At 41.4% G+C, this 141927-nt stretch overlaps 10 protein-coding genes across 17 annotated transcripts; 6 read left to right on the forward strand and 4 right to left on the reverse strand.

Annotated features, from left to right (window-relative positions):
- Positions 1-7221: 7221 nt before the first annotated feature.
- Positions 7222-17319, reverse strand: rnd1b (Rho family GTPase 1b). The gene is made up of 5 exons (XM_068598527.1): positions 17111-17319; positions 16551-16638; positions 10839-10948; positions 10548-10682; positions 7222-10185 (listed from the first exon to the last, which is right to left on the reverse strand). Exons 1-5 carry the CDS (start codon positions 17228-17230, stop codon positions 9940-9942), a joined length of 699 nt encoding a protein of 232 aa, XP_068454628.1. The 5' UTR covers positions 17231-17319; the 3' UTR covers positions 7222-9939.
- A 5696-nt stretch (positions 17320-23015) lies between these two features.
- cacnb3b (calcium channel, voltage-dependent, beta 3b) lies at positions 23016-40849 on the reverse strand. Its single transcript, XM_068597226.1, has 14 exons — positions 40599-40849; positions 29844-29963; positions 29597-29719; positions 29348-29469; positions 28471-28523; positions 28095-28114; positions 27789-27869; positions 25166-25224; positions 24852-24952; positions 24614-24765; positions 24023-24118; positions 23735-23905; positions 23601-23648; positions 23016-23491 (listed from the first exon to the last, which is right to left on the reverse strand). The coding sequence occupies exons 1-13, from the start codon at positions 40635-40637 to the stop codon at positions 23619-23621; spliced, it is 1167 nt and encodes a 388-aa protein (XP_068453327.1). The 5' UTR covers positions 40638-40849; the 3' UTR covers positions 23016-23491; positions 23601-23618.
- A 2124-nt stretch (positions 40850-42973) lies between these two features.
- Positions 42974-76038, forward strand: LOC137799902 (adenylate cyclase type 6-like). Of its 5 annotated transcripts, none has more exons than XM_068596763.1 (25): positions 42974-43204; positions 44015-44099; positions 46388-46578; positions 46729-47620; positions 61918-62067; positions 62561-62682; positions 64448-64559; positions 66193-66320; positions 66546-66704; positions 66851-66992; positions 67206-67334; positions 68499-68527; positions 68766-68913; positions 69041-69138; positions 69273-69360; positions 69504-69620; positions 70535-70684; positions 70838-71013; positions 71233-71265; positions 71351-71380; positions 71491-71623; positions 72223-72486; positions 72651-72855; positions 73025-73149; positions 74102-76038. In XM_068596763.1, exons 4-25 carry the CDS (start codon positions 46730-46732, stop codon positions 74228-74230), a joined length of 3558 nt encoding a protein of 1185 aa, XP_068452864.1. In that variant the 5' UTR covers positions 42974-43204; positions 44015-44099; positions 46388-46578; position 46729; the 3' UTR covers positions 74231-76038. The 5 variants fall into 5 exon arrangements, with proteins under 5 accessions (XP_068452864.1, XP_068452865.1, XP_068452867.1 ...); XM_068596766.1 differs by lacking the exons at positions 42974-43204; positions 44015-44099 and adding exons at positions 45398-45467; positions 45544-45601; XM_068596764.1 differs by lacking the exons at positions 42974-43204; positions 44015-44099 and adding an exon at positions 45289-45335.
- Positions 76039-78112: 2074 nt separating this feature from the next.
- Positions 78113-84702, forward strand: galnt6 (UDP-N-acetyl-alpha-D-galactosamine:polypeptide N-acetylgalactosaminyltransferase 6 (GalNAc-T6)). The gene is made up of 10 exons (XM_068596768.1): positions 78113-78594; positions 79107-79279; positions 80606-80755; positions 82367-82601; positions 82691-82808; positions 82909-83109; positions 83297-83428; positions 83539-83640; positions 83736-83894; positions 84089-84702. Exons 1-10 carry the CDS (start codon positions 78113-78115, stop codon positions 84200-84202), a joined length of 1866 nt encoding a protein of 621 aa, XP_068452869.1. The 3' UTR covers positions 84203-84702.
- A 704-nt stretch (positions 84703-85406) lies between these two features.
- Positions 85407-88718, forward strand: LOC137800447 (glucose-6-phosphate 1-dehydrogenase-like). The gene is made up of 12 exons (XM_068597656.1): positions 85407-85535; positions 86162-86199; positions 86319-86427; positions 86512-86729; positions 86808-86966; positions 87123-87248; positions 87343-87436; positions 87523-87709; positions 87836-88071; positions 88241-88317; positions 88414-88506; positions 88621-88718. The coding sequence occupies exons 1-12, from the start codon at positions 85407-85409 to the stop codon at positions 88709-88711; spliced, it is 1557 nt and encodes a 518-aa protein (XP_068453757.1). The 3' UTR covers positions 88712-88718.
- A 1036-nt stretch (positions 88719-89754) lies between these two features.
- Positions 89755-96090, reverse strand: zgc:158263 (ceramide kinase family protein). Its single transcript, XM_068598145.1, has 13 exons — positions 95741-96090; positions 94485-94580; positions 94140-94277; positions 93916-94044; positions 93655-93718; positions 93399-93544; positions 93241-93315; positions 92968-93120; positions 92604-92709; positions 91473-91576; positions 90812-91008; positions 90414-90730; positions 89755-90208 (listed from the first exon to the last, which is right to left on the reverse strand). Exons 1-13 carry the CDS (start codon positions 95865-95867, stop codon positions 90103-90105), a joined length of 1758 nt encoding a protein of 585 aa, XP_068454246.1. The 5' UTR covers positions 95868-96090; the 3' UTR covers positions 89755-90102.
- A 1563-nt stretch (positions 96091-97653) lies between these two features.
- Positions 97654-100009, forward strand: naa10 (N-alpha-acetyltransferase 10, NatA catalytic subuni). Of its 3 annotated transcripts, none has more exons than XM_068597485.1 (8): positions 97654-97833; positions 97981-98079; positions 98169-98227; positions 98313-98358; positions 98496-98611; positions 98751-98795; positions 99266-99350; positions 99446-100009. In XM_068597485.1, exons 1-8 carry the CDS (start codon positions 97813-97815, stop codon positions 99635-99637), a joined length of 663 nt encoding a protein of 220 aa, XP_068453586.1. In that variant the 5' UTR covers positions 97654-97812; the 3' UTR covers positions 99638-100009. The 3 variants fall into 3 exon arrangements, with proteins under 3 accessions (XP_068453586.1, XP_068453587.1, XP_068453588.1); XM_068597486.1 differs by having other exon boundaries at positions 99455-100009; XM_068597487.1 differs by having other exon boundaries at positions 99266-99349; positions 99438-99572.
- Positions 100010-101643: 1634 nt separating this feature from the next.
- Positions 101644-110182, forward strand: arhgap4a (Rho GTPase activating protein 4a). Of its 2 annotated transcripts, XM_068597500.1 has the most exons (22): positions 101644-101703; positions 102994-103083; positions 103290-103461; positions 103592-103754; positions 103950-104012; positions 104095-104223; positions 104313-104441; positions 104656-104877; positions 104951-105052; positions 105622-105795; positions 105987-106071; positions 106202-106226; positions 106373-106472; positions 106589-106649; positions 107038-107115; positions 107340-107468; positions 107567-107672; positions 108306-108533; positions 108614-108660; positions 108746-108974; positions 109070-109118; positions 109521-110182. In XM_068597500.1, exons 2-22 carry the CDS (start codon positions 103017-103019, stop codon positions 109650-109652), a joined length of 2490 nt encoding a protein of 829 aa, XP_068453601.1. In that variant the 5' UTR covers positions 101644-101703; positions 102994-103016; the 3' UTR covers positions 109653-110182. The 2 variants fall into 2 exon arrangements, with proteins under 2 accessions (XP_068453601.1, XP_068453602.1); XM_068597501.1 differs by lacking the exon at positions 101644-101703 and having other exon boundaries at positions 102981-103083.
- Positions 110183-111144: 962 nt separating this feature from the next.
- Positions 111145-113660, forward strand: ssr4 (signal sequence receptor, delta). Its single transcript, XM_068597716.1, has 6 exons — positions 111145-111325; positions 111567-111685; positions 111768-111842; positions 112120-112209; positions 112335-112400; positions 113259-113660. The coding sequence occupies exons 1-6, from the start codon at positions 111277-111279 to the stop codon at positions 113361-113363; spliced, it is 504 nt and encodes a 167-aa protein (XP_068453817.1). The 5' UTR covers positions 111145-111276; the 3' UTR covers positions 113364-113660.
- Positions 113661-118423: 4763 nt separating this feature from the next.
- Positions 118424-131719, reverse strand: LOC137800187 (vasopressin V2 receptor-like). The gene is made up of 7 exons (XM_068597250.1): positions 131524-131719; positions 130509-130581; positions 124267-124634; positions 122804-123049; positions 122430-122576; positions 121011-121599; positions 118424-120081 (listed from the first exon to the last, which is right to left on the reverse strand). Exons 3-7 carry the CDS (start codon positions 124630-124632, stop codon positions 119882-119884), a joined length of 1548 nt encoding a protein of 515 aa, XP_068453351.1. The 5' UTR covers positions 124633-124634; positions 130509-130581; positions 131524-131719; the 3' UTR covers positions 118424-119881.
- Positions 131720-141927: the final 10208 nt, after the last annotated feature.

Consider the following 141927-nt stretch of genomic DNA (forward strand, 5'->3'; position numbering starts at 1 on the left):
CTGATGTGTTGCATAGTAACAGACTGCATTCCAGTATCTAGACCAAGCATTGATTAAAAACTTCTCTTTTACCAAAGGACTTTACTTTCCACCTTTTTACAGGCGATGATGCATTCCCAAACAGGGCCGCGACTTAAATATAGAATGCCAAACTAAAACACGTGGCATGTCATTTTAAACATGAAACCATTCACCGCTGCTGCAAATTTAAACACGCTCCCATTTCCTGCACTCTGTTTATTGTTTTATGTTACACCATCACATATTCCTTGTATTTGAATTCATACCTTGCAATAAATGGCTCTGATTCTGATTCTAAATCTTGCCGATGGTGATGCTGCAGCTGCCGGTCTGACAAATGCAAAATTTGACCTATGAATCTGCAGGTCAAGGCAAAGTTGTATTGTTGTGCGAGACATTTTGTATTTTCTAATTTTTGCATAATCTTCTTATTTGAGAAATAAAGTGAATATTTACAGAAGTGGGGAAATTCACAGACAGTTACAAATGTCGTGACCTTCTACATTTCAGCTCAAAAAAAAAAGAGTCAGAACGTTTTCAATGTGCCGCTCCCTTGTTGGATTGGCGGACTCTGGCATGCAGGATATGTTTACTGAGTTCATCAACTGTCTCATATGCATCATAGTGATGCTTCAGTATCTGCACCACACGTGCTGTTGAAAATACTGCTGTGAGTCAGTGACTAAGCCTTGTATTGTAAATCTACTCCGGGCTCTTGACACCTCTGTTATACTGTAAGACAAGCGGAGGCTCTGCAGTCAGAACGTCAAACAGAACTGCACCTGTGCAGCTCAACTGTTTCCCTCAGAAGAATGCATACATTTTACATTTGCCTCTTCCTTTAGTTTATAAAGAAACGCAGATACAACAGCTACCTGTTGTTGTCATGACAACATATCCCTGCATTGAAATTGTTTGAAATCAGCGCGTTGAATGACATTAAAATAGTTACACTGAAACAAAGCTTTTCTAGAAAGAGTGACCATACAAGCCTCTCGTATGGTTCCTCTGTTTGGTCTTTACATCGTAGCTGCAACTTAGCTCATTTCCGCTTCCTGTTGATGCTCCCTGACAGCAAAGACCTCTTCCCAATGCAGTGCTTATGCAATCTGCATTGGCTCTATGCTTCAGCTCCCCCTTTGAGTATGTACATGCAAGAACATCCCGACTGTGTGTATTCTCAGTGCTTTACAGCTCCCCTGTCACTAAGGATCAATGTCATTGCTCGGCTGTAGTGTTTCTCTTTAACACTCCCGTGTCCGTATATGTTGCAGCACGGCGAACATTAAGCATTTCCCTCTTGAAACCCACTTCATTTTGAGATAAAGTAGAAATTAGGTTTGGACTTAAAGACATTAGGCTATTGAAGATATCCTCCCCCCCTTTGCTCCTCCTTTCTTTCAGCCCAACCCCCCCCCCAGGAAAGAGCAGGAGAGTTAATGCTCAGTGGGAGGGCCCTCTGCACCCGCGTGCATCTTGCACTAAACCGAACACACACCTCACACTCCCTCAAACCACTAAAGGCACATGCTCCCGCCTGTAGCCATGGTTCCCTAAAGAGGAGTGGCAAAGACAAAAATGAGCAGAGTGCTGTCTGTAGTAGCCTCGGCCTCCCCTTTGTCTCTCTCCCATCCTTCCCCCCACTGCTGATACCTCTCTCATAGCTGCAGGGACCTTCGGGATAACAGTTGCACACGTGCACGCACATGCATGCACTCTGATGACTGATAGAGACATGCTCTGTTTGGAGGAATGCACTGGTCCTTTTCATGGCCGCTGATGTCGTCCTCCTGTGTTAAAGAGCATCATCTACTTAGGCAGCCACATTTGGATTCAGTGCTTTGATGTTTGGCTTTTGCCTATTGAGTAAAAAGTAGACTGATGGTGGTGAAACACAGCAGAGAAACAATATGGTGTAATTATGGAGTAATTATCACTGCTGTGCTCTCAGTCTGCCGCATCTGACCTAATCTAATGTTTTAATCAGCATGAAGGACAAAGCGTCAGACCCTGAACTGGCGCAGCTGAGGGAACGGCGCTTATCCGTGATGTACTGGTTGTCTCTATGTTATTTTGGCATGCGCGGACACACGCGAGATGTGGCCCGTTGCCAAATCCACAGCGTGTGTGTGTGTGTGCGTGTTTACGGCCTAATGCTCCTCCTCATCTTCATCGTGCACAGAAGAGCATGCCTTCGTCTTTGTGCGCGGTTGCTCACTGATCACAAAGGGCAAAAAGCATGTGCATATCGTGTGTGTGTGTGTGTGTGTGTGTGTGTGTGTGTGTGTGTGTGTGTGTGTGTGTGTGTGCGTGCGGGCGTGCGTGCGTGTTTGCCTGCTGTGATTATGTTTTATGTTTTGGATGTAAGTTTTGGATTGGTCCACTCACTATGGAGAACATCCTCTGCATAAAATACGCACAAACGAGTCTCCAAACACAACCTAAGAAACAAAACACTCTTGGATATACATCAACAATCTTTTTTGTGATTAAATATGTAGAAAATTAAACATTATTTTTTAATGTATAACACTAGCGTTTTCATCTGCTTTCCTTTTATATCCAAATTAAAACTACATGCACAAACACTGACACTTCATGTCAAGCCATGCACAACATAACAACCCTTGTATGATGTGAACAAGACTGAAAATTATGCATTTTTATTTCTATATCTGCCATTTCATGGAAACAAGATTGAGGAAATGTGCTCCTCTGCCAAATACAAGTGAGTAAACATACCAGGGGCCATGCTCGCACACACACACACACACACACACACACACACACACACACACACACACACACACACACACACACACACACACACACACACACACACAAACAGCGTATAGGGATTAGAATAAACCGATGAATACTCATCCAGCCCACATCTGCTCAGTTTGCATGACAGACATGTTTCTGGCCCATTCCAGTTAACAATGTGTCCTAAAAAACAACACAGCGATTTCTCGATCGCTTTGAAAAACAGCATCCAGTTCCAGAGGCACAACTTGTGCTTACCCACTTTGGCCACAGGGAACATTAAACAATTGTTCACATTTGACTGAGTTCATTGGTGGTGCTGCCAGGGAAACACAAGGTCAAGAGAAAGAGAGCTCGAGAGAGCCGTAGGTTTAACCACAGGAGGGAGTTTGGGGTCAGGGGTCACACAGAGAGGTGGGGGTGGTGGTCTTCAATGAGCCTGAAACAGAAGAAAGAACAGTTCGGGTGGTTCTGTGTGTGTAAAATGATGATGCTGAGGATGTGTTCGTAGGATGAGGATTTGGTTAAAGTAACCAACAAGAAAAAAAATAATAGACCATTTAAAAAAAACAAAACAGAGTTGCTCAGAATCCATTGACACTCATCTTTAAATCCTAAATCCAATATTTTTTCGGGGATCTAAAACATTATATCTCTTGAATTACAATTGGAAGCCTTAGGCGCTTCTATAGAGATAGTGGGGATAAAAGGGATAGTGTGTGATCATGTCCTGCTAAATCCTGTTGTACCACCCCTTTTTGAGAGCATACTGGCTGAATTGGAAATGGATGGGTTTGAATACTCTGGCCCTGCCCTGCACTGCGGCAGAGGCAGAGGCAGAGAATCTGGTGTCTGTGTGTCTCATTGTAAGGGAGAGAGAGAGAGAGAGAGAGAGAGAGAGAGAGAGAGAGAGAGAGAGAGAGAGAGAGAGAGAGAGCTGCAGGACTCAGCACCTCATCGGTAATCAAAGATTTGCACCCATCTGCACAAATACTTCTATCTTTTATTTTTTTCAAGATAGCAACATGGAGGAGTTGAATCTGCCTACACACAAAAAGGAAACATAAAGTGACCGCTTACTTCTGGAAAGTGCTTGTCGGGTTGTCGCGTCCTTGCACAGCGTTACGTGAGGGACCCGGAACAAGCTGTAAATAGTACACAACACTGAGGGCTGTCCACTCAGTGCTGCCTCAGATCACCCTTTGTACACCACCGTCCAGACCAGCAGAAAAACTGTCCGGCGTGAACACTGACTCGTTGTGTTACGCTGCCAGGTCCAAATCCTATTGGTGTTTTGATTGCGCATACTTTTTAACGATACACAAGCTCTACAACTACTACAAATAAAAGCCCTGTTGGTGCATTGTCCGTCATCAATCTAGATTTTAATTGATTGATTTAAATGTCACAAGAGAGAGAGAGATAATGATGTTTGCACTTTTATTAATATAATTTCGTGATGTGGATTGATATTCTGATTAGTCAAACACGTGTGGGAATCAGAATTAATCCAGTGAGTTTTACAGCCCATTAAACTGGCTTTGTGTTGGTAAAATGCCCTCCCTCTCCCACTTTTGTCCATGGCAACACAGTAATCCTTTGTCAAAATGACCCACTGTTAGTATAGGAGACAAAGAACTTTTCTAAGGTGGCTGCGTATGGCAAAGCCTTAACAAAATGGCAGAGTTGAACTTAAAGCTCACTGGACTGTGCAATGATGCCACTTCTCCTTAACCGAGTCCTCGAGGTACAAGCCACAGCTGAGTGGGCAATTGAACTCTCTGTGCCTGTCCAGATGTTGGCCTAATTTACTACGACTAGCAGCGTATGTGGCCCATTTACATGTCCTCACACCCAGTGTGTGTGGCTGCATGTGTACAATGTCAGCCTTTACCTCAGGTCTTTCAGCATCCGACAAACTGCCATTCCATGATTCATTTTGGTTTTTGCAGCAGCAGGATTATTATTTATGTTTTAGCAATAAGCAGCAAGGACTCTTAACCTGCTGGTAGCTGGAGTCTTGCAGTGTCAATTGCAGTTGCAATAATGGTTCAAACAAGAGAGAAAAAAATAATCTCTTTAAGTGAAAAAGTACATGTGCAAGCTCCTGTTATCAATACTTTTGTCCAATAGATAATTATCACTCAACACTGCAGTTTCTGTTAGCTGAGTGTGTCAGTGTTTCTCAGCCCAATATTCAACATTGTGTTACATTTGTGTTACAGCCCTCAACTTTGCTGGTCTTAGCCTCTTGGAAGCTGTTTTCCACAAAAAAGCTCTAAAAACCCACGGCGCATTACATGCTCATTATCAAACAACAGACAGACACAAGCTGGTATACACGGTGGAGCATTTAGCAGGTAAAGAGTCCGATACTTCACTCAGGAGTTGGTGGAGACCAAATTAGAGATAAAAATAGAGTGAATATTGGCCTTCTATTCATCAGGTGGACAGAAACTCGACTCCAAATGCATGCTAATGTTGTTCCATAAGGTAGAGGAGGCAATGCGAGGGCACATGTACTAGTTGGCACCTCTGCCACACTCTGTGGCACCAGGCCAGTTTGAGACACCTCCGCAGCTGGCAGCGACCAGATGTGGCAGGTTTGAAGACAGATGAGAGCAGCATCTTTAGTAGAGAAGGAAACGCCGCGATGACTTCCAACAACCTGTAACGAAGAATCCTAAATCTATCTATCTATCTGTCTATCCATCTATCTATCTATCTATCTATCTATCTATCTATCTATCTATCTATCTATCTATCTATCTATCTATCTATCTATCTATCTATCTATCTATCTATCTATCTATCTGTTTGTCTGTCTGTCTGTCTGTCTGTACGTTCACCACTTCAAGTGTGCTTAAAGTCAACTTCAAAATAACATATAATTCATAATATTTATTTTTATGTTATCGCCTTTGTAAAGTCTATTTGAGTTTATTGAAAATGGCTTACTTAATAAAATGTATTATTATTATTATCAAGATAATTATTACTATTATGATAAGGGTTATTATCATTACTATTATTATCATCATCATTTTTTATTATTTGTGCTTTGTAAGTGATGGATATCAACACTTTCATCCTTCTTATTATGCTGTTAATCATTTGCCAGGCAAACCTACCACTGACATTTTTCTTTCTTGGTCTGTGATAATAACTCCCTGATAATCAGCAACTATGATCTTAGTTTATGGATGAAGTAACACCCCATCCATCTTGATTTAAATTTGCTCTATCCTTAATGAGACATGCTCTGCATGCTTGCGGTGACACAGCGCTTGTGAAAGAATTATTAGCACTGATGGAGTGGAAAAGATAGCGCCTCACTTGCAGAGCGGATTGAAGTGATACACTACTGGAGACTTCTGTTCACTTTCATTTCAACACTTTCAGAGGTATGACAGGAGGGTTTTAACGAGATGGGGATCATTTTCACATTTTTTAAAACATTGTTTAAACCTTTTTGACCGATGTGCCAGTGTGATTTAAGTATCTAAATCAGTATCCCGGACTAATGTTTAAAACACCTGACGGTAACAGATCGGGATAAACGTCAAAGAAATGTTATAGTCAGAGGCAACTCAACAGTAACATGCAACATACCGTATTCAAACATGGACCCGAACTATGAAAAAAAGATGAAATAAGTAAGACACTACTGACATTTATAAAGTGAGTGCCATGCCATGTTCTCCCTGCCCTCTTGTCTCATGTGGTCTCCCTGTGTGTTGGTTTGGCTCCTCCTTTTCCTGAGCCCCGCAGGTGACACCTCATCTACCGCAATGTCAACGTTCTGACTTTCCTCTCATGGCCAGATTGTTTTATCTACCTCTGTTGGAGCGACAGTCTTGGAGCAAACTTGTTGTTGTGAGAGACCTTGTGTTTTTTTGGCTTTGACTTAATCATCTGTGTCCTTGTACTATGAACGCTGCCTGTCAGCTATTTAAGATTTCCAATCTCTCTCTGCCATCAAACCCATGCAGGTCCCGTTCCCGTCCGTTCAGCCTCAGGATCGGCAGGAACTCTTTACGCTCTGCTTGGCCCGTTTGACATTATCTCCATTAAAAATAAAACAAGTTTTGCAGTAAACATTTTAATCTTTTTTTAATGCTTTTTGCGTGCTGTGTTCTGGGTTCAGTCAGCACTAAACTTAAAAGTGGGTATGTATAAATATTGTTTAATGTATTAATGCATTTCGTAAAGACTTGATATACAAATACATAATTAATCTCACCATTGGCGGTTTTATTAGGAGTAACTATTTCAATTCTTGTTCAGATAATTTAAGACAACACTGTGAAAGTGATATAGTACTGGAAAGCATACGACATCACAAGGAGGGACGTTTTTTCAGGAATAATTTGTTCACGATTTAAGTTTTAAATGATAAGAGGACAACAATTCAAGGGTGCCTGACAGGGCAAGCTTTATTTAACACAGCAAAAAAAAAAAAAAAAAAGGAGAAAAAAAATCCAATTTCCAAAATAGATTTTAAACAAATGTACATGTCAATAAAAAAAAGACAAAATTGCTACCAAATAAATATTCACATCAACAACAATAGTTTTAATTTTACATCCTTAAAGATGTCTTACAATGATTATAAAACAAGAGACGGTATGTACAATCATACAACTTTAATAGGACATGCTTAGGAGTTTGACTGCACCATTGTACCACACACTACAACACAAAGGCTGCATATTAACTGACATGGTCCGTGAGCCACCCATCCATCCCATTTTCAGAAGGCCTGGCATCAGCTCAAACAAAAAAAACAAAAATATCAAGAAATGTTTTTTTTTTTTTTTTAAACAAACCTGGCAATAACTTCGTAACGGACGCTGTAATAATGGTCGTGGTGGGGATGTCTGCTTGTGAGTCAACCCTCTCTGTCCACACAACCAACCCAGCCAGTCTATGCTATATGCTGAATTGTTGCTAGGCAATGCTGAGGAATTTGGTGTGTGAACATGAACTGGAAGCCTTTGTGCAAATCACCACATTAAGTTCCTCTGACCACTTCACTTTCCTCTGACTACCTTCCACAGCTCCATGAAGACGCTACAACCATCTCTGAGAAATATTTCCAAAACGACACCGGGACTCACATCATGCTTTTGAATACCAAAAAGAAACACAAAATACACATGAACCAAAAAAACACAGAATGGTAAAAAATAGCTTTCTTTGGACAGGGCCAGCCTGTGCATTTTGAGTACTTGTTCTGCTCACATTATTTATTTTTTCCCTTCACACTCTAGCCCTTTTTTTACAAGATGAATTATAGACTTCTGAAGTAGATTACCAATTTAAAAGTATATATTGTCAACTCACTCGAGTAGTTAATTTAAGTCCTGCTGTCTCAATACTTTTTTTATTATGATTGTGTAAAATTGACAGCAAATTCTAGCGTCTTCAAACTCAAAGGGTGTTGTTCTCTCTTCTTTGCATACTCCCATCTATTTCACAGCAGGACATCGTCATTGATTATTCTATATACCAGTGGCTACTAACACGGAGGAGGAGGGGCAAACACAGAGCAGCAGCCTCTTCATACAGCAGAGATGGTTTCAGTCTGTGACATAGATATCCATGAAGCGCTACCGCATGACAGTAATCACAAAGCTGCATCTTTATTGCCGCACAGGTTATCTTGCATCACACACACATTTAAATCAGTATTGCTTTATGGTTAGAAGCACAGAGATCAATGCTGCACACACATAACCATGAAGCCAAAGATTTAAGCTCTGAAAAGGTTCATTTTTTTTGCTTCGTATTCATTGTAACCTACAGTAGGTGCTGCTTATTGAAGGTCAATAGATTAACAAGAGTGTACGACACAAAACTAGTCATCTTGGAAGCGTAGAGTCAGATAGGGAGTGCTACATTGGATTGTTGCAAACGAGAGAAATCCACAGGTGTAATACAGTAGTCAAAATATCTCATTGACTTCCGGGATATGAAAGGCATTTGTCAAAACTGCATACCGTTTGTGAATTGTTGAAAAACCATCAACAACGCAATGCTACAAATCTTGAAACTGCAAACCAGATTTTTCCGTTAGCAGTCGGCCTGACTTAGTTAGCATTATCCTCGGCTTTTAAAAATGCCTCATAACACTTTACCTGGCATCATTATCCAGCCACAGCTTCATAAATATCACTCCTCAGTTCTGCATTGAACTGTTTTCATGCTTTTGATATAAAAGCATTTTTTATCATCATTTAAAATGTGTCTGTCTCATCACCAAAACAGTATTTCAAAATGGACTTTAGCTGTGACAGCACAGACACCGGAAGCCCTACTAGACTTTTTTTTTTTTTTTTGCGTTTCCTCATTTCTGCGGTTGTGTTGTACACACAGAGCCTCTTCAGCACTGAAAGCCTGTGGAGCAGCGCTGGCCGGAGCTACACAACCATGCATCAACAATCCATGCAGGTTGAAATGGTCTAGACTGCTGTCTGCACAGCAGCCTGCGCTCACAGCTCTTATCCCTGCTCTCATCACTACTGAGACAACGAGAACAGCTCTCTATGTAATAGCTCTCACTGTGGTTTGTACCACTACTCCCTCTACATCTTTCACAAGCTTAAATGGGGACACCAGCAACAAGCTATTTCACACCTCACACACCTTACTAAGAGGGATGTACAGGATGCTGCTAATTCCTGATGGTTTCATGCTAGATTTATTTTTGTACTTAGAAAAATATCCATTGAATTGTCTGAGAGGCATTTACATCACAAGATTAAACGTCACACGTTGCACATTTCCAATTTGGACAAAATCAACATGTGCCGAGAAATAGTCAAATCATACAGATGTAACACCATTGTAGTTGCATACTGTTTACAGGTGAAAAAAATGATAGCTTGATGATCAAACCTTGACTGATATTGTTTCTCTGAAAGCAAGATAAACAGTAGTGGGAAAAGATGGATGTGCGCTAACAGGTTCAGAAGCAAGTGGGCAGCGAAGTGTCCACCTCTTCTGAGGGGTGTTTGGTTTCCGGGGGGGTGAGGGAAGGATTCAGCAGGAAGCCCTGATCAAACCATCGTGCCCACCCCCCCTTCCCCGAGACCAAAGAGGCAGGGGCTGGGGGTTGCATGTGAGGACTGTAACCCGGGAGGTCTCCACTCACATGACTGAGCAGCTCTTGGTCTTCTCCTTCTTGAAGGTGGAGGAGAGCAAATCCGACTTGCTGGGCAGGTGAAGAAGTCTTTTGGACAGGCGGCGGGTGGGGCTCGGCTTCGGGAGAGGCTGCAGCTTGTTGATGCAGGCCATCGCTGCGGTGCGGAACACGCTGTGGATGCTTTTCTCCGAGGTGAACGCTGAGCACTCCAGATAAGCTTCCGCACCCAGCTGCTTGGCCATAGCGGCACCCTGCAAAATATGAGATGAATGATGAAGGGTGTTGTTCAATATGTCCTTTAATACATTCTCATTGTTTTCTATTTGCACCAGAGTCAACATAGTGTGGCTTTCAGGATGCCCTGAAAGCTCATGAAATGGCTTTCAAATAAAAGATGAGGATGCAGGCTATCATTGACTCCTCTAGGTGACAATATATCCTTGAGTCACCAAATCGGAAGTTGCTCAAGCAATAAATATTACTACTAAATTATTCTGAAGGACTTGAAATGCCACGTGGAAAGAGCTGCTCCAGTGGAAGTGTACTGATGAGATATAGCAAAAGCCGTTGGCTAAATTCCTGAAAAACTTCTTGTTCATTCTTTTTTTTTCACCTGCTCATAGGTTATGGGAGTCTGTTTCTGATTGGACAGCTCCATCAGCGTGCAGACATCTGTGCGCAGGTCGGTCTTACAGCCAATGAGCAGGATCCGTGTGCTAGGACAGAAGTCCAGGATCTCAGTTTTCCACTGTGGACAAAAAAGGACAGTCAGTACATTAAATAGTCACCTGTCGTCAGATATACTCGGCTGAAAGCTAGCTAAATTTGAGCGGATTACTGCTATTAAGTAGAATGGTACACAAAGGTGAATCATAACGTGAAATGAAAGTACTGAAGTCTTTACCTTCTTCAGACTGCTGTCCACAGTGTCAGGACGGCTGATGTCGAAACACAGCAAAACTGCATCCGAGTCACTATAGCACAGGGGCCTCACGTTATCGTAGTATGGAGAACCTTCGAGGGCAGAAAGCAGATAATTACAATGTAGATAAATGAGAAGACAAGTGTTGAAAACACACACAGGCATCTGAAGTTAAGTCGCTCCATGTGCTATGAAGGCCTTCAGTGCGGCCCCTTTTGGCCACAGGGAATCAAAGCAAAATGAGTGCAGTGCTGAATATTGCTGATATGTGAGTCTTGCACTGCAGCCATTTTGAAATATTACCAAAGGTGAAATGGTAAAACACTACAAATCGTTGTTTCTCTTAAACTTTTGTTGTTTCTGAGTGTTTGATGGAAAAGACCCTTTTAATATTTTTAAAACTATGCGGTCAGACATTCTTCTTTTCTGGTACCACATTAAAAGGCATATTTTCATTTCAAAAGCACATGGATCTAGACTAAATTAGCTTGGTAAAATGTTTAAAGACTGAAAGAGTAATTCCTTTAAACTGGAGATTGTTTCCGGAATGGATGGCTGTCGCAACAGGCAGTTGGTCAGTGCAAAAAGGGTGATCCAGCAGCAGAGTGACAGAGGCAGAAAGAGCTGCAGGGATTACGCGCAATCGGCATCACTTCTCCTGCTGAGCCTCACTTTGCTGTCCCTGCAACTGCTCTTTCCTCTGCTCCTATATCCTCTGATGGCATTTCAGAGGGAGAGAAGATGACAATCGAGCACTAAATCCTCATTGATCTTCTCTTGCGGTAGATTACGCAAGTGGAACGGTAGGCTTGGGGCAGGCAGACGCTCCCACTCACGCTCAGAATCCTTAAGTAAACCACCCACCCCCCCCCAAAAAAAATCCTCTGCTCAGCGCGCGATACCTTCAGTTCCTCTGTTACCACAGCAACAGCCTTGGAATCCACCATCTACATCAGGCGTTCCTCCCACCGCTCCATAAAGGCTCACTTTAACTGCCAATCAATCACTTTACACCGCAAACTGCCCACCCACCTCCTGTTGGGGACATTCCTCTGCTCTGCGACAGAGTTGGGGACCACAGACTTACATCTGTCTCACAAAGACACAAAACCACACCTAATGATACACAGACGCACTATTTAAATTTGGCAGCAGCCAGAGGTCTGTGATCAGATGAAACAGAAGAGGAGCAGCTCAATGGGATTAACATGTTTACTTTAGGCTTTGTGTGAATCCCAAAAGGAATTCAGTGTTCCTCTTATAGCTGCGGATAACAAAAGCCGTCTGTGTAATGACTCGTTAGATATTACACAACCATCCTAATTGATTTACGGCATAAAAACAATGCATCAGAAGGAAACATATGAACGAGTACACACAACATGGATGTGTGCATACAGATCAGTTTCATGAATACTTAATGATATTCCACATTATCAAAAGGTAAAACTGAATTTGCCAGCTGCCAGGCGCTGTGAGTGGAATAATGACAAGCTGCGATGGATTCCTCAGGGCTCAATGTCCTGACAAACGTAAACATCGCAGCAGAGGAACAAAGGGACTTGTATTAAAACTTTGTTTCTGAGCCTTTGAATAGAAAAAAATACAATACTGTTAAAGGAGCAAATTAGCTGAAACATTGTGATGAAACTAAATGATTTGCTACGGCTGTATTTTTACAGACGTCAACACCGCAAGAATGAAATTTACATTATTGCCTTAACACTGATTACACCTCGGGCTGAGGATAAAAGCCACGCTCGTCTGTGAGACAACTTTGCATTTGCAGACACTGAAAATTGACACACATTAAAATCAGAACAATTAACACCACTCGGATGAGTGTGTATATGTATGGAGACTCCAATGTGTCTCATAGGAGAATCAGAGACAGAGCGCTCGATAAATCTTTCCAATCACCCTCATGAGGTTATCCCACAGCCATTAATCTGGTGCAATTCTACATTAAAAAGTCACTGATCTGAATGCAGCGATCAATGGAAAGCTGCACAGGGGGTCCAAGAGTCTTTGAAATTAAAGCTGACAAATGAGTTACTTTGTTGAGAAGGACGGCAGATGGAGGGAATGTATATTCTTCTTCAATTTTTTTTTTTGTATTGAGAATGTAGGATTTAGTGGGCATATGTATCCTATCTCCAAATGAATTAAATAACAAAGTATATGAATCTCTAAGTATTAGTAGTTGAAGCTCCTCAACAGTAGCAGCCTTAGCGGCACTCTCCAGACACTCCAGGACCCCGTTTCTAATCCTGGTAGAAATAGCTGTTTCTATTATGTCAAGAAAAAGCTCAGAGGAAGAAAGGAGGGAAAGCAGAAGTGTAGCCTACTGAGGTAGATCACAAAGAGCCCTCCTATGCCATTAATCCTTCACCCCCTGCAGTCTGATATCACAGAATACCCGTCTCTGTCGCTTTCCCTCTCTTCCCTCCGTATCTCCATTGCAACAACCAAAAGAATAGCTTGGGTAGATCAATACACATGCAGAGCCTGCTCCAAATGCTCCCCTTCCCTCCTTTTCTCAACAGCATGCCTCGACAACAGATGGAGAGTTTCTGAGGCATGAAACATGGAGATTGAGGCTGACTAACTCGGGAATGGAACGAAAAAGAAAAGAGCATAACCAAACTCCTGCAGCTGTAAACTCCATCCGTCTCGATGGTGCGGTGCCCAGAGCAAAGTGTCGCGGTAAAAATTGTGCCAGAGCAGACGTAGACTTCGCAGGCCTAGACGACGGGCCTTATGTTTGAGCGTACAGGTGGGGGAAGGGAGGATCTGCTATTTTTTGTGTGTGCATAAGTGAGACTGTGAGGGTGTTTTTGTGCATGTGTGCTAAATCAACTGAACGTCACAGCCTATCTTCATCATTAGCACACTCCTCAGTGAGAATGCAGGGGTCAGACAGAGTAATGATCCAGTGATGGGATGACTCACAGATTTGGGGATGAGAGTAGCCCTGCCCCTCCGCCCACACTCTGCCGACTGGGGAGCTGCTGCTGCTGCAGCTGATAACTACAGAATTCACAGCCAGGCCAAAAAACACACTACATTGCGTCAAACAGTTGTTCAGTGGTTTCACATGCCAGAGCCAGTCAGAATCACTGCTGAAGACCCCTGCAGGGAGAGGGAGGACAGCCCTTTGTTCCTGAGCATCGCCACGTTGAGCTGTTAACAAGCTTTACTTCGTAACTTGACACTGTCAAACTCTGGATTTTGAAGTTGGCGCACACAACAGATGTCAAGCCTTGATATGCATTGAATTTAAAGTGTATTCTGATCCTATTCTTTCATAAAGACAAAGTCACAGCGGGTACAAATGAATACATTTGAGTAGTTAAAATGCACATTAGCCTCTTGGGTATAATTCATCTGCTAAGAATAGTTTGCCTTAACCTTTATTCTAATTAAAACCGAGCTTGCGCTAAAATGTTGAGTCAATAAAGTGAGTTGATGCATTGTTTAATCATTTAATTTCATAATGGAAAATATACCAATAAAGTGGTTGCAGCCTGATAACAGACTGAACCCTAAATGACTAATAGCAAGGCATTAGGCCCTATATACTATTAGTCATTTCAAATTTCCACTCTAACATTTCATTGTTAATAGACAACTATCGTGGTTAACCATTAACATGATTATTGTCTATTAACAATGTCTCTCCTTTACAATCATACACATGGTTTCATCAGCTGTAATGGATATTGGGTTCATTACAAGTCAGTCTCATTCATTAATCATACAATAAATGATTAAAGTGTGTATACAATATCTTCTAAAACGCAAAGGCTTTATCAGCAAGACCATTCAACCTGAAATATTACCCACTAACACCATAACGAGTTTCATTATTCACTCTTCATGAGTTATAGCCACTGGACGATGTTCACCTTCTCCTCTTAACCCCCCACCCCACCCCCAACAGGCTGATTAAAACCGGTGGATTGATTTTGGCCTGTAAATCCATGGTGGGGCTGGGAGAAGGAGCTGCCTGCTATGTGGAGGTAGTGATGAGGTCAGTCTAATCAATGACGGGGAATCAGGATAATGAGAAGACCCTCTCAGTGTGGTGAGGATACAGCAGCACAACTCTACGCAATTAGAGCAAATTACAGTAAGACGAAGAAATTGTACAGTGTGGCCAATAAATAGCCCCTGTGAGTGTCGTCCATTACCTGCAGGCTGACATGAGAAACATCAGAGGCATCTATAAATAACGACAGGGAGGGGGTGATATAAGTTTTCCTCTCACTGGAACAACAGGGGGGGAATTCCATCTTTAAATTAAACGGAAAAGGGTGTTGCAAATAAAAATGTTCAAATCACCATAAATAACTTTATGTGATAACAAACAAACTAACCGGTGCAATTTTGGAATGTGCAGCAAGGAAGTGGCAGAGGAAGGGGTCGACGGGGCAGAAAAGAGTTGAAACAGTCAAAGATGGGCAGAAGAGAAGTGTTAACTGAAACAGGATAGCTGCACATACAAGTGAAAGAATGAAGAAGAAAAGAAAGAGAGAAAGAGAAAGCATGTCAAACTCATTGGGTCAGTCAGAAGGGGTGGCCCAGTGGACCTATTCAGACTCTTAATCCCCTGCATCATGCTGCTCTAGTGTGACCCGCAGCAGCATACGAAGGCGAATGCAGGTCACCAGAGTTTCTGAGCTGCCTCCTGTCTGTCTGCTCCAGAAAACCTTCCTGCTCAACAGGATGTCTCTCTGTGTGCCCATCGTCCTCCGGCACCCGGCCCATTCCTGCTGGCCAGACCAAAAGTTCACAGTCTGGGATTAAAAAGCAGGATTTGGTCTGGGGAGGGAATTACACTCACTTTTGGATATGGGGAGGGGGGAACAGCAAGAACACAGTAAATACTGCATCATCTCACACAAGTGAGTCTGTTACATAAAGGATTTGTTGCACACAGACACACAAGCCAACTTGCTCAGCCACGGTGACGTAGTGATACATCCGGCACTCGTGGATGGAGAGGGACTCATGGGCTCAGAGAGAAATCATTGTGCACTGAGCATGAAGCGAATCAAACAGGTGCTGCAGACCCATGTTCACAGTATTCAGGTCAATACACTGAACAGCAGATCCCCAGGGAGATCCACACTGACACATTGACCCTCTTTTTCACGCTTAGTGTAAATGAACATATGATGCACAAAGTCAGCAATAACAACAAGTGAAGCGGAATAATCCCTGTCTCTATGCCTAGTTTCCAATGAATTATATTATGGACAGAAATGTACTTAGTAGATCTTTCAATTGTTTATCTTGTTATGTAAAAAAAAAGCATGAGCTGATAAACAACATTTATTCATCTACCATTTACAAATGAAAGAAGACTGAGACTCAACAGTTCTATTCAGTTCAACAAGTGCACATTTTGTGTGCCACTGCCTCAGTGATGGAAGAAAACAAAGAGTATGAGGCCTGTCCATTAGCCTCTAACCAAACATCACAATCACACTGTCTCCTTTATTCCTAGATGGACCGGGTTATAACAATTATATGTCTTGCGACCAAACGAAGAACACCCAGGAAGAAATTTGAAGACGCAGCTGAGGCTCATTACATTCACTGCGCATTGCCTGATATTCTCCTTCAGTACTGCAGGCAGAATGGCAGGCCATGATAGGCCGGACAGACAGAGAAAATGTGGTCAGGTACCTGAAGTGTCCCACAGACTCAGCTCCACTCGCTGCTCCTCCAGCTCCAGACAGGCTGTGTAGTTTTCAAATACCGTGGGCACGTAGGTCTGGGGAACAATACACATTATGGTGTCATTAGTGTGGAGGTGTCTGTCTCTTAGTTACAGGGAAAGGAATTAATCTGGCAAAAAATATTAAAATACAAGATTCTGCTCAATTTGAACACATTTTGGATCAATCAATCACATTAATCACTGCAGCTGCAAGAAATATTGCACACACCAGTATAACATTAAACAATCCTTCATGTGAAAGGGATACAATTCTATTGATTATCAAACAGTGAATGCCCCTACAGGTATTACGGTACATGCACACAAAATTAACCAAGTAGACAACATGTTATGAAAATGCGCATGAAAACCGGCTCTGCAACGTGCGCACCGTTTTTTTCTTTCTTTTCTCGCCACATTCAATCATTTTAAGATAACTTATCACTCTGATTATCAACACAGATAAGCTGTATGCGCATACACGTTTAGTGATTGATTCACTAACAGAAGCCACACGAGATCATACCTCTGGATAGCAATCCTTTGCCAGGACTTGCAACATCGCCGTTTTTCCGCATTGTACGTCTCCCACTAGAACCAGTTTACACCTCACCACCAGCGGCTGTGTATTTCTCCTTTCCTTCATCGTGTCAGTGCTGGCCCGGTGTTTGTTGCAGAAAATGTTAAAATCAAGAATCAATACAACACAGAAATCCTGGCAGTGCGGTTCTCGGAGGATGCTCGCAGTTGATCTGATTTAATTTGCCACCGCGGGTCTTTATAGAGACGAGCATCAGCCAATAGGAGCTCACCATTCCACAGGCTTCTCAGGGCTGTTCTCAAAGAGCAAAGGCGAGGATGGTAGAACAGCTGCGGTATAAACAGGGATTTTCTAAAAGATTCGGTGAAGATTAAAATGCAAGATTATGCATTGTAAGAGGGGTTTCATCACCTAATGTAACAACTGTTTTAAAGTTGATAGGGCTTATGAAACACAGTAGCCAGCAGCAGTCTGTCACTGCAGACTTCTGCTTTTGTCACCCGTGGGTCTTGCCACTTGGCCTGGTGCAAATTGATGGATTAGATTGTTGACTGGCTGAATCAATAGCATAACACTGTCTGAGGACAATGGGGCTGATAGACCAATCCACAGCAGACTAATTAGTTTGCTCTGATCTGCACTCAAGAGTCAAGTCAATTTAATCCAATTCTTCCACAACTGGTCTGAAATTCCCTGACTGAGATTTAGCAGGTTGTGTGGAAGTTGATATAATTTGCTTTGAAATGATGCAAATTAGCACTGAATCTCTTACCAAGGGTGTTTGATTTCTCACGAGTGGTCAAGTCCGATATTCTTCTGCAATAGACACACACCGCAAGAATGTTTCAGTGAATGGTTGCTGATCAAAAGGCAGCGTGACCTGTGCTCCGTATAATAGAACCATGTTGACTTGCAGTGGGATGGAGTGAGGCCCCCTGATAGGTGACCAGCTATCGGCGGCCCACAGGGTCAAGTCAGAGGTCTCGTGCTGGTCAAACCCCTGGAGAGACACACAGACAGTGACTTTCACACCCTGAAGGCTTTTACTGTATGGAAACAGCATCTCATTGTTAGGAAATGGATAATTAAAAGATAAAAGTAAATTAGCGGCATGCCTTCCTCTGTGTCTGGCAGCCTACTAGTTAATTTACTTACTGTTGCCAATCAGAGCTGTTGTTGTTTTTGGCCCAGTGGGTCAAACCAATTTGCCTTCGTTCACACAAACAGTCTCCTCCCATGCTGGGATCTGTCTGTGTTTTACAGCCCAATATGTCTTGTTGTCATCATACACACTTGTGTAGGTTGTGTCTGCATGCAGTGGTGGAGAAATGTTGTGTATAGCTGGGAGCGTTTCATTTCCATCAACAAACATATTGGACCAAGTGCACTTTTTATTCATAGTAATTTGCTGTCAAAAAACATGTTAACAACAATATTTTAAGTAAATGATGTGAAATAAAAATGCTTAAAATGTGTTGTTAAAAAAGGGGTAATTTTGTTGCAATACATTTTCATGTGTAGCTTCAATATATATATATATATATATATATATATATATATATATATATATATATATATATATATATATATATATATATATATAAAACTATAGGTCTTTTTTTAATTATTTTTCCCAGATTCAGACAAAACTTAATAATTGTTCTGATGCTGGTACTGAAAGAACTAAAATACATTCAGAGTGATTTATATAAAAAGCAGGAGCAAACGTTCTTGCTAAAAGGGTTTCAGCATTATTTAATAGTATGTGTATTGTGGCTAGCTAGTTAAAGGAGCAATACATGACACTCAGAGCATTATTATAGCAGCAAACAACTATTGTCAGACAGAAACAGTTGAAAAGAGAAGTTGCAGATGATGAACTCTCTCTAACCCTCCTAAAATAACTGCAATGCATACATAAATGCCTGTGTAACCACCACAGAGCTTGGGACAGGAAGAGACAGGTGGCTGTGAATAATCATCAGGCATAAAGTGACACCTTCCAATATGGCTGATACTAGAGGATGAGAAGGAGGATACGGGGGAGGCTGACTTCTGGCAGGATGAAGCATTGACACCTTATACCATCGCACCTCCATATATTTGGAGACAGTGATGTTAATTATCATCAACACGATGAGAGAGTGATACTAGCTTACACATGGCACACAGGATAACTGACAAAAGCTTAGTCACTCTTCGACAATTAGAAATGCAAAGTGGGAAACGTCCTCATTTTCCTGCCACAAACTCATCATCAGATGGTGTTGATTCCAAGGATGGACATGTAGCAGCAATTCAGAATAACTCCTATGATGTCAACCAAAGAGGGAAGTGATAGTAGACTACCAATGGATGAAACGACAAGGAGACAGACGGTAAATGATGATCCTGATAGAGGTGGTAATAACATGGATCTCTGTATAGGATATGGAGCGCAACCTGAATCCTAAAGAAACGGGTGTAGTAATGAATAACTGGAACAGATAGAAGTAGCATGTTTGGACCGATTAAAGAGACTTGAAACATGTCACAGGTCCGCAGGTCTTGTACGTGTTTGGTTACCTCTCCTTGTCGTCTAAAGTTGATGAAATTGTGCGGCGCCAACTCAACATCCCAGTTTAGCTTTTCCCAGGCCAGAAGCATGTGGACACTCCAAACATCACATCCATTTTCATTCATTTTAAACATCTCCTTACAAACATTGACACGCTTACTCGTTATCACTCTTCAAGGGGTTTAAACATTATTTTGAAACCCGATTGCAGGGATTTGGTTTGTTTTCAGCCACAAAAGCATGAAAGTGGTCACTGTTGACACTGGTACTGAGCGAGGAGGCCTAGATCACTGTCTGCGTTTCTCTTCATCCCGAAGGTATTGGATGGGGTTAGAGTTCAGGGCTCGGCGCAGACCAGTCAAATTCTTCAACACCATACAGGGAAAACGTTTATATTATAGATCTGCTTCGTGCATGAGGGTAATGTCATTTTGAAACAGGAAGGGGACCTCTCTAGAGTTTTGCAAAAAAGCTGGAATCACATGAGTGTCTAGAGTATCATTGCATGTTGTAGCAATGACATGTAATTACATTTTCATAAAAAGCTTATACCAAACTCGGAAATACAGTACCGTAGATTGAAAATATGTATTTCAAAATGTAACAGCAAGGTTACTTCATTGTGCAGGTTTCCTCAAGACTTTTTTGGGGAAGTTTTTCCAATTAAAATTGTTAAAAGTTAACCTTTGGAGACAGATATCTCAAAACCTAGCCAGATAAAACCCAAACTAGCTGTGTGGCAAGTAATAAATATGCTTTTGTTTGTCATCAAAGTGCCCCCTTGCATCGTCTTTTCATTCTCAACTTGAATGTACAGACGTACCACTTCTGCCCTCTGTTGGTGGTTATGAGTGACCAGGTAGAAATGAAAACACCACAGACAGAAATGTTACTTAAATGTTGTTGTGTTTTATTCACCCCCTCTTTCAAATGTGCTACAGACAAAAGTTGCATCTTTTACATCATAATCAGACACTATTGGATATAATTTGAATTGTCGGTGTGGCAGAAACCAGGTGAAATGTTGACATCATCATCGACAACTTGTTCAATATTGGAGGTGGGTACAGCATAGCGTTTTGTGCATTTATTGCATCGTAAAGCAAATATATAAATTATATTAGTGCAATTACACCCCATCATAACTGAGGAGCTATTGATAGTCTCAACTAGTGTCGTCAATGCTAGACTTTGTATTGCATACAGAATTTAGGCGAGTGAAGCACAATAGGAAAGGATAATTGTAAAAAATTGTGCTTTGGACGCCGAAAGAATAATTCACTTTTTTATAGAAATTTCCTGAAATAAAAATTAAGCAAATAGAGGTGATACATATATTTTTTTTTAGAGAAAGAATATACTGTGCTCTCTGTGTTTCATCGAGTTGTAGTTGTGTATCTCAAACCTGGTCCTTCAGAAATGAATGTGGGTGTAAGTGGAAGCAAACTTTACGGTGGGCCTAAATAACTGCAGTGCATCATTGTAAGAGAGGAAAATACATATATATGTATATATAAACACATGCTTTCTGAGGTGTTGAGTATAGACTTGGGTACTGTTACTAAAACCCTTCTACTTCCTGTAAGCATGGTGTTGTTTCTGTGCAATTTTCTAATAATAATAATAATAATAATCTGCATATTGAATATACAGTATGTACAATTAGCCTTGATGCATGTGACTGCTTATGTAGGTCAAGTTGATTACTCTGAAGAGTTAATGGCTCATGTGAGGATGGTTTTAAAAAGCCCTTCTGATGAAACAGGAATACAATCTGCCATGCACATACATTACATTATTTACATATGTGGTATGTTAGCTGGATTCTAGAGCTTTAGATGGTAAAAGCGGTTGCATCAATGTTGAGAATCTCAGTCCAATATCCAGATGCATTCATATTTGTGAATGCTGTATTATGTATAATGTGATTAGATAGATTATAACACAAAAGAGACAATTGTTGGCTTTGCAAAGTTTGAATGAAGCTTTTACGATTTGCAACTAAGACATTTATTGAACTCGTCTGAGATGTTGTACATATTCTTGTTTTATGTGGTAGCGTATGTAATTTATCCTGGCAGTTTCTTTGCAATTGGCAGAGAAATAAGCGGTGGATACAAGCAGACACCACTATACCACCAGAGGTCCCCCTTTATATACTTTTATGAAGGGCTTCTCTACACATGCTTATTTTACGTGTTAATGCCAAAATTATAATTAGAAATTAGTGCTGCGATAACATTTAATTGTGTTATTAATCTCTACATGTATTGTAATTAGAAATCATACAGTAAATCTATTAATTTAGCAGTAGTTGTACAGTCCACTCGGAAACCCAAAGAACAAGACATGATGTGTGTGTATATGCTCGCACAATTTATCATTATCATTTTAAAGAAATCAAATATATTAAACAGCCCACTGTAATTATTGGTTTAAACAGATAATGTACAACATCTGGTTGTACAAGTGTGATTTCTGCAAAAAAGGACAGTCAACCATCATCAGTGGCAGTTTGGTATCAGTGATAAGTACCAGCCTGAGATTGGCGAAATGCATCTGTCCTTTTATGGAGTAAACTGAATGTTAAACATAAGTGATTCTCCTAGTATCTGGTTATGCTTCAAATGATATGTCCAGGTTTGTCAGAAAGAAGAATTTAAACTATATAAAAATAAATCATATCTGCACCTAAATACCTGCAAACAAACCACAGTCATTGTAAATATTCCTTCCAGCCTTTATACATTCACAGCTGTGAGAAAATATGCATATAGTCTGTTAATGTGCAAGTATGTGCTTGTCATGCATGAGCTTTGCATCACTGTTGCGTACAGGTATCAGCTATACCGAGAGCCAAGATATGAATTATAGATAGTAGTATAGATAGTTGCTGTAAAAAATAATGTGTGAATAAAGAAGGTTTTAAAAAGGCTACTGAATAAACAAGGAGAAAAAGCAAGTTTTCATTTTCCTTGGGAGACCATGTTGACTCTGCTAGAAACAATTGTGCCTTTGAGGAAACATTTGGTTGAACTGGAATGACAGCTGACAGACAGCTGTAGAGACGGAGGACTTACAGACTTGGTTTTCTGTCACTCTGCACTCTGTAGCCAGAGGGGAAAGCCAGGTTTATCAGAGAGGAAACCCTAGGAAGCTACTCATGTTTGTACTTTCAGTTCTACTGATAGCGTTGCTATGCTACAGTTCGGTATGCTAACATACTGTGCCTTCACATGTGTCTAATTGGTTTACAATGAGAGCTAAATTAGCCCATGTGTGTCTGGGACAGACAATTCTGGGCGTCTGATCACACATGGGCTGACTCAGCTCTGACAAGTGGGAAACGTGACTTTCATTCAGAAAGCACGGAGCTGGGATCAAGGTCAAGGTGGGAGGAAGGATGAGGGGAGGTGGCGTGCATTGACTGCATGGCTCTACTGGTTTTTGTTACCAGTAGGCATGCAGCTGTAGAAAGCGGCCCTGAGTTGTCGCGTGGCGGTGGGAGCAGGGAGCTCTTCCCGAGGGGGCAGCAGTGAGGTGGAGGCTCCTCTCTTGAATCTTCCTCCTCCTCCTGCTCCTCTCCCTGTTTTGGTGTCTCCTCTTCCTCCAGCTCACCAGCCTTCTGCTCTTTATATCTCTCTCTCTCTCGACGTACTATGCTCTTGTTCTCTTCTTTGCACCTGGTGTGGCCAGAGAAGCTGCCGGCTGGCTTCGGAGAGATGAGGGCTGCTGCTGCCCCCTGGTGGCGCCCTGGTCCCTGTGCTCTATGACCTCCTAATCCGACTCCGGCCGACAGCACAGGCTTCCTGTAGGAAGAAGAACATTTCATGAGAGGAAACACGACCGGAAATTAGTAGCAAAATGTTTCTCTGTCTTCCGACCAGAGGAAGGCAGAGAAACATTGTTCTATCTCACCTATGTCTGTGGTAGTGATCATTCTATCAACTCTTGAGTCTCGGAAAACTAAAGAAGACAAAGAAGGCAGAAAAGTTGTGATTAATAATGCAGACAAAATGTTAATAAAAGCAGCAGTTGTGTGTTTGGCTTACTTGTTGGCTGGAGTTAGCTGAGGGTGGGGTGATCACACTTTGGTCCAGTAAGGGGTTAACAGGGGCAGAACAGGGGAGATGGGTAGCACGCCAGTAAATGTCCAGGTACTCTGCAAGATGTTCACACGCGTCCTCCAGCTGATTCTCATCCAGGATGACATCAAACATCTCCTAAAGAGTCAAAGACAGGAATATGAGAGATGAGAACAGAGTTACACCACTCGGTGGCCATAAAAGATCACTGTATGAATGTCAACTCTGTCATTTTAATGATATTTAGTGACATACAGGTGGACACTGTGCAAGCTTGTCCCCAGCCATCATCTGGACGTTGAGGTGTTTGCTTTGTGACTTCCCTCGGGATTTGATGAGCCTATGAAGGACCTGTGAGGTGAGCAACAGACACAAAAAAAGACAATTCCAAGAATTTTAGGTGATCAAATGTACGATCTAATTTCTTCTTTTAATTGTGTGAAGCCACTGCATCATGGCATAATGTATGAAATCTGAACATAGTCACTACAACACTACAAATAATACAGAAAAGGCTCATCACAAGTTCGGAGAATCCAAGGTGACTTTGAAATATCTTGTTTTGTCTGACCAAAGGTATAAAATCCAAATACATTCAGTTTACAGTGACATAAAACATAGAAAAAGCAACAAATCCTCACATTGGAGAAGCTGGAACCAGCAAATGTTTGTAGTTACTGGTATTAACAACAATATTCAACAATAAAAGAGAACGAATAAACAATATATATATATATATATATATATATATATATATATATATATATATATATATATATATATATATATATATATATATATATATATATGTATATATATATATACATATATAAGGAGGTGCTCTACTTTGGGTGAGGAGACTTTGACGTAGACAATGATGGGAGCTAGAGAAGTTTTGAGGAGCTGTGCTGGGTGATTTATGGTGTCTGCATCCAGGACGACCAGCTGGAGAGACTTGGCCAGCTCAAAGATCCTCTCTATCTCACTCTGGACCTCCGCTGTGAACAAAGCAATGCATCTATTCTTAGTAGCTATTAATCTTTATTTAGCAACAAAACATCACAGACAACTTTCTCGCACTCACCCAGACTGGAGCGAGTGTTGGATCTCTCCATGATGGCCTTCTTGTTCAGCACCGAGCGCTTCGCCAGTGATAGATCAGCTGTCACCCGTGTAATAGAGATCCTAAAGAAGAAGTGTCTAATCACATCACATCCACAACTGTTCCATTTCAAAAGACGGGATGAACTTGTACACTCATGCAGCTAAAAATAAATCATCATCGCTATGTGTCCTATCGACCATGAAACGTGATCCCACGAACAGCTCTGCAGCTCGGTCACAGTGTTACTGTACACTGAGCTGCAGTAGAAGAGCAACGCAGACAGATGTACCCACCTGCCATCAAATCTGTGCTTCAGGAAGTCAAACAAGGCTTTCTGCATCATATCTGTTACCTAGAAGACCGATAAGGAGGAGAGAGAAGTTAGAAAAGACTGGTATTATGAAATACCAGTGAATGAGGAATTGTGTGCATATATATATATATATATATATATATATATATATATATATATATATATATATATATATATATATATATATATATATATACATATATATGTGTGTATATGTCTATGCACACACAATTCCTCATTCACTTTTAATTTTGGTATAAGACTTTACTTTAAGTCCTATTATTTACCAGACTCCTTTCGTCAAATTACTTTTTTAGTCATTACTTGCTTATAAATTAAGTATCAAATGTTTATAGGAGGCTTAGGAATACTAAACATTGGCTTAATGCAAAGTGTTGTCTTGATTGTTGAGTGTCAGGCAGAACTAATATTTGTGATATTCATATTTTGTCATTTATAAGCAACATTTGGCCAAAACGGTTGTATAGTTAACCTGCAGTCACATGAGAACACACACTATTAGCACAATTGGACGGAAAAGACCTTATAAGAGTAACAATATCATGTCATTGTTGAACAATAACATTCTTCATGGGGGAAAATGGAATGAGTCAGCGCAGACAGAAAGGAGCACCGAGAGACCAAGTCCTCCTCAGAAATGGGACGTGTTTGTTTCTTCATTTGGAGGTCTTGCTCATATCTTACATCATTGCTTTCATCAGGTAAGATACTGTTACGTTTGTGCATGGAGCATGGTGAAGCTCCATGCACAAGTCAAGCTAACGGTGTGTTGGTGACTTACATTGTAAGAGACGAGAGATGTGAGCAAACGCACTAAAAACTATCTTTTAAATTGGGGTCACTGAAGGGGAAGGGAGTTTGCCTGTTTAAATGTAATTTACTTGGTGTTTTGTGGAATCTTGAAGCCCCCATTGCTCACTCACTGAGAATGAACTTACAGTTGAAGTAAGACATCTCGTTTCCAATAGTTAGACTTTTGAAGTAACATGTGCATATTCATAGAGCCTTGCATTTCTTTTGTGGAAAAATAAGCACAGCTTATTGTTTTCCGTGATATGGGTAAGAGATAACAAAGAATGACATGAAGAGAAAAAGTGTGTTTTTGCTTGTGCACTGTGAGGAAGGGAAGTAAAGCAGTCTATTTTAAAACAGTCCTGAAAAATGGATGGCCTTCAGGATGAAGAATGAAGTGTACAGTGGTGTCCATGATGTGACAGAGACATGAAGGAACAGCAAGAGATGGTGGGGGGGGGGGGGGGGGGGAGAAAGAGAGAGAACAATGGTGAGCAACCAAAAATAATACTATGCACAAGAAAGAAAAAGCAGAGAAAAAGACAATGAGAGTGGAAGTGAAAGGGAAGCAGGCTGGCGTTCACCACTGGAGCATCCCCAAAGCACATCACCAGAGTGATGCATAAATATTTCACACACACAAAGCAAACGGCTTGGCACACAGCCTGCGCAATCATATAGAGGAGAGAGCGAGGCAGAGCAAAAATGTTGAAGCACAGAGACATTGTGTTCAATTACACGCCTCACATTTCATCATATTCATCCGCGGATTCATTCGAAATTGACATATTCTTAGATTGATTGAGTTTACCTGCGATGTGTTTTCAGTCATCTCATCCCATATGTGTTACACGAGTTCAGGAGACTATCACAGACAGTCGCTAATGTAAAGGGGAATGCACGCTGTTCTGCATCACTCTGAGATTCCTGTTGTGTGTGCTATAATTTCAACAGGATGTTACTGCAGTGTTTAGTATCAGTGTTAACGGTACAATGGAGGCTTCAGAATCAAACCAAGTCCATACTGGTTTAGACAATACAGTTCAATACAGATTAAAATAATGGTAAATATTGTTCTTAAAGGACCACTTCATGATGTAATAGTATGAAACTGCTTATTTGTCTAAATAATAGAAGACTACATGCTAAGACATATGGCTCTGTGAAGACGTACTTAAGCACAGCAGTGCTATGAACTAAATGCTAATATCAAAATTGTGTTTGTTCGTAAACCAAGTTCTAGATACATTTAAATCTTGACCTGACGTTGGAGCTAGAGAAAAGGGGGGCCATGTATGTGTGTACCAAATTTCATAGTAATCCATCCAACAGTCCAAACCATAAGTGTCAACTTCATGGTTGAGAGAAAAAGAGAAGGGGACCATCAAACCCAGTAGGATTTAATGTCACCATGGACGTCTGTACAACCTTTCATGGCATTTCATCTCTCTGATAAATATTTCAATCCGAACCAAAGGTGGAGGGCGGACTGACCCACATCGTCATCTCTTGAACCATGCTAAAACGTAAGCATATAATCAAAAAGTAATCAGATTAGTGGTATAAAGTTGCCTATAGTATAAAAAAAAAAAAAAAAAAACATTTCGGATGTTATAAGGTACAGATCTTATTTTTTACTTGACTTAAAGCCTATGAATAGGACACTGTGGCTGACAGCAATATGCTCCAATGCAGTTGCTCCATTTCCAAAAACATCCATGTAATTACTCCAAATACGGCACAAGACGTGAATAAGCAGAACCAAACGGAAAAGCTAAAGGTTGTCTCACCTCATAGCCTTTCAGCGAAGGTCCCACCAACACCACTGGCCGCATAGAAGGGACCACATCGTACGGAGGAACATGTTCAGTCTGCACATGCCACAAGCACAGAGAGGGATTGGAGGTGGCATTCATATACATATATATATATATATATAACATGGTCAATTGGATTTACTGTAATAACGCATGCATTTAGCTAAGATGTAGTAGCTGCTCTGAATGTACAGAACTATACAAATGCATACAATGTAGAACTATAATTGAGGGTGTTCTTCAATAATTAATAAGGAAGCGGCCCAATGGAAAACATACCTGTTTCTGCTTCTGTTTGGCTTTCAGAATAAACAAAACGAACATTAAACAAGGAGGACAAAAGCTAATAAGTGGCAAAAAGTATTTCCGTTAGGACCTGGACATTTACTAGCGTGGTACTACTTCCACTAAGAGTATGTTAACAGACATGTACGCCACGCTGGACTGAAAAGTACAGATACATTGTGGTTCTTCAAGAAAGTATCCTTTTACAAGTTGTATGTACATTTTGGAGGAAAACTAACAAAGTGTGTTTCCAGAGTCAAACACACACATTTCTTCCAAAAGTGAACCTTTTAGGCCAGGATGTATGTACATCTGACCCTGTGCGGCAGAGCAGACAGACATAGCAGCAGTCTCCTGCAGTCCCGCCTACCTGCAGATGGCGGGGTGGACCTCCAGCCTCCAGATGAAGCGTTCCCTCCTTTCCTGTGGAGCAACATAATGCAAAGCTTCATTATGCGAGAATCCCCTCAGGATGCAATTTAGAAAGAACGACTTCCCAAACAGAGCAACACATGAGCAAGAGCTCGTTACGTCAAAGCCAGAAAAAAACAAGTTTCAAAGAGTGAGACAGTAAACTGGTGGAATTAGGGCAACGCAGAGAGACAGAACGACAGATAGAAAGTCAAGTAGAGGAGCGATAACAGAGGCCCAATCCCAATCGCCTTGCTCATGGACTCATGGACCTTGATGCGCTTAGGGCTGTCCCGCTGTCACATCCTGGTGTGTTGGGAGGCTTTTGTGAAGACATTTTGAGCCTTTTAGGAACACTTTCCATAAATCCATTAAAATGGCACATGGGAGTTTAGCCTGGCATATTACATTTACACAGAAACATTAAGGATTAAAGATAGTACATAAAAGCAAATGAAAGCAGAGGAACGTCAGCTGGTTTATTCATCAACCATTTCTTTTCATTTTGTTATTTAAGCTATTTTGTCAAAAACATGTAAATAGATTATTTGAAAATGACCTCCTTCATGTCTCCTGAGGAAAGAGTCGAAAGGATGTTCAAATCAGGGAGAAACAAATATAAAATAAATACCCCCAATTTTATATAAAATAGTATGACGTTATGGTGATATGACACAGCAAAGTGCTGTTTCATTGGTATTTACACCTTGTCAAGCCCTTGCAGCCTCTCACACTCAACCATTTACCAGTTGAGTCCCTGAGGGTTCAGGGCTTAAAGCCTTTTGAGGGACATTGGGATTCGGCCAGAGATCGATCAGCGCTGTGTGACCTCTGACCTTGCTGCTGCCTTCTGCTCTTGTTTGATCCTCATGGCTTCTAGTTTGACTGGGCTCGGGATGAAAGTGATGTCCGCCCCTTCTTTTACCAACCGACCGATCCACCAGTCATTGTTGTATTTCTGCATGAGAGTGAAACACACTTTTTACAACTCAGGAGTTGTGCTGCAAAATGTGTTGACATGAATCAAGTTTAACAATAAATGTCTTGCATGTCACACACTGATCTTAATGCTGAAGGCCTCTCACCTCTTTTATGTGCAGGAAGTCTTTGGTTTCAAAGTTAATAGCAGCACCTTGGACTGGACAATCTTCATCAAGGGCCCCACAGTAACTCACATTGGTTTTCACTGCAAATGCTACTGGTTTGGACTGTTAGCAGAGAACACACAGTATGTTACATATGAATTATATCATTAACTTATATGTATTTATGAGATTCATTTTGGTTCTATAAACAATAAATCATGTAAAGACGAGCATTGACATTTCTGACCTTGGCTCTCTCTAGCTGCAGTTGAGCCTGGCGCTCGGCTTCACGCCGAGACGCCTCCTGGTCCTCCTCCAGGGACAGGTCGGAATCCGAGGGTCGACTAGTGTAGGAATCGGCTGAACCCTAAACGAAAGGAGAACAAGACAGTAGAGAAATAATTGTTGTAGTCCAGGCAGAGATGAGATAAATCAGCCACAACATCATACCTAACACCTAATAGCAGCTGTTACGTGCTTAGAATTACTCATGATATAGTAAAGATAAAAGTAGCGCAGGTGGAGCTCCCAACAGATAACCTACATCTTCCTCCGTGTCTCCCATTTCCTCTTCCTTGTTCAACCTGCCTGTCCTTTCCTGAAGCCATGTGATCTCCCGAGCAATGACCGGTACGTTCCTGCAGCTTTTCAAAGCAACCGTCTCAGGGGAACATGAGTGTGAGTAGAGCAACAACACCAACAACCAGCACAGTGCGTGTAGTCTATTTATCCACTCAGCCAGGCACACCAGTTTGTGGCAAAGATCCAGAAAACCGCACACTAATAAATAACTCTGACAAAAGTCCTGATAATGCAGGATAATGCTACAAAATCCATCTATCCATCCAGATTGGTCTGTATCAAGCAAAGATGTGGCGTGAGAGTTGTGTCTACAAAAGAAATACATTCTAATTTGATGTGTTGAGTCATTGTTGTGTTTTACATTTCTTTGCATATCAATAAACCCATGTGATGTATTTTATGCCAGAATACAAAAATATAAATGCATTAATTTACAGCCCAGTCTCGGCAGCAACCTGGCAATTAAGAACAATACTCAGTTGCCGGCCTAATCCAACTGTTTTCCATGCATGTTTTTTTCTCCTTTCGGAATTCAATCATCAAATCACAAACAGAAAAACATTCTGAGCACAAAAGCAAAAGCAGCGTCTTTTCTATGCAACACTGTCATAGAAAATAACATAAACTCAGAACCTGCTGTCCTCTTTAATAAACATGTAAACTTCCCTGCTGCTAAAAGTCTCCCAAAGCTCACCTCATCCGATCATTTGTCCTCTCACTCCATCAGCATCCTGCTCTTCCCCGGTGGCTGGAGTCCCAGCTGGGTGCAGGGCTGGAAGCCTCCTCACACACCAGACAGGAGCACCCACATAAGATAAATTTAGCTCAACAACGTCATCCTCCTCTTACCTTTTTTCTCTACCTGTCTCCTCACTCGAGCCCACTTTTTCCATCCATCCTTTGCTTTTTCCCATTCCACAAAAACATTATTTTGCTGAATCCAGCGTAGAGTTTCTGGAATTCATTTGAATATCAAAGGCTGCCAGAGGTGGAGCAGAATCTGAAGAGTCTTCCAGCAGAAGCAACAAAACCTAATTAAAGCACATGGAGCTCTGCAGATGGATGGATTGAGGGGATTGATATCCAGATGGTCTCTTGAGCGCAAACTAGCTATACATTGTCACCTTCTGTATTTTAAACACTCTTCTGTGATGTTGCAACGTTTCAGTTTGATTTGATCGACTAAAGTGAATATTCCTGCAAAAAGAACAATATGAGAAAACTAAAACCCATTCCCTAAATCCTTTCTTACAGCATCCCACCGCTTTGCTTCCTGTAATATTGTATGCATTCCCAACAAGCTTCAACAGTGCACAGGTCTCTGATTTATTTCACTTTCTTTCTGGTTTTTGCTTTTGAGTTTCAATTGCAGATGCAAGAAATCAGATATTAAGGATAACATGTTGAACCACACTGTTCTCAAAGCTATCGCAAGAGTGGAGACATTGATGGACAAACATTGGACTATTTTGATACATCACCTGACCTGTGAAGAGTTTTGTCACCACTAGTGGTGCGTTGCTCCCTGTCACCCCCCCTACTGACATTATTTAAGATTAAGATTAGCTGGCTGAGCTTTTAATACAAAGAGTGACATAATGCAATGTCACAAAATGGCTTCATTTAGTGGCAGGGAGTTGTAAAATGTTGAAAAGACTTGTGGGAAAAGACAAAGTTTCTGCTGCTGTTGCTCATTCTCTCTTTTCCTTAGAGGATTCAACTGTGTGATATATGTCTGATATTCTGATATTATCACCACTTACTTTGTCAACTCATGAATAAAGCTGATAGATGCCTCTGTGCTTTACTAGTTGTTTCGTCAGAGCCAAATATATAAATGTACCTTTGTGTTTCATCAAGAGACAAAATAAGGATTTTACAATGCTTGTCACTGACGAGCCAACACAGCCAAAATATCATGATCATGCTTAATGCAAGCTTTTGAAGGGCTTTACTTCTCCAATAAGAGATTGCTATTTGTGTTTCCACACACAGTAATTCATTGCTGTGCTGTGGATGGATAGTAGTGGAATTACTTGATAAAAAGACAGGAGATAAGACTCAAACAAATTAACGGTCAAAATTCTTGACATTCAACAGATGGCCTTCCCAGTGGGGTACAACTTCAATGTGAAGCTGTAAAGTAGCCTGAAGAGATACAGTAGAGATAGAGAGACAAACTGTATGCGTGCTATACTTTACTGTACGTCCAGAGAAGACGATAAACAGGGAGGGAAGAGAGAAGTGGGGAAATGCTGGCAAAGTGAGTGAACAGGAATAGACTTCTGCTGAGACTATAGTGAGAAGGGAGGGGAAGAGAAAAAGAGAAAGAGGACGTCTCAGAGCAGACAGACAGGGGACTCATGAATGAAGAGACTGAGTTTGCATGCAGAGTGATTAAACAGAGAGGGGCGCATCAACAGCGTACCTTGTTACAGATGAGTCCTGTAGCGCTAGAGTCGGAGGCAGACATGATTCTGCTGCCAGCGCTCTCTTCTCCCCCATTGCACAGAAAAGGCGGAACCCTCCTTCCCTCAGCCCGTGGTTACAGGGGGGAGCGAGAAGGAGGCGCGCTCAGCCTAAGTGCTTCACAGCTGACGTTGCTGCGCTGCCTCAACAGCCATTTCCTATACAAAATTGATGCCCTGACTGCAGCACTGGTGTGTACATGCTGGCATACTGGTACAGTACAGTGGGTTTATTCAGCTTTGAGCCGGCGTCCATACAAGAAAAGGAGCTTTTCTCTGGTTTCATTTCCTCTCCTCTCCTCTCCTCTCTTCTCCTCTTCTCTCTTCTCCTCTCCCCCGAGTCGGCCCAACACGCCACAAATCTCTTGTATCCCATTCCAGCATCACATTAATACATTCCTTTTATGTCTCTTATGTTCTACTTTAACCTGAATATGTGACATTAAATCAACCAGGCTGGTCTGGTGTTTACTCTCACACTGCAGAGCATCATTTTTCACTGGCCCAGATAGGACTTCTTAAGACAACTGAGTCTGTAATTGTCATTCCTCTGCCATGTCTTTGATTTAAAGGTGACTGCTACAAACAGGGTGTGAAGTTAGCCGAGGACCCGGGAGACAGAATGAGAAGAGGACATGAACGGAGATATGAAGAGAAGGAGAGGAGAGGAAGGGCTGTGCCCGCCTGTCTGCCTGCCCTGCACCATCCTCCTGACAGGAAGGTGATGCATGAGCCTACAGAACAGAACTGACGGTGAGTCAGCAAGCAGCCATCTAGAGTCCATCAGATGTCTTAATCAGCCAGCAGAGAGATCTCTATTGTGTATCCTTGTCGTTCAGCAAGCCGGGTTTGCGTGCCTTCTCTCCAGGTTGCCTCAGGCTGTGAGGACCCTACTTTAGCATCCATTATGCTGGCAGCAAGCACTTCCTCACCCTCATTCAACTTTAGCTGCTTAAGAATTAAGTGCACTCCACCAGGGTATTCAGAAATAAAATGTCTCAGGGCTCTTTTTCTCCATGGCTTTTGAAATTAAAGAGAAGCAAGCAAACAAACACATGCACACACAAGTTATTTTAGTCAGAGCAACTAGCATCCTTGGATGCCCCTGGAGCTAAAACGATTGGGGGACTATTTTCATCATTAGTGTTGTGCATTAAGCAGCCATTGAGTAGCAGCGTTTCAAACAGCGGGAGAGGAATGCAAAGATGGAGAGGGAGCGAAAACACAAGGAGAACCAGAAACAAAAAAAAGAGAGGAAACATACCTGAATAGCAAATTGGAATGATGGCGCAAGACAGAGAAAACCCAAACATAGAGATATTGAGTTTTATAAATGTGTTCCATGTCATGCGTGTTGACTGTTTTAGTGTTCATCCTTAACTTGAACGGACGAGAGGGAGACAGAAATGATTCGGAAAAGGAAAAAAAGGTGAAAGAGTGTGAAGAAAACCAAAGGTTCAAAGAAGAAAAGGGCAGAGGGAGAAAGACAGCCACTAAATTAGAACAATATGACTAGAAATTAGCAGAATAATCTTTTTTTTGGTTATATTTTGCTGTCCAGTTGGTCTAAATATAGCTCTCCTCTCTTCTCCTTCCCCTCCTCACATCACAGACTGGGGTTGGCAGTGGGGAGAGGATAGCGGAGGATTGTCAAAGTTCACTGAGTTTTGATGAATTCCCCCAAGAAAGAGCAAAGCAGATTTGAGACTGGCTCAGCTATATTCACTGATGCCAGATAGCCCATCTGAATGTGAACTAAGTGCCTACATGGAGAACAAGAACAGACAGCCATGGTGGTTTGTCTCTGCTCAGGCTGCAGCGTGTATTCAGTCTCTGCAGCAATATGTTTTTTCTTCTTCTCTCGAGCAGGATATTACATCTAGTGTTGTTCAATCCTCCTGGTGATGTGATGCAGGTGTACTTCATCACATTTCTTTTTTTAGCACTTTTCTTCAAAGTGTACACAGGCCGTCACAAATGACTCAAAGGGAGAACATGGTTACGCATGTTAATGATCTTGAAGGAACGGCTGTGTTTTTTTTTATAGAAGTTTTAGAGTTTTGGTCCTAATAATACTTGTTCCTATTATTTGAGGGATACACACAGTTTTCTATTTCAAAGTTTGTCTGTTTTTTTAACAAAAGAAACCAAAGGTCTCAAACGTTAAATGTACAATCTAATCAAGGCAATACAATGTAATCAAGGCCAAATCTGTCTTAAATACTGATGAAAGATCAGAGGAGACAGTTTTCTATACTCACTGGTCCTGCTACAGACACATACAGTATGAAGGTTTGATACTGAGCCCTTTTGTTTATTTTCTTGCTGAGCTCCGCAGAGCCACCCAGTGCCACCAATCTTTTGCTGGAAGCAACTAAGAAGCTCTGCACCAACTGGGAACTCACTGGCTTCAGAGGGGACAGAGTTCCAGATTTCCTCAACAAAAAGGCAGATTTAAGCAGAGAAGCTTTGCAGTCACGTGCCCAGGTCTCCAACCTTGTGACTTGTAAAGATGCACCTTATCCTTGTGCAGTGGGAGCTGAGGCAGCAATACAGGCTGAGGTGGATCATCTGGAGCCAGTGCAACCAGAGTAGGGCAGAGTGAATCAATAGAAGAGCCACCCAGATTGATACTCCATCCTGTCCTGAGCGGCTCCACCCTCCTTCTGCTCTAATGTTGCCTCAGGATACTTTCTCCCTGACTGTAATGAGCCCTTAGCAGCCTATAAATAAACACTTTCAAAGCATTTCAACACACACAACACAACTGCTTTCTCTCCAAACACATCAAGTCCTCTCAGTAACATCAGCCCAATTGTTAAACCTCTGTACTGGAGGTTTAACAATTGGGCACTTCTTGTATTAGCCAACCGCAAATAAAAATATCACTAATGCAATGAGGACAATATAACGATGACAGAGAAGATGGCATATAGTGGAGGAAGAGGAGCAGGATGCAGCAAGACCAGCCAGAAATCACTATCCTTTATCCCTACTGTCGACGGCCTTGTCCAGCTACGCTGTGCATACTTAGGCGTTCATCGCCCCAGGGATCCCTCAACCTGACTTCACCAAACTGCTTCAAAGTGCAGAGAGGCTGGAGCTAACCCACATAACGCTGTATGCCCACAGCACATAATGGCACAGTGCTGCTGCATCCTTCATTAAATCCGATGTGTTTGTTTGATGCTGACCTGATTTAAGTTTCAGTTAGGCCTAATTGTTGTGTCTTAGCTAGTGGGCTGAGCTAACTGAGAGAATGTCAGACTTATCAATATGTAATGCTGCCCTACATATTCACGCATTCCAGCTTTACATCTCAAAAAACCTTTTTTTCAAGTTTGAATTCAAGATTTGAAGTGACTAAACAGGGTTGTTTTATCAAAATAAAAGTAATTTGTGTGTCCAGATTGCAGATGTTACAGCCAAGAGACACAGTGAAATCATCTGGAGATGTTTCAAATAGAACAGAGAGATGTCCTAGATAAGACCTACCAAACATACAGATGAATAAATGAGAGAGAGAGAGTATACATCCTCACGTCTTTAATAGGTAAAACATTATATAGAGGCAGTGTTTCAAAACCAGAACTCAAACAGAAGCTGAATTGGAATCTTTGGCCTTCTCAACATTGCTGGTTCATCAAATTTAATCAAGGCATTGCACACTGATGCGCCAACACCCACACACACATATGCATGCACGCACACAAACACACACAGACGCACACACACACACACACACACACACACACACACACACACACACACACACACAGAAAGCACTCCACTCCTCACGGGATAGGCTTTTAGTGCTCTGTCTCATGCAGTATTTAATTGACCCCACACAGGAAGCCTAGCGGTCCCAAATGTACTCCTTCCCCCCACCAACAGAGAAAGCATGAACGCTTGCAAGTATGCCCACAGCTTCCCTCAACGGCTCCTCTGTCACACAACTCCATTAAATGCCATTTTCTGCTTTAGTGCAACTCAGACTTTCCACAGAAATGTCAGTGCTGACGGTGAGGAGTTTGGACGGACATCAAATTTGTTCAAAACGCTCCAAATGTAGAAGAAAATTCATCCATGCCCCACTTTAACAGCCGCATACGTCAACTCACATTTCTTCAAACTTTCACTCAAAATTCCAAGCGCAGAGTTGAAAGGCTTTCCTGTTTCTTCAAAGTAGACCTGTGTCTTTTACCACCGTCTGATCCGGTATGAATCAAATAACGCATGTTTATAGTGGCCATCAATGCAATTTGCAGCAGCGATTAGATGGAGAAGAGATAGCAGAGCACTTACCCAGTTGGAGGTTGGAGAGCACACTCCCCGTCTCTCTTGTCCGCTCTCTTTGCTAGTCAGGCATGGTGTGCTCGCTCTCTTGGGTAACACTGAAGTGTACTGTAGCGTGCTTGTAAGCAGTCTATCCCTCTCTCTTTCTCCACAACCCCCTCCTCTCTTATTCTCCACCACTCTCAGTACACAAGCCTTTGCTACGTCAGTGAGGCTCTATCCTTCCCACCCTCTCTGCTGCTCCCCTCTTACCTTCATCTCTACTTCGCTTGTCCAATGGGACTCTGTATCGCAACCGCATCTTAGGTTCATTCAGGACAGAATATCACTGTGGTGAACAAGATCACCAGGTCCTGTTATATTGGATGGAATTGAATCTCACAACATAAAATCTATTCTCACTACTTTCGTGACGCAAAATCAATGCACACTGTCAGATACAGAAACTCATAATGAGCAAAATGCCTGAATATTGAGGCCATATGGGATTGTTGATCTATTTCCAAAATCACAGGCAATTTCTCAGTGCCTCAAATTTTCGGGGGATTTCTTCCACATGATTTTGGAACCTGGCAGCAGAGATTTACATTTGCATCCACTCGGCCACCTGAACATTAGTGAGGCACTGATGGTGGCTGAAGGTCATGACTTGCAACAATTTGCGTTCCAAAAGGGTTTTGATGGTGATGAGTTCAGGTGTCTGTGCAGGCCAGTCGAAGTCAGGACACAATTTATTTATGCAAATAGCTTTGAAAGCTTTCTGTCATCTAAAATATATGTGTGTGTGTGTGTGTTGCATCCTTAAGATTTATCTTGATTGGAACTAAGATATCAAGCCCAGACCAAAAGTACAAACAAGTAAGTGGACACTCTTCAACCATGTTCGGTTCCTTACAAGCACAAAGACACAAACTCAAAGAAGAAAAGCTGCCATTTCTACAGTCCTACCACATTGTTATTTCAGCCACTAAGGCTTTCAACATGTCAAAAAGCCAAAAGTTTAGAGACTGGAGAAAGTCTGGTGGTGGTGAGGGGATATGGGAGACATGTAAGTTGTCTCTGTTCGACATGTGGAGGCGTCTCCAGTGTAGCCCTCTGTTCACCGAGTGTGTTTGGTAGATGTCACGGCTGGCTGTGCTTTGACACCTGCTCAGCTTCCAAGTATACAGTGTGTGTCATAGATATGTATGAATGAATGTAAAAAAAGGAAAAACATTCATTATTTTTTGCGCAAAAAGTTGTGCTTAAGATAGAGTGTGAGATCGACAACATGCATCTGAAGACAGACCAGTCTGACAGCATAAAACTGTGACTATGGCTGTGTAAAAAATCTCCAGCAAAGCTGAGATTCATAATTCATAGGATAGGTTGCAGAAAACAGTGAGGCGGAGGAGGAAAAGGAGAGAAAGAGGGAGGGAGGGAGAAAGAGAGAGAGAGAGAGTCATGCGACTTCTGCATGAGCAGTAGATGTGAATAAAACATGAATAAATGAAGGTTTGAAAGTTAAACTCCACAGTTCCTGGCGCTGAGCGCAAGACAGGCAGGAAAGAGAGAGAGAGAGAGAGGGAGAGAGAGAGAGAGAGAGAGAGCAGTTTTGGGAGCTGCACCCAAGCATTGAGTGCAGCTGTCTGTCAGTCCGTCCCATAAGAAGCGCCTCTGTGGGCAGAACTGCTGCTGGTGCATTATGGATGAGGGGCTATTTTAAGGTACCAGGGATGCTGTGTTTTGATTTTTGAGTGGAGGTAGATGACACCTGGCTACTGCCAAATCCTTACATGAGTTTGTACGGTGCTTGATGGGTTCAGACATGCAGGTACAGCATGTGTTCGAACACAGAGCTGATCCGTGTTTGAAGTGCGCAAGCCAAGAGGAGGGAGGAGGTAGGATGCTAGTAAAGTGAGTGATAGTGTCACCAAGCAGCTCCTCACACAGACAGTGTACTTTTTGCACTGATAAGGCACATATGCACATTATGTAACATCTTGCGGGTTGTTGGTTAGATGACTGAGCATGTATCAACAACAATAAACCACACAAATTTACTCCGCAAACTATTGCTATGGAAAGAATTGAATTTTACCAAATGCACCAAACTTTAGTCTTGTATTCTGTCTCACGCTAGAACGTAAAAAAAAATGTAAGCAACTTTTTGTCAAATGTGATAAGATGTTTGTTGCTAACTCTGTAACTATTGTTTTCTCAATATCAACTAAGCATCCCACACTTCTCTAAAATGACCATCGAGCTCCCCGAGAAGACCTTTTCCAAGCTGGATAAATCTAGCAGCATGGTCAAAATCATGCTTTGACTTTTCAAGCACCTTCAACATAGTCCAGACTCTCTGGGAGGGAAACAATATCATGGAGCTGCAGATGGACGCCCCAAAGGTGTCCTGGATCACGGATTATCTCACAGGTGGGCCACAGTTTCTCAAGCTTCAGTAATGTGTGTTCCTTTTTGAAAATACACTATCATTCTCTATATTTATATATAAATCGGACCTTCAGGAAAGAATGAGCTACAGCATGTCACGGTATCAGCAGCCATCATCACAAACCCAAGAAAGACAACCTAATAAATACATTTAAAAATTATATTACATTATTATTTCACCACACTGTTAAAATGTTCTGTTTTCTATTCATCAGCCAATAGTTGATCACAATATCAAAAAATATGATTATGTTTAGAAACATACTGTGATTACAATTCTAAGTCATCTAGATGAATTGCATCATGTACATGCATATTGTATTTACAACTACACATATATTTTACCCAACGACAGTCCACCTCTAAATGTCTCTTTTTATTGTGTGTTTCCTCAAACAAACACTCCTTTAACCTTTCAACTGTAACTGGCATTGTTTTCATTTGGGACAGTTTTTACACATATTAATTTCTTCCTGATATCCTTCTGTTGCAAACTGAGAACAAAAGATACAGCAAAAGTTACTGTCAAAACATAAGCGTGAGCTCATAAGCTCATGAGCATGCAGGTATAAGTCAGTCTCACATGTACTGACGTTAGTGGGATGAGAGTCAGAACATGTGAGAGTTGTTGATGACAGTGGACTAATTCCTCTGTACACAGTCATACATGTTTTTGTCTCATTAATATTAGATATGAGCAACAACTGTGTTATCACTCTGACTGCATGTATGCAATGTGAATGAATTATTATTAAACCCTATATGATATTACTGCATGATTATGGAGCCAAACAGTAATATTTCGGTCATAGCCTAATGACAGATCAAGTGGAAGCATGTGCAGTGCTGGATGATCGTTTTCATCTGTTGCTCCAGTGGACCAATTATTTTTCTTTTGGTCCAAGTGTTCATCATAAACACTTTACATCCCACTGCAGCTCCTCTGTCCGTAATGTCTGCTGGCAGACGGGCAGTGCCAGCGCATGGCTCCTATACTCCGAAGTGAAAGATTCCCAGTGAGGTCAGCCCGCCTAATTTAATCATCGGTATCCCAACAAGGACCTGCTCCTGCCGATGTTTGTTTACGTCTGAAGGGACACGACGTGCAGGCACGACGCAGGCATGTTGATCTCAAACCCCCTTCCTCCCATTCATTCGTCATACGTCGACCACCGAAGAGGTCTAGAAGAAGAAGAAGAAGAAAAAAGCTGAAAACAACCCACCTCGTTAAGCAGAAAGACGCCGGAATTGGTCAGGGACATCCGCAGTTAACGGAGATCTCGGTCACCTCAGCCCAACTTGGTGGTAAAAAGAGACTGTCTGGACAGTGAAAGGCATCAACTAGCGGCAGAGCGCCGCGGCTCGCGCAAACATTCTCACAACACAGGAGAGAAAACGACTCGGCTGCGATTCAGCGCTTCACCTGGATGTACGGCTCCGGCGAGATCTGCGCTGTAAAATCTCTTGTTTCTGGATTCACGGCATGGTCAATGACTGTACACAAAGCCATAGGCACGGGCACACGGGTGGATAGATTACAGCTTTCTCAATAAATTATGCAAGACCTGCACTTTTCACACAGCCCCGAAAAATGTCTTTTTGGATTTTGAGTTTGTGATGGTCTTCTCTGAGTTTGGCATCAGCATCTTTAATTTGTGCCCGAATTTGATCCCTGACATGCATATTTGTATTAGAATGTAACGTTGATATAATTAAGATGGATGGAAATGTGGCCCTGTCCAATGTGCTTTACAACAAATGAAAGACATTGAATGACTCTTCTCTATCTCTTTTCATTACACATCGATAGGATAATAGTCTACTTTGTTGTTAATATCTTTTGTTACACTTATGAAACATATTGGTGTGTTCGCAGGCTGAAGATGTCCAGGCGACCAGGGCTGAGATGCAAGCGAGTCTTCTCAGTTTTCACTGATCCAGCACTTTGGCCCTCACATCCTGTAAACGCCTTCAATATTCACGGGGTCAATCGACCGCTCCAGTCAGTTTGTATTGCCAATGTCAAAAAGACAACAGAAAATCACCACACACACACACACACACACACACACACACACACACACACACACACACACACACACACACACATTGACAGGCCCACAATTTTTTTTAAGCAAAAAAACCTTGGCTGTACACAATATAATATGGTGTATGCACACAGGATGCTACAAGTTTCATACTGGACCAAGGGCCTCCAAACTAGTTGTGAAGTTAAAAAATCATGCTTTTAGCAATGTGCCAAACTTTGTTTTCAGGTAAACTCCTCCAGAAGAATGTGAAAACTGCCTTTGAGTGTCACACTGAAAATACATAAAGGTAAGTAACTGAACAATAATTTAAAAAAAAACAACATATTTGAGTGAACAGAATTAAACTACAGTTGGAGGCCATCCTGCGGAGAGAAGAATGTAGAAACTCTTGATGGGCAATAGCGCCGACTGCTGGTCAAACAAACAAAGGGAAGTTGGGTTTACGCCTTACCTTATTGTCAATTGTTTTACAATCTCATTTCTGCATTACTCACTGGACTTACGATAACTGTATGAATAGTATTAATTCCACAAGTGTAATAACTATATTTGAAGTTCCTATAACTTCTATACTTTTTAAAATAAATTATTATTCCTCCGTGTCTCTTTATTTGGACTATGCTTTAACTGAATGCACTTTACTGTTAATATGTATGTTGGTGTATATGTTTTATGTTTCATACTTGGTGTAGATTTTAGTTTTTCAATAGAATATACGTGTTCTTATGTGTCTGTTGCTGTGAAACTAGGATTTCCCTGCTTGGGGATATCTAGTATCAGGCTATTGTGGCCGTGCCTTGTGTGGTTGTACTACACTTAAGGTTACTGTATGGTGATCTACTCTATGTGCTCTACTTCATATCAACGCATGCTATGCAGTATAGGGTGTAACAGTTTACTGTAACCGAATGTCTAATGTTCCCGGTGGGATCTTCCAGGATGTGTATAGTTGTTTTAAAGGGTGAAAAGTAAACATGTGCGTCTGTGTCAACACCTGTGTTGCCTTACTGGTTTACAGATTACAGTTAATCATGTGATGGGTTGTGTGGACTGGGTGGTTGTACATCCATTAAACGTAACACTCTTTATTTAACGTCTTTATTGTTTTACTCTTTTACACTCCCTCTTCAAATGATTGAGTAGTTTCAGTCTCACTGCTTTGGGGATCTTTGCAGTGATTATACACCACCACCACTAGGTGGTGCTATAACGCTGTCTGAATGTGCAGTTTGACAGCACCGCTCGAGTTTTTAATTACTTCCTGCCCCTTAAAAATGGAAATGCATGTTTCGTGATGTATGTTTTGTGTTGTAATTTGGGAGCTGATGTTGAAGTGAGATATAATAACAAGTAGGCCACACGACAGCAAATGTGTAAATCACAGTCGCGCGGGAAGAGACACACTCGTGCCACCTCTAGGGGACTCTAGTGTTCACGAATGCAGGTTGTGTGCGTGTGTGTGTGCGTGAGTGAGAGAGAGAGAGAGAGAGAGAGAGAGAGAGAGAGAGAGAGAGAGAGAGAGAGAGAGAGAGAGAGAGAGAGAGACAGAAAGAGAGAGAGAGAGAGGTCGAAGCGGTGGGAATGTACTGTAGCTCTGAGAGGAGCGAAGGTTGTCCGGCCACATTCATTCGCAGTCCTTCCTCGTTCCCCGGTGGAAGCGACCCTTCTCCCCCAGACCGACGGACCCGCATCTGAAGCGCGTGACGGCGGCTGCGTGTGACCGAACGCAGAGCTCCACTGCGGTGTTATAGTTACTCATGTAACGAGGATGTCCAATGGTAAGTAGGCTACGCTGCCTCTCTTCAGCTTTCCCGCGGCTGTGTTGGGCAACTGCTCTGCACAATGTTATTGTATTTGTTGCGGGTCGGCTACACTGTAACGCAGTATAGATGATTCGGCAGTTGGGGGAAGAAAAAAAATTGCCAACAGCTGACTTGTAGTACAGTGTTTTGCTGTGACAAACGCGGCGGCGTTCAGGAGCCTGACCTGTTCTGCAGGACTGTACACACTAATCACCATGTGTGTAGTCACAGGCAATTAATTTCACACTTTTTATTTATCACGCGATGCCGCGGTTAAGACGCAGATCGGCTGTTTCACACATTGCATTGTGGCCCACAGCATTCTCACCAATTTCTTCTCGCCGGGTGACCTGTTTAGAGTCTAAACATAATGACGTACACGTTTATATTGAGGGAGACAGGCCCAGTGTGTAGACCCCCGTTATCCCTGCTCACTCCAGTCGTGTGAACCGGGCCGCGGTATCAGGAGATACACTGCCAAGATTCAAGTTGCCCGACGGAATGTTTATACTCCTGATAAGTTGGTAAAGGCGGCGATGTGTGTCGAGTTGTGTTCTTCATGCAGTGTGCAGACTCCAGGCTGACTTCGGGCTATCCAATAGTACAGTGTCTCCATGTGTAGTGTGAGCTTTCATTTGAACACGGAGAGCTGTCGACTTCGCCTGAAGGCGACTTGGAGCGTCCTGTTATGTAATGCGCTTCGACCGACTGCCTGCACACAAACAGCCTGGACATACACGTGTAATTAAACAATATTTCTTCCTCTTTTTTGTTTTTTTACACCAGGCCTGTGTTAGCAGTGGTAATAGGAGGGCTGTTGGTCAGTGTCATGTGGCGAACACAGCAAGATGTGGTTTATCTCTCCTCAAATGTAAGTGAAAGCATCACCATCTTGATTTGTAATGCATGCAGGACGGCTGACTCAAATCGGCCCATATGTTCCACAGATCATGTTCATGTTCAATGGCAGATCCATGCATGTAGCCCACAGATTGTATTACATCAAATCCGCACGATGCTGCCCGAGCTGTCGTAAATGCATCAAAGGTGAACTGGGGATTAAGGTTATTGCTGGAGGAAGCCTCCAAGCTCGAAGCAGAAGGTTAACTGGCCATGTATTTGCAGCATCCCAGCCTGGGTCATATGCTAAATGTATGCTCTCAATAGTAATCTCATTTAGATTCTAGTGCTAGTGTAGTTGTTGGGTTTTATGACTAGATTATAAGCAGTTTAATTAGACATATCTATCTGGGAGAAGGTATTCCAAGCAGGAACACATTTATAATCATTAATAGAACTATGTACTTTAGACACAAGGCAGACACACTCAGGCTATGCTTCCAATTAGATTTATTTGTATGAGTTGGTGGTTGATCAACTCATATTACATGCTGATGTTGATTGTAAACACGGCCATGTGTGCAGTTCATGTGTGCTCTTCCCACTGTTGTCTGCCTGGCACAGATTTGCTTATTCAGTTTAGAGGTTAGCAGTGTCCTTGACATGTGCTGCCAGAAGCCAGCTATAGTGAGTCATCAAAGCTAATGGGTGGAAGCATGGGCAATTTAATCTGGACTGGATAGCTCTTGATCTCTGATGGTGCCCACTCAGTAGGCCTTTGTTGTTAAATAGAGCACACCTATTCCTGCCCACTCAAGATGTTATGGACAGATTGCAATGATAGAGCATAGCGTACTGTTATCAACCAAGATGGATCTCCTTCAGCCCCTCTGGTACATGGTCAAAAATCCAGCAATCAAACGAGGGTTTGCTGAAATTGGACTGTGTTTAACTTTCTGGTTTGATGGCAAAAAGGACCAGTGGCACCTGCAGCATGAGGTTCAACAAACTCTGAGTCTATCCCTGAACTCTGAGTTGACTTACTGTGAGATGTGAAACTCTGAGGATCTGGTTCCAGTACAGCTGATCTGCGTTAGTTCAATCAACTCTGACGATGTTCACCCTGAGTTAAGCGCGTGCATGACTGTTATAAAAAAAAAAGCCATCATCAATGGAGCCCCGATATCACGAGTCACCATGACAACGGTAAATAACAGATCAACATATTTCACAGCGATGGAGTTGGAGGTGCTTCTGCAGGCCCACGGTGAATATGAGCTCGTATTTCACCGCAAAGGCAACACGGTTGCAGCAGCGAAGGAGAGAGAGGCGGCAAAGTCTGATGCCCGAGTCAACGCGGAAGTTTCAATGCGCTATTCCACTGACTTAGCATTTAACCGTAAGATCGTAGCAGCCTATAGTTATGAATATAAGTAGGCATGAAATCTGATTTTCATTTAGGTGCAATCCAACAGGGGTAAAAAAGGACCTGGAAGCAGCTAAAAATGAAATATGAAAACATACTTTAAAAAGGTAAGGCATATATTGCTAGGCTATGATTGCGCCTGACTTTAATTTTAATTAAAACTTTAATAATTGACTTAGGCTATTAAACAAAGTAAATATTAATTCAGTGGCTACTTGAAATAGTAAATTAATCCCCTTATAAAAGGTTGTCTTTACACGTTTTCTCACTTAATACCCCACATAGGAGACACTTACACATTTTTATGTTATACCTATTAAAGTCATTTAACATGTGACGCTGTCGCCGACACGAACACGCATTAAAATACGAATAAAAGTATTGAGGTTACTTTTCCTCACAGCTCTACAAACTGTTGCCTTTCAGAAGTGCTCTGCATCCCCGATGTTGTAAAGAAAACTACCGTTTGCACAAAAAAAAAACCGTAGCGCGATGCATAAAATGTGCTCTGATGTCAGTGCACGTCCGCAGGGACAGCGGTAGCTTCCAACAGATATTCCTCTGGAAATGATAAAACGTCTCATCTGGTCGGAAGACTCTCGCGACGTAAAGCATTTTGAATCAATAAGGCTTCGATGTCAATCGGATCTGGTAGGAATGGGCAATCCATGTCTAGCAGCTTTCTTCATGTGGGGGGAGACAGGTAGAAACTCTGGGTTTCTTGTAGAAAACCTGCCAGCCAGCAGTTTATGTTCACAGGGTCTGTTACCATGGTGATTGACTCAGAGTTTCAGTTACCTCTCTTTCTGGAAGGGATAACTCAGAGTTTCCCTTAACTCAGGGTTAACTTACTCTGAGTTTCCTCATAACCCGCTTTCTGGAATACCCCCCAGGTCTATAGAGGCACTTACTTGATGGTGTGTAGTGCTGACACACTGGCTGTTTCGACAAAGAAGGACGGCTCAAACACAGACACACCTCTGATGCCTCGGGTCAGTCTGAGCTCATGGTGTGTGCTCGCTGGGATAAACTAGTGGCCCGGCCAGCGAGCGCAGTGTTGCTACACACAATAAAGCCCACGCAGGTGAGAGGCTTCTCATTTCTCTATGATATTAACTTTTAAACGGACATTTTAATTGCAGGATGTTACAATTGAATGCAACAAATTTGGCATCGCTTTTTACATTTTTTTTATATGTGTATGTTATTTTAATGTCCCCCATGTTTTCTTTAGGATGTCGTGGGCCAGAGGCCTCTTCGTAGGCACAGTGGATGAGCGAAAGACAGGATGGGGAGAACGCAATGGCAGAAAGAGAAAGGACTGCTCGTCATTGTGCAATCCACACTACATGAGCTGCCTGAGGGACCCTGAGGACCTGGACCTCCCTAATGCATCCCCCCAGCATTACCGTTGCGGAGCAGGCACAAGTAGGAGAAACTTTGGCTTGCGCTGTGGCTGGCAGGAGGACCACTATGGGAAGAGGATAGGTAGCGGGGCCCTGAGTCCAAAGGATGTGGACCTGGGCTTTGAAGATGTGGAGCTGAAGGGCAGGAAGGAGGACGAATTAGGGGAACTAGCAGAGGGCGGCTGCAGTGCGCTGACTGCAGCAGACTGCTGGATGCGGGTTATGTGGGTTTTCCAATCTAAGAAATTTCAGTCCGCCAAGCTGGAGCGTCTGTACCAGCGCTACTTCTTCAGGCTCAACCAGAGCTCCCTGACAATGCTGATGGGGGTGCTGGTGCTGGTGTGCGCGGTCATGCTGGCCTTCCACTGCATCCACACGATCCCCGATGTGGCCTACGTCTCAGTACTGTCTGTAGCCATGGCTCTCTTCCTGGCCATGATGGTGGTGTGCAACCGCAACGGCTTCCACCAGGACTACATGTGGATTGTGAGCTACTTTGTGATCGGGGTGCTGATTGTAGTGCAGGTTTTTGGGGTGCTGATGGTTTTCCCCCCTAGTGCCTCAGAGGGCATCTGGTGGACGGTCTTCTTCATCTACATTATCTACACACTGCTGCCGGTCCGAATGAGAGCCGCTGTGGTTAGTGGAGCTGTGCTGTCCACCATACACCTGGTGACCGCCTGGCAGCTCAACCAAGAGTACAAGTTCATTTTCAAACAGGTAAGTGACAGCAGGAATAACACACAACAATAAACTAGGTCTGATCAGGGAGATCGGGTTATGTATGTGTGATATAGACATTATTCTATCACAGCACATTTCATCTTATTTTGTGACGTAAAACTCGTGATTTGAGTTGACATGATTAATCTGCAACTATTTTGACAACAAATTTATTTTGATTAAAAAACTTTTAAGCAGTTATTTAATTTTAAAGCATTGTTTGGTTCCACATAATTGTAGACTGAATGTCTTTGGGTTATGGACTGTCAGGGGAAAAAACAAGAAAGATGTCACTTAGGGCTCTTGGAAATTGTGGTGAGATTTTTCAGAAATTTCTAACATATCATAAACAAAACGACAAATCAATTAATGAAGAACATAGTCGCAGTCCTGACAGTGATATTTAAAATGTTCTGGAAATTCAGTTTACAAAGCAAACACATGCAGATTCACATACCACAATACATACAGGTACCACAACAGTAGTCAAATAACTAAACCAAATGCTACCTTTAACACTTCAAACGACAAGTATACATTTACAAGTCTGTCTTTGTAAAATACTCCCAATTACATGTACAGTTAAATCTGCTGTAATTGTGTCTCCTGTTCATACTAATTGTTTCTTTAAGCAATGTCAGTGTAAGTGTTGTGAGACAAAATCAACAGTGTTAGTTTTGTGAAAAGATGCATTCCAAAATTCTGAGTTAGACAAAATTAGGGTCCTTATAGTACAACATTCCCATCACAATTTCCCACTAAAAAGGCGTTGGAAGAAATAGACTTGCTTTGTTCGACTGCTGAAGCCACGTATCAGTTTTGGCTTAGGAAAATGAGGACTGGATTTTGTTTCCCATCACATTAAAGTCATTTTCTTCATAGCTAGCATGCACAGGAAGAACAATAACAGCAGCCAAACACAACATTTAAGACAGACTTGAGCAAATAGGAATTAAGCCATCAATAGTTGTAAAAGATGTGCTCGGAAACTGTCGTTCTTGATGTGTCTTTTTGTCCTCTAGTTGCTGCTGAACATACAGCTGTCACTGAAAATGAAAGAGAACATTTATATTCATGAGAAAACAAGACGCACGTCTAAGACTCGTGCTGGAAGTGAGGGCCCACTATTATCCCCCTACAATTGAGCACAATGTTGTTACTGTATTCACAAGTGGAAACGCCCTACTTTCTCTTCCCATCAATATAGGACAACATTGTGCAGACTCCTCAACCACTTTTCCGTGTCAAAGGTGCTGTACTAAAAGTAGATGGTGCTGTAGATCTCGGCAGTTTTTCAAATGAGATTTTTAATGAGCCTATGTTTTGTGCTGTAGGGCAGCTATTGGCAACTCTGTTGGGTTTTGTGGGAGGTCATCTGGGTTGAATGAGCCTGTTTAGCTGCATTGTGAATGAATATCATGATAATGTAGCATGGTGCCATTCAGTCCGCAATTCCCCAAAACAAGGAGGCTATTGTAGTAAAATGAAACAGGGTGGGGTGGGATACTCGGATTGTGCAATGCATTTTATGGAAAACATGATGATTACTTCTTCGTCGTGAAGGCTGTGGAAAAAATACATAAATACCGAAGTCGGCATTTGTAAATCAGTTCCAAACACATTGGAATTATTTCTTCATTAGTTTCGACTCTTTATTCTTTTTGTATGTGCTGTCATAGATTTTCTTGTAATGTTCAGTGTGTTTGTGATAGTTAGATTTTACTTGAGAGTTCAAAAACTATTGCTTAACCTCCAAGTAATAAATAACCTTTTGTAGGACTGCAACTAACCATTTTTTTTATTTTTTTATTCTTTATTTATAAGAACATGATGATTTCATAATCTTTTAGCAGAGTAAAAAAATCACAAGTATCGAATTGTTTTGACGAACTTTGTTAAATTGAAATCTAACAAAGATGAAAAGAGTCCCTGGATGTATGCATGTCTGCACTGTATGTATGTGTGTGTCTGGATTTATTGCTTCGGACCTAAAGAAGTGCAGTATTGAGTGTGAGCTCTTCTTATCTACAGGACATATTTATTAGTAGTGTGTTATGCACACACTGGAGTGTGTTGAGAGAGTACCTGTATTAACTGGGGACAGCTTGCTCTCCGTCAATGTTTCTGAGAGCTTTTGCACGCACATGACGCTTATACACTGGCATAGAGGATGCTACTATGTCATGGCAGGTTTATTGCTCAGGACCCTTGGAAGCGCAGAGTCAAGTGTGAAGCTGTTTGAATGAGCGGTTCTCGAGAAAAGCTGCTCGTAGCAATAACGGAGGTCAAGCAATTGGCCGGTTATGAGCAGGTACTGCACGACTACTGTAGAACAGAGAAAAGGAATAAAGCTTCATATTTGAGAGATTTGGGGAATTTCCATTGGCAGGCGACTTCAACAATTTGTTTATTAGTTATTGAACATTTTTATGTTCATGGATTATTAATTAATTAATTAATAATTTCAGCATCAAAACTGTGACCACATCTTTTTTAACCAGTCCTGTTCATTGATATAAAAGGCCATGTATGTACATTTTGATATTTTGACATATCTCGGGAGAAAAATCACCGGTGTAAATCATAAAATTAAAATATATTTTCCATTTAGCTGCTCTGTGTCAGGGTCCTGGTCCTGTGCATGCTGGCACTGTACGTGTGGAGACATTGTTAATGTTTGTATTTTATGTTCAACCTCTGATTACCCAGTATGTCAATTATCAATTTGAAGAAGGAGATTAACCCTTTTCAACCTTATTCACTTCATTGTTATCCCACAATTTTCCTGCTATTGAATTGGTGCCATAGGTCAACCAGCCGGTAAGAGCTGTGTGGTTTTTAGTAGAAGAATTTGTGCAGTTTTCAGTGGTGAATTGGTCCCATAATGGTCTACATGCTGTTTCAGAGGCCTTTTCACCTTTACAAGAATTCAAGAATCATGTGACTAAATCAAATAAATTGTGTTTTTCTGTTTTAAGTAAAAGGCGTTGAACACAAGGCCTCAAACTACCTCTACTCAGTTGAACTTTGTAATACCAGAGAGACATGTGATTGGTTTTCTCAACCAACCATAGCTATTAAGCAACAAGATAAATGTGGAGCCACTGTGAATAAGGCAATATTGACATAACTCTACTGGTCTAGTGAGCTTTTGTGTTAAGTACCCATGTCCCAGACTAGACAGGGTGACAACAGGCACATTGGTCTGTTGCCTCTATGTACTCCCGCACTGGTTGGTTGCATTGGTCTTCTGACGATGGACTGCTGCCCTGCCCGTGGGCTTGGAACTCCAACACAGTCTGTTGCAGCTCTCTAAACATTCAATAACGGGACATGGGTTGCTCTCTCTCTCTCTCTCTCTCTCTCTCTCTCTCTCTCTCTCTCTCTCTCTCTCTCTCTCTCTCTCTCTCTCGGACTCTTGGGCTTGTACTAGAGATTGAGGAAAAGATGTCCGGCTTGCTTGGGGTTGTTTTAACGTTGTTAGCAGCCATATCATGTCGACATGCATCTTGTTAAATGACGAGGATTATTCATTTCAGGCCGATTTCTTTGTGTACACTCTTAAGATCAGAGCAGCTCTCAGTCTCAACAGATATCTCGCTTCAAGCTTCTTGCAGTTTTATGAATACAGAAAGACTCCATTCAATCTGTCACACCCGCTGTATCAAACACGTCAGCTCACACAAACACGTCAGCTCACACAAACTCTGTGGCTCCTGTCGTGATCTGGGAAAGCTGGTTTTCTTCTTCTGGGACCTCATCATCCTCCAACCAATTCTGTGTCCCAGACTTGTTTTTCCCTTATTTGTATTTTCCCTGCGGAGATGTTCATGCAGGATCAGCGCTGAGAAGATGTGAGACCGATGATGGCAAGGACAAAAGGAGTCTTTGTGAGGGACCTCCTCGATGAAGCAGGGGAGGCATGGAGGGGGGTGTTTAGAGGTTACAGTGGTGACAAGGAGACGGCCGCGGATGGAGAGTGTGAAATAATGCTGGGCTGACGCACCCGGCTGTAAAATAGCTCTTCCCTCTTTCCACTTTTCTCTCTCATTTTCTTTGAGTCATAATTCCATTCTCACAAAATCCCTGTCAGATGGAGTAGGCTTTTATTTCTCTACGGGCTCAGATTGAGCTCACTTTACTCTTGGGGATTGTTTCCATAGATCTCCATGCTTCTCTGCTGTCCTCTGAATGGCCTCTTCTGACAACTATAGAGAGCTGAACGTATAACTGCTCTCAGGAAAGAAGCGAGTTACATCGCCGCTGTTCACTTGAAGTGCCTCCACTATCCTGCAGGAAGAGGGTTCAGAGGGACTTCATTCAATCTTACAGTTAAATGAGACTCAGACAGGATTATGGGGCTGCACTCGACTCCTGACCCTCATGTCCCCAGCGGCCACCCTGAATACACACCTTTGGTGGGAAAGATATTGAACTTTCATGACTTGGAACATTGTGCGAGAAAATTTAATTTCATCCAATTTTTCTGAATTGTCACTTTTCTTTGGGTCTTTACTCAGACTCTGAGCTGCTCAGACTTGGATATAAGTGGTCTTGACTAAAGCCTTAGAAGTAAACTCTTAGTCTCATAGAGGTGGAATGATTTTTTTTTTGCTTGTTTCGACAAGCTTAATTTCAAAGCGGGCCATTTATTTTACTACTTGCCGGCTTACCTTTGGCAGCTCTTCTTGAAACATGCAATTCCCTCAAATATATATTTTGGAAGTAGTATTTATTCTTTGCAAAATCATTAGCATCAAACGTATAAATGCTGTATAAATGATTGCTCTTACCGTATGACAATATCATTCAAGCATAATAATGTATTTATTGCAGATGTTGAAAAAGTAACTGTGTACTTAGCTTCTGTAATGTTGTCCAATAATTGCTGCATGCTAACAATAATATAGTTGTATCTAGTATAGAGTTGTTTAGGAGTTATTTTTTATGACATAAAAACTATTATGTCTACTACACTATAATTATCATCTGAATGAAGTACATCTACTCTGTACATGATATCCACATTTTGTAATCTATGTAATTTACTTTTGAACTCAATTCATTATCTCCTTGTCTTCTCTTCTGCTTCCCAGGATTTTGCTTGCATGGTCCCTGTAACTGGTCTAAAGTGTCCGCTGCTGGTTTCTCCAACAGCTGACGTTGTGAAAGCTGCTTACTCTTTATGTTTTGACAGTTGATTGACTATTGGTGATTATATAGCAACACTCAATGTTGTCACATCGAATCTTTAGCATATGAAGGCGCCACACAGAGCCAGCAGTGTGTGTTACAGTAGCTTCATGAGGTTTTGTTTGTAGCCTTTAGTGGAGACATACAACATTCTTAATATATGTTCCTCAGATTATCGACTTCTGACTTTTCTTTATCACAATGCATTCTCATGTTGGCTAAAATCAAATTTAATAGCGACCTCCACACTAGAAAACGCTCCCTTTGCGTTGGGCTACTTTTGTCCGTTCACCTAAGTTATGGTCGCATCTTGTGGCGCCAAGCGGCACTCGGACTGTGGCTGAAGTCAGACACGTATGAGGCAAGCCAGCGCACACATCACATGTTCCAAAACAGATTTATTTGGCCTTTAGACTGCTTCCATGTGAGACCACATGCCCCTTGTGTTTTTATTTTGTCATTCTCCCTTGTGGGAAACAAAGTTTTGCTTTGATATATGCATTTCCAGGAGTTAAGTACCCACAGCTGTGTGTCCATATGCCTATATGTCGTTGAGGGGATTATGCGATTTACTTTGCCATTCTTTCTTTCAAACAATGTATAACCAACCTTCGTGCAAGTTGGCATACATGAATTATCAAGGAACTAAACTGAAGTTGTTTCCTGGCATATCCTCTGGTACCATGATGTATTCGGATAGACACAATGCTATATGTAGTCTTCTGAAGGGTGAGCTATCGACAGGCAGGTCAAGAACAGAGTAAAGTCTTTAAGGTCCAATAAGTCTGTACTTCTTATCAGTATTCGTGTGCTGATCTGGCACTAGAGGAAAAACCTGTTCCTCTCGCAGATTGTTATGGGGTCAACGGATGTGGGACTAGTGGAAACATACTGATCCCTCTGCTTAACATTGGTGAAAAAGATACCAATCAATGAAATGTCACAGGCATGACCGAGGCATACATAATGCATTTAGGCCAGAACAATGGTGTTACCTAGGAAAAACCTTAAAGCAAACACACAGGCTACCTTAACCCTTTATGCAATTATTCATGATGTTATTTTTGGAAAGTACATTACATTGTTCTTACATGTATTCTAGGCAATTACCATCTGCTCGCTAAATGGTATTAAACCTAAAAGATAATGTTCTTTATATATTGAAATACTATCACACAGGATGTACAAGATATAATTCTTATTTTTTTCTAACTGTATTAGAGTAGCTTACGCTCAGTACTAGTTATAATCATTTTATAACTGAGTTTTGGCACTGACAGTTTTTTCACTGAAAGTTTGACGAATAAAAACAAAATCCTCTCTTTGATCTCTTAAGGATCACCAATAATAACTAAATATAGTATTTGTTGTATTCGATTAAATACGATTTTAACATGTTTTCTGATTTAGATCAGGATACACTGTATGTGATCGAGCAATAAGTAAAACATGTATTACTTGACACTCATCAATTCATGATTCTATGGAGAGATTTTGGTCAGCACCCAATAAGTATTGAAGTATGACACCCAGGCGTATTTATATTTAGTGAACCCGGTGTCCAGTGTACACATATTATGCACACAGACAGGCCAGAAGAAGTGGAGTGTATGATCTGTGTCTGCCTGCGTGAGCTGCATGGATCAGATGAGCTCACTTGGCTGCTGTCAAATGGTGAGAACTCATCATCAGGTGCTGTGGGTGCCAAACAATGCACTGGCTCAAATAATAGATCCCCCCCCCCCCTGTCCTGCTAGCCCCACCCCCTGTCAAAGAGAGAGAGAAAGAAAGAGAGAGAGAGCGAGAGAGACTCATCCAGTTATTGTATTTCAACCAAAGGCAATGATATAAACCCAGATAACTTCCACCACTATGTTTGGGAGCAATTAAGATTAGCGATAATGCTCCTAAAATACACTCTATGATAAAGCAAATAATAGCCGGACTAATAATAGCAGTGCAAGTCTGGGATGAGGAAGTGCAGGCTTCTAATAACAGCTCATGGTTTACTAACAATTTGGCTCTCTGCAAAAGTAAATACAGGGATTTAAGGCTGTACTGCCATGGCGGACGGCCAAGAGATATATATTAGAAATCCATTAGCGGTGTTAAATGTTCATCTGTGTGGCATGCAAGCCCGTAGGCTTTTAAGGGCAGTTTTGCTCTGGATCCTGTTGAGCCTCGTGCGGCCTATCCCAGTGCTGCTGACGGGAAGGTGAATGGCTCCCTGTCAAAGGTCACCATGCGTCACACTTGCCAACTGTCTTGTTATTTCAATATCAGTTACACCGTTAAAACAGCCTCAACATATGTCGGTTTGGTGTGAGCATGCATTATCGGAGGGAACCTGTGATTAACAAACATGTTAACTATCTGTGTACAATCACCTTCCTGCTATGAAATGCACACCACTGTGATACCATGTCTGTAATGTCAAAGACATTTGAGACCCCCTTTAACCTGCTAAGCCTCTTTGACTGTCACATGACCAGCTTTATTTGATGGAAAGCGCAATTCATCCTAATGATTTTGTCCAGTCAACGCAGACAATCTTTCCTGTTGGAATCAAAGAGACTGTGTCTCACAGCATGTCTTACTCACATTTTCAGTGAATGACGTCAGATACAATAACAAGACCATGGTCTCATGATGTAATTCCACACACTCAGGGTTAATCTAATGAAAGTTATACTCTGTATCTGCCTTCTACAGGATCCTCACAATGAATTGTCTCTGAATCTCGCTCCTCAAAAGTTAAATATAAAAGCCCTTTCCATTTAAGGTGGCGGAAGGACATCACTGTTTTCTTTATTTTGGAATGATCTCAAGCAACGTCGAGTTATATAGAAGAGCCATAGCGCTGCTATACTCTTGATTTTCTTCGAGCATTCAATATGCCAGAATCACATTGACAGACATATGCAGTAGCAGTTCAACTTGTAGTTTTGAAACCATGCGTTGAAACTCAACACCCGTGCTTTTATTTCTATGAAACGCTGGTGATGTATCGGGCTTCACATACATGTCACATGTGACTTTTCCTGAAAATGGCCCAGCAGGCGGATGTGTTGCATCATGCATGCGTTTTGCATCAGCTCATCCTCGACTGAGCAGCTCACAGGAGCCAAAACATGAGTTGAAGCATTTGACTGCTGTCGCGTTTCTGCTGTTTAAACTATAACCTGCTGTTCTTGTACCTGTATTGATCTGTATGCTTTGTAGTGAAGGTCAATATTGTGTATGGTTGAAGAGTTAGAACAGAGACAGACAGTGGTTAACACAGTGTTGTGAATGTTAGCAGATGGTTATATAACTGGACATTGAAACTACACTCTCTGCTTTTATTGGAGCGCCGGCATCTGGCCCACACACACTTTCTCATTTAACGTAGCTTAATGCTCCCGCTCTTAATTCTGTTCCTCTGTATTTAAAGACAGTCTGTCTAAAAGAAAAGAAAACATGCTCTAGTGAACAGATGTGGTACCATCTCACCAGCAGACATTTTCCTTTTTTGGACTTATTTCCTGTTACATCGGTCTCTAGCAAAGCCAAATGGTAGCCTTGGGTTTATGTTGTGCATTGTGCTTTAAAGAAGATGGAGGCAATACCAGCTGAAATGGGAATTCCTGCATGTTAAGCTGACAGTCACATATTTCAAGGTCTGTACTCCCTCACACAGTCCAAATCAGTGAGAGCAGCCAACAGAGGAGTGAATGGGGCTGCTTGATTTGTTAGGCTAATTAACCAAATCTTGCGTTCACGTAGCCGCCGTGCTATAATTGTAGCTGTGCCTGTAAGGGTGTGAGTGGGGAGGAAGTGAGGGGTTAGTGAGGACACAGCTGGGAGGAGTCTTGTGCCTACTCCTCCCCTTCCAGCCCTTTTTTCCTCCCTCCCTCCCTCTTTCTCTCTGTCTGTCAAGCCAAACTGACCCCGGACCACTGAGCAGTCAGACCACTGACAAACAGAGACGGGTGTACTCATCAGCACAGTCTGAATTTGAAACTCCCCAAAACAATGGTTGGTTCAATACTGATATGTGTTGATTAATACAGTTTACCTGTTTTATCATTATTTAAATGAGGGAACATGAACACAGGACACCAGCTGGTACTATTACTAATGCTCCTACTCATACTACTACTATTGCTTCAACTACTTTATATATTTTTTTCTAGAGTATTCTATCAATCTATACACCTTGTCTCCGCGAGTTCATGTCGATATGTCCTTGGGCAAGACACTTAACCCCAAACTGCTCCTGTAGTTGTGCCTACAGTGTGCGACTGTCAGTTAGTCCTAATGGGCAGCTGGCACCTTGCAAGCCCCTACCATTAGTGTATGAACGGGTTAGTAGTGTTAAAGTGCTTTGAGTGGCCAGAAGACTAGAAAAGAGCTATACCAGTCCGTTTACTATATATATATATATATATATATATATATATATATATATATATATATATATATATATATACATGCTTGACAACCTATCAGCAAAATGTATGTTTTTAAAGTAAACACCTCGCAAACACCTTTCATGTAAGGTCATTTAGTGGCTGTCCCTCTCATTCACAGAGACCAGAAATGTTGGGGAAAACTGGGAAGACTCTAAACCCAGGGTGGTATAATTTATCTAAGTGAAGTAAGCCACAAGAAAGCATTAGACGGCTAAAATGTGAGTTCATATGACCCTGCTGCTTTGTTTTAGGGAGCCGCCCTCTTCTAAGCTCTTCAATGACAGCGTAACTGCAACAACAAAGAAAATGTTATTTCTGTGAACTGTTTTTCCAAAATTCTTTTTCTCAGCATGTCCTCTGTACTGTTACATCTTTCTGAATGGCTGTCTTCAGGCTCTACAGGTTCAGATACAGTGTCTAGTGCCTAGCCAGATGCTCATCGTCCTCATTGGAACTCAAGCTAATCAATAGCTATTTGCAGGTCAGGATATTGAACAAGAAGGATAAATGAGCATTCTAATCTTTTGATTAAAGTAAAGATGCGTTTGTCAAATTTGAAAAGTGGAGTGGGTTTGAGCTGTTGGTTGCAATTTGTTTACGTCAGTAATTCCAGGATCATTGCGAGATATTTTTACTCATGGTTGGACGTTAATGTACAAGTATTAAATCGGGGATCTGTCTTTCTGACAGATGTCCAGCTCTATTTAGCTTTGCAGAATATGCTTCAGCGTTTCAGTAAGATTACTCCGTGGCCTCACTGGTCGCCTGAGACCAATTTTGGTTTGGCCCGAGCCATGACAAACAACAAAACTCAGATTCCAGATGGCAGAGACCCTCGATGGCAAAGACAAGCAACCCCCACTCTTCTGCAGCATGTATCTTTATAAGGAATGGCTTCTTTCTTATGTCAGTAATTACAGAAACATTTGATTAAATTTGGACTAGTGCAACACAGTGTCATAGTATTGTCTATTTTTATCTCTCTGGTACCACATATTATCTTTTCAGGCTATGATCAGCCATGTGTGACGTTCATCTTAAGACATTTTAAACCTCCAGATGTCTATCAAAGGCCATGTGGTGGAGAGTAGCCCCCATGTCAACAGCAGTCGGGTCCCAAGAGCCAGTGTGTTGACTTATGGGATGTAGCACTCTGGCCTTTTAAAGTTTAAACTTCAGCTTTTGTGGAGCTCAGGGTTGGTGGGATGTCAGAACTTATCTTTCGTTCCAGGCCAAATACGCCTGAATAAATCCAAACATTGATTATGTGAACAAAGCTTGTTCACAAAGTGACATATTTGTTTTTTTCCGTGGTTTCAACCATAGCTGAACCTTCTTGAGAGTAAAAGCAACACTTGTACACTTACCACAATGCCGCAAGTCGGGAATTCATGGGAACATCCCTAGTTGATGAAGACAACACATCAGTTGTGGCATAAGTTTTGCCTCTGAATGAACGACCCTTGGTGAAAAAACTTGATTTGTGCAAATGCACATTCTTGCGTGCCTGTGCTTGAGGGAATTGTCCAGCGGGATATTAATAAAGACAGAATAGATTTGCTGTGTGTTTGCCAAGCCAAAATCCTTTCTATCCCTTTCCTTCATTTGTTCTTTAACATATTATCCATCTGCCTTACTCTATAAAGCACCTTGCCGAGCGCCGCACCTTATAAGCCAATGTTTGGACTCCTTTTAACTTCACCGCCAAGAGGTTCCTACTTTAGTAAATGTCGAGCGAGCCTTGTCTTTGAGAGCCAAAAGTCTGAAAGAAAAAGGTCGGGAGACATCAGTGGAAGAAATGCTTAAGTCCAGCTCAGTGGTTATAAAGAGAGTAGCAGTGTGCTAATGAAGAAAAGCTTCTACGTAGCTTCTGTCTTTACACATTACTGTTTGGAGAGGGAAGTGTCAGAGCTGCCGTGAGTCTGTGTCGGATTTGCAGGCCTTAGTGATATAAGTGCGGCAACAGACACAACAAGCTTCAGGATCAAAGAGCTGCCAGTCCAAAACGACCCCCTACACACATGCACACGCGCACAATATTTATTCAAAAGCCTCTGTGAATGATTCTGCCTCTAATCTGCAGACCGTGTGGTGACTAAGCATAACTTTGCACTAACAAAACCAAATTTGTACCCTGTCTGTTTCCACACACTTTAGTTTCATGTATTGGAAGCTATTAGGCTGTTGTATTGAGCTATCATTCAAGATGTAGTCAGTCACTTGTTCAGCTCTAATAATGTTTACCCTGAATGCACCATAACTGCTGATATTTTGGGGCTTTTGCAAGGTTTCAATAGATGCTTCTCATGCGCTGGCATCACATTTGTATGCTATCACTGCACTCTAGTGTGTTTTTTTTATTCAACTAAAACACACAAACTCCCTAATGTGGGACCTCCAAAGCTGCACACAGTATGTTTGTTGCCAAACTATCAAAATCAACTTGACAGGAATGTTTTTACTTGGGTTGAAATGTGAGCGTGCTCACACAGGAAGCTGAATTGGCTGAATGGAAATCGAGTGCATCGCTAAGAAGTGTGGTCCTGGGAACTGCAGGTGGCCCCGTATCTCAGACAGGCCACTTAACTGAGTTATCTGTCTCACTCTGTTCAGAGCCATCTGTTTGGGATTAATACGATCAGGTTATACCAGAGCCCTTCAAGACTGGAGTGTCAGGTCGCCATTGGTGGTCTCTAACATTACGATGCAGGGCTTATCAGGAAGCTCTGGCCTGTCAATGATTAATGAACACAACAGGCTAATCGCTCTTTGAGTGACGGAGCGGCACAAATTCAGTGTTGCACTTGAAGAAGATTTGCCATGAGGAGTTCAAGAGTGGCAATTCTTTGTCGGTCCACACACACCTGGTATTCAATGGCCTGACGATGAGGCGTCTCACACCCTTCGACGGCTTTGATCTGAGTCTTTGAAAGTTGACTGACAGTTGGCATCGACGATTCTCTGTCATTCTGCATCAAGGAGTTCAGAAAAAAAAGTGCTTTTCGGTCTTTCCTAAAAACCTATTTGAAGGAACCTGAATGAATCTATATCCCTCAGCAATAAAAAAAAGAGGCTACATTTTGGATGCTCTGTTGTTATTTCCAGAATAATGTTGTTGCTCTCTGCCTGCATCAGCTACATCAGGGATTGGTATTTACGTAATACATCAAAAGCATGTTTGCTTTTGCACCTGCAAACCCTCCGTGTGTTTATTTTTGCTTACCACTGTGCTTATGATCTAGTTTGACCATTTGTTTTCAGACGGAATAGGAAGCTACCAACGACTCTCTCTTCCAATAAACAGTGGAATTTGCCTTGCCGCTGTCCAGTGGAAACGGTGTTGCGTTTCAAGAGCCGGTTGTTAGATTGTCTGTGTTGTTGTGACAACAAAGGGCGAGTTGTTGTGTATTCAGTGTAAACCTCATCTTACGACCACAACGTGAAGCCTACCGTCATGCTGCAAGTTTATTTGAGTCTATCTTCGCCTTAGTCAATGTGTCGAAGCTAAGGTAGTTGTTCTTTTCTTTTTGAAAAAGGCCAAAGACACATTCCTAAAAATATGCAGTGTATGTATACTGATAATAATCATCATATCTGCAGCGCTCCATCTCTCCGTCTTTCTCTTAAACACGCACACAAACACACTCTGGTTTGGTAACATACCAACCATTGCTCATATGTGCGCATACTGGGTATGACATTTTTCATATCCTCCAGTTTAGTCATGATGTTATGAAGACTGATTCAAATTATGCCATGTCTTTTTCTCATTATTGATGATATCATCTTCAGAGAAAGCACTCTGTGCTCTGGTCATGGGTCAAGTGACTTTCCCAGGCTGGAGTGTGTTTCTAAACATGGAGAGGATGTGTGTGTGTGTGTGTGTGTGTGTTTGTGTGTACGTGCTGATGTCGAGTCTTGGCTGAGGACTAATGAGAAGAGAAATCATTAACAGACAGAGACACAGAATCCTACAGAGGAACGTTTTGAAGGTTGATGACCCCACAAAGCTGACCGTATACTATATCTAAACGTTATCTACTTAAGCCACAGATATTGCTGTTTTACAGTTTTTCCTTAGACCCGCATTGTTCAACATTTTTTGCTGCACTGGGCACACACAAGAAAGTTACATTGGTTGCTTCTGTTTTTCATTTTTATCTTTCTAAAGCTTTCGAAAGTGCATTCAAATAAGAAAATATCTCTCCCACACGACTTTATGTTACTTCAAATTGCTTCATTTTTACAGCCTCAAAGCACTTAATATTTTGGTATGCTGAAAAAAATCTGCCTTTTCCCCTTTGGAATGGATTACATATAAACACAACTAAAGACTATCAATGTTCTGCTCAACGTGTGTCCCGAGGCATGCATCACATCGAACCCTCCGGGCTTCCTATCTGCCGTTCGCCGTTAACAGAATGTCCTCTTGCAGAGAAACTGTGAGGCCACCCACATGATATCTAACCAGATCACATCTAATGGCCCCTCAGACGTTTGAAGAATTCTTCTCCTTGCAGTAAATCCTATGACAGAGTGCTATTAATTTAATTTATTGACCTCTCCCAGGTCAGGCAGAGTTCACTGCAATCATGTGTTGTGTGCATGTATTTGACGCTCACTGTCATGTTTCGTGTGTGTCGTCAGATCAGCGCCAACGTGCTGATCTTCCTGTGCACTAACATGATCGGGATCTGTACCCACTACCCTGCTGAGGTCTCCCAGAGACAAGCCTTCCAGGAGACGAGAGGTTACATCCAGGCGAGACTGCACCTGCAGAGGGAAAACCAGCAGCAGGTACACATATGCACACACACACACACACACACACACACACACACACACACACACACACACACACACGTGCACACACTCATAGACGTATGTCTAAGCAAATAAGTGAGGGAGGCAGTCTTACCCGCGTCCTGCAGGAAAACTAAACACATGCACAAATGAAAAAGAGCAACAAATGGGTGTCTTCATTTTCCAGTCTTATTTTTTTCTGTCTCCCATTTTGAGGTCAACAATATGCTCAAAAGTATAACACGTATCTACACTCCTCGCTGTTTAACTAACACGTTCCCACGCAGATGCCAACGAGGCAGAGTGACTCATTGAGCACTCTTAACAGTAGAAACTGATGAAAATGAATGGGCTCTCTCTCTCTGTCATTCTCTCTTTAATTTCTCTCTCCCTGCCTATTCTCTCTCTCTCTCTCTCTCTCCCTCTCTCTCTCTCTCTCTCTCTCTCTCGCTCTCTCTCTCTCTCTCTCTCTCTTTCTCTCTCTCAGGAGCGCCTACTGCTGTCAGTGCTGCCAAGGCACGTTGCCATGGAAATGAAGGCTGATATCAATGCCAAGAAGGAAGATATGATGTTCCACAAGATCTACATCCAGAAACACGACAATGTTAGGTAAATACAGATACATGCACATCCAAGCTTCTACACACACGCACGCACACACACACACACACACACACACACACACACACACACACACACACACACACACAAGTGCTCTAACACACCCTCAAGATGTCAGAGAGCTTGTCTACTTTGCTGTCACTGGTAGCACCAGTGGCTTTGAGGTCACTCTGCTGACTGATGTGTCAGTTACAGAGTCACTCCAACAGCTATTTCCCTGACAGCATGTATTATGCATGTTGTTGTTTATCGACACTGACAGCACCGGCTGCAGTAACGACATTGACTTAGGCACACTGCTGTGCTTTCTGTAGCAAATGATAGGAGGCAGACCTCAAGTTTGCTGGCCCCCTGTCTCAGCCCTCGCCACTGGATTTCCCCTCCCGAGTGGGAATAACTCAATACTAAACAGGTGATTGAAACTCTCCATCTATTAGCCCAGCGTTGAGCCCAGCTGCTGCTGTTCATGTTGTGGTGGGGATGTTGCTATAGGGGACAATGAAAGGAGGCTGCAGCAGCCATCTCCTCCTCCCAAGTAGGAGCAGGTGATGCAAGTAATGGAATAATCTGTTGCAACACCGCTGCACTAATAAGTTGTAAATATACAGGCAGAATCCATTATTAAAGTTTAAAACCTACCGTCGTTGTACCAAAGTAATGCACAGGTAATTTTGTGAAAGCTTCAACACCAGACAACACCATGAATGTTTTCCAATCCTGTTTTTTACATCACTAATGCTTTCCTATAATTGGTATTTATTATGGTTGGTCCATATATGCTCTAAATGCTTATATATGTATTATCTCAAAGTTAAACAGGTTTATTCAGGGTGTGACTTTACCTGTAAAGAAATTCAAATAAATTTCAATTTGGCCTACAAAGGGTCAATTAACCCAAACTACAGAAATAAGCACTTTACTTCTTGTACAATCTGAACATTCAGAAAATGTTGGTTTCTATTTGCCTGGTTTCTGTCCCACCAGTACAATGGAGGTGAATTGATTATTTGTTAACGGTGCTCACATAATTGAAAAATCACAACATCGGCATTACAATGGATTAGACAGTGAAACAATTCACTGTCTAATCCACTGATCACACATTCAGTATTCGTTAGGACTATTTTTACAGTAAAAAAGTAGTTCAAGTGGAGACTGTTTTGATCTCTCAAAACTTGGATTGATAAAAAAAAAAAAAAATGGCATGCCAATAACAACAGCCACTGCATGGCTAGCTAACACTGGGGGTAAGTGATAAAAATATGTTTGCGTGTTGTGTAATTTGTGTGAACCGACCTTTTAAAGATTATTTTTTGTGGCTCACAGTCTTGATCAGATGGGGAGATCCAAGTAGGCTCAACAGGTCCAGTTCTCCCTGAGTGGATGACGTCACAGGACCAACAGCGCCAACTGCTGGTGTTGTTTTTTTCCTCGTTTTCATTACCATCCAAAGTTAGCAATGGAAGGCATGCAGACAGGGGGACGAGGGGTGGTGTTCTCAGAGGGGCGGGCGAGAAGAGGTGACCTACATTGGCCCGGATAATGATAGCCGGAGCTAAAACAAATGTCTGCCTCTCTCCCTCCCCTGATCACATGGCAGCTGCACAGTAAAAGTGAGGGAGGCGCTAGACCGTGCTAACTCCATACTTTATTGATCTCAATCTCTGTCTCCTTTGTCTTTCTTTTTCTGTCTGTGTGTTTTGGTGACCCTCAACCTCTCCCTATGTCCCTACCTCCATCACCTCTCTTACAGCATACTGTTTGCAGACATCGAGGGCTTCACCAGCCTGGCCTCCCAATGCACGGCCCAGGAGCTGGTCATGACGCTGAACGAGCTGTTCGCCCGCTTTGACAAGCTGGCCTCGGTGAGCGCTTGACAACCTGCCGCCGCCATTTTCGCAGCAGAACTTTGGAGCCACAGTTGCTTATGTAACCGCACAGTCTGCATTCGCTATGACAAAGCCAACGTGATATACTAAGGGGAGGGGGTATCTTTAGCATTGTGTAAAACATCGATAAGAACACGCTGAGTCATCGAAATCAGTGGTTCTCAACTGGTCTGGCTAACTTTAACTGAGAATACACACTCGCCTAATCTATGACAAACACTTTACTATGGAAAAAGTCACTGTCTTGTTTTGTTTGTGTGTTTTATTCTGTCAATCATTATAATACAATACAATATTATTTTATATATCATACAAAAACAGAAAGACTGAGAAGGTATAGGTAGAAGCAAAAAAAATGCTTATATATTCCTATCCTAAATTATTATCAGTTAAATCAGTTACTTAATTTGAACTTTTTGTACAATAAGCTTACAAACATCTCTCAAATCATATTTACACTCATGTACTGAAAACAACCTTTGAACACAGGTTGGCAGTCACTTTGCTTCAGCTCTGTACATTGTCTGCATTATTTTATAATAAATCAAATCATTCAATTTCATAACATGTGATCTGAAGACAATGGATTTGTGTGCTCATAGTAGCCAGCATTATTCATGATGCGTATTGCTTCTTTTTGTAAAGAGCGATACGCTGTTGAATGCTGAATTGATAAAGGTTGTATACGTTGATCTCCACACCTCCACACAATAAGATAAATATGGAAGTATAAGTGAGCAATCCATTATATTCATGTTACTTTACTGTCTCCATGTTACTTTTTGATCAATAATAACCCAGAGGAATTGTGGCTCAAACAGTCTTTCAATTTTATCATCACAGAATTTAAATTCAATATCCCCCTTTTATTGTATTTGATTTCCAAGAACTATGAATTTTGTTTTCTTTATATTTAGAGATAGTGTAATAACATAAAAACTAAGATCCTTTCTAGCTCCGTTTCAATAACAAACAAAAGGTCCTTCAATTGTTTTCCTGAACAAAATGAGCAGCTTTTCCACAAATTAAAAACAAATTAAACAAAAAGTGCAATTCAAAAGGATTCATATGTACAAAATTACCTTTTCTTGTGATTACCTCATCGGTAGGTAAATAGTGAAAAACATTGGGCTTTACAGAAAATTAAGCATCACTCAATTCTCCTCACAACCCTAAACCCTTTTTCCTGTCATGCAGGCAGCACCATTAGTTGTGAATGGGCTGTTTAATTTAATTATCCTAAAAACCCAGAGTCTCCCCCGTATCAGGATGTTTTGACCCAACCTGGCACACGCTGCTGAAAACAAGGGGGATGCGAAACAAGTTTAAACTGAAAAAAAACGACACTCCGCTGCATAAAACCACAGGATGAAAAAAAAGTATATATATATAAAAAATACAATTATATATATATAATTGTATTTTTTTGCCTTTTTTGGAGGCATTTTTTTCCCCCCAGGCAAAGGCCACTGAAAACGGGTCTGTGACCCACCAGTTGAGAATCACTGATCTAAATGATGTATACAAAGCTATATATTTGGTATGAGCATGATCTATAAGAGCTGTAACTAAATGCCTAATATTGTATGGGTGTGTCTTGGCTGCACAGGAGAACCACTGTCTGCGTATAAAAATCCTCGGGGACTGTTACTACTGTGTGTCAGGGCTGCCTGAGCCCCGGGCTGACCATGCCCACTGCTGTGTGGAGATGGGAGTCGACATGATTGAGGCCATCTCGTGAGTCAAACACACACAGATGCACACACTGAAAACGACAACACACACACACACACACACACACACACACACTTACAGTCATGTAGTAATACTCGAGTGAAGGTCAAGTTGAGATTTCTTGCTTTGTTTATGTCACATGGGAGAAGAGAAGAGACGCTGTGAACCCTGAAGGTGACACTATTTTCTTTTACAATAGTGGGTGTGGGTGTGTCTCTCTCTCTGCAGGCTAGTGAGAGAGGTGACGGGTGTTAATGTGAACATGCGGGTGGGCATCCACAGCGGCCGTGTTCACTGTGGGGTGCTGGGCCTACGCAAGTGGCAGTTTGACGTCTGGTCCAATGATGTGACGCTTGCAAATCAAATGGAGGCCGGGGGAAAAGCAGGGTAAGTCCCTCCTACTCCACCTGCTACTACACTGTGATATTGTCCTATAGCCTGTTTTATTTCTTACACTCTGGGTGTGTATGTATGTTTGTGTGTGTGTGTGTGTGTGTGTCTGTGTGTGTGCGTGCGCGCGTGCGTGTGTGTAGGCGGATCCACATCACAAAAGCCACACTACAGTATCTGAACGAGGACTACGAGGTGGAGCCAGGATTTGGAGGAGAGAGAAATGTTTACGTGAAGGAGAACAACATTGAAACCTTCTTGGTGCTGGGCTGCAGCCAGAAGAGGGTTAGTACACACTCACTCTCCCACACAGACACACTCACACACACGTGCGCACACACACACACACGCACACACGTGTGCTTGATTATCTGCTTGACTTCCTCAGAACTTCATACCAGTGCCATATTTCACACAAACTATATAATGGCTTGTCACCTGGCATAGAAGTCCTAGTTTGTCAAGGCCTTTAGCACGGTGTGGTTTCTTCACTTCCAGAAAGAGGAGAAAGCCTTGATGGCCAAGATGCAGCGGGCACGTGCAAATTCTATCGACGGATTGTTGCCACGCTGGGTACCTGACAGAGCCTACTCCAGAACCAAGGAGTCCAAAGTCTTCAGGCAGATGGTGAGATACACTCAGGGAGCTTAGCACATGGCAAATGTTCTTCTTGTCTATATCTGATTTCTTGTATCATCCTTTCCACTCTCTGGAGTCAAATCATAAATATCCTTTTTAATTATGTCATCATTCTGTTAATATTAGATTGGTCTCGTAAACTGTGCTTCACGGGCCTGCTGTTAGGGCAGAAGTCCTGAAGTTTTGTCAGAGAATATCTGAAAACAGAAAAAGAAAATCTTGAAAAAGTTGTTATGCATGGCTGCAATCTGAAATATGGGTTAGGGTGAGGGATGTCCATCACATGATGAACTATAATAACTTTGGTGATCCAGTAGGGTTTCCTCTAGCACCATCATATGGTCAACATCTTAGCCTGCCATATACTTTGAATTTACAACCAAATACTTAAAAAACAAAATAACTCTTCCTTCATCTTCTTAGAGACACATTATTTTCGATTTACTTAAATATTAACATATGCTAACACGCTAAACTAAGACGAGGAACATGGTCAATTTTATACCTGTTTAGCATCAGCATGTTAGTACTGTTGTTGTTAGGAACTGATCTTAAGTGTAAGACAAGGCAGGACAACTTTATCTATAGAACACATTCAAGCAATGGGCACTCAATGTGCTTTACAGTAAAAGGTAGCCTCACAATGCCAACAACATGGCTGTGCAGTCAACATACTCTAAATACAGAATTTGAGTGCCTGAAGGTGACGAATGTGTACTGAACTGTATAAAGGATCAAGCGCAAAGGATACAATAGGAATGTGCAAAGAAGTATTGATCTGTTCCCAATTCTCAGTACATCATATACTACTGAATTGGATGAGGCTGCAGCTGCAGATATTTCTCTTTCATAACCTCCCTCTTTTTACACTAAAAGTCTAATTTCCTTGTCCTTCTTACTTTTTCCCCCTCTCCTCCTCCTTTTGTCCTTTCCATCTCAGAGATTTTGAGCCCTCGGGGCAGAGAGGGTGTAATTTGAAGCCTCCGAGCATTAATTAAAACATCAGTCTGGCTCTCAGGGATTAGCTGTGCAGATGTCTGCGTCTCTCTGTCTATTTTTCACTTGTACTGTGGCTACACGCTAATCTCTCTCCTCCCTGCACTTTTTCTGCTCTTTAGTCACATTTTCACTCTATGTTTTTGTTTTTCTCAGGGCATTGATGAAGCATCCAGCAAAGACAAGTGAGTGTTTGGCTCTAGTTTTTGTTATTAGGGGAGCTTTCGTTATTAGCGGTTGACTGGCAGACTGTCACTGTAGCGGCCTAACTTTAGAGCCCACTGTTGGTTTTATACAGTCTGATCCAACCCAGCACTAATACCATATTAGCTCTGAGTCATCCTGCCTGTCACAGTATAGGCCAACTCATACACACAGATACAAGCACACACACAGTGACCTATTGTTCCATCTACCTCATAGCCGCTGCGCTCAGGAGGCCCTGAACCCTGAAGATGAGGTGGACGAGTTTCTTGGTCGGGCCATCGACGCTCGCAGCATCGACCAGCTGAGGAAGGATCACGTTAAGAAGTTCCTCCTCACCTTTCAGACCGCCGAACTAGAGAAAAAGGTTGCTGTTTGATTAGAGTCGGTTTAAAACTCATTAAAATTCCCTGTCAAATTAACTGAATTGTTATATTGCTCTGTTATAATTGAGCCACAAGGAAACTTATTTCTCATTGATTTTGTGTTTTCAGTATTCCAAAAAGGTTGATGATCGTTTTGGGGGATATGTGGCCTGCACACTCCTTGTTTTCTGTTGCATTTGTTTCATTCAGAGTATCATTTTCCCAAAGTAAGTAGCTCTTTCGAATAAGTTGCCTTTCTTAGTTCTCCGACATTGTGGACAGGAAATGTGTTCTTGATTAGTTTATGAGGAGTTAATGAGAGTTTTACATCCTAATGAGCCTGTTTTCTTCTCTTCTACAGAACAACACTCATGCTCGGTCTTTACATCAGCATCTTCATTATCCTCACCAACATCCTCTTCATCTGTGCCATCTACTCCTGCATCAAAGTGAGAAACAGAGGCCATCTCCTCCATATGATTTCTCAAGCAGATGTCTTCAGATAAGAGTCATCATCATATATCTTTAACCAGCATCACTAATGATATTAACTCTCTTTTATCTGATCTTCTCCTTGCTGTCCGTATTCAAGCTCTTTCCAGCTGCCTTGCAGACTGTAACCAAGAAAATAGTCCAGTCTCGTGCAAACAGCACACTGGTGGGCGTTTTCACCATCCTCCTCCTCTTCATTTCCTCCTTTGCTAACATGGTAAGAGACCACAGCTCTTCACTTTGTAAGTCGGTTTCTTGAAATAGTTGTGAGTTGTTGTTTCATGTTGTTCTCCACAATAACATCAGGGAAGGGACGATGAATCTGCTTCACTTCCATTTGCCTGTCCTTCCATTAATCACTTCATTTCAGATTTTCTAAAGGTCTCCGAGATTCTGCACCATGCTGGCATTTTTAAAATTAGACCAGTTTGCCTGAAGGGGGGAGCTATAATTAGTCACTGTGACAGATGGGGTACTAGGAATAAGCCTATTCTTAACCATCAACCTTTCTTTCCATGTTTACCAGTATTATGTAGATCTATTTAACATTGTGTTTGTGTATGCGTAGATTAAAACCAATGTAATGCCAGCGTTATATTACAATACCTTCCATATGGTGCAGCAATATTTTTCACACTAAATTGGGGGCATTTCATATTCTATGTCAAAACATTTGAAGTTACGAATATTTCTCCGATGAACAATGTCTGATTGCAGTATTTACTGACTCAATCGAGGCTTTGGGCTGTTCATATTATTGGAAGATTAAACATTTTTGAAAAAAAGATTATTTATTATTATTATTATTATTATTATTATTATTATTATTATTTACGCAAAGTTTGTTCACCAGAGAGCATTTTTCAAATGTAAAATCTAACCAACAACATAGTGATTTCTATCAGAATTGTTGATGTTATGTGCAGACACATTCTTATTAGATTTTCTTTACACTCGTGGATATTGCCATTGCCCTTATAAACCCAGTACCTGTTGGGCTATATTTTCATTCAATAGGGAAAAAATACCACATTGAAATGTTTTTTAATTGTGTCTTTCTGTTTTCAGCATTACATGAGTAATACTTGCTGTTTCAGTTAAATGACAGACTGTGTTGTCCTTTCCTGCCAGTTTACCTGCAGCAGAGAGGACCTGGAGGACTGTGTGGCCAACGAGCTGAACACATCGGTAACTCTCTGCCTGCTGCACAACCTGAGCAGGACAGCAGAGGACGGTTTGACTCTGTGTTCGAGCCAGGTCATGCCCTGCCATTTCCCAGAGGTCAGCCCCATGACATGTTAGCATGCGTGTGTGTGTGTGTTGTCTGTGTGTTCAGACAAATGCCTATGTTCATTTTTCTGTGTGCATGAATAGTACGTTTGAATATTCACCTAACCTTCCTCTTCCTCCCTGGCTGTCTTCTCTATGCTGCAGTATTTCAGCTACAGTGTACTGCTGACCCTGCTGGCCTGCTCCGTGTTCCTCCACATCAGCAGCATAGGGAAGCTGGCTCTGATGCTGCTCATCCAATTCACTTTCCTCCTGGTGGTGGAGTGGCCTCAGGTGGCCTTGTTTGACAACGCAGATCTGCTGGTCATTGCCAGCACCCTGTGAGTCCCCTGCTAGGAACACACACATATCCAACCACATACGGTACACTCACTCTTTCCCAATACTGAATAGTTCAGCTCCTGAGTCACAATACTGTGGTTTAGTTTGGACAACATGGCCTACTTTGAATAAGGTTGAGACTGTAAAAGACCTACTTTCTCATGTACCAGTTGGGCTCTGTTCCTATTTTTAAATATGTTCTACATTTTTTTCCTCAGGCAATTATCACCTGTTAATGATTCCCTACAAGAGTAAGTTGTATTCTTCTTATTTCGTACTGTATAATTTCAGTGACTAAGATGCTTCCTAGACATGACTTTCTGTTGTCTTTCCTAGGCCTGGTTTCAATGAAACTGCAGAACAGTGGTGAGTAGCTTTCATTTGATGAATGTGTTAGTATGTCAGATTTTCATACATTTTACTCCGATTCAAGACACTCATTCATGTCTCTTGTCAACCATTTTTTTTCTCCTCAGCCTGGAGAGCGTAAACAAGGTATCCTTAAAGGTCATGACCCCTATTATCTTGACGGTGTTTGTTCTGGCTCTCTACTTGCACGGCCAGCAGGTGGAGTCCACCGCACGCCTTGACTTCCTCTGGAAGCTTCAGGTAATTTACATTCTAAACTTAAAAGTAAGTTTCATCAAATTTAAATGTGAATCGCAGAAAGAAAACTGAAGCTACTTTGTTCAAACTCATCCAAAAGGCCTTTTTCAGGGCAGACATTTTGACTGGTCATAGCAGGAAAAGTACAGGGTTGGTAATAACATGAACAATGACTTCATTCTATTTAAGTGTCCTAGTAAGTCACAACATCAGGACCCTGGAACTGAAACACTTAAATGGAATCCAGTCATCCTTAATTTTGTGTTTTGTGCTTTTCCTACTGTGACAATCCCCGGCCCCGCTAGCCATGGTTGTTGTGTCCTTGAGCAAGACATTAACCCCAACATTGCTCCTATAGCTGTGACTACGGTGTATGAAAGTTAGATAGTTCTGATGTGGCACCTTGCATGGTAGCTCCTCTCATCAGTGTGTGAATGATTCCTTTGTAAAGCGTCTTTGAGTCTTCAGAAAAGCGCTATATGAATACAAACCATTATTATTATCTTGCATGATAAAGGCATATATCAACTTATGACTACTTCAGAAATCCAGTCACATGACAATGAGACTAAGCAACCACATCTCTTCCCATCCCTCTTCAGGCCACTGAAGAGAAGGAGGAGATGGAGGAGCTGCAGGCATACAACCGGCGCCTGCTCCACAACATCCTGCCCAAGGATGTAGCCGCCCACTTTCTTGCACGGGAGCGTCGGAATGACGAGTTGTATTACCAGTCATGTGAGTGCGTTGCTGTCATGTTTGCCTCCATCAGCAACTTCTCTGAGTTTTACGTGGAGCTGGAGGCGAACAACGAGGGAGTGGAGTGTCTCAGGCTGCTCAATGAGATCATCGCCGATTTTGACGAGGTGAGAAGAGACCAAAGTGTGAGAGATAAAAAGATGAATGCAAAATGAATAACTGTAGAAAACGTGAATTGGATATGTTCAGTTTTTTGTGCCGCTTTATCGCCTATTCATGGTTGTCTGCGCTGTTTTGCCACTTTTACACGTTTGTGTTCCTTGTCCTTTAGATTATCAGTGAGGACAAGTTTCGTCAGCTGGAGAAAATCAAGACCATCGGCTCCACCTACATGGCAGCCTCCGGCCTCAACGACTCCACCTACGACAAAAAGGGACGTTCACACATCCTGGCTCTGGCCGACTACGCCATGAGGCTGAGGGAGCAGATGAAGTACATCAACGAGCACTCCTTCAACAACTTCCAGATGAAGATAGGTAAGCCTGGAAGGAAGCAATAATTGGGCGTCAAACGTTATCTGATAAATCTTCTTTGGCATTTGAACCAAGAGAACCTCAGTTGTATACCTCCTTAGAAACAGCGTAATAATTGAGTTAATATGGTGTAATAAGCATGATGTAACATGGCCAGGTGATTTGTTCTCAGGGTTGAACATGGGGCCGGTGGTCGCAGGGGTGATTGGAGCCAAGAAACCCCAGTATGATATCTGGGGGAACACAGTCAATGTGGCCAGCCGGATGGACAGCACAGGAGTACCAGACTGCATCCAGGTACTCCACCCCAACTCCTCTTAGCACGACCTCTGCAGTTTGTAACTTTGTGTTTACAAGCATTTTGCAATTATTGTTAAGTGACTGAGCCAATGCAAAATACCAATCCAGTTACTGATGAAATTAGTCATCACGCTGTCATTATTTATTCAACATGAAAGTGTGCGTCAGTTGTGTTTACTCATGCCCAGTTAAAAAAAGGCCCAATCTGCAGACATCTCTCCTCAAATTCAGAGATGTTTGTCACTCTTACGCATGTACACTTGAAAGCATTGTTTGTGGTATCTGCAAGAGAAAAAGTCATTTGATTATATTTATATTATATTCTGCACAAAGGTTCTACAGATAGTTTACAGTCCTTCAGCTTAAGGAATTAAGTTCAGACATCTGTTCTGCACAAGTGCCCTTGAGCAAGAATCTCTGTCAGTATCGGACATGCTGTTCTCTCGAAGAAATAGTGCTATAATGTCTTCTGGAGGAGAACATTATTCTATTTGTAAAGTCTTAAAGAAAGAACTTAAAACAGCCATTGCAAATCCTCAGATGAGCAATGCCAGTCAGGTTAGGTAAGTTATATGTAATCTCTAATTCAACAATATACAGTTGATGTTTACACTATTTTTGAAATGTGGGAAGAACACGAGTGAGTTGTGTTTTTTGCCCCAAATCAAATCCATAATTTGGCTAATACAGGGATTACACTCGTAACAATGCTGCCATCTGTTGAACAGTATTAGCTACTGCAAACACAGTTGCCTTTTATAATACAAGGTATATAAATAAAAGAGCTGCAACCAATTCATATGTTGACTCTATACAATATGTCTGTGGATTATAAAGTACATAAGATAATTGAAAAATAAAAAAGATGAAACTGGCACTAACAGTGTTTCTCTTGGGAAGAGTTTTGTGTCTCAAATTCTGGGTGTCAAATGTCCGCATCCTCTCTTAGGTGACCACAGACTTATACCACGTACTGGTCAACAACGGATACCAGCTGGACTGTCGAGGCGTTGTCAAGGTGAAGGGGAAGGGGGAGATGACCACTTACTTCCTCACCAGCGGTCCTACGGGCAGTTAACGACAGGCCGGCCGGCCGCAGCGTGGCTCCCACTGCACTGACAAGACAGAGACTGCAGAGAGACTGAGTGGTCAGCTCGGCAATGAGCACCGAAGCACGGTGCGAACACACTGGGGACAGAAGACAGACAGCGGAGACGAGCTCGGCCTGTCCGTATTTTGTCAAGTACTCAGATAGGACGTAGTTCATGTTCCAAGGCGTTTTCCCAAGCTGCTCGAGAGATCTCAAAGCCCAGTTGCCTTAGGACGGAAGCGACTTTGCTTGTGTTTATGAGCAATAGTACAAGTATTTCATCTGGAGTCGTTATTTATTTTCGTGCGGTTGGATTTTTGTGATGACCTTGTACAAAAAAGAATATATATAGAATACACAAAAAAACGATCTTACTTAAAAGAAAATATGCAAGGACAACATCAAGGATGAAAATGACCAAAGAACAAATGTTTGATATAGAAAACACACTAATGATTCTGTTCAAAAGTACAGTAAACCGAAGTAATTTATTCACCTTTTGACAGCAAAGGCCACGGTAACGTCACTGTCGTTGACGGGGACGAACACTTTCTTTTGTTGTTGTGACTTATTCATGAAGGAAAACACATGCACACATACGCAGATAGAAAACACCCACGATAACCTTGGCTTGGACTTGTGTGTTTCTTATCAGGGCCTTCTTTGTTTCTTTTAGCCTGTGATTAGCCACAGTCAGGACACAAGGCTGTTTGTGGAGCACTGAAATGTGCGATCGATTACTTGCTCCCTGCAATGTACTTTTGGTTCAAGCCAAAAACAAGAAGTATGAAATGAAGAAAGAACAGTTGCATTTGTATCCTGGTACTGAAGAGAGATTCTGAAACTGTTACGAAACGTTTTATATAAGTGTGTGTGTGCGTGTGTGTGTGTGTGTGTGTGTGTGTGTGTCTGTCTGTGTATGCGTGTGCGTGTGTGGTGGGGGCTAAATGCTGATCTTTATCTAGGGGCATACTGTAACTTTTCACTGTGAGGTTTTTATGATACTGTATGACGATGCTTTCTTGCCAAACTGGTTGCTGCAAGGCATGTTTTATATTATTCCTCAAAGATGTGTGTCCATTCCTGATTTCTCGTGTCAAAACGATAATTTGAAGAGAATTGTGTACTTCACCTTTTACTGGTTTTGACTGATTTCACTCCAACCTAAATAAGCAAAAGCCTATGAAACATTTATTTTGGATTGTGTTACAAGTGTGAACGAAAAGTGGTTTCCTGACGGCTTCGGGATGAACTGTATGCAGGAATTCTCTGTCTGCTCACAAGTATTGCCTTGAGATTATGCAGTTCAAAGATCTGCATACTTCATGGACCAATATTCACAACTTTACACAACAGTATTTAACCCATTTGGTTATATTTGGCACATGGAGGCTTGTAACCCCCTAAATTAGTATTTTGAAACAATAATCGAATGAATGTATGTAATAATTACTATCTTTGTCCACAATGAAACTACTTCTAAAAGAACACACTATACATTACCTTTACATTGTACTTGAGGCCAAAATTATTGGACGCCACGTTTGATGAAAAGTGAAGTGTATTTTGCATTTAGATGAGTGTTACACCTGGTGTTGATATGCTCACTTTTCGGTCTGAGCCAAATAACACGCCTTCATCGGCTACAAAAAACACCCTTGCTTTCTCTGTCCTTAAAATGAAAGGTCAACTAAACTTTTGCATTTTCCTTTAAAAAAGTGTGCAAGTTTAAGAAATAGGACAATGATTTATTTCATTAATTTACCTTTGGACAATAAATTAATAACTTGCTGTTTTGGCATTGGTTGTGTATTATTTTTTCATTTTGTATTTCTACTGAGGCTCTTGGATCAATCAGCAGTCTGCAATCAAGATTTCTCCCTGTGACAGAAACCTGAGCGATGCCTCCTTCTCCTTTTCTGAATAAATCAGTCTAGAGTTTCAAGAGGGTGATACAGAGAGAGTATTTAATTGCACATGAATAATTCATGTCTGTTGAGGTAATGGCAATGTTCGCTTTATGCTGAACATTAATTAACCGACATAAATTCCTCCTAATCCCTGATGAAAAAGCACTAATGTTACTATAATAGGCTCAAGATACAGGGACTTGTAAAGTTTGCGTACTACACTGTTGTATACTTTGTATATACATTATGACTACGACGTATCTCATAATATATCGTACAGTCTTTAACATTTTAATATAAAATGTAACTTTTAGCCAAATGTATGTTTTTGTAGGTTTCGATTTAAATTTTAACTATTTAAGTCACCGTGTTTTGAGTTTCTTCTCCCGCATTTACATATTGTGCACTATTTCAATCCCAGGAGCCATGTGCTCAGTTTTAGATGAAAGTCGCCTTTCACGCGCTTGCACGGAAGTGCCTCGCGCGGCCAGCAGAGGACTCGCTTCAGCTAATCACCTCAACGAATGGCACCTGTTCAGTTCAAAGGAAAAGCCGGGAGGCGACGTAACCGCTGCATCCTGGTTCGTTGCTCAAAGCTCCAGTCCCACAACTTTAGGAAACAGAAAAGCTGCTGCGCGCTCACTAGGAAACTTTCCAAACTAATAAAGAAATATACGGAAACAGGTTCGTCAATTTTAGGTAAGTTGTGGCATTTACATTATAATATTATTTTTTTTCAGCAGCGTCTCGGTGTCATCAGTAAGATTTACTGTCAGATTTCATTCATCTGTCACGTAACCGCTATCTAAAAACAAAAAAAAATCACATGTCTTTGACATGTTCTGAAATACAGGAAATATACTCTTCCTCTTTCATTTTGTATCGTTTTGCGAAATTGCTTTTGTCACTACGCGCCACCTTGAGTTCACTTGTGTTTCAAGTTACTTCAAGCTGTTGAGAAATAGGAATAACTTTTTAATTTGTACAACTATGTTTCTGTTAGAAAGTTGATCTAAGAGGACAGTATGATTATCTGTCACTTACAACAGATTTACAAATGCACATAATACAATATTGTCTGATTTTTCTTTCCTTTGTTGTAACTGTTGATTTCCAACTGGACCAACCTGTTACAGATTGGAAACAAGTGCAGAGTGGACTGTGGTTGTTACCTTTTTGTTGGAACACCAAAAGAGTGTCCTCTTGAATCAATTATGAATGAGGCTGGCTTGAGAATAGAGTAAATTAATTATGATCAAGTAAGAGTGAGTCTCTAACTGAACAGTGATCACCCACGGACACGCATATGTCCCACATTGCAGCAATATCCTGTTTCACCTTGCAGGAAACCTCTTATTGTGCCAAGGCTGGCTGATGTTGTGGTCCTGTCATGGTCCACGTAGCAAACTCTACATCCTGTACCAGATGACAGCTGATCATTATGGGCGAGGTGTAATTGTAGCAGGTGTCAAAGAAAGGCATTGTCACTTATTAACGGGTGAGGGAGTTGCCGGCTGTGTCAGCTGCTGCCACGTGGGTCCTGGAGGACTGTGTCCAGAGCAGGTGAATTCAGGTGTTTACTGAGAGGTGTGGTGTGTTTGTTCACACTCTCCGCCTCCCTGTACTCTCTGCCAGCCCTGTGGGACTGTTTCCAGAAGAGACCAGGAGGTGCAAGGTTGGCAAGACTTCCTGCTGCTATGACACTTGCAGAGACGCACAAAAACCGGTTTAAGAAATGTTCCTCTTGCTGGTTGTCTTTTGTTTCGGCTTCAGTAATAACTAACTGAATGCTTAGTCAGTAACATGCATGTAAGGGTTACAGAGGAGTTGGTTTTGAATGAAGTGTTTTTCAAAGCTTGGCTGGAACTATCAAAATGACATTTTACAGCATGTATCTCGGGCAAAAAAAATATTGTTTTCTGTTTTTTAACAGACCTGAGAGCAACACCCATTGCGAAGCATGCGTCCATTCCTACGCCGGCGTATGTCCCTCCTGAAACTGGTGCTCCTTGGGGGGACTCTCTTCATGGTGATCCTCGTGGTTCTCCAGAGGGATGTTGGGTCTTCACCTGCTGGTGACCCCTGGTTTCAGGAGCTCGTGGTCAAGAAGGATAAGGTGATGATCATGGTCCGAGAGGCTGTCAACAACATTGGCTTCCAGATCAAAGCTCCTCAGGCACCGGAAATAGAGCAGCGTCCCACCCAGGACGTGAAATGCCCTGCTGGATTTTACACTCGGGCTGAGCTCAAACCTCACCTGGAGAGACCACCTCAGGACCCCACAAGCCCTGGGGCTGATGGGATGGCATTCAAGAAAGACCACATGTCCCCAGACGAGGTGAAGGAGAAGGAGGAGGGAATGAAGAGGCACTGTTTCAACCAGTTTGCCAGTGACCGTATCTCACTCAGCCGTAGTCTCGGGGATGACACAAGGCCTTCAGAGTAAGAACATGTTCTCAAAATAATCAGAGATAGTTTGGAGAGTGTCGACATGTACACAGCCAGTCAGATAATATCTTGGGTCTCGGAGCAGTACATTATTTACATACATTTTAAATATTGAGTCTACATTTTCCGGAAAGTCACTTAGTTGAAATGCTCATTTGAGTGTAACCGCAAAACAAAATGCACAGCAGTATGCACATGTCCATGTGGTTGTCTGCTAAATAATTGAGACTTAGGTATGATCTGGCTTATGAATACTGCCTCTCACTGTATTTATTTGTCAGACTTGACATCTGAACAAGTCACAGGCTCGAGCTATTTCTTTTTCGAGAGGCTTTTTAAGTGAGCAGATTGTTTATGACTGTGTGCTCTATGTTCTATTTAAGATATTGGTGACCAGACCTTGAATATCTGCAAACAATGGTCTGTTATAGCTGGCTCTGCAGGACCTTCTGTGACTTCTGTTTGCCTCACATTTGCACACCTCTTTGTATTCTAATGTGGCTCAGGTGCGTGGAGAGGAAGTTTCGTCTCTGTCCTGCTCTGCCTACCACCAGTGTTATTATTGTCTTCCACAACGAGGCTTGGTCTACCCTCCTCAGGACGGTCTACAGCGTCCTGCACACGTCTCCTGCTAGCCTGCTCAAAGAGATCATCTTGGTAGATGACGCCAGTGTTGCAGGTGCAAAACATATAAATTCACACTAATGACAAAACATAACTAAGGCCTCACTAGCAGGAAAATATAAAATACCGTGTTTGCGACTTTGACGACTGTAAGGGGAGTTCAGGTTCAGGACTTTATTAATTCCTAATTCTGCTCTTAATCAAGCAGTAAGCAAGGAACAATGTTCTAAGCTCAGCAGTTCTGCTTACCTGTTGATGTTTCAATAAAGCTAATGTAAACTAAATATTTCACAGACAAGCAGAGTGAGAAAGGAACTGTTGGTGCTAAGCAGTAAAGAATAGCAGTGAAGCCGTAAATAAACCTGCTCTGTGTGTAGTACCGACATTGTATTTTATAATGTAAAGATGAGGTGGAACACTTGTACTCACTGTAAACTAGGCATGTTTAGCAGAACATTTAGAAAGTGAAGAAACATTTTCAACCAACATAAGAGAAAATCACCAGGAAGCTTGAGTGAGTAAATCTTCTAAAAGGTTCAGGCAGATCACATCTGCAGGAGCACAATCTGAAAATAATAAAGTCTCAAGTCATAAGTGATTTATTAATTGAATTGACCTTCAGAGTTTTTAGAGCAGCGTTCCAGTCACTGTAAACTGCGATCTTTGATAAGAATGATGTCGCTTGGGATTTTTAGCAGCTTGCACACAGAGTAACAGGCAGGTGGGGAGTCGTGCAAGAAAATTCTGTTGTGTATTTCACTATATGTATGTCAACAACGCTGGCTTCAGTGAAATAGAAATTACAGTAGTGAGCACCAATTGAACAGGCTCTCTTCAAATATATTTATTATAAAACTAAGGTTAAAATATTGTCTTTGTCAAAAGCTAATGTGCCATTATCTTCTTTATCCGCTGTACTTCCTATCGCTAAAAAAAAAACTTTTTTGCTACCAGAGCTGCAACTCTTTCATAATGTTTCAAAAATGTGGTTGCCAGATTAATTTAGACCGAAACCTTAGAGAAATGGACGGTGTGCATCGCAGTTGTATGTGCTTATAAAAGGGGAAGTATGACCCAGATGTTTCCACTTCATTGCTATTTATTCTAGCAGTGGTCTCTGGTAAACCCTGTTAATGTTAATTGTTCTTATCTGAGGAAGCAAGCGGCTATATTATTTGATCAATTTATTATTATCTAGCACCTCTGGTTATAAGTTTGTTGTACCTCTGCTCAAACTCAACTCATTACAATTGAGTGCGGCTCAAAGTGAGCTGTAACCACACACAACAAGGTAAGCTTCAACCACTGTAATTCATTGTTTTAATTTAAATGAAGACGAAACGGACATGATAGAATTGTTCATATTTTGTATTTTCCGCAGATCACTTAAAAACTCAACTGGAGGAATTTGTGCTTCCGCTGAAGATTGTCCGTGTTGTGAGGCAGCTTGAGAGGAAGGGCCTCATCACTGCCAGGCTGCTGGGTGCCAGCATCGCTCAAGGCGAAATCCTAACCTTTCTCGACGCACACTGTGAGCACAACCGCATGCACAAGCGTGCGCACCCACCCCCAGCCCCCTATACACACATACACACACACACACACACACACACACTGTTTTTAAGCAGCTGTGTGTCACTCGTTGGGAATAGCACTAGCAGGGTTAAGGGCTAATGTGTGGTTTTCCCTCTTTACTTGAAATTTACTGTACATACGTGCACTACTGGAAACAAACTCGTTAATATTTCCTTTAGTTCTTTAGATAGTTCGTTTGTGCCATCATAAGGCACAATTTTGGATAAAATAATCATTTAGCCTCATATTAAGATCCATCTGTCTTTCCAAAACAAAACAATTTTCACAAACATTTTCATGAAGCCATGCTTTTCCCCGATCATAACTTTCTTTCGTCTGAAAAATGTTTTTGTTAAAGTAATCCTTGAGATTTCACTTCTGGTGGATCTAGAATTTATTTTTCAGTGAAATCAATGTAATTATGCTAAGTCTTTTCGTTGATATATGAGCTTTAAGTTTTCAGAAATGTGCACATAGTTCAATTGTTTGGTCCATATACTGTGGAGGTAAACTGCAATACAGCATTTTCCTCCTTGAATATTTCCACAGACACAGTTTGCACTGCAAATATATAAATATTGTCATAATTTCGTCAGTAAGGCCAAAGGCTCTGTCATTATTGTGTTCCCTACTTTGGCAATAGATAGACTAAACATTAAAGGAAAATCATAGACATTGCTACTTTGAATGTTATAATGGAGAAAAGTGATGTTTTGTTTATCTTTGCGGCTTACAAGACATGTTAGCAGCGGCAACAAAACATCAGATATCTCACGTTTTGTTGCCGCTGCTAACATGTCTTGTAAGCCAATTGTATAATGACGTTGGTTGTTCGTGATCAAGTTGCCAGCTAGTGTGGGAGAAAAAAAACATCTAAATGGCTGAGTTTGACATGAAGAGCTTAATCACCCGAACAACAACTACTCATAAAAACATGTCAGAGAGAGCGTCAATAACTGAGGAGACATTGGTATTAGTGCATGCTGTTAGTTACTCATCGTTATCATTCACTAAAACAATGTTGACTATAACAAAGATGTCCATCAGAAGGGATTTAGTGGTCGGGTGACTAAAAACTAAGTCGGAATAAGTGGAACTCTGTGCCCTGCACTACACAACCGATTTAGATGACAAGCTAAATGTTATCTAAATCTAGCTAGCCGTATCCAAGTATTACCATAGACTATATTATGAAGCTTGTCTGTGAAAAAGGTGCTATTGGTAACCACTAAGCCACTAGTTGTTGCAATCTCTCAGAAGTAAATATAGTATTGTATGTTTGACTAGATGAGATTCAGCCACTCAACCATAATAATTTCAGTAGTTTAATTTCTGAATCTCTGCCAATCCTGTCAAACACCTGCTCCACAACATAGCTGTACTATAAGTAAAGATGCACACTGCTACATGGATCCTTGACAGAACTAGCAATCATTTGTTCGGAAGCAAATGCAATGGATTGGTTGGAGGTAGAGTGCAACATCTGGTGGCTTTGTGAATACCAAAGCACATTTTTAAGAGGTTAAGAAGTATATACATGAAGTATTCTCTGTCCTTCCCTTTCTAGGTGAGTGTTTCCATGGTTGGTTAGAGCCACTGTTGGCCCGCATTGTTGAGGAACCTACAGCCGTGGTTAGTCCAGAGATCTCCACCATTGACCTTGAAAGCTTTCAGTTCTTTAAGCCTTCTCCCTCGAGCCACGCCTTCAACCGGGGAAATTTTGACTGGAGCCTGAGTTTTGGCTGGGAGCCAATCCCTGAGGAAGCAATGAAGCTGCGCAAGGATGAAACCTACCCTGTAAAGTAAGAATGATCATATTGGTCTCACTCGGACCATCCTAAATCATTTAAGTGTCTAAAGCCTCTGTCTATCTGCTCTCTGAAAATTTCAGAACACCTACTTTCGCCGGCGGTCTTTTCTCAATCTCAAAGAAGTACTTTGAACACATTGGTACATATGATGACAAGATGGAGATCTGGGGCGGTGAAAATGTGGAGATGTCTTTCAGGGTTGGTCTCTTTATCTGCGCTTCCACAGTTCCACAGATTATTTTAGTCCCATTGTCAAGTTAGAGTCTGAATTTCTACCTGCATCAAATGTGATTCACAGGTGTGGCAGTGTGGGGGCCAGCTTGAGATCATCCCTTGTTCTCTGGTTGGCCATGTCTTCCGCACCAAGAGCCCCCACACCTTCCCCAAGGGCACGTCAGTCATCACTCGCAACCAGGTACGCCTGGCTGAGGTCTGGATGGATGACTACAAGAAGATTTTCTATCGCCGCAACAAGGACGCTGCAGTTATGGCCAGTGAGGTCAGTGTGACCTGCTGTAACACTGTTCGCTAGTTAAATGCACATGAATAGATTTACATTTATCACCCTTCTTTCACATCATTTTCTTATTTTGACTAGAATTTGTGTGCTACAAGTTAATATGAGATTGTGTTATTGTATGTGTTTGTTTAAAATAATATTTTCCTTTTTTTTTAAATGTTTATAGAATAAGTATGGGGACATCTCTGATCGCCTGAATCTGAGAGAGAACCTTAAGTGCAAGAACTTCACCTGGTATTTAAACACCATCTACCCAGAGATCTTCCTTCCAGACTTAAACCCCCAAAAATTTGGAGCAGTAAGTGATGTTTCCTTTTGTCTGTATTTGCATATTAATGATATAATACACAGCTCGTATACATAACCACAGCTGTATCTTATTGTTATTTGTTTCTGTGTTCGGACCAGATTAGAAACTCAGGATCTAAAACTTGTCTGGATGTTGGAGAAGGTAACCAGGAAGATAAATCTGTGATTATGTACCAGTGTCATAACATGGGAGGCAACCAGGTACAATGACTATTGGCTCACACATGTCAAATTTAAGATTTGAAGATGTTCTCTTAGACAGTTAAGCCTCTAATTGGGTGATTTTTTTCTTTTAGTACTTTGAGTACACGACTCATCAGGAACTGCGTCATAATATTGGAAAGCAGCTGTGTCTTCATGCCACGCCACAGCCAGAGACAGTGAAGGTCTTGTTGTGCAACAAGAAGGGGAAGGGCACCCGGGTGGCAGCAGAACAGCAGTGGGTCTTTACAGAGGTGAGGGACATTTGGAGCCGAGCTTTAGAATATAATGGCATTTTAAGTCTTTTAAGTTAAGCTAACATCTAAAAATTGAGCCTTTACTGAGGATATAATGATTAAATGAATAGTTCAAATATAATCTGTTGGTATTTTGATATTCATTTTGGCTTCTATATTGTTTCACCTTTTACTCTGACACTACTCTCCAGGACGATCAGCTGTACAATCCCAGTAGTGGGAAATGTTTATGGCTGAATGGAGACCGGCCTCAGATGGACAACTGTAATGCTGCCAACCTCTACCAGCACTGGACCATCAGCTGACCTCCCTGTCTACTCATCAGGTGAATTCTGGCACCTCGTGTCCCCTTCCTCAAACTCCGGCTCTGGGGAACCAACTCAACATTGATCCCGAAGGACGTCCTGCTGTGGAGCTTGGGGGCATTTCGCCAAACTGAGTGAACGGTTACAGATGGAGGACAAAGAAAAGACTGTGGAAATCTGTTGAAGACGCTTGGATTGGCCTTAACTTGTTTTAAATGCATTTATGATGGAAACTCAGACGCTTGAGGTTGCTGGGTATTATGAGACACTAGACTGTGGACTTTTCCAGCAGGAGTGACAGCTTGACTGTGGGGCAGTGGGTGAACCGAAATGATCTTACTTCAGTGACTTCACAAATTTATTTTTATTTTGTCTGACAATGAATGAATTGAAACGTGTCATTGAACATGTGAAATGTTAAAATATGCACTGAAGTCATAAATACAAGAGAAGTCTGTTTTTTTAAATAAAGTTTCTTCTTCGTTGTGTCAGATAAATGATCATGTCATTGGGAAAAAATATGTATATAGCCGTAAAATATATATTTCATTTTTTTAATTGCTGTTACTTTATGTAATGGTTGGGTAATATTCTGAAATGATTAACTCACTGTGGTTACTGAAGCTATAAATATTAAATCATTTGAATTTAGAGATAGATTTCCTGCAGTTATTCATGACTCATTTTACCATCCTGTAAAATATTTATTTAAAAAAGGTTGTCCACTGATAAGAATTATATCTGCGACAATGCCATCAGATTTTCTCAGTGAGAGGCACCTGTTATGTTTACGCAATATTTGTCTAAGGAGTGGTTTAAGAGCAAGAAACATTCCTGCCAATTGTTTTCAGTCTTTAGACCTGAAATGTGAGTTTAAATGGATGAGCAGGATTTCTTCTGGGTAGCCAAACCTGATCTGATTGATTGTATAGATAGTGTGTGTAAAGGTAGATTTGAATCTATGAGTTAGGTCTAACTCAGTTGGGTCTAACGCCTGCTGAAATGCAGGGCAGAGGTCATACGTTTAAAGTATGATGAAGCGACCACGCTAAGGCATTTTTCCTGTCCAACAATAGGTGGCAGCATTAACTTGCTAAGTGTTTCTGCAGGGCAAAGATGACGATTGTAATGTCACCGTGCTATGTGTGTGTGTCACGTAGCCATAGGGCAGTGAGAATTTCCACAGTTTGGACAGACAGAGCAGATGGGCCAAAAGATGAGCTCTCAGCCTTTGACTCGCTCTGAGGTGTTTGGCCAGCTCAGGAAGGAGCTCTATGGAGAGGAGCAATCCAGTCATTCCAACACGCACATATTCATCATACTGGGAGCTTCTGTAAGTACAACCTCTAAACAGAAATGAATAACCACAGTTTCCCTCTACTCCAAAATGAACATGTAATTTTTCTTGAACGGAATTCCACAAAGAACTGTAGAAATGTTCTGATACAGATGTTACAGTGAAAAATATTGTTTGAAAATAGATTTAAATGTGACGGGGGGCCCGACAGAGTTAACACAAAGAGACCAATTCACTGGGGAATATTGCAGTGTGGTAATCAGAAAATAAAAGCCAGGGAAAGAGCACATGTTGATGGAAATATGCTGCATCTACTGTTTTCTTTATCGAGCATTGAAGAATAGGATAGTTTTGGAGCAAATACATTTAGACAGACCGTTTTTTACTTGGAGCCCGGCACAAGTTCCAAAATCTAGTTGCTCATATCTATCGTCTGTTTGTTTAGCTGTTATTTGTTGAAACCAGTGATCTATTTCGATTTTATCTGAGGTTTGAGTCCATCAAAAAGAGTGTGTTCAAAGTTCTTCTATTATGCAACAGATTCTCAGACTCTACTTGTGGTTTACCTAATCTTTGGACTCTTGGTTGATTATGTTCAGCCAAAGTGATTTTCAGTAAGAGATTACAATCACCATTTTTGTATTTATATATATTTTGCACAGGGGGATCTTGCTAAAAAGAAGATCTATCCAACTTTATGGTGAGTAAAGATTTGCTGCTCTAATACCAAGTGCACACCTAGTGTCTTTAGAGTTGTTTGGTCACTTAGACCTTCGGCCCCTGTTATGTTTTGCTGCTTTTTGACTGTACCTTCTTTAGGTGGTTATTCAGAGATGGCCTGCTCCCAGACGACATCTACTTTGTTGGTTTCTCCCGGTCAAAGCTGACGGTGGAAGACATCAAGACAGCATGTCTGCCTCATTTGGAGGTAGCATCTTTTTGGCTATCTGGGACAACATTGTCGATTGGTTGGGGCGTCTTTTCTGGAAACATTATTCTACATTTCCCTCAGGTCACTGATGAAGACAGTGAGTGTCTCTCAACCTTCTTCAGTAAGAACTCCTACCTGAGCGGCAGGTATGACGACGACGGCTCTTTCACTCAACTTGACTCTCATCTGTCGTCCCTGCCCAGGGGAGCTGACGCCAACAGACTCTTTTACCTGGCCCTGCCCCCCACCGTCTACCAGCATGTCAGCACAAACATCAGAACCCACTGCATGAGCCGCAAGTCAGTGTCTGTTTCAGGAAGTGATGGTTTCCTTGCTATTTGATTACATTATTCTAATCAGCTGTGTGCGTAAAACAGAGGCTGGAGCAGGGTAATTGTTGAGAAGCCCTTCGGCCGTGACCTTCAGAGCTCTGAGGAGCTGTCGGCCCACCTGTCCTCCCTCTTCACAGAGGACCAGATCTACCGCATAGACCACTACCTGGGCAAAGAGATGGTGCAGAATCTCATGGTGCTCAGGTAACAAGTTCCGTACACACATTCTCAAGCACTTTTCCACTGTTAAAAACCTAAATGTGGTAGATTTCTGGATCTCTGGAGTACTCCTACATTTCTTCCTGTGTCACTTGGTTTCGAAGGTTTTATTTTAGATGTGTTTTATTCTCTCGCGACCAGGTTTGGAAATCGCATCTTTGGACCCATATGGAACAGGAACAGTGTGGCCTGTGTGGTCCTCACCTTCAAAGAACCTTTTGGCTCTCAGGGCCGCGGAGGATACTTTGATGACTTTGGGATCATTCGGTAAGAGACGGTACATTCATATATAACTTAAATTGATGTTTTTATTACACTAGAGTGTTTACGTACCCTGATTCCTCCTCGTTTCTTAATGCAGAGATGTCATGCAGAACCATCTCCTCCAGATGCTCTGTTTGGTCGCCATGGAGAAACCTGCTTCCACCAGCCCAGATGACGTGAGGGATGAGAAGGTAACCCCAATGACTGGTTATGTGGTTGGTCCGAAATACCAGAGCATCTAGGTCATTGCAGTCCTGTTATTATTGGTGTGCTGCAGGTGAAGGTGTTAAAGTGTATAGCTCCGGTTGCTGGGTCAGATGTGGTGCTTGGCCAGTATGTGGGGGACCCAAAGGGCGAGGGCCACTCCAAGCTGGGTTACCTTGATGACCCAACCATACCTGAAGGCTCCTGCACGCCGACTTTTGCCACGGCTGTGCTTTATGTCCGGAATGAAAGATGGGACGGTGAGGCAAAACATTTCTTCTCTTTGGACCTCACTTGTGTTAGTTTGCACTGTACGACATTTCCTCTGATTTTCTCCCTGTCATATTTTTGCACCCTTCATCATCCACCGTCCACCTTTCCACCAGGGGTACCTTTCATTCTCCGCTGTGGTAAAGCTTTGAATGAACGAAAGGCAGAAGTGCGCCTGCAGTTCACTGATGTACCAGGAGACATTTTTGGTGACCGCTGTCAGAGGAACGAGCTGGTGGTGCGGGTGCAGCCGGACGAAGCCATTTACCTGAAGATGATGACCAAGAGGCCGGGGGTTTACTTCAGCCCAGAGGAGACTGAGCTGGACCTCACCTACAGGAGCAGATACAAGGTGATACTCCTAACTCAAGTGTTTCTTGAATCAAGGGGAATCTCTTTGTCCTGATATTGTCACTCCGTTTATATATGTTGGTCACACTTTATAGGCAAATGTTAATCTTCAACTAACTACAGTAGTCTTTAACTTAAACTTCTTTTAATTTCCTGCCATCTTTTTCCAGAACGTGAAGCTCCCAGATGCGTACGAGCGGCTGATACTGGATGTCTTCTGTGGAAATCAGATGCACTTTGTTCGCAGGTTGGTTGCAACATTTTCTGTCACAGTTTATTATAGTTATTGTATTTCTGTGTAGTATTTTGTTTTTGACTTGAAGTGCCCTTCTGTCTGTCCCAGTGATGAGTTGCAAGAGGCCTGGAGGATCTTCACCCCTCTCCTCCACCAAATAGAGGGAGAGAAGACACCCCCAATCCCTTATACATATGGAAGGTACAATGTCTGTATTATAAGACACATGATACATACCTACATACAATACTTGATACGCATTTGCATTTCAGTGAACATATCTCTTCCTTTTTTCTTTTTTTTGTGCGTCTGCAGTCGTGGTCCGAATGAGGCAGATGACCTAGTGAAGAGGGTGGGATTCCGCTATGAGGGGAAATACAAGTGGGTGAAGCCCCACACAGCATGATTTACACACACACACACACGATAGACAAGTTTCCAAAGAATAAAAGTTTACTGCAATCTTTCACTGCTGTCAGTTGTTTCATTTTGTCTGCGCTGCATTTTATTCCTGATCAGACAATAACAAATGTAGAAATAACAATAACTGCAGTAGTCTGATTAGAGTGTTCAACTGTACGAGTATGGGGTGTGTTTCAGTTTGCTGACACATACATATTAATGATTATGAGAATCTAACTAGCTGTGACGTGTTTGCTAGCCGGCTAGCAAACAAACAAACTGGAGGTCCTGAGAAAAGCACACGCCACCTCAGTTTTAATTAGACCAATCCAGGTGATACTCATAATCAATAATGTGTATGTCCCAGCAAACTACAAAACATACTCAACACTTGTGCCACTGGCGGGCATCGCCTCAGTCACATCACCTGGCCGGCGTTCTTTTTACCCGTCCTGTTTCTTCAGAATTAGCCATATGATTCTATAACTTATGTCTGGATGATCCATATTTACACTAAGGGTCATTGCAATGTTAAGAATATAAACCTGTTCTGAGCAGGCTTGTGTTTACAGTCATCACTACACCACGATGACGCTGAGCGCCACATGAAGTCCACATTTGGCTTGTTGGTCTGGTTAGGTCACTCTCTGAATAAATGTTTACTGTAAATGCTTTAGGTAATAATAACTTTCAGGCAGGTGCTTTAAGCTAATTTCAAATCACATTATTTAATGCTTGATTATGTTTGTAAAGTTAATTCTGTCACAATGCATGAATTCAATTTAAATTTGATCTCAACAACCTCTTCTCTGGAACATTTATATTTGTTCTTTCATGTGTTATTTGAACTGTATAATTACTGTATACCATACCCATGATCTTTCAGTTTGGTAAGTGATGTTGAAATTAAAAATTATTTTGGATCACACTCCTTTATCATTATTTATGTCAAAGCTGTTGCTCCTATTACATTTCAAATATACACTAAAGTTGACAATAAAGTACAAAATGAGTCAGGTCAGTCTTTTTATTGACTTGTCTGTTAAATTGTGTTGACATTACCCGTGATTTTATTCCGTGGAAGCTCAAGTAAAAATAAATAAAATTCCCAAAGATTGCATACTAACACTGTATATCAGAACAATCTGCACTACAGATAAGTCATCATTTAGCAAGTCTTTTAATAGTGTTTGAAGTAGAATAATTCCACAAACACACACTTATTTTGGAATAATACTTGTTTCCTTATTGCAATGAGAAAATATGTAAAAGTACCTGAAATATTAGGAACTCTTTGGCCATGACAGACTGCAAAACTGTTTCAGTAAATTCATGCCTAACATGTCCATTGTCATCTTTCCCTCATCGTTCAACACTTAGGTGAGACTATTTGTGTCAGGTGTATCCCCTTTCACACTTGTCATTTGCGTCGCTGCAGTTGTGCACAGCTGCTCCATCCTCGATACCCCTGGCGTACAGACGCACCAGCTGGCCATGTACCCTAAGAGAAGCGAACAGGGTTAAAAACTGCGTTGTTGATTAAAGAAATGATCTTTGCCACCTGGTCATTGTTGTTTTTTGTTTTCTGTTGGTAAATGACTGAGCTGAGTTGCAATCAAATTAGAACCTGACATTCAGAAAGAGGACAATACAATACCACGTGGGAATACACAAAACAATACATGGATGGTTGAACTCTCTTTTACCTGCTGAGGATTTCTGTGGAGGGCAGAATCTCTCCGTCACAGTTCCACACTGACACAGTAGGAGCTTTACTGCAGCACAGACCACACAAGAAGGGGGTCGTTGTTTTCTGATCACTTGTCATGTCTCGTCCTGTATCTCTCTCTGCCAGGTGCAGCTGAGATCCACTCCTGCTTACAGTCTCAATGTAGTCCCTCTCTTCTTCATCCATCCCACCACTCGTCCCTCTGATCTCTTCATACGCTTCATCCTCTTTGTCCGGGGGGAGAGAGAAACGGACGGCCTTCACGCGGTGCACCTCCACAAACGGCAGGTCAAACTAAGAGAAGTGGCAGAGTTTGTGTCAAGTTGTGTTGAAACTTGCCAGCCCAGCTTCAATGTAATGTGAAAGTGCTCATACCTGATCCTGTGTGCTGGTATGTCGGTAGAGGAACTTGAGGAACCCCAGCGGGTGAGTGTCCCACACCAGGATGAGGTCCCCTGTTCCGTCAGCGAGGTGAGCAGAGGGAGAGAGGCCCAGAGGACTCTTGGGACACGAGCTGGACATACAAGTGAGGGACACACACCTGAACCGGCCCTCCACACTCACCCACTCACCTGGACAGAAACAGAAAGAAAGACGTGATGCTCCATTCAAAGAAATCCCCACTGTTCATCGCTGATGATTCTTAAAAAAAACATACTGATGCTTTTGCATGTTTTGGCCCATCAGGCAAACGTTCCTAGATTTACTTTTCAGGCGACCGTTGGTTTGAGTTAGCGTTGCTGTGATTGTTTGGCCATTGAACATATTCAGTTAAAAAACTTGTGTTATCACTTTTCTACATTTAGCTTCTTTTCTTGTGAACTGGATTATGCTGTGTAGAAGATGGATACTGGATTATTTCACCTCTCCAATCCTCTTTTGTTTCAAATAAAACAATCTTGCAATTAGCTTCAATAAATAGTTAACAATCCAAAAGGGCTGCTTAAAGTGTCCATGATTTCTGCTAAATGGGGTTAAATATACAGTTATGTACATACTGAAAGTACAGGACTGTAACGTCTACCTGTGTTATTACCTTCTGAGTCACTACTGAACTGGCTGAAGTTGGAGCTGTACAAGGAGCCTGGATCTGAAGAGTGGGAGAAAAGTCTCTCTGTGCTTCGGGAGCACACACTGCACCTAAACACACACACACACACACACACACACACACACACACACACACACACACACACACACACAGCACAAATGCTTTTCACTCTGCTTGAAGGTCTTTGAAAAAACAAGCTCCTTAACCTTGACACCCATTCATAAGAGCATCATAAACCTCTTGCTGACAGCCAGAGGCAGCCTCAGTCAAAGACAGAGGCACTGTACACTTTAACAAGAGCCAGAGGCTCCCCTTTCATCTAGATCATGTTCCTCCTGCCATGGTTTCTACCCTCCTTAAGGTGCACCCAATACCTGAGTCCCTGCTGCAGGTGGTAGCAGTTACGATGTCTCAAGCAATGAATTTGAACCATTTCACTGGTGCCTTAATAATAATGACACTTTCTCTGTTTCTCATTAACGGGGGTTAAGACCTACAAGGTTAAAGTCACTCTTGTCCTTTCACAGCTTAGAGTGAGGACTCACAGAAAAGCTGGGAGTAAGATAAGAAATAAAAATAATTAACAAGCTTTCATCATTTCTGGGAGTTCATGCGTTCCTTTGGGCTTCTTTCTTTTCATGTTAATAACTCTTGCTATCCAGGAGGAGCCACTTGTATGAGTTAAACAACTGAGAGCCATGGAGAGGCTACATAAAAACAACATTGTGGTGGTTTTGTTTGCATGAAGTTTGTTTCACCTCATGTAGCACAGTCACAGTCGCATAATAACAGAAACTGGCGAAGCAAACGATGACCCTAAATTCATAAAGTCACCTCTGTGATACAGGAAGAGAACAGAAAAAAAACACATGCAAAAAGTAAATACTATACTTGACAAATAACTGCAGTATGTAAATAGATAACACTCCCAAGCTCCCAGATTGTGGTTGTGTGAACGTTTGAAGGTATTAAAACACCTCCACATCACTAGAGCATAATCTGTTGTACACACTGTGATTTTCTTGCCTTTCCTTTTTTTGTTTTGTGTTTATTATATTTATTAGATGTGTATACACCCTTATTTGTGTAAGATCTTGTCAGTTGTTGGTGTTTTACCCTGAGAGGCAGCGTGTTCTATCTCTTGGGCTGGAGAGCAGTGGGTCTGCTGGTAGATACTGAACTATGCCTGCATAGCTTCTGTTGCTCAGGTACACCATTGTGCCTGGAAAAATGAGAGCAAAAAATGCACTAGGTATATACACAACACTTTAAAGAAGATAATATGTAAAGAATGTGGTTCTGTGACATAGTTATTTAAAGAGCATGTGCATTACATGAATCTTAGACATAGTGCTGTTAGTAACAGGTTCCTGATGAATGTTCAACTTTAAGCTGAAAATAGATTCAGAGAATCCAACAGCATCTGCTGTATCTCAGCATGTAGTCATTTCTGTCCTCTAAATGAAACACCAGGCCACACCTGAATAGTCATATCGGAGAGGTCCCATCCAGCGGTGCTTTTCACTCTCAGCCAGTACGTCCCCGTAGAAGCCGTAACCCAACAGAGACACGGAGTAGCGCACCAGAGCAGTGGCATGGTGCACTGAACACACATCCAAAGGCTGAGAGTCTCCTGCAAGATATTGTGGGATATAAGAAGGACATACAAGCTTCACTCTGGAGCTCGGCGCTGAAAGAATTGTACTTTTAAGAATTTGATTTTTGAGTGAATTATTCGAATGAAACTCCTCACCAATGATGATGTGCAAAGCTGAAGTAACAGGGTCGATCACGCCAACCGTGGCGTAACACACGCAGTCTGTAGATCCTAGATTAGATACAACAGAAAACGATGAGTGTGCCACGGCTCTATCTCCATACGTTTATGAATTCCTGTTTATGTGTCCTTACCTGCTGGGATGATGCCAATATGGAGCGGACAAGGCTGTAAAGTGATTGTGGGATCATTCTCACAAAGGCCTGCCTCTTGTTGTGTCCGCCCAATCAAACCGTGAAGTATTTCGCTGAACATGCCATCCCCACCCACACACACCACACTGTTGTAAACAAACACAAGAGTTCTGTTGTGGAAGCACCTCCCCGAGAGCTTAGCTGTTATTATGCTTTCATACCACAATGTTTACACTGTGGTGCTGATGGTTCTTACCCGTCAAAGCCTGTCAGGTCTTTCTTCAGGAGGTGGTCTCTGGCTTGGTTTGCCCGCTCAGTCACTACAAAAGGAATGTTAGAGTATCAATTCAATTCAGTTTATTTTGTATAGGCCAAAGTCACAAATACAAGATTTGCCTCAGAGGGCTTTACAATCTGTACACATAACATCCCTGTCCCAGTAACATGGAGACTGCAAGTCCCATTCATTAATTATTTCTTTAATCAAGTTAAGGCTAACTACTTTGTTGTCCCTTACCTATTACATGAGAGCTGATACCAGCTAGCTCAAACAGAGGGGCCACCATAGAATGGTAGATCTTCCTTCCTTTCTTCTTCCCTCCAAATGGGTTGATAAATACCAACAGCCTGTTTGGACGCAGCGGACCTAAAACACACATTTGAATTATTACAGATTGTTGAGACCCAGTGGACTCTGACGAATTTAAGGGGGGAAAACATTATCTAATCATCCATCCATACTGTGAGTTTTTAGGGCCGTTCTTAGGTGTTTTGTCCATTGGTCTCTGAGCACCCGACTGAGGCAGCTGAACTGGGTCCGGCCCAGCGTCCATAGTAACCCATAAGAGCTCCCACTGCTGCTGCGCTTCACGTAGAAAACTGGAGGTAAATGATAGATAAGGGGAAACAAAACCATGCTGTCAAAGCACGATACCAGGCATACGTCTGGCTAAACCGTAAAGCTAATGTGCTGTGCACTTGTATGCAAATTACTCAGGTTCTGACATATTTTAAAACTCAATGGCAAAAGATGTGTAATGATTCAGACTGTTCAGCATTGACCGAGATTCTCACACATTAACCCACCTGTGAACTGTTTGTCTGTGTCCTCGACTGACTTCCGGGGCAGGATCTCCACGCGGCCTTCCTCCACTCCAACCACCTCAGCCACAGGTACTGAAACTAATCACACAGACAAATAAACACAGCGTTAGACTCAGTGGACATGCTTCTTTGCAGACTATGGATGGGATATTTTAATCACTGGAAAGACCTTTTTTCAAAGCAGATTGTTTCATTTGTTATAGCAGATGCCAAAGCAATTGGCTGTTCCAATCCAAATACTTGACTTTAGGAAAAGCACAGTTGTCACTAATGAAATTAATGATGACTGTCCCATCCAGCTGTTTCAGTTTCAGGGTTCTGATACTGTGCATGCTGACTCACTGGCACACCTATCAAGAGCAGCAGCATCATCCATATAATTAGTCACACCTATTGATAATAATTGGCCTATAAACAACAGCTTGGTGACTATGTTTTACACTTTGACTGTGGAAGTGAGAGGAGGATGCAGCTTGTGTGTAGCCTGTACAACATCATTATGTCTTCTTTGCATTAATATGTGTGTGTATATATATATATATATATATATATATATATATATATATATATATATATATATATATATATATATATATATATATATATATATATATATATATATATACAGCAGTGAAAGTGATTTTCAACACGTCAGTGTATGTTTAAAAAGGGACACAAGTGTAGTGTCTCAAAGAAAGCATTTTAAATATGTCTTTAAAAAGTGACATTCATTGGTTTTCTGAGCAGGAACAACATTCCAGAGTGCATTTCTTTCTGTGTTGTACATGTGTGTGTGTCAGCATGTCGAGCAGAGGCATTTTGTTGTAGTGAAAATATGCCAGTATGTGTGTGAGTACTCGACAGGCAGTGCTTTAGTCCAGTGGCTCCAGTTGGTCGTGTTTCATGTTCGTGCAGTTTAACTTGTTTTTCACGTTTTCTGGTAGCAGCTATGGGTTGAATCAAACCCTCCCTGTAATTACTCAGAATGACATGTAAGGTGTAACCCACATTGTTTTGCTCGTGGTGTTTCCTAAGCCACTTCTACATTATATATATATATATATATATACTGTTTGTTTGTCATCATCAAGGTATGCCAGTTCCGTGCAGACAGGAAGCGGGTTGTGGCTTTTAACAAGTGTTACACACTGAGGTGTTCCAAGAGCCGATTATTATGTTCAGATCCAAGCGCGATGTTAAAGACCGACTGATGCTTTCGACACTAAAGAGCCACCTACTTGTTTTCTGTTCCCGGTTCTTCTTATCGACCTCGGTCCAGTTGAAATGCCAGCCCGTCAGGACCGCCCGGTACCTTTTATTCCCGACCCACAAACTTGACTCCAGCCTGAGATCTGTCTCCTCCATCCGGAAAAAAAGCGCTTTTCATCCACAGCGTCGCTCTTTACAGTTTTTCAGGAAACTTTTATAATCACATTTTACAGTCGTAACTCTTGCATCTCTGAAAAAGAGCAGCAGGTTGACAATCTGATCTCGCCATCAGTCAAACACCCACTGGAGTCCCTTCGGTCGTCTGAAATCAGAAAGTGTTCATCTCCCTCTGAATAATCCGAAAATGTTTTATTTTTCAAGACACGTTTCGGCCATGATTCCTGTGAAATGTTGACGACACCGCTGTCACACCGGTGTTATTCTAAAAATATTCATTTCCTCTTCAGTCCCTCCCTGGTGACACCTGCTCGATTTGCATGTTGCACCGCCGATTGGATGGCGGTTTACGTTGCTGAAGTATGAACAATGTGCCAGTTATTGAGAGTGTTAATATAATGTGGTTGTTTTATATATCAATACAAGTAACTGTAATCTGGTTACAGTACATTAGAGGCAGTATAATACCAGATTAAAGTAAAGTAGAAAAAAATAAATGTAATTCAATTAAAAGTTAATATATAAAAAGCAAATGCAATTATTTCAATTAAAATGTAAAACTTTAAAAAAAAAAGAGATTATTATTACAATTTTGAGTAGTTTACTGGACTACTACTAAGCAAGAAGACAATAAACCGAGGAGATAAATCTACAATGCTACTGTAACCAAAGGTTTTTAAAAAAAAATAAATGAATGAGGAATCAACATCTGTTTGAATAACTTTGGACATTTAGATGTATATTGTTAAGAAAAAACATATTTATGATAGCATATTCTCTAAGACTTTGTAGTTTATAGTATCAACCATGGCCAGATAAACTCCCTATGAGGTCTCTTGGTTAAAAACATTCTTTTGTGCCTCTGGCCCCAAATATATATATGCATATTTTGGTTTTAATCTAAAATATCAAATTTTGAGACTTTGAATCAGACTTATGTAACCAAGGCTTAGCACTTGACTTGTGCTATTGTGACATTCGACTCATTTGAAACCTCTTGATTTGACTTGACTCATGTCTTGAAAGAAAAAAAGAATCAAACGTTGTCTGGTAAAATCTTAGAACTAAAGGACATTTAAAGAGAGGCAGATGGAGGTCACACATCTTTAATATGCAAGATGAAAAGGTTGCATTTAATTATCAAACCTGGCCTATTACTACAGAAGAGGAAGGCAGATTAATGATCACATCCCATGTCATTTAATGGTCAGCATTCAGAGACCAGAAAGACTTTTTTGAATATGAGAACTTGAGAAATGTCATGGATTAAGTACTTGTGACTATGCGATTATGTTTCTAAATCAAAGCAAATACCTGCTATATCAATTATATATAGACATGATCGGAGGCACAGTGTGTGCCCTGACCCCTCAATTTTAATGCAAATTACAAACATAAGACTCCAACACGGCCACAAGGTCAGGTTTTACAATGCAACCCATTTAGTTTATATTATACTTTCGTGGCGCACAACACATAATGCAGTTTGGGTATTGGGGTCCCCTGGGGATCCGGGGGGGGCCCAGCAGTGAACCGCTTCGCCTGGGTTGGTCTACGGTTTGACGCTTTCTTTTAAACGTATGTAAAGTTTACGACTATAATACACATTGTACTAAGCGGCTTCTTGTCGACGCGAGGGAATTCTTCAAAAATAAAAGGGATTCATGCCATATTTTCGTGCCTCACGCACATTTTACAACTTTTATTTTGAAGTCTCGGCGCACGCTGCGACCGGAAGTGTGCGACCTTATTGTGGCACGCTCCTTCCTCCCCTCCCTTCTTTGCTAGCAAGTCGTACTAGCTAGTTAGCGAAGACAAGCTCTTTAAACCATTGTAGTGTTATTATTATGAATTGATTGGTCCGCGTGACGTTAGTTTATTTTAACTCTGTCTCCACAGTCCAGATAACAAGCCAACTAGCACAATGAACATCAGAAACGCGAGGGTAAGTGTGCCGAAATCCTCTCGACAGCCATGCTGTTTCTACTGACTGCTAGCTAAGCTAGTTGCAGCCTGCTCGCTAGCTGTCCAAATATCGTCGACTCAGGTCAAAGCCTTGTGTCACGCATCTTTCTGAATGTTTTGTTTTCAGCCGGAAGACCTTATGAATATGCAGCACTGCAACCTGCTGTGTCTTCCAGAAAACTACCAGATGAAATACTATTTCTATCACGGATTGTCCTGGCCTCAGGTGATTAACTGCAGCTTCCCTTTTCTTCTGACATCCTGACAGTGTGTATGTTTGACTCATTTTCTGTTCTCTTTTTTTTCTCGTTTTAGCTCTCATACATAGCAGAGGACGAAAATGGCAAAATTGTGGGATATGTGCTGGCAAAGATGTGAGTCTGAATCTTTGCCTATATATTTCTTTATTTGACACGAGTTGGTGATTTATGTGTTCCCTAAACCTTTTCTGCACTCAAGGGAGGAGGACCCTGATGATGTACCCCACGGACACATCACATCTCTGGTGAGTGTGAATGAAACGCCCCATACATCTCCTGCATGCACGTACATCTCCTCCAATCTATATATTACATGTTTTGCAGTACTGAGACGTTTGGCTGGCTTCTCTTGGGTAACAAAACCCATATCTTTGTCTTCCAGGCTGTGAAGCGTTCCCACAGACGTCTTGGCCTGGCTCAGAAGCTGATGGATCAAGCCAGCCGGGCCATGATAGAAAACTTCAACGCTAAATATGTCTCACTTCATGTTCGCAAAAGGTAAAGTGCACTGTTTGCTCTCTGTGGAGTTGGTTTATCTTTGTTCTGTCGGATATGTTATTGTGTGTGTCTCTTGGCTCTGACTTTTTGTGTCTTGTTCTCAAGGAACTTACCAAATTTGTTTTTCTCCCTACTGCAGCAACCGAGCGGCATTGCACCTGTACTCAAACACACTCAAATTCCAGTAAGTTTATTTCTGTGTCAACATTATTTTAGTGTTTCATTTGTAAGGTACAGTATGTACTCTTTTTGTAATGTTAGACAGTTAGTATGGTCATAGCCCCGCTTTTCAGAAACACCCTGGTCATTGGTAGAGGGAGCCAACAAATCAGTCTATTAGCTTATTCTCAGTCCAAAAAAGAAAAGAACAAGGTGTTTTGCTCAGTCCACCCTTTTCTTTCTGACTTTTGCATTTTGCAGTTGCCAGCACCACCAACTCTGCACTACTTTTTATTTTCCTCATTCACATTGTCAGGGTCATTTAGGAACGTTGTTGTAAAACTTAAAGATTTGTAATTACAATTCTGGTGGGAAAAGCATCCTTAATTGGTTGTATTACTAAAATGCGTAACATTTGACTAGTTACATCTTGAGCCCAGGCTTTAGATATTTGTTCTGACTGCAACGATGTGATATATTGTTGCTTCTCCACAGGATTAGTGAGATAGAGCCCAAATACTATGCAGATGGGGAGGATGCCTACGCCATGAAGAGAGACCTGATCCCAATGGCTGATGAGGTGACTTGCTTTTCTACACTGATATGAGTTTCACCTTGTTCCCTTAGGACCACGAGCAGATCCTGACTATGAATGTGTTCCGTTTCTGTCTATATGTCCCTAAGCTGAGAAAGCCCGGAGTGCGTCTATCGGGCCAGGAGGCTCCGTCTGGCCAGAGCCCGTCGGCATCCGGTGATCAGGAGAAAGAGAACGAGAGAGACAGTGGAGGAGAGAGCAAAGAGCTGAGTGAAGTCAGCGAGGCAACAGAAAGCACAGATGTTAAAGATTCTTCTTCTGATTCACAATGACGCTGCAGTCCTAGACATTTTAAAATTCATCCCTTGCTTCCTCTTTTTATCCCTATTTGACAATATTTCTGGCTTTACAAACTGACGATCTGCATCAAAGCCTTTCTGTCTCTGGTTTTTCTTAAAGCTTGCTTTCCATTGCAGGATGAACAAAATGTCTTGGATAATGACTTGAATCAGGGTGTTACCTAAATGAAACTAAAATGAATAACTGGTCTCAATGTTTTTATTGGATTGCTGTTGTCATTATCAAAAGTTGCCCAAAATTCTGTGAGATTTGGAGAATTTAAAACAATTTGTGCTTTGCAAATTGTTTTGATCTGGTCTCTTAATTATTTTACAGAATAACTGCAAATAAATCTTTCAAATATTTTTCGTATCACACTTATTTCAATAACTGATCATAAAGGCAGCTTATTGATTACCTCCAAGTGTCAATACAATACTTTCAAGTCGATCAATAAAATATAAACATATTTAATAATACAACACTAATTGTAAACTCGTCATCAAAAGCTTACTGATGAATTCACACGGTCACAAATATTACTCGCCATACAAGGTCTACATGCTCCCGAGTAGAGGTGTCCATTGATCGTGAAAAAGCTGTGAGTGACTATTTCCCACTTTGACTCCTCCTGGTGGCGGCATCAAACAAAGACACTGACAGATGGTAACCCACACACAACCTCTTGCAAAATTCCGATACAACTAAACTGCACTCTTATGTTTTGAGAGTACAGTTTAGTCTCATGTTTAACCTTGTAAATTAAAACCAAACCAAAAAAATGTGACAGCTATTCTTGGTTGGGTTTAGTGTTGCAACATTATGGTTTGACTTAAGATGACTACGAAAGTGAAACAAACAAACTTCTCTATTGGTAAAAGCCACACTGCACATGTTTTCACCAGGATTGTTAAAAAAAGGCCATCATGATAAAGAATTATGCTGCATAATAATTGGGGATTTAAGATAACTCACAACATGCTACAAAGTCAAGCTGAAAGACTACGATCAATGTGTGACCTCCAAACTTGAATCCCTCTCCCCTCCCCCTCCTCCACAGCCCAGATGAAAGATGCTGTGGACATTCTTTAATGTAAAGATTATGTATGTTTCAAGGCTCAAAGTTTTAAACTGATTGGTAATGCAAAAAAAAGAGTGATATATACATAAGGACTAGAAACTTCCTCAAATCAAACAGTGCTGTACTGGCCAACCCGTGTCAATTGTTTTTTAAGCATGATCATCCTACTGTCTCTTAGAGGAAGGAAACAGGAGTGAGAGAGAAGTACATGACAGATAACACATTGGAACTAGTTTTCGGAAAAAGGTCATAAAAAAATGCTGATGCTCTTCAAAACAAATCGTGATAATTTTGTTATCCTTTAATAGCAATAGTTTAACTTTTTCTGACCAGCAGTGCTCGTTATGAAAGTTATGTGGGATTTCCCTCTGATGTTATAAACCATATTAGTGTTTGTGTGTTGACATGAGGTGTTTCCACAGTTAGCCTGCTCACCATACATTACTCATCATAAACTGTGGTCCTAAAGTCTTGTGCCAAGAATACACCACACTCTTCAGGAGTCTTCCAACTGAAGACTATAGCATAGCAGCTGATTTCACTTAGTAGCCTGTGACAGACTCGTGCTGGGAGACTAATCGGTGAAAACAGCTGACGTTTGATTGGACTCAAAAACTGCTGTGGAGTTCCAGTGGCAGGATGAAAGAGACTCAAAAAAGGTTTTACATACTCGTTTATCTTGCACAATCACACACTGACTCCTCAAACTGAACGTGTGAGTGAGATGACTGTTGAGAAAGAGAGAGCGATGAGTGTGTGAGAGAGAGAGAGAGAGAGAGAGAGGGAGAGAGAGAGAGCGATGAGTGTGTGTGAGAGAGAGAGAGCGAGAGAGAGAGAGATGAGTTCCACTCCACCCACATCCATCCGTATCCAATGTGAGGGGGAGGTGAAACAGTTGAGAGCTTACTGTGCCATTAACTGGCATTATTTAGTTGCCTCGGTCTGGAGAAGAGACGAGTGAAGACTGCTCCCTACCAGGTATGACTTCTTTTCATTGGATGCCTTTCATTTACTGACCTGTCTCATTGGACGTAGACAGGTTGCCAGTTCCATACTGATAAACACATGTTTGTACAGCAAAGTAAGGGCAGTTATGAAGGATTGTCAGACTTGGCCCTCAGGCCAATAATGTCTTATAACTCAGACAGCATCTATGTGTTGGTACTTGTAAGAACCCAAAGGGAAACACCCTGAATTACAAGAATGGCAACCAAAAAAACTGTTTCAGGAAGGTTGAGGCTATCTTTTATTAAGTATTCTAGCAGTTTGTGACGACTTGAGGCGATGATTCACTGCTGATCACATAGTAAAAGAATGAAGGGGCAAATGGAAAAGGGTGACAGGTTAGAAAATGAGACGCTCCTTTTCAACAAGGAGTTTTGTGTTTTGCTTTAACAGCAGAATGATTTTAGGAGGTCTGATGATAAATGTCTGTTGAAAAGGAGGCGAGAGAACACAGTTCAGCTAAGAGAATGCTGATGAATGTTGTTTGGCTTTTGAAAATTTTTAAAAAAAGGAGAAGTTGGGGGATAAGAACAGAGTATGTGTGTGATGGCTGTGTACAAAGAGTTATGGTCCAGCAAAAAAAACATCGCACTCTTCCCCTTTTTGGTGTGTGCTGAATGTCGTCCTAATAAATGCCACCTTGCAGGCATTAGACTTGTTGAAGTTGTTGATTCTCAATCTATCAAATGCCTCTTGGATGATCATGTGTTACTGTCAAGCATTGCACTTTTTGTTTCTGGCATATCACGTGATAATAAAATTGGAGAACAAACATCTCTTAAGAGTTTTAAGCCTTGTGGTGCATCCTATTTTTAGGGCAGCTGAGATGTAGCTAGAGCTATTTTGGCACCTCATGCAATTCTGCAGCTTGACCGGTGCAGCAGACAGACAGCACATGCCAGCTGGTTTTCTAGTTTCCTGCAGTTCAGCAGACCATTGCAGCGGGTGACCAGTTTCAAGAGATGTGTTACAGTAAGATGAACATGCTCTTTTCTTTCTTTCTGTGGCAGCAGGAAGTTTGCATGGTCTGTGCAGGGGAGGGGGTTTCGGCGCTTAAGGTGTGAAGATTTGTAGAGTGGCATGCTTGGGTGCAGCAGCTGGTCATAGGCCTTGATTCTTTAAAAAGACTTTGTGCAGTGAAGAGGATCAGAATAGCTTGCATGCACACAAAGAACACTATCATTCTGCAACAGGGATTTAAAAAAAGGAACAAAACAACAGGTATTTTATACTGCTAATAAAATATTCACTTCCTTTATCCAGAATTCCACCCAGTTGGAGCAACAATGACTTCCCATGTGAAACTCCGGAAGGAGAAGGTTGGTATGATGGACTACGACACTCAAATCAAAGGTAAAACAATTACTTTTATCTGCATCACTCTCCCTCTTAACACACCCCATTGTCACTGATCAACACATGTTTATTTTCTGGGAAGAAAAAAAAGAAGTAAATTCAGTTTGTCACCCACAGTTTCAGAATGCGTCACGTTATCTCACGTGCATTTCTTTTTTTGCCTTGTTTGTTATTCTTTCGCCCCTCTCTTCTTTCCTTTTCAGAGGTGCGTTGCCAGCTTGTAGACCAGCTGAAAGTGTTAGACTTGCAACTGGAGCAGAAGAGCCAGCAGCTGCAGGACTTAACGGACTACCTGCGTCGGCGGGGTGAGCTTGAAAGCGAGTACGCCCGTTCCCTTGAAAAACTTGCCGAAAGGTTCACTTCCAGGATCAAGAGGTAAAGATAACCCCTGTCCCATCATGTGATGCATTCGTTATCAGTTGATTTGAGGATGCTGTTGTGAGCCATTTTTGTTGTACTTGCAAACTGTTTTTCTTTGTCTTCCTCTCCTCCTTTACATTTTCAGGAAGGAGCCTAGTAGTCACTCGGTGGCTCAGGTCTGGCTGGCTCTGCTTTCGCAGACCCGCCAAGAAAGTAGGGACCACAGTGGGCTGAGTGAGCACTGCAGCAACTTCCTCATCCAGCCCCTCACATACTGCCTGGAGTACACACAGCGCCTCGCAAAGAAGGTACTGCTATGGCGCAACCAAACACAAACATAGTCTTTCATCATTGGACAAGTCTGTGTATCTACAGGACAATTTGCCACCACTTTTGTAATTGTCTGACGCTCACCTTTGTATTTCTGTTGATCTCTTGCCATTAAACATATTGAGTGGCTCACCATGTTCCTTCGGTGTTCATTTATTTTGTCTCAACACCAGAGTAAAGACATCTGTACTCAGCTACAAGATGGACTACTCAAAGTTACAACGGAGCTTCAGACCGTAAGTGAGAACCAATCACCCAAAACATTTTCTGTTTCCTAACCAAATATTTGAATGCATAGCTGTATGTGTCTGTGTGCAGGCATGGCGGACATACTTCCAGTACCACTCGGACTATGTGTGTGCAGAGGGGAAGCTGAAGGAGGCAGAGAAACAGGAGGAAAAGCAGAAGCAGAGTGCTGCCAAGAAGCTGGAGAGGTTGATAGAAAAAGTAAACATCCTTTGTGCAGTATCATGTGCATACATGTCTACATATAAGTATAGTTCACCTCCTTATTAGTAATTGTTTATGTCCCGTAGAGACAAGGTAAAGTCCAAGAGATCTACTTGAAGTGCAGCAAGGCCCGAAACGATTACATCCTCAACTTGGCTGCAGCCAATGCCTCCATGAATAAGTACTACCTCAAAGACATCTCTTCTCTCATAGATGTGAGTGTGTTATCTGTTTTTGTATTTTTAAAAACTATCCTTTAATAACACGCCTCATTGGGCCGATTATCAAACCTTCAAATCATTGGAGCATTAGTACGATGTTGGCTCAGATTTAAAACAGATAATCATGTTTAATCTGTTTGATCTTGACCCCACCAAGCACCTAAATTACAAACGTGATATTGAGTGAATTGTAATTGTTTCCCCCCAGTGTGCAGATGTTGGGTACCACCTCTCTTTAAGTCGGGTGATGCAAGCTTACCTGTCCAGTCGGTTGCGGACCCAGGACAACCTGAGCACGGGGCTGCAGCAGCTCCAAGGTACCGTGTCCGGGCTGGACCAGAGCCATGACAGAGTCGCCCTCCTGCAGGACCATTATAACACCTTCTGCATGCCCCTTCGCTTCGCCTATCAGCCCCATGATGGAGACCAGGTCTGTGTTTTTGTTTGTCTGTACTCAGTGGATTATTCAGCTGTTCCACTCTGAACTTCCGTGTGTCTCTCAGGTTTCCGAGGTGAGTGCAGAGGGCGAGATGAGATGCGAGCTGGAGACCAGATTCAAACAGATACAAACCAGACTAAAAGATCTTACACAGGAAACGGAGGAGGTAGAGTATATCACACAACCCTAAGCACCTCTTTATCACTCTTTAGTGGGTCAACTGGATTCACCAGTTTTATTATTTCACCAAGCCAGAGTCCACAGTTCAATTTAGAGTTTTTTTTCTGACTTCCTAAATCTGCAATTTCTATAGAAATGTATAAAAATGTGGCCAGCGTGCCTCTTGGTCAGTAAATATGGCAAATTAAAGATGCCTTTTCAACATATTTCAAGTTTGAGTCACTAGACCTTAAATCAAGATTAACCAAGCCCATCATATCTAATGCTTTGCATGTATTGTTCAGAAGTACCCAAATTGTAAATCACAAGTACCCAAATTGTAAATGAATGCAACATGAATGTAAATCTGGCGTTCACAAAAGGAACTTCAATGCAACATGAATGCAAACAATCTGTGTTTATCTCCGACCCTAATATTTTGCACACAATACCATAATGGTTACTTTTAGTGTAAAGCCACTGTCAAAATCCAAAGAGTCCATTGGAATGACTATAATTGCATGCGATATTGCCAAAGCATAAGATTTACACGTTATCTCTGTTACTGTCATACAGACGAGTAAGAGCATGTTGGCGGCCCAGTCTTTCCTGCTAGAGAGAATTGGAGATGATGATCTGGAGCTCGGCGGTGGGTCGTCTCGGCAGGGCAGCACTGAGAACTTAACAGTCAAGCCCAGTGTGGCCCGCCACAGGGCCAACGTGCCGGAAATAGAAAACCTCTACGTCGCTGTGAGTCAGCTTTTGAAGTTATCATATAATCCAGAATAGCTCACTGTTTTGGGAGGTTTTAATGATATGCAGCTGTGGAAATGCAGACACTTTTGTTTTCTTATTGTAGGGTTTTGGTTGATGATGATGTTGATGACAAGAACAGCAGTGAATGATGGTGACTTTAAATCTCATCTGATTTTGTTTTACAGAAAGTAAAAGAGCACCTCGTAAAGAGCTCCCTGGTCTCTAAACTCCAAGCAAAACATGACCATCTGAAAGTGGCTGTAGAAAAAGGTATCACTTCTGCATTTCAGACAAAACCATACCAAACGGCCAACTGGATGACCCGAAGTGTCCCATGAACACAGTTTGTGCGTTTTTTTTAACTGGTTGGCTTTTGTTCTTCTCTTTTTCCTGCTGGCAGAAGCGTCAAATGGACATCAGCCTCGGTACATATATGAATGTTTTAAGGGTTCATTGTGTCCTTGTTCTAGTTGTGAAGAACGTTGCATACTTTAAAACCATGCTACACATTACACAATTGCAGCAGAATGAAGCGTACTGTGTTTTCACATTATGGTATGTGGCTTTGCAGACCGAATGGAAAGTCGATGCGTGTCAGGAAGAATCACTCGAGTGCCAATTTGATGCACAACCAGAAACTTTTCAGTGGAGACATGTTGTCCTTCATACAGGTCAGCATTTCTCTCTCAAAATATATTCTAATCTTTTTTTTCCAGCACATCCGTTATTAGTGAAGTATAAGACTTGTTTTGTTTGTAATATTAATCACGACATTTCCTTAATTCAGGCATCGGGACAACAGATTCCAATTGTTGTAGAAAGTTGCATTTGCTTTATCAACCTTAACGGTAAGTATTCAAGACGGAAGGAACGGTTCAATGGGAGCTGCACATTTGCATGTCTAAAGCAAAAATGTATTTAAGACATTACAAAGCAAGAGCAAATTTGCAATATCTGCGAGCACATAGAACAGTGTGTTCACCAAAGGGTGGGCAATGTTGTGTGGACCGACAGAGTAAGTAAATTACAGTTAGCTGTGTGTACAATTAGAAAAGTCCCAACTCTACAGTCCCCAGTGAACGGGCTTGAAGCAACAGACTGCAGCAACATATTTATATAACTTTTGATTATTCCATTCTTCTACAAACAAGATGTTTTTTGTGTGTGTGTGTGTGTGTGTTGTTGTTTTTTTACACACATGGTGACTAAATATATACATATCTATCTGTCCATCAGGTCTCCACCATGAAGGGATATTTAGAGTGCCGGGGTCTCACATAGAGGTCAACAACCTGAGGGATGCATTTGAACGAGGTGTGTGTGTGTGTGTGTGTGTGTGTGTGTGTGTGTGTGTGTGTGTGTGTGTGTGTGTGCGTGTGTGCGTGTGCGCGTGTGCGCGTGTGTGTGCGCGTGCGTGTGTGCGTGTGTGCGTGTGTGCGTGTGTGTGTGTGTGACCTGAATGTCTCTTCTTTTCAATGGAGATTAGCTCCTTTCACTTTGGAGCATTAATAATGTGGGGCTGTGGGCTTCTCCTGCAGGAGAGGACCCCCTTGCTGAGCAGAGATACAACCTGGACTCTATTGCTGGAGTGCTGAAGCTCTACTTCAGAAGTTTGGAGAAACCCCTCTTCCCCATCGACAGCACCGGCCAACTCCTGGAGCATGTCCGTGAGTGTGTGGCTGTATGTGTTCAAATGTCAGGTGAGTGGGGCTGAGAGCGCACGGCAGGAGCTTACCTTTTTTTTTCTTTTGTCACATTTTCTCAGAGATAAAGAATGAGGCGGAGAGAGCAGCTCAGCTCAAAATGGTCATCTCGTCCTACCCTGAGCCCGTCATCATCGTCATGAGATACCTCTTTGCATTCCTTCATCAGTGAGTATTGTACTCACCGCAGTCATCGCCATTCATGAAATGATGTATCTATTTATAAAAAGGAAAAAGAAAAAATTGTATTGCAGGATGTTTCTTTCTAGGATGAGGAAGAACCATATATGTTTACCTGTTGGCTGATGTCTTATTTGATCTGGCAAAAGTGCAATGGATTAGTTTTTTTTTCATTATACATATAGAAGAGCAGCACATATTTACACAAGACAAACTAGGTTGGGACTTTCAATTTAGAAAAAAGTTTACAGAGATTTCTAACAAAATTATTCACCATGCATATGATGAAGTAGTAAAGAGTGATTTGACAGATAATAGAGATGGAGATGGCACATACAAATATGCAAAGGATAAAGGTTTGCACACCATGGTGCACAAACTGCAACAAAATGAAAGCAAACTAAATGAAACCCAAGAGAGGGATCTAGTTATATTGGGTAAAATACATGAAGAACATTTGAGGCAAAATGTTTTGTTAGAAGATGGGTTGAGGTCATTTTAATGTTTTGTTCAGCTTTCACTTCGTGTCTCAACTTTTAATCTTTCAATCCTCTCTCGTTCATTGTATAAACTAATGTGTGTGTGTGTGTGTGTCTGTGTGTGTCTACTCCCTGCCTTCAGTGTGTCTCAATACAGTGATGAGAACATGATGCAGCCTTACAACCTGGCTGTGTGTTTTGGCCCCAGCCTGGTCAGAGGGGCTAACGATGAGGACGTCGTCACCCTGCAGTCTCAGATCAACGCCCTGGTGAAGAGCATCATCCTCCAGCACGAAAACATCTTCCCCAGCCAGTGTGAAGTCCAAGGGCCGGTGTATGAGAAATGCATGACACTGGAACAGGATGACTGGTAAGAGAAAAGATGTTCATAAACATAACATGGATGCAATGTATGGTAGAAGGATCATCTCCGGATGTTCTTCTTCACAGTGAGCCGATCATGGACGAAGGAGACGTAGAAACAGGGTACATAGATGGTAAGTTGTATGTGTCCATCTTCTCCAAAGCTGTGATGGTGTTTCTAAATATAGTAACATAATGTGTCAATGGGATGTACTACAGAGTTGGAAGCGGGGTCCTTAGCTAACAACAGCACCAGCTCGTCTGCAGCATCAATACTGAGGAAAGCAGAACGTCCTAGAGCAAACAGCAGCGGCTCCATTGACCAAAGGAGGGTGACGGCTGGAGCAGTCGGGGGCAGCATCGCTTCGAGTGGAAAGCTGCTTCACATACCGATTGGCCCACAGACCAGGCCACGCCGAGGCCACTCTCCTGGCTATGTGTGCAGAGAGTGAGTAGCACTAGATGTCACAGGATGACAACAGTCTTATGTTTGAGTGAGAAATGTAATATTAAATGTCTTCTGATCTCTTCTTTTGCATACAGATTCCAGGAACACTCATCTTCTGAGGATATTGTGGTTAAAGTAGACAAGGTCTGTCTTGTTTCTCATTTAAAATGTCTGGTTTCACTTTGTAAAATATTAATAAAAGGGCATAGGTTTATATGTTTAGTAAATCTACAAATATACGTGTTAAATGTTATCATTTTATTAACAGTCAAGTCTGTAGTGGTAAATGTTGTAATCGAACAAGTTGCAAATAAATTGACTAACGGCCTATAACTGATATAGAGAGCGTTAAAAAATGATGTATTTATAAAGTGATTAGTTTTAACTCAACTGACAACCTTTTTATAAAGTGTCTTGTTAGAAAGCAGCAGCAAATCACGATGAGTTTAATGACAATAGTATGCTACGTTTTATGTGCATACTGAACATGATCAAGGGAGAGCAGAGAACAAAGAGTTTTGTTTCATTGTTTATTTCATCTCATAGGAGGTTTGTCACCAGATGGACTCTGTCTTCACGGAGCTTCTCTCACGACAAGCACTGCGGGATCCCTCCTTCACCGCCTCCTCTCCCTCTGCTCAAGCTCTTCAGAGGAAAGGCAAGCGGGATGGACGCTAAGAAAGAGGACCAGGCCTCTTCAGAGCAGCAGACCCACTTTAATGAGAGGACTGGCATCAGTAGATGAACCGAAAAAAGAGAGATAATTAAATGGAGGTGGTCTGACGGTAGCTTTCAACACATCCATCTCTAGAAAACTAAAACCACTGACCCCTGGTCCCTTCTCTGAGGTGCTTGAGATTGGTCTGGGCCTCTTTCCACTGGGTGGCTCCCCAGTCAGAACTCTGCATTCATGTTTTTTACTGCAGAACTCTGCTGTGACTGTAGAACATATGGAAAATGTGTTTTAACTTAAACTGCACAGATGTGTTTATTCTGAATGTGTTTAGGCAGCTTATGGCTTTGTGTCTTCATCTGTGTTTATATTAACCCGTTTCCACTTTAACTCAAACGTGTTTACCAACATGAGATGGACTTGCATAGTTGATGAAACTGAATACTGTAGCTTAAATGAATGTTGTATATATTATTTGTAAAACACTTGTCTGTATATCTAGGATACATGCCAAATAAATATTTTGTCTATTCTGTTATTTGTATTTGTAATTTTTGTTTACAAATATCACTACTGGAAAATATGGGAGGTTTCATTTCATGTACTTACTTTGAGCCTTGATTAAAGAGTGTTTAAAAGTTATGATGTGGTGATTTACTATATATATATATATATATATATATATATATATATATATATATATATATATATATATATATATATATATATATATATATATATATATATATATATATATATATATATATATATATATATATATATATATATATATATATGAGTGAAATAAATTGAGGGTGTTTGAGTATCTGCTGTATTATGGTAACCGATTAATGAAACTAGTCAAGCCACAGATGGAAAACAACAAGTAACAAAGACTGAAAGATAAAGTTGTATATAATTCTAATCACGAGTATAGATTCAATATTTTTACTATAGTAGTCAATATTTTTTATTTCAGTTGAACAAAATATGATACAGATTCAGTATACAGAATAGTAAATGGACTAAAAACAAGAGCCAGGTTTAATATCACACTTGACAAAAATATAACACATACAGATACTGTCTTGATAACCTTTTTGTTAGTCAAATTAGAAAGCAGTTTCACATTTTGCTCCTACTCAAATGTACATTTGTGATTAATTATTGCCAACACATGTCATCTTTTTCTGGGTTGTTGAAATAACCAAACACCACATTCCTCATAATATAAAGGTTTTGCCAGAATTTCTGGACGAAAGAACAATGGAAGAAAAAAAGATTTCTGAATATTCACTACAAAAAGAGTAGTATGTGTTTATGTATTAATCATTTAAATTTAAAAAATCTATCTTCTATTTTCTTTTTTTGACAAAATAATTCAGGTTTTGTTTTGGGGTTTTGACCATAGGTTTTGACAGCGCACGCATGTGTTTCACTCTGATGACGTGTCGACAGAGTCATTTCCCAGACTGCTCTGCGGCTAACTGGCGCACGTCATTGCTGCGCAGCCGCAGACGTGTCGCAGCAGAGCGCTGAGGTGGACTTCTTCCCTTCAGTCAGTGTGAAAGCCACAGTGCAGTTCCAGGACCAACACAAAACCTACCTGACAACCTCTCGCACACCACGATGACTCGTATCGTCGCCTTCCTCGCCCTGCTGGTGGTCGCCTGCTCCGGTAAGTCAGCCGGGAACCGTTGGAAGAGATTTACCGAGTTAAGTTAATCAGCCTGTAATGCTAACGAAACGTAAGCTAGTAACGTTAGATAGCTAGCTGGTTGGTCAAATCACTTCCATTCGTCCTCTTAATTAGGTGGAACATAGATATTGGAGGAATGTGCTTTAAGTGTCAATGCTGTGCAGATGATTCATCGGTGTTCAGGACTTCAGCTGATCTCAGATATGTACTCTGGTGACAGGAGAGAGCTGCACAGACCCAGCGATCACCCCGTCGGCCTACACCACCTCTGACGCCGTCATCTCTTCGGAGTCTGTCTTCATCGTTGAACTCAGCCTGGCCTGTGCCAACGGGGCTCAGGTAACAGCCCACCTCAGACAGACATGGAGATTAGATGTTCATGTTATGGAGCAAATGACACTGACGATCCTTTCTTTACCAGAGTGTGACTCTGTATGCTGATGTCAATGGAAGACAGTTCCCTGTGACCAGAGGACAGGATGTTGGCAAGTACCAGGTAAATTCGTGAGCTCATTTGCATAATGGATTGATCTTGCTGTCATTTTTTTAAATGGTTAGTTCGAGACTAATCAAGACCAAGACATCGTCATAATGAGTTGAGCGTTGAATGCTGCCTCATTAAAAATCACAGTTAACCTTTTTTTTTTATTATTTTGGACCACCCCAAACTTTTTACCCTTGACTACAAAAATCACATTTTGAAAAATGAACAATCTCTTAAACCCTATAGCTTATTAAAGAAGCTTTTGTTAACATGTGATTTTCTCCCCCAGGTGTCCTGGAGTCTTCCTCACAAACAGGCCAGCTCTGGAACATATCAGGTTAAATTCTTTGATGAGGAGTCTTACAGCGCCCTGCGCAAGGTTAGTGTTTGATGCATAAATTAAAAAACTCATAATTTACTGCCAGTGAGCTCCACTGCATTTGCAACGTTCAAGGTGTAAAGCTGTGTAATTTTAATTATATTTGTGCATCTCCTTTGTTTCAGGCCCAGAGAAACAATGAAGATGTAAATACCATTCAGCCTCTCTTCTCTGTCAACATTGACCACAGGGTGAGTCTCTTATACCCTCTGAGATTTAACATGTGTATGCATAATTATAGTATAGTGCAAAAAACGTATAAAAACTCACTGTACACTACCAACCCAGTACCAAAACAGGAAACAGACAAAGTAAGTGACTAAACTAATGGTGCAATTAGCAGATATTTCCCTCAGGAATTAGTGAAGACTAATGACGGAACTAAGACAGCGTGAACATTGAGTTGCATTCACTAGGCAGCTATATAACTCCTGATACTCCTGATTCTCTGCATCTGCTGGATGTGTAAATAGCCAACTGTTTTGACATATTATAACCTTTTAAATTGATCATGAACATGTTGGCTGTGATATGATCACAGCTTTTTTTCTGCCTTAAAGAGGCCAAAATCTGGTATGTGTATATACGTATATATACATACATACATACATACATACATACATACATACATACATACATACATACATACCAGATTTTGGCCTCTTCAAGGCAGAAAAAAAGCTTTTAACAAAATGTCGTACATGTAATGACTTTAAGGCATATCTTTTATCAGAACGTCTGATAAGAACAATCATTTGCAAAAAATTATGTTTTAGTCAGACAAGTATTTTTCAAGTAAGATTTCAATCCTCTGTGATTTCTTTTTATTGTATGTGACTCCATTGACAATTTCCAGATTTACATCTGGAATATGTATATTCATAAAACCCATCTCCAGAGACACTCATTTGTTCAATCTCCAACCTGAGCAAACACATGTTGCTCCCAGCCTCAGAGTATTTCTGGAGCCAAGTGTAACAGAGTATAATTTGCTAACTTCTCTTTGTCTGAACCTGTGATGAGCTTTAATAACCAATCTTTCTTTACAGGGAGCATGGAACGGTCCATGGGTGTCTACTGAGGTGGTAGCTGCCCTCATGGGGATCCTGGTCTACTACATGGCCTTCAGTGCGAAGAACACCATCCAGGCATAAACGATTCAGAATCACTGGATTGTTAAAGACTGAATTCTGGTGGATCTCGACCAACGATTCATCATCCATTGTTGTGGCAAGCCAATAGGATTTTGCCACTTGATCTGCTTTGGGACAAGGAGCAAGAGCAGCAGTCTTCATATTTTTTTAAATTCAGACTGTGTCTGTATGCCATCAGTCTTATCAATTTTTCAGATGAGTTTCGTCACAAGTTTGTCCTGTCAATGATGAATGGAGTTTTTTCTTTTTTAATAAAACCAAACAATAAACCTGGGCCCCAGAAATAAACAAAACACATATAGGTGTACTGTATTCCATTGCTACAACCAGATCAGATTATCCTTTGTCCTTCTGCAGCGATGCACTGACAGGAGTGGGACTTGTGTTGACATGTTGAACACCAACAAGAGCGGTCGAGACCTCAATGAAATAATAATAATGCATTTTATTTATAGAGTGCTTTTCTAAGTACTCAAAGTCACTTTAAATAACAGTTAAAATATCATAAAAGCTAAGCAATGAAACAAATAAAAAAGCAGCAAATATATTAAAAGCAGTTGTAAAGAGGTGAGTTTTGAAATGTCACTGTGACGGCACTGGCCGGCCAGAAAAGGTCTAGTGTATATGTCTCTTCAAATTAATTAAGTGGCTGTTTTTTTTCTTCCATTGTAAAGTGTTTCCTCCAGTGATGTCATCTCTGAAGTTTTGTTTTTGTTTGCTAATGGTAAATTGGCTATGTCTGGATGAATTAACTACCCTGGCCTCAGATCAAACAATAACTCATTAAAAAGTTCATATTGGTTAACAAAACCATGAAGTGTAATCATGTTGCTGTGAAAATGGAGGTTGTGGCTGATATCTCAGTGGACAGAAAGGCTATTTTTGTCTGCAGGACTACCCTAGTGGCATTCCTAGCTAGTCATGGTGAGATATGTGTTTAATGGCTGCAGCAGCTGATGTCCTGTTTGGTTTTCTCTTGATGTACACCAACAGTTCACATGTCATAGGCATTAACTCTGTAAAGAGGCGCTGGAGCTGCTGTCACCTTTCTGACTGGCGGTAGTGCAGTGCTGCCAGTTGAACACACTGTGGCAGTGCTGTGCTGTTTTAAAGACATCCAGAGGGTGGCGAGCTATTACCTCAAGGACAAATTGCATGTGTTTTTTACTGGTTCATTATCAGCTGTTGCCAATGTAATGCAATACATTGCATTGTATAATGCTTTTTAAGCCCCTTTCCTGTTTGTCACATTTCAGGGTGCTACCGCGCTTCTGTGATCTGGTTTGTTACAGACATTTAAACTTAGCATGTCTATTTCTGTAGTTGGCCTGAATCCATATTTGCACGCACAGTGCGTGCAAATATGGATTTAGGCCAGCACATGCAGTCCTGTTTTTTTGTCTACAAGAGCAGCGCAACTGCAACTTCTCACTGACTTGCATGAGATGAAAGTAAACTTTGTATATGGGTAATGTACGCCGCACACACAAACACTGCACAGTGTACAGAGTACACAAGTACTTTCTCATATGTCTGCTTTTCTGGAGCTTTGTCAGCACAAAAGCACACTGTCATGGTGTAAGCACCGCACAGCTTGTGTCTCCTGTCACCTTGGCAAGGATACAATAGAGACATCACAATGTTGGTGATTCAGAGGAGACGTGAGCTGGAGGGATTCCAGGCACTCCCTCGTGGAGTCACCTATTAGACTGTGGGAAGTGGGGAATGGAGTGATGGAGGGATAAAAATGGAACTAACAACAAACATTGCAAAACAAAAAAAAAAGGCCACTAAGTTGATGCTAACACAAGACGCTTCATCTATTTTTGTGTGATGGACTTTAAAGTGTTTAACTCCAACCCACAGGACAGATGATAGAGGATGTAGACGGAAATGTTTTGAGATTGTTGATTTTTATACTGAATACACTCTCAGGAAGTTGCAAACTATTCTTTCAATGACAGTGTTTTTTTCTGTTTCAAACACTAATTCACAAGGTCACAAACAAACTAACATGAATCACAAGACTTTCTAAATAATTACAGAAAACATGTTTTTTGAATCTTCATTCACCAGTCCAACTTTGTATTAAAAGGCACTGAGCACATGTGCTTATTATTATTTAGTTAATCATGATCATTATTACATAAGACAAATATGTTTTCTGAGAAACAGGAGTAAGAGGAATCTGGGCATGTGTGTGAGTGCTGTGAGGCAGAGAAAAGCTGTTTTGACAGAGGTGTGTAAAACACCAGCTGCGGGAGGCAGACACTAATGGGCTTAGTGAGATTCAGCAATGTGGAAACTGGCGTCGTAGGAAGTCACACTTTCTGTCTCTGATGTAAGCATTGTTTCTACTTCTCCTTCACACTTTAAAAAAAGCAGAACAAAGTCAACAAACTGAGCCCTAACTCAGCAATTAGAAAACAGACTATCTATTCATGCTGACTTCCCCTCCCTCACTCTACAATAACAGTTATTGTTCTGGATATTTCACGGATGTGTATGTACAGTGAGGCAAGTTATATGTATAGCGGTTTCCATCACAACAGCTGGACTGTGTTTAGAGTTAAACACTCCTTGTCTGTTCCAAGCGTTTGTGCTTTCCTCTGTATCATTTCCATCTTCCTGTCCTGTTTGGGAATCTTCAAATGTGCCATTGCTGTTGGTGCAGTTGCCAGTCAAGAACCAGCCATTTATGAAGAAATGCCATTTTCTCTCTCTGCTTTCTTTTCTTCTATCATATTAGACATCCCCATGATATTTCATACTAAAGGTTAACCATTGCAATGGAGCTTTTTGTTTTCTTTACATTTATTTACATCCACTGCTCATAGCTGGCCAGTTGCCATAAAATATTGTAGGTCAAACCTGACTAGACACGTCACAACAAACTGCTGTAAATCCTATGAAAGCATATTGATTGAGCTCCCATAAAATGGACACTGTCCACATTTCTGTTTTTACTGGAAAGAAAAAGAAATACAGGGTCTTTGTTGAGGTTTAACACAACCACAACTACATAAGTAATGAAAGCAAGGGGGTCGAGAGTGATAAAAGCTAACCTTGATTCCTTTGGCTTTCAGGGGAATAACCTATTTTAAGATACATAAATGCTTAATCTTCTCTAAAGTAAAAGGCAATGTTTTATGTATGTTCATAACTGCTGCTAATAAAAACAAGTGTGGCTAAATTTTTGAAAACACATTTGAAAACAGCTGCAGTTAACTTGCAGTATGGTAAATAAAGGCCGATATGTCTGCAACTCCTTTTACTTGAGAAAATTGTTTCCCAGCTGCTTTGACAGAATAATACAACTAAAACAAAACAATGCAGATGAAAGAGGGTAAATTAAAATAGAGAACATTATTTTGTGTTCCGAAAAGGAATGATGAATTGCCTGGATCATTTATCTTTTGCTTCCTCTGTTTGTAAAGTATGATGCACCGGTGCTCTCCGCTAACACAGACACTACTCGTGTTACTTGTGTAAGTCTTGGAATGAGCTCAGTAGCAGCCTCGACAGTCATTAGGTCTGTTGAGGGTCACGCGTTAAGCAATGCAGACACATTGCTCAGTGTAGTAAAGCTTCGGGCTCCAGGTCTGATTTATTCTGACTTTGGTCAGGGCTGGGGCACTCCGTCACTCTTCAGAGCTACTGGATGAACTCCTTGGCTGACCCTAAATTGATTCGAAGAGGGATAATTACCTATTTTCCTGCCCCTGTGACAACCACCCTGAGGAATAATTTATTTTGTCTATACCCCCATCACGGCCACAGGCCTGGCAGAAAGCTCTGCCCCACTGTAATGAAGAAGTGACCTTGAGTTGAGACATCAACATTGCTTTAGGTCAGGAAACCATAAGCATCAAGACATTCAGCATAAACACACCCTCACGAACACACACGCTGCAGCATTACAAAAACGCAGTGCCCGGCCGAGACCATCTGTCATGTGCTCTGACAAGGGGTGTGGTGGGGTGGGGTGTGGGAGGGAGTGGGGGTGATGGTGGTTGGGAGTGATAATAGCTACCGTCTGATCCTCAGGATACAAGACCAGGGACATTGTCTGCAATGATGAGTCTAATTTTAGTCGGTGTTTGTGCAAGCAAATTCTCCATTTATCTTAGAGCATTTACTATGTAGCGGGTGTTATCTCTTGGCTGTGCAGACAATGTAATGCAGAACAAAAGTGTGTTTGGCCCCTCCCATGAATCAGAAAGTCTCGATGGATCTGAAATCTGATTATTTCATCATGAAAGAATTTTCCTCTGACCTCTGAACTTCCTGACAGGAAGCGGAAAATACATGAACATCCCGAGGGTTTGGGAGAAGTTTATCTATTTCTTTATATAACAAAGTAATACACGCAACTTTGTTGCCGTAACCTTTTGTTTTGGCAGAGAATCAAAGTGCCTGTGTATGGGGAACAAATGCACAGAAGCTTCCTGAAAACCTAAACACTCCAACGCACGGAGGAAAAGGTGACGAGCACTCCTGGGACACCTTAAAAGCTTTCAAGTATTGTCTGACAGACTGGAAACACTCGCATGAACAAAACAATGTGCTGAATTGGCTCAAAATGAGTAAAAGGCGAACAAATCACTATTTACTGGAACATTGTATCAGAAATTAATAGTTTGTCCACAAAAATTTTATACACACAGAAAAATATCACATATATGTACATATATGTATGTACAGTAGCTTATATGATCATACTTTATCAAAAAAAGTCATAACATTACTACTTTAAGTCTGTCATGCAGTTGAGGGGCTTAATACATTACTCTGAATTCTGACAAAGGTAATATAAAAACTGTACATGACAATAAGGCAAGTACCCAGAAACTAATAACTATAAATATAATATATTTTATAATTACTATGTATGTATATATATATATATATATATATATATATATATATATATATATATATATATATATATATATATATATATATATATATATATATATATACAATTGTTAAAAACACATGATTTCTTTTCAATTATACAACAATAAATACAGATATAAAACACATGGCTCTTGGTGTGGTATAACCATGGATCCTATCTAAGAATAATATGGCTGACATCACCATTCAGAGATTACTCCAGTGAGGGAGGCCCCTCTGAAAATGTCTACTGACATTACAGGCACTTGGTTTGACTGGAAGTATTTTCACTGTTGATGTGAAGTCTTTCTTAAACTGCGTGCAGTAGTTGTTTTTTCACGTCTGCTGAAGCTTTGCAATAACATTTTAAGACCTCAAATTATTCTACAGTCAATCTTAAAAAATACTTTTGTTTGACAACCCTTCACTTTCTACATATCGGACCAATACAGTTGTATGATGTACATTCAACATTTATCTTAAACAAAATGTGTAAATATCTAATGTGCCTTACAGTTTCAATAAATATATATTTTACATTGTTTATCACTGTACATGGAATGCTCTTTGTTTCCTTCCTGCGTCTTCTTCATGTTCTTGTTTCATACAGTATACTCAGAAGATGAGAAGGTCATGATATATGTATTTGCTGTGTTTCTACCAAATACAATCTTACAATTGGGTCTAGGTTGGTTGCAGAAACCGGGATTGTTCATGTGTATTCTTCATGTATTCTTCGAGGCTTTATTGTTGTCCTGTCACTTCTATCTTTTATACGTGAGTGTATTCCATTCCCTTGTAGGGCAGTATGGACTGCAACGCCCTCGTGCGTGAATCTCCATCCAACAATGAGTGAATCTCCATCCAACAATCACTCCACTTTTAATCCACTTTCATTAATTCAACAAAGTTTGTTCACATTATTAGATTTCTACTTCAGCCTCCGGACTGCTCTGTCGTACCCTGTCTGTTCTCATTCCAACAGCAGTCTTGCTCTCTCTTGCTGTCAATATGCATCTCTCTCTCTCTCTCTCTCTCTCTCTCTCTCTCTCTCTCTCTCTCTCTCTCTCTCTCTCTCTCTCTCTCTCTCTCTCTCTCTCTCTCCCATAGGGTTGTCTGCTACTTTGTACATTAGTCGTGCCGTAAGGCTGTTAATGCTGTGAACCATTCCCTGCATTCCTACTGCTCTTCTCTGTCTGAGCAGGGAAAGAGTTTTTCTGGTATGAATCGATGCACATGATCCTACTCAACTGCAGCTGAAGTGAAAACCTCTTTACTTTCAAGGTAATTTTGCATTGCAGATGCTGTCACTGACTGCCACTGTATTTTCTACAGTGCCCTTATAAAATGGTGTTGACATTCTCAATGATACCATTCCTCTCTGCTTGGGTAGAAAGGACCAGTGCTTACAGCTAGAGGACTTGTTGACAGTATAGCTGTCCTTTGTTGTTGATAACATCTGGTAGAGGTCAGAGTGCTGTGTTGTCAGGCTGCGACGCTGTCGGTGGTGGTGGCAGAGTTCTTTGCTAAAGCATGTCCTTCCTTCGGGCCTGCGTACACCCGTGCATGTCTTTTCAAGCATGTCTCTTTGTTTGTTTTTTTGTTCTCATCAGTCTCTGTCAGTACAGGCTGTCCTTGGTGGTGGAGGTGTGTGTAGCAGAGGAGTCGTCAGGTATGGAGCCCCGGCGGTTAGTTCGTGACCGACACTGCAGCAGATTCTGCAGCTCTCTGGACACACTGCTGGAGAACGCTGTGTAGATCCACGGGTTGGTGCATGAGTTCAGACTAGCCAGCAGCATCAGGATGGTGAAGGCCACTCCTGCTGAGAAAACACACGCACACACACACACACACACACACACACACACACACACACACATTTATAACTAGGGACAGATGATCACATTGTTCTCTTCTCTCAAGATAAATAGGTTCAACAACTTTTCAGTTTAAATGGTAAGACAAACTATTCTTTAGGAATGACTATAAATTTCTAGAGGGACCAAATTCTGCATACTTTCTTTTTCAGTTTTTTTTGTCACTTATAATATTTCACATTGGCCAATTAGGACAACTGAGTAGGATTTTTTTTTTCATAATGCAAAGTTGATGATAACCACACACTGTCATCAGCTAGATCAATGTTGATAGAATGTCAACATCTGGCCATGTTGCATAATCATAATTAACTGGCTTTTGTTGTTTATCTTCAGCTTCAAATCAGGTCACATGTCCACTACAAACTATCATCCACTAGCCTTACTCGCTTCATCATCGGTTGCCACAAAGCACATCAACAGATGCTGTTTGTGTACCAAAATGAACATAGGCCAGAAAAGTCAACCGGGGGGTTTCTGGTTGACCTTCAATTTGATTCACTGTAACCCCAATCAGAGCTGGCGCTAGATGTCTTTGGAATAATACGTATTTAGACCTATTGAGATAAACAACAGCATCAGAGGTTATTGCTTTAAACCAGACCTGATTGTACAGCTTTTGTTTGTGGCTGTACATGTAAATTAGCAAAAAGATAGGGTTCGCACATGTAGGGTAATTACGTGGATAAACTGGGCTGCAGAGGACGAATCCATGTGAGAAAAACAACTTAAATTGATAATTGGCTGTTTTTTATTGTTCTCTGATGCCAATTTGCGTACATGGGTGAATGTTGCAATTTTGATCCCAAACTCTTTGAAATCAGGCGGGTATCATGGATAAACACGACCCATAAATCATGTGCGGGCTGACCTTGGTCTGGAGGGTTGGGGTCCCAGGCTGCCCAAAGCTGGACGATAAAGAAAGGCGACCAGCAGATAGTGTAGACCAGCACAATGACCAGGGTCATTCTCACTGTCTTAGCCATGGCTTTCGTGATGCTTGGAGGCGGAGTGGCTGGAGTGGCTGGAGGGGGAGGGTGGGTGTAGTCAAGGGAGCAGCGGGTTGAGCCAGAGGCCATCTCGTAGGACGTGTAGGAGTCCTGGCCGTCTGAGCCGGTCAGTGTTTGCTGCTGTGCAGGCAATGCTGTGGTCGTCAAATGTTCACCACGACAACTGCTATACTGGATAGCGGATGATACATCGTCGCCACACTCTCCAACTTGGCGGTTATGGGTGTTGTTGTGAGGGTTGTTATTCACACCCTTTATGAACTGTCCTCCTCGGCCATCCCTTCCTCCTCCTCCTCCTGACGCCCGCCTTCCCTTCTCCCTCTCCCTGGCCCGCTCGTCCTTCTTAAAGCTGTGGAAGTGGAAGAAGATCTCATTCTTCTTTAGCTCAGCCATCACCATCCTTTCTGACTTAAGGTAGATGTTGTTGTGAATCTCTCGGAAGATTCTTATCTAAAAAGTAAGATTATTTTTAAGAATTAGTACAGTATCATATGTGGGAAACATGACAAACCATCACTCAAAAAGCAAAGGGCCTGAGGACTGAGTTGACCGGCACGCGCCAGATTAAGATGCTTGTCTTTGCTCTTTGCAAACAATCTTGTTTGTGTTTTGTAATTTTATTTTAGCAACAACGTTACCCTGAGAAACTAAAATCATAATTGGAGAATGAATAATAATAAATCATGTATACTTGTAACTATTCTTTGTTTGTTTTTTAAACATATTTGATTCAAACTGTTCTGCTCTTCTGACACATATTTTGACAACAGTTCTATGAGGGCACGATTTAGACACTGCAAACTACATCATACTTCTGAAAAGATGCCTAAACAGGCCTCTCAATTTGAAATCTGATAATGAAAAAAGGTCAGGGTTTCTATGTTTGGCTGAGATCTGGTATATTCCACTTCTTGGCAGGAGGTTCTCAGAGTGGGCAGATTTTCTGAGCAGCCGTCTCAGCGGTGGTTCTGCAAGTGCTGTGTTAATTAGGGGAAATAGCAGGACCCTGGAAATATCTTTCCCCAAATAGAGCAGCAGAGCTGATGGGAGGCGGCCAAGAATGCCTACCAGCCATGGGATGCTACATAACACCAACCACAATCCCCCACACGCTTATCAAACAATGCCTGCCAAATGCACCCTCCGTGAAAACAAGACAGGATTTCATTCATGCCTCGCGGTTCATTATTGGATAATGTTCCATTTAACATGTAATCCGAGTCAACACACTTTGTGGGCGGTGCAGAGATTGAGAGCCAAGCTGTTATGACCAGTATTACCTGACAGATGGTAATGATGAGGGCAGGTAGCACGAACACAGCCACGGTCATCCAGGTGATGTAGGCCTTCAGCCCCCACGACTCAGCAAAGTGACCCCAGCACTCAAACTCTCCAGCAGCCACTTCTGAGCGAGAGAAGATGAACACCTGACAGACCAAATAAAAGGAGAGTGGTCAACACACCTGCAGATACGACTGTTAGTTCCGATTTCCACTATGTGAACTGCAATTACCCCGCTGAGATAAAAATAGACTAGCATCTTCAGTTCTACAGATGAAAGTGTGAACGCCCGCTAAGTTCTCATTACCTATTTCACCATATGTTGTTGTGTTTGTGTAAGGTTTTGTTTGGATGTGTGTTCATCCCTCCCTACCTGTGGTATGCTGAGGATAAGTGCCAAGCCCCAGGCCACCATGACAGGGTAGTTCCAGCGGGACATTGATCCCCCACGGTAGGCCTGCAACGGGCAGCAGATGGCCTGGTGCCGGTCTACCGTCATGGCAACTATCATGTAGGAGGAAGCAAACATCCCCACAATCTGCAAGTACTTGATGGACCGGCACAGAAAGTCAGGCCCCTGAAACCTCTCTGTGATGTCCCATATTAGCTGTGGAAGAACCTGCACACACACATTGAAAAAGGCACCATTATATAAGTAGCTCCTAGAACAGTGAAGCTATGTTCTCGTTTGGCCTTAGGAAATGAGAGAAAGACTAAAGGGCCAGTCTGATGATACCCCATATTTATATTTATTCAGATTCTTTGAAAAGACCATCACAAATGATGCATTGATCCTACAAACAAGTGTTACTTGTTTAGCCCAAGTCGGATATTGTCCATCGCTCTGTGCTATTGGCCTGCATTGTTGTCCAAAAACACATTGAACCACGCTGACTACGTTTACACAAACACATTATTTTGGAATTATGCCCATATTCCCAATAAAACAATAAACCCTCTGAACTGTTTACATGAAGATGTAATGCATGCATAAACTGATGTAAAATACCCCTGTATGTACTTCCTGTAGCTACACCCTTTAAATAAGTTAAAGTATCCTTCTTTTCCAGCTGTCATGTTGTGGTGCACACTCATTATCACTGTTCTGCACTTTTTTAAATAACAATAATGCATTTAATTGACATAGCGCTTTTCATAGTACTCAAAGACACTTTACAAAACATGTTTTAAATCATCATTCTCTTTACGGCTACCCACGAGAACAGACTCGTTACACCCTAGAAGTTGATTTAATGCATGCTAATTTGAAGCCTAAATATGTTCTTTACTTTTACAGTAGTGTAACATATCATCACCAACCCTCTGTTTTAAAATATACCACAGATTACTAGTAATAGTACTCTTACTTCAGTACAATATTATTGCATAAAACAGAACACTAAATCTGTTTAAACACCTTAAAGTTCAATACAGTACATAAATGCTATTTTCTTTGAGTTTTGTGGCAACAGTGTAGCTGTATACTATCAATCACATCGATAGTATATATAGTCCAGAGAAGTAAATAAAGAGCAATTTGCAATATGCGTCAACTCAATATATGTGTCAACTCAAACCACTTAAAGGCCAGATGTTGCTTCCCAAATTGCAATGAGCCATGAACAAATCCATATTCAATGTAGTATGAAGAAAAACATACAGTTTAATTGTAATTTAAGGATTATTTTTGGGGCCTCTCTCATTGTTTAGATCATCAGAAGAGAGGAGTCCTGTTTAGATATTTGTTGACCAGGATTGTATCTAAGTTTGTCTATTATTTTTTCCACTCTCATACTTTACATTCCTGTCATGGTCTCATGTGACTCATGAACTGACCTGAAAGAGAGCCACCACCAGGTCAGCCACACACAGGTTGACCATGAACACGTGCATTGGCGCATTTTGCTTCCTCCTCCTCAGCAGCACCCACAGCACAAAGCTATTTCCCAGGGTGGTCAGAGCCAGCACCACCCCGAGAACTGCAATCTCTGCCCGAGCCAGACCCAGGTCCCTAATCCTGGGCTGGGGCAAGGTGTGAGGCGTGGTGGAGGAACCATTCTCAGGGAAAAACCCAAAAATGTGAGAACTGTTGAAGGAGTTCAGTTCAGAGACAAATGAGGAAGAGAAATTGTTCCTTCCTGTGACACCGAGGGAGGAGAGGGCTAACCCATCCCAGTCGGTTTCCACACTGATGGGTTCCATTCCTGAAAGACAGACAACAAAGTGTTAAGATGTGAAAGCCTGATTTGTTTAAATGAAGCCCTGCTCAAAGTGATCACCAGGAGAAACATTGATGCCGGGTCACAAGACTGTCTGCGCACACATTTTGACCAGGCTCAGATTTTATTAAAACACAAACAGTTTACTTGTTCAGTATTATCACCCTATCAAGGTCGTGCCTGCGCTTGTTATTTAATTTCCTCCGGTTGTCCTTAGATTTGTCAGCTGACAAATCTTCCCTGATCATATCGCTTAAAATCCAAACCAAAAGACGTGGGTTTTTTATTAAAGAAACTTGGCTAATGACACGAGGACATGCAGGATTAATAACATGTTGGCGCATCTGTTACATTTTTACACTATAAATAGCTTCTGTTATGCGATTTGATGAAATCTGACTGAAAGTAATGGAAGTCCAAAGGTCTCAATCATGCTACCATGTAAATATTGTTATATATTAAAGTCTTTGTGTGTCCATATCTCTCAAATCTGTCAGTTCTGTTTGACGCAACTCCAGAATTGTTTATTTTCGTATTCATACTTTCCCAAGGTTGATTGACAGCTTTCCCTTCTATCCCACCACTCTTATTCCTTCACCTCCGCTCTCACAATCGCTCTTATCTCATGCTCACCCGCTTACATTCCTGGAACCCTGTTTTTTGCAACTCTCGCTCTCTTTCTCTTCTCTAATTTATCCTGTCATTCTTTTCTCTTCCCCTTCTCACACTCTCTCTTGATCTCAATAAACTTCACGTTTGTTTTTCTTTACTTATAAATAAATGTCTCGAAAGAACAGAAAGTTCATTGGAATGAGATGACAATTTAAGGAACAGAGTCGTGGGATGCTGAGGGAATCCTTGGTCAAATAAATGCCACTTAGAAAAAAGTCTAGGAGGAAAAATGAGGGAAGATGAAAGAAGAAAGATGAAGGCAGTATGGAGAAACGGCTTGAAAGCAAAAACAGAACAGAAAAGGTAAAATAATAGAGCTGTGAAAAAAGAACAATAATGTATGGAAAAGAGAAGGTGGACAAAAAGAGAGCTTCATGTGGTTACTTAACACAGAGTGTGTTGATTGACATTATCTGGATGTATTATGTTGACTAAAGTGCAAGGAGTGGTGCGGTTTACAAATGTTACACTTAAAGGCTGCTTAATAGGTTCTTTTCCACATCTTAAAATAGGAGGAAAACCATATGCGTGTATTGTGCAATTAAGTAGGACTGACAATATATTACGAGGTTGTTCTCACTCATGTGAGACATAATGGCCAATTTGTGAGTAATATAGCGTACTCACTGCTGGGTGCGAGAGATAACACAGCTGAACATACTGTCAAGCGTTACAAGCTGGCTTTGCCAGAGGAATGTATTCAGATGAACGCATGATAAGCCAGACCAGCTGGACCTCCGCATCCAGCATGAAAGGAAGAGAACCTGAGCAGAACCATTTCTCTTGATTCAGAGAAAGACCCCTCCGGTTTTAAGTGACTCCCCGCTGCCCGAGAAGACGACCACATCACTACCGGGAATAGTATGCATCGGCTTTGTGGTTTTTTTAGTGGTCTGCTCAAATGTTGCCTCTGTCCAAAGGTCCTTTGGATCAAAGCTAGTAATATTCTTTCTTATTATCTGTTTATTATTTTTTCCTTTTCAAGTTTTTTTTAATTAGGGGTTTAGACAGCGAGGCCTTTTTTCATCAAGGGATCTCCTGGCCTCCCTTTGTCAAGACCTGAGGAGCCCTGTAATTATAGCATAAATCATGAGAGGATCCTTTGTGCTGCTGCAGTCCTTAATACAAACGATATAAGCTCATTATGTTGCCTATATTTGCCAATTTGATGAATTTCTGAAGTGAAATACCTTTGTCAAGTATGCTTCTGTGAAGATAAGGTGTAATGACTTGGGAGGAGGTAGAAATCCATCCCCACTACTATAGTAATTCTTTAAAATGACATAAAAAGATGAACAGGTAGGAGGAACCCTCGGTAATGGTGTCCAGACTTATATGTGGAAGTATGCCAGGCAGATTGACAAAACATTGTTGCATCTCTAAGTACTGTTATGATTCTGAACGAGCCTCTGAAACCTGAACTCCTGAAGGACACAAAATATTTTCTTGACGCTCATTTGCATTGCTCGTGCATCCAAGACATCAAGACGGATTGTCTTCAAATTGCTCAATGGCTTCACTACAGTAGACCCATGCAAAGCTCCAAATTTCTGGCATTGCTGTTGCCTGTCCTCAGAGGAAATTCCTTAAACTAAGGGTACAGAGAGAGGGTATGATGTCTGTAGAACTGTGCTTGATGCAGTTTATGTATTCCTTTACATAACCTGTCTCTGGAAATGGATTCTGCCTTGCTCTCTCTTTAATAACAAAAAGCACATCAGAGCTTTCCTATCTGTCTGATTGAGTTATTGTAAAGCACAAATTATTCCCATCTCTCCGTGCTGGATGGACTGTAGATGCTGCTTTTACTTCGTGCAGCACAGTAACTTCCTCTAATTATTTGAAGGCTTTCACTTTGATTAATGATGGAGTCTATTCCTCTCTGGCTTTCCTCTGAAGAGACAAAACGGTGCTCAACCCTTCATTTTCATGTCGTCTCCATTCTACAACACTTTCCCACACACAGGTGCCTCAGGGATGACAGAAACAGGTTATTAAATTACTCAAGAAAATGGTAAAGCTGCCGGGCATAACGTCTCGGTCCTATTCTCTCGCTGTTCACACATGTTTTGGTCATTCTCTTTGACAAACTATGTCATGTTCCAGCTATGCCGAGATGTTAACACTATCGGTTTGTGTCAAAGTCCTCTTAAACCATTCAAAAGTATGTTGAGTACCAAATGTTTTAATTATTTGGTTGACAAAACGTGTCATTGACTGACAAAGTGTTGCACGGTTGTTTTGATTGTTTTGGTTTATTATTATTAAATCTTTCTTTTTATATTTTTACCGGCTTTGTTTATATTGTGTGTGTTTTCTTTTTCTGTGGGACTTTGGGCCAGACGCATGGTTTGGTTTTTATATTTTTGGTGATGTATTTTTTTTCCGTAAGAGAAATAACTAAATAAAACATCAAGTAAGAAAAAAAGTGTTATTTTGTCAAAAGTATGATTTGGCTATATTTTCCTTGTGACAAATATTCAGAATAATCTAAGTTCACGGGCTATACATCTGAATTGAATGGATTATTTTCAAAGGCAGGCTATGCAAATTATTCATTAATGTTTGACATGAAATTAATCGGCAGGCTTGAAACATATTGAACAATCTGCCACAGGGAAAATCAGGTCTGCAATGTAATATCTGTCAATGCTGCATTATTGATAAGGCCCTTTGAGCACAGAATGAGTCTGCACTACTTTGACTAAAATCAATGCAAACTTGATCTGCACTGTGAAGGTTTACATTACAATCATGCTTCTAGGGATGCTAATCGTTTAATATTGTGTGAAAATGAAGGGAATACAATAGATTTCTGAAATGGTATTCATGCAAATAACAGAAGCAAAGCAGTTAAGATGTAAAGTATAAGGGATGTGATGCAAATCCACGGCTTTGTTCCTTTAAGTATTTTTTTTTATTTGGTCAAATAAGAAGCAACTTTTTAACAAGAAATGTATATTTAAATAAACGTAGGAAACATAAGGTGGACTCTGAATGTTTCAGCCTGACTTCCTACTGTGTTTTGATTTCAAAGTTCTAGCTTGTCATCGCTTGCTCGGAAGAAAAAACACATATCTCTCATTCTTGTATGCACTTGTTTGCATTGCAAGACACTGACCTCAAACCCGTTGCCAGGTTTAAGGCTAATCAGTTGCTACGATGAAATGATGGTGGCATCAGTGGCAGACAAACAAGTGCTTAAACCCTGGGTGTAATTATCCAGACGTAATGAAAGCTCCATGCCTTCCTTGCTTGTCTTGTGCATGGACGGCAGTCCCTTGGTTAGTTCCCTTTGACCAGGTTCAACCTAATCTGATTAATGAGGAACTAACAGACCTCATTAGCAGCCTAGTGTACACTCAAACAACCTGTCCTTAATTCCCTCCTCTAATTTGCTCTTCCTCTTTCCTGTTAATTTCTCTTTTTCCACATTCACCCATCCACTCAATTTGCTCTCCTTCTGTCCAAACCAATCCACCATCTCATGTCATTAATGATCAAAACAGTTTATGATATGCTTGTTACTTCGGTTGGATTTCCATTATCATCCTCATTCAAAGACATGGACATCAGTAAAAAGGATTTAAATAGCTTGGTCCAATCTGAGAATAAACCAATGGAAATTCAAAATGAATCCAGCATTAGACTGCACCCTGCGATATTCTGAAGCGTTGGTATTCTTTTCTGCTTTTATTGGTGTGGCAGGAGACTGTATTTACATACCGATCAATAGATTCTTACACAACAGGTCTGGATGAGTCATGTGGTGCCTATGCCGGCCAGTGCAGCTTCATCTGCATGATAAGGCAGCTATGACCATACTTTCTTCTTCAAGCCCCTATTGGGGCGCCATTGGGAATCAAATTGAGTCATATATGAATATGACTCAATTTGATTCCCGATGGCGCTCTCACATGCAGCATGAATTCCCCACATGAATGAATCAATTCACTGACAGGTGAATACTCCGTATACATTTATACATTTCAATTTGCGGGGGCACCTGCTGCACTTAATAATTCACAGCAGTGTATTCATTATTTATTCCTCTCTTTTTTGTATCATTCAGGTTGTAACCTCCTGGCTGAAGCGCATGTGAACAATAACAGTAAACACTTATTCTTTCACTATCTTGTACAAACAACCCATTAAATGTTAATCATGTGGAGCCACACCTCATTAACTGCCACATTTCAGCTCTGAATTTTGTATTCACAAACATCGGCACGAATTTATTTTAATAATACACTGGCTGGTGAACAGACCTCCTGGGTTTGTACACCGGCCGGGTCTTGTGTTGCAGAAGGTACACGTCCCGTTATCAGCACTGATAAAGCCTGTTCATAAGACCACTGACTGCTCCTGTTATGTATCATTAACCAGCACACTGTCAACACGCATGTGACCCAATCAAAAAATAAACTTTTTTACGTCATATAAAATTCTTGAAAAATAACGGAAACTGTGCCGCAGTTTTACCACATCAGCTAAAACAGCCCTGAAAGTTTGTAGATGTTATGGTTAGATTTAGCCACAGGATGAAATGATTCCCCGTTCGAAACCAAAGTAAATTGACTGTGAAAATAACAGTAACAATAATGATGATGATTTTTCCTGGTTGGGGCTACAATCAAAGAGGTCATTTTGTGGATATTATAGATTGTGCCAAACAAAAAAGAAAAAAAAACTGTATGAATAATGGAAAAACCCTTTTTTGAAGCAATTTGGTTGATACAAAAACGTCCTGCCCTGAATCACAAAAATAATTTTCTTCCAAGAGTGATTCTCAGAGAGAAACAGTAACAAGTTAGAGAGATTTATTTATTTGTGCAATTGCAATTACACTAGTGGAAACTGGCAAGACCAACTTCTGCGATGGTGAAGATACAGACTTCAACTTAGAATTAAAGTGAAAGAGACATTGTGAATTCCATCTATTTAAGTAATTAGTTGTTCTGTTGACAAGTCAAGTAATAAGTACATTTACTTTGAAGGTACTCCCTTGGGTGCAGCATAAACACACACTTGGTCAGGTGCCACAAATCACCTTTTAATCATTTCAAGAGCTTTGACCCTAAAATTTTGGGGTGGACACAAACGCAGAAAGAACATGGCAAGAACACACACGAGCACATAACAGAAGAGCACCCCAAGGTGAGTCGCTGGGCCTCTGCAGCCTCTCACCTCGTTGTCAGTGCATGGTAAGCTTCGTCACGCGTGTCCTTTCGCTTGGTGTGTTTCGCTCTCGTCTCGATGACTGTGGGAACAAAGCATTAAGAGCCGTCACCATTACTGTCCATTAACATTACATGAGAGAGCAGATCACATGAACAACCTGACGATCCCCTTGAGCCTTTTTTTATCCACGGAAAAACTTAAGGGGTCCAAATGCATTTTCAATTAGGCTGTGCCATAAAATATTTCCAATCCAGTACACCCCTCTGTGCCAGACAGACTGTATACATTACCGTACTGACAGGCATGATAAATACACAGGCTACTGTGAGCTCCATTACTTCATCAAAACCGTTCTGTAAAAGGTCTCACGTATGTTGTCAAATCAACTTAATGTGATATTCAATCGGTTGAAATAAACAGATGATTACACGACACAAATGTGTATATAAAAATCATGTATATCTAAACAAGCTTATTTTAATGTTAGTAATCATTTATGTAAACATTTTCTAATGTATTATCAATAAATTAATTCACGTTCAGGAACAGGTGTACTTTTATGGCACTGGCTCTAAAAAAAAGATTTGTTTTGTATTCCTCTTATTCTGTTTAATTGTATGAACATACAATTAAACAGATTTATTTCTTTGAGAGAAAAAAAGGCCGAGAACTCTAATTTTAGCAAATGTTAAACTAAAGAGAAGAATAATGATACGGATGATGACAGCATGACACATGAGTGAAAATAATGACAGTCAAAACTACTATTATTTTTATTTTACTGAATACAGAGCTGCCTCGAGTCACACGCGGACCCAAAACGCTGTAAATGTACAGAGACATGACCTAGATTAATCAGTAAACAAATCCATTTCCTTACAAAGTTGCTGCAGATCGCTGGGCTGTCAAGTGTTTTCAATGGTAAGAGGATCATTTCTTAATGATGTTAATGTTGTAGTATTTATATTTATATTAGTATTCAAGTCAAACAATCATCAAAGAGTAAATTAAAAGCACTCACATATGATCCACTTGAATGGTGCCGCCAAGTGACAAAAAGCATTTAGAATTTCACCCAAAACATTCACATTGTCAGCGTTGACAATCCAAGTCCCTCTGCTCAGTGTAATATCAGATGACTCCTGAATTAATGTGTCTTCTTCAAAGCCAGGTAGTTTTTCATTTTCATTTCGTGGGACAAACAAGTTTTTTGAGCTCTGTGCAAGTCCTTTGTGTGCCTCCTGACGGTATTGTCCTTGCTTATAGTCTGAGTTCACAAGAGTATGTCAGAGTAATCCATTTGATAGCCATGCGTGTCCTAGGTCCTTGCTCGCGTTCTGCTCTTGCAATATGCTGTGCCTCCAGCAGCACGAGCAGAAATGAATCTAAGCTCCGTCTGCTCTATACCTCCCCCTCCGACGCCCGCTATCCCCTCCTCCTGGGTCAACCAGCCTGTCCTCTAGGACTGAGGGTGGAGCGTGGAGCCGGGGTTGGAGAGAGGGTGTTATACATACCTATGAAGTGTATCAGAGAGTGGGAGAGAGGGAGAGAGGGAGGTGGACAGTGTGACAGAGTACCGGGTTTATCTGCATGCGCACATGGTGTATCCGTGTGTGCATGTGCATATATATGTGTGCAAGCTTGTTTTGAAGTTTCTGTTTGTTTGTGTGTGTGTGTGTGTGTGTGTGTGTGTGTGTGTGTGTTTGTGTGTGTGTGTGTGTGTGTGTGTGTGTGTGCGTGTGTGCGACAGAGGGGCTCCTCCCCTCATTGGAATGATTTATGCCTGATGGGAGTCATTGATACATGCCACTGGTTATTCAAATCTCTCCCTTGTTTTGTCCTCTCTTGCCTTCCGTCTCCTTTGTTGTTGGTGGACAAGGGCCAGTGCATTTCCACCTATCCAGGAATGCCGATTGGCCGGGTCAGCCGGCCAGCAGCAGGTCACACCCGTAGAGTACACACAGAGCAGTAAAGGTTAGTGCAAAGAATAGAAAGTGCTTTCAGTTCTAATGTCAAAGCTCTCTCTCTCTTTCTCACACATGCACACGCAATGGTAAGGAAATAAAGTTGGTAAGCATCGGTGTACACAGTGTGTGAATTCATAGCTCCATGCATTTGCACGCACACTCTTATGCATGAACTTTGAACATGCACAAAAACAAAAATCAAAGCAAACAGGGAAATGTTACCGGTTGACGCACATTTAATTTGGCAAATAAATTGCACCCTCCTACATTTTCCCCAAAAATTGCAGTTAACAAGGAAACTGCGCTTCAAAAACATTTTACAAGTATTATCATTCCCATTTAGTGGCCCCACAGCAGTAGCAGCATACACACAGACAGCATGCTATACCCATCATCAGGCACTCTCTGGGTCTGTCTAGCCCAAAGCCAATGATTCTTGGCCAGTAGAGACTAAATTGTCCCATGTTGTCCGAAAACCTGGCGGTTTTTCCCAGTGCTGCCAGGTTCACATCAGTCGAATCATTCTGTCCTGCCGTTGAGGAGGTGGGGTTGTAAGCTCCCTGAGAATCACTCTAATATGATTATCCAGGCTCCTCTGGTCTTAGAGGACGTTTTGTCTCAAAGCGGCAAAGCAGCACAATTACTCCACAATCCACTTAGTTCACGTGACAACTGACAGGCCAGAGAAGACGGAGCAGCAACAAAGAGAAAATGCATTCATTAGCTGGACATTTAAATCATGTTAAATGTGTGACAGGGAGATAATGAATACTTGGCTTGTGAAAATACAAACTTGTAAAGAACCTGTATGAAGTATTTTATCTGGGAACACATCAACCCACATTACTATTATCTATCACCAGGTAAAGCATCTTTTGCGCATCATATTCAGGCATGGTTAGTACTAAAGTTTAAAAGGAATGTTGAGACCTTTAAATATCTCAATCTACGACAACCTTTTCCTCTGAGATTTCTGGCTTGACATTCTCCAACATGTTCAGGCTTAGTTCCCGCTCCTAGTATTGTGCCAGAAATTTAAAAAAATGGCAGCTGTGTTCCTCTGAGAGGGGATGTCTTCTGCGAAGACCCATTAATGACTCTTTTCAGGGAATGCTTTACCCAATCAGAGGTGTTGACAATCATATAACACAATCTTGCAATCAGCTGTGTGGTCAATCAGGAGCTCTCCTCTGTCTGGACAAGAGACACGTGGTGACAATTCTGGAATACGATGAACCAAATTTTCACTTTTCAGTCCAAGCCCGGCTGTGTCAGAGATCACCAGCATGGCTACCATCAAGCTCAACACAGAGATATGTTCACTCAGATGGACAACAAGTCCAACAGAGCCATGTGTTTTCCTGGGCGGCCTGAATCAGGTCATGTCTGAGGCCACACAGAGCACAGCACTCCTGGTCTTACAAAGTTGGTGCTGAACAATTAAGGAACATCTGATGGAATCATTAACTGTCAGCGGTCCCATGAATAACAAAGGCAGAAGGAAGATTTGGGATTCACCTGGCATGTATCCATAACCAGGAAAATATATTCTGGGAGATTACTTTGCCAATAAATTGCAGTTTTAGTTCTATAAAAGGCCCTTATACAATCATTATTCTTCAAGCTCTTAAGATGCTAGAATGACGACTTGTCTTTGCGAACCTTTCACAACTATTAAAAATAAACGTTTCATCTATGTAGTGCCCCCGTTGCCTATTCAATGTGGCACTACATGGCTGCTCACTTGGGTTTTTTGTTTCCGACACTTTTTAAATTAAAGACAACGTTCAAGTCCATCATGTTTATTCTTTTACAAACCAAAATAATAACCTCCTCGGCATAACTTAGGTGCCGGTATTCAAATCATAAAACAAAACCATAACCAAGGTTTGCTCAAAACGTTCCAGTCAAACGTGCTGCTCAAAACGTTCTAGTCAAACTTGCTTCAAAAACATGCAAAATGGCCCTTACAATCTATATTTTGGGCATTGAAGTAAATGCTCTTATATCGAACGCTGCTGAAAAAAATAAAGTATTGTAAGTATAGTACTGTATACTACGATAAAATAATACTTTCAAAGGGTAACTTCACCTTTATGAACTATCCTACCTATTCTTCAGCTCCATTATATTGATGTGGCAGAAGAAATCTCAAGAGATAGAGAATTTTCACAGAAAGTCAACTATTTGCATGGCTTGTTTGAGATAATTAACGATTAGGATTTGTTTGTCATCTATCTGAAACGACTAATTAGGCCTGCATGAATGTATTAGTTAGAGGCTATTGGAGAGGAGTAATGTCAGCAGTTGCACTGCAATGCCCTTAAAGAGGAAATCCACAGATATTACACAACAAGTGTCTGTTTACAGGTCTTTGGGAATTATGTTGCATAAGAATGAAAAATAAAGCCTATTTTATGCACTAATTAAATTTTATGCATGGTGCTAAACTCAATTTGATAAAGTAACTAGAGTGGTGAGATTTCTAATATAAATACATTTTTATTCATGAGGCCTCTGGCAGGACACAATGATGTTCATGGTCAACAAGAGCACATGAGTTACTAAAAGCTACAAGTGCTCTATTAACAACAGCCCTGCTGTTAGAGAGGGTACATTATAAATGTGCATCTTGTTTACTTGCTCACTTCAAAAGACAGATTGTCTATCACAGACTGTTTCTGAAATGTGTGCGAGAGGCGCACATTAATCACATCATAGCAACCTCTGCATATGGTCACAGTATGATAGCCATAACCACTTTTCATAGGGGAATACTACTATTATCTCTGTGTGCTTTGTCATTTTAATAGTTGGAGGAGACATAGATGAATAAGCTAAATGGCAGACCTGCGACGCTCACTGCCAAGTTGAATGTTAATGGAGGCTTGTAAAGACGGATCTGATCCCTTGGCTGGAAAAATGTATGGTGAATTGAAACAAAAAACTAAATTACACGAACAGTGCTGTTTGAACACAATCCAAATCTTCGGCCAACTACAGTAAATTGCATATTTAAGATAACTGCTAAAAGATACGAGGCTCCCTCTATGTGTGCATTAGGAATATCTGCTGTTCTGAGCCACGAGGAGCTTTGGGATCGGCCCTGATTCAGGAATTTTTAACGGATTAATCAATATTTGCTTTATGCACCCTGCCTATTTCTAATCCTTTGTTTATTTGCTTAAGACACACCAGCTGTCAAACAAGCTATCAAACTGTTTCGGAAAACACAGATCCTCGGGAGCAACATTTTTCATGCTGCTGCAACTGGTTGAACATTGTTTCTGAAACGTTGATATCTTCAGTTTATGAAGATAGACTGCGACAGTTTAGTCAAAACTTTCCTGCCAAAAGAATTCCATGCAGACACAGATATATTCTCCAACATTATTGTATGTGATAATATAGGAAGCCACCAAAGAAAGGCTTTGATGCAGGCCATGCAGCATATATTGTTAATATGGAAAAATATATAAATTAAGATTGTTTTACCAATCATTGTGCTGCTGAAGCATATAGATAAAGATCTAAAAAAAAAATACAACACATTTTATATTTCCCAAAATCATTAGCCTTTAGACAAACATAGATGGAAACATTCAGAGTAATGTTTACAGTATCTGTACCAGACAGTCCTGAGAACTGACCACTCCTGCATGAGCGTCTGGGATACGTTTGTATTTTCCTCTGGATATTTGTAACAGTCAAGAATTCAAACCTGTCAACGTTCTCATCTGTTTCTCCTCCTCTGGGGCCCCTCACTTGGTTTGTATAGTTTTTTTCTGCTCAATTTGTCAGAGCTCCCCTACTGCTGGATCAATGTTGGATTTGTTGTGTGCACAGCAAACATAAGGGCAGGAGGAACAACAAAGCAAATGGATTGACAGAAAAGAGACAAAAACAAAAAAGAACCTGCTAGAGGAATACACACAAGAGAGGCAAGAAAAAACACTGAGGAAAATAAGTTGAACATTGAGAGAGAAAACCTTTTCATGATTTTAACCCAGCATGTTTTGTTTTGATCCACGAATGAGAAACTTTGTTTAAGGATGTGCCATTTGAATCGTCAATCAGGGGGAGGCTGCAACAAAAACAAACTTTGAAAGCTTTCTGTCCCAGGAGCATTTTCCTCTTATTGCACATCCTCCGCTATCCTGCATCTCCTCTGTGGCGAACAAAGTGGTTGGGAACAGGAAAAACAGGATCGTCTGTAATCCAAGCGTAGAAAAGATGGATGGAGGTGGAACAGTAATCTGCATCCTGGAAAAAGAAAAACAGACACCACGAGGAGAAATAATTAGAGGGATTAAGTGGAAAGGAAGAGAGCGGGATAAATTAGAGGAGGGGAAGTTTGACAGTCAGTGTTTAGTGAAGAGAGAAAAGGGGAACATCAGTGATATCACAGTGGAATAAAGTGTACGGTTCAGGAGCTTTGTGCCCGTGGAGCCTTGAACGTGATCGCCCAGAGAAAACAGTCTGGAAGCACAACGTGACGGTTGTGTGAGGCAGTGTGGCAGTGTGTGTACACGCAGTGTGTACATGAGTGAGCAGCACAGCGCAGAGCATGTTTCCATACAGATGGAAGTTTGTTTAGAGAAGCGTGAGTGTGAGAAGTGAGTATACAGATGGAGATACAGATGTGGTGAATAGCACTCTGTGCAATTCGTGGGTCTCCAGGATAAACTGGCAGTGTCAAGACATTTTGCCCCCCAAATTTCCAACACTTTTTCAGGGTCAGCCAACAACCACACTGGATCGTGCGTGCGTGCGTGCGTGCGTGCGCACCACAGGATGCAGTATTCACAACAACATATTGCATCTCCATGTACATTATCTATGCAAGTGCACATCCAGGCATCCAGCTGGACCTGTGTGTGTTACCTCAATGTGCTAATAAGTGGTGTTTTAGTCTGTCATGTTTAATTTTTTTGCATTTAATCTTGTGTTTCATTGTATTTATAGTTTACTGCGTATAGTTTGACTTTTTGAGAAAGACGCTTCTTCGCTTTTTGGCAAAGAGAAGATACTCTTCTCTCAGTCCATTAAATATAACTCCACAGACTCAAGCTGCACTCAGAAACAACTACTATACCCTACAAACTCAACATGTGCACAAACGTTCAACATCATTTTGTATGCCTAAACAGTACTGTGTATATTTTTGGACGTACTGAATCAATTCCCTCGTCATTTCCTGAGAGCCTCCCTGCCATGGTAACCCGCGCTAACCTCATGTGACAAATAATTATTAATGAGAATCAGAAATGTTGTACTAAGTGTTATTGATGTTATAAGAACATTGCATTGTGTGCCATTGATGCAGAGGTTGTGTCAAGTGTTCGCATGCTGTAATATTTCCATGAAAATAGTGCATTTTGCATTATTTTCATTTTGCAATTAGAAAATACATTGTTTGTCTTCCGTACAAAATAATATGTGAGTATGGAATTTTGGATGCAACCTGTTTCTTGGCCAGACATTATGACTGTGAGCGAAAAGACACTTAACAACTTGTATAAAAGCACATTGTTGTTTTTACACTTTGGGTTTTTCTAAGTATTACACAAACAAGATGTACAATTTTAATTAGTGAGCTTTAGGGGTGTTTGATTTGGTTACTTTTAGACAGCTCCAGGCTATCCATATACCCTTAAATCTACTCCTTATGCTAAGCTAAGTAGTGTTAGCTTCATATTTAACAGACAGACTGTCTAGAGAGGTTGATACCTTCTCATATAACTGTCCACCATTAAGCAAATAAGGGTATAAGCAAAATGTCAAACTTGTGCTTGAATTTAATTTAATAAAAGTGTTTCATTTGCTTGTACATATATTCAATGCTCTGTTGAATCCGTGCTCTATACGCTTTGGATAAACGTGGATAGATGTTGTACTACCCAGTATTGAGGCACTGTTTTGCATCATCCTGTTAGTTGATATTGTGCTTCCAGTACATATTCCTATATAGGTTTGTGACATTACTACAAACACACAGCAACACACAGCAAACCTGAAGTCAGGTACTCCAACCAAGGAGTAATAGTTGGTTTCTGGTGCTCCAGGCCAAAATATAATCAAGCTGCCATGTGTACTCAGCAGTGTGCTCTGCACTTGATTGATGCAGGTAAAATGGAGGGTATATACACAATGCACAGAGAGCAGAAGGAGTGGGGGGTCAATAGGAGCCCATTAGCTCAATTTTGCTTAAGGCTGCCTATATCAGGTTAGTCTGGCCATGTGTACTTATGTCTTGAAGCAGTACATCTTTTTAACAATCAGGGATCGTATTGTATGAGGAGAACAATGGAAGGTGAGTCCATTTGAGCTGCAGCTCTATTTGTTTAGACCGATCTTAAATCCTGGAACATCTATCTGTAAACATCAAAAGATGGACTGAGTGAGACTCAGAAACTGGAAGAGATGGATAAAGAGAAAAAAAAAGCTTTCACAACAAAGGAGATGTATCAATTTCACTTTGTAAACACAGTCAGACAAAGAGGAAACCGCAGTAGAAACATAAGGCAATTCAAGGGTTGCAAATGACAGTTCAAACATCAAGGCAAAGTAAACGCAGGTTGGAAATCATCTCCGTGTGTTTCCCCTAACAATAACTGAACGTAGAAGATGGATTACAGCCCAAATGTGCACACTTAAAAACATATTCATGCTACCTTAAATGGGTTGTGCTTTCGATCAAAATTTGCATTTGTTTACACCATATCAAAAAAACAGTGTATGTATGCACCACAACATGCACTCTGAAAAGTATGCACGTTTCCATGCTTATCATGCGCAGTGCATGAGAGTGCTGACGTCAGAGTGTTAATGGTGATTATGATGATGGTGTTTATTTATCTGCAGAGGTGGAAAAAGGTAGACAAGAGTTGAATGAATGTAGTGTCACGGGCTGCAGAGAGTCGAGCGCGAGCCAGGAAAAGAGAGGGAGCGAGGAAGAGGGAGAGTGGTGAAGAGGGGTGACTAGTTCTCTGTGTGGGGAGCGAGAGAAAAGAGAGAGCCTCTTGTGGTATGTTTACATGTCAATGTAGTTCCTCATCTGATTGATAATATCTGTGTGTGTGTGTGTGCGTGTGTGTGTGTGTGTGTGTGTGTGTGTGTGTGTGTGTGTGTGTGTGTGTGTGTGTGTGTGTGCGTGTGTGTGTGTGTGCGTGTGTGTGTGTGTGTGTGTGCGTGTGTGTGTGTGTGTGTGTGTGTGTGTGTGTCAGCAAGTGGGTTTTCACAACTTCCTCATTCTATAATTTACGTGGGACTATTATGTCCATTATGTAGTACGTGTTATGCAATGCTATGTTGCCACATGTAATTTAATTTAGTTGCTCTTTGGACACTGTAAGTTATGTTAAGAGGGGGATTTTACTATTTTGGACGAAGAGACACCAGATTTCTGATGTGTTTAATGGAAATTATAAAGGAAACCTCAAATAACATCTCCACAATTACTCCACTGTATTTATACACTCAGGAGTTAAAGAAGTAAATGTTTGTTTGTTTGCTTATTTCCTGAATGGCACTGAGCACTTGAATGCAAGTGTCCTCTATAATTAATCATCCAAATTGGACATGTGTTGATAAGATGGTGTTTTCAGGAAACAACCCATCACCACCAGACACACTACGCTTTGCTTTGAAGCACGGTTCAAATAATGTGGCAACAATTGTTGCTGTGAGTCGGATCTGAATGTTTCCTGAGTTTAAAGCAACTAAGAGGCTGGTGAAATCAACCTGGTTGTTATTATTCATCAAGCAAAGACGTGGACGAAATGGGGACTGTCTCAAGATGGAAAGGAAGATGGAAAGAACCAAACGGAATATGCAGATGCCTTAAAGATCTGTTTGGTTATGTCAAGAAAAACCTCTGACATGATAATAGGGGGCAGGAAATGTAGAAAAAGTGAGGAGGGTGAAAAGGAGGGGGGCACACACTGACGTACACAAACAAATATGCACATCAAAGAGGGTGTTCAGGAAGATGGTGCTCATCTCCTGTTGCAGCCAATGAAACATTAAGTGTGTCAGTCACCATAGTGTGTTTGTGAGGTGTCAGGTTAATGCCCTTTGCAGAGGCCCTCCTCAGTTGTTAGTGTGTGTGTGGGGGGGGGGGGGAGAGGGTACTTGAAGTCATGGGCCTGCATGAACTCTAGTTTCTGTTTGTTTTATGAAGCCCTCTCATGTGTAAACCGAGTCTTAACACCTGATCAGCCTGACTAAGGGTGCTAATCTAATACAGTAACTTTGTCCGATCTCGTCTAGACACATGTATGGTAGTTTTGTTTGTGCTAAGTAATGAAATCATGACCAACCATCAACTGTTCAGACTTTAGGTCCATATCAAACATGTAGTCATATGGTGCCAATGTATATGCTGGAGTGTTTCTGGCAGTGTTCCCATAGCTTTTCCAGGAACATGACACGACAGTTCCCAGGGAGAGGAGACTGTGGAAACCGGGCAAGTTTGACCAGTCAGCCAAAAAAAGATCTTGATATATCACTGTGCCCCTTCTCTCCAGGGACAGAGGTGTCACCCCGACTTAAAAGTTTGGGATGTTGGGAAAAAAAAACTGCTTCGTATCTTGTTAAGTGGCTTGATCGACTGTGCATAAGGCAACCCAACACGGCAGTGCAAGCTGTTTCTTTCTCCATCTGCTACTGCTCAGTTGGGGCTCCTGTGTTTATGATGATCAGGCTGTGACAAATGGGATGGACTGTCAAGTTTTAGGGAACGATAGGGAATTAGTTGTTCTCTCACCCATTCCCTTCCTGCTGTGATGATGCATTTTTTGCCAAAGTGAATGCCATCTCGTTACACATTTCACAAGTATGTGAGGAACATTAATAGAGAACATGTGGATCGTTGCATTAGGGACTGATGGAAGGCTCTTTCTACAAAGTAAACCATCTCTGGGTGGTCCCTGGTCTTCTTAGCTCTTCAGCGGATGTCCTAAGTACAATAGGTCATATAGAGAGTAACATAAACATTCCAGCCAGGCTCTTAAGGTCATTTAGCCATCATGCAGACAATTAGCCGGAATAACTCTATAGATATAAATATAAACCATGTCAAATGATTGAAGACACCCTGAGGAGGAGCAACAAGCAAAACCAAGCAAACCCAATAGGTCTTGATTAACTTTTAATGGGAGTGTACAACACTGAATGGGTGTGAACAAAGGTGTAAAGACAGACATAAAGAGATATATTTAGAATGCAGTCTTCTGTGTGTCCTCTGTCAGTTGTTTAGTGAAGCAGAGTAGGGATTAGGGCGGATTTCGGTATTGTATTTCCTTGGAAAATGAGCCGGGGATGAAGGGAGTTGACACTGAACGAAAGGTGTTAGAGCCTGTGGTATGTGACTGTCCTGACTCTCCTGCATGTGCCTTTAATTCCACCTGCCTACCAGAAGCACTCCCTCCCTCACCAGGCTGCCTCTCCTTAGTAAA

This window comes from Clinocottus analis, unplaced genomic scaffold (assembly GCF_023055335.1).
Source record: "Clinocottus analis isolate CAN_PGR_092001 unplaced genomic scaffold, fCliAna1.0.p SCAF_4, whole genome shotgun sequence".
NCBI classification, from domain to species: domain Eukaryota; kingdom Metazoa; phylum Chordata; class Actinopteri; order Perciformes; family Cottidae; genus Clinocottus; species Clinocottus analis.

Bases quoted from the DNA above. Each gene is read 5' to 3' on its own strand.
- rnd1b (XM_068598527.1), bottom strand. From the start codon at position 17,230: ATGAAGGAAAGGAGAAATACACAGCCGCTGGTGGTGAGGTGTAAACTG. The intron at 10,949-16,550 runs GTACCTGACCAC...CTGCCCTCGAAG, and splicing joins GAGTCTGTGGGACACTTCAG to GTTCTCCATACTACGATAAC. The intron at 10,186-10,547 runs GTGAAAAAAAAA...CATATTTTGCAG, and splicing joins CTCCCATAACCTATGAGCAG to GGTGCCGCTATGGCCAAGCA.
- cacnb3b (XM_068597226.1), bottom strand. From the start codon at position 40,637: ATGTCCCTGACCAATTCCGGCGTCTTTCTGCTTAACGAG. The intron at 28,524-29,347 runs GTCAGAGGTCAC...GTTGCTCCACAG, and splicing joins GAGCAGAAGGCAGCAGCAAG to GAAAGGAGGGAACGCTTCAT. The intron at 24,119-24,613 runs GTAGAGCACCTC...CTCACCTCACAG, and splicing joins TCAAAGTCTCCTCACCCAAA to GTCCTTCATAGGCTCATCAA.
- LOC137799902 (XM_068596763.1), top strand. From the start codon at position 46,730: ATGTCGTGGGCCAGAGGCCTCTTCGTAGGCACAGTGGATGAGCGAAAG. The intron at 71,624-72,222 runs GTAATTTACATT...ATCCCTCTTCAG, and splicing joins ACTTCCTCTGGAAGCTTCAG to GCCACTGAAGAGAAGGAGGA. The intron at 73,150-74,101 runs GTACTCCACCCC...ATCCTCTCTTAG, and splicing joins GAGTACCAGACTGCATCCAG to GTGACCACAGACTTATACCA.
- galnt6 (XM_068596768.1), top strand. From the start codon at position 78,113: ATGCGTCCATTCCTACGCCGGCGTATGTCCCTCCTGAAACTGGTGCTC. The intron at 79,280-80,605 runs GTGCAAAACATA...TATTTTCCGCAG, and splicing joins AGATGACGCCAGTGTTGCAG to ATCACTTAAAAACTCAACTG. The intron at 82,602-82,690 runs GTAAGAATGATC...TGAAAATTTCAG, and splicing joins GATGAAACCTACCCTGTAAA to AACACCTACTTTCGCCGGCG.
- LOC137800447 (XM_068597656.1), top strand. From the start codon at position 85,407: ATGGGCCAAAAGATGAGCTCTCAGCCTTTGACTCGCTCTGAGGTGTTT. The intron at 85,536-86,161 runs GTAAGTACAACC...TATTTTGCACAG, and splicing joins TCATCATACTGGGAGCTTCT to GGGGATCTTGCTAAAAAGAA. The intron at 88,072-88,240 runs GTGATACTCCTA...ATCTTTTTCCAG, and splicing joins CCTACAGGAGCAGATACAAG to AACGTGAAGCTCCCAGATGC.
- zgc:158263 (XM_068598145.1), bottom strand. From the start codon at position 95,867: ATGGAGGAGACAGATCTCAGGCTGGAGTCAAGTTTGTGGGTCGGGAAT. The intron at 91,577-92,603 runs GTAAAACACCAA...GTGTGTGTTTAG, and splicing joins AGAACACGCTGCCTCTCAGG to GTGCAGTGTGTGCTCCCGAA. The intron at 90,731-90,811 runs GTATGAGCACTT...CACTTCTCTTAG, and splicing joins ATACCAGCACACAGGATCAG to TTTGACCTGCCGTTTGTGGA.
- naa10 (XM_068597485.1), top strand. From the start codon at position 97,813: ATGAACATCAGAAACGCGAGG. The intron at 97,834-97,980 runs GTAAGTGTGCCG...TTTTGTTTTCAG, and splicing joins TGAACATCAGAAACGCGAGG to CCGGAAGACCTTATGAATAT. The intron at 98,359-98,495 runs GTGAGTGTGAAT...TTTGTCTTCCAG, and splicing joins ACGGACACATCACATCTCTG to GCTGTGAAGCGTTCCCACAG.
- arhgap4a (XM_068597500.1), top strand. From the start codon at position 103,017: ATGACTTCCCATGTGAAACTCCGGAAGGAGAAGGTTGGTATGATGGAC. The intron at 103,462-103,591 runs GTAAAGATAACC...TTACATTTTCAG, and splicing joins TTCACTTCCAGGATCAAGAG to GAAGGAGCCTAGTAGTCACT. The intron at 106,227-106,372 runs GTACATATATGA...GTGGCTTTGCAG, and splicing joins TCAAATGGACATCAGCCTCG to ACCGAATGGAAAGTCGATGC.
- ssr4 (XM_068597716.1), top strand. From the start codon at position 111,277: ATGACTCGTATCGTCGCCTTCCTCGCCCTGCTGGTGGTCGCCTGCTCC. The intron at 111,686-111,767 runs GTAACAGCCCAC...TTTCTTTACCAG, and splicing joins CCTGTGCCAACGGGGCTCAG to AGTGTGACTCTGTATGCTGA. The intron at 111,843-112,119 runs GTAAATTCGTGA...TTTCTCCCCCAG, and splicing joins AGGATGTTGGCAAGTACCAG to GTGTCCTGGAGTCTTCCTCA.
- LOC137800187 (XM_068597250.1), bottom strand. From the start codon at position 124,632: ATGGAACCCATCAGTGTGGAAACCGACTGGGATGGGTTAGCCCTCTCC. The intron at 122,577-122,803 runs GTAGGGAGGGAT...TTGGTCTGTCAG, and splicing joins TTATCCTCAGCATACCACAG to GTGTTCATCTTCTCTCGCTC. The intron at 121,600-122,429 runs GTAATACTGGTC...CTTACTTTTTAG, and splicing joins TCATCATTACCATCTGTCAG to ATAAGAATCTTCCGAGAGAT.